We start from the raw sequence: 142589 nt of genomic DNA on the forward strand, positions 1-142589 counted from the left end.
GTTTAGTAGCATGTTACGTAATAAGTAATAATGTTAGTGTTTATATGGCAAGTTTCCACGCTTTTTAACTATACACAAGACAGTTTTAAATTATGTTCAAGGTAGTATGATCTTTATTGGAGCAGTTATCCAATACATATCCAAGTGTGTCACAAACTCTCCTCCAGTTTTGTTAGGCAATACATGCCTTAGTTTAACCCCCCATCCTTTTCCTAAATCAATATACGTCTAGGCACAAATAACCACATATACATGTAGATAGTCGGGGATGTGCCGGATGAAATCAATTTGTAATTTTAATTTCTTACATGTTCCGAGATCAATTTGTAATTTTAATTTCTTACAAGTTCAGATGAGTACATATTTAAACGTGAATTCAGAATAGCTCTTGATTGATTGATGCGGTTTCCAAGAGTTTCTTTTGGATTTTTCACATTAGGTATATGGGTTCCACTGTCATATAATTCCAACGACCTCAGTTGTTGAAGTTTACATTTTTGACAGCCACAAAGGTTTCCTAATTACGGTATATGTGTTCAACATTTTTTTCAAAAGATTTAATCTCTTTATTTTAAGTCAGTTGGAGCAGTTTGAGAGATACTGGACATTCAGACGGTGTTTTTGTGTGCACTCTAGCTTTTCTCTCCACTAAATCCGCAAAGTCCTCCCAGTACGAATATTAACTTTGGAGAATGTTATAAGACCATAACACAAAATGTTTTAATAATATCCTAACTCCAGTATATAGAAACAACATTTTCCACATACTAGGTACATGGTGCAATTTGAACATATATAAGTAGAGAAAATTTCCGCCAAAAAAAAAACAACATGTGTAGAGTAATCGTTACATAACTTGCAGAAAGCTGCAATATCGATATGCGACGACAACCAAAGAAGAGAAGATACGAACCTACATGTTTCAATCGTTGGTTTGCCATCTCAATACAACATTTAGGTTAGTTATCCAAATAGTTACAGACAGACTTCCTTGTACAAGCCCAGTACATAGCAAAGCAACATTTACATGATTCAGCAGGCTATCAGAAACCTATAGTAAATGGTTTGACTTGTTACGAGTATATTCAGAACTGTCGGACAAAGAACTGCAATACATGGAGTGGGAATGTTGTATACCCAATCACCACACCGTGATGGTGCCATCTGGTTGAAATATGATGCAACTTCTTTTCGTGCAAGAATACAAGTAAAAAAGGGTCGACTTCCTTTTGTATTTGATTGACCCATTTTAACTACGCATCTTCATGCTTGTATTATGTTTTCTCATTCCATAAACACAATATAATGTACGTTAACAAATTATAAAATCTTCATGCGCGACAAACGGAATCTTGCGTCTGGTAATGTTACGATATGAGCCCTAAATTAAAGGGACAATTCAGTCTAAGAAAACATTGAAATTTGTACATATATCGAAAAAACCCAGTTCTAATGGAAATTAGATCAGTCGGTTTTACTTTGATATGCCAGAAACACCCATGGTGGAGAAATGCGTGTGAAATGTTCATACTCGCTCGCTGTCCGCCATAACACATTGTGGTCGAACAGCTTGTATGCCGAACTCTGTCCCTTGCTCGTAGAGTAATGCAACTTTTGTCTAGAACTGCTCAAATCGCTCTGACAGTAGTGTGTTTACCTTATTGGGTAAATTGTCTTGTCTAAAAAGTCATTTTTTCACCTCCTCAGTGGTTATGTAGTTCATTTGTTTAACGTACGCGACTTTGGCTCGGGTATGGGTACAGCGTACATACTGTACCTGCTTAATCGTATTGATCAACGATTTGTAATTACAACGGTATCAATTAAAATACTTAGCAATGACGTGGAATTTGTCAATATTTTGTGTTACATGTTTCATAAGAAATGTAGAACAATACATTTATGCCATATTTTGCTTCGTGGTTATGTAAAAGAATTAGCCTGAGTGAAGTGTCCCTTTAACGGGCTGGACACCGTAATGGCACTGTTCACGATATACATTGTACAGTAGAGACTCTCTACCAATCTCACCGATACTGAAATTATCAATAAAAGTAGTCTTTACAACTGTGGTTTCTACAATATATTTAATATGTTTTTCTCTTTGCTCACATAATGGGGAGATTAAAGTGTATTCAAATTAAATCCAAAATTAAAGTAAAATATCTATTGAAATTACATATAGTGTCTTTTGGCTAGTCTATGTACATAACAACAACTCGTAGTACGATTCAACTACTCTTGCCATGGCAGATATATTGATAAGACAAGAAACTATCCCTTCCTCATTTCATAGTTGTGGTGAAATAGTATACAGTGAAACTCTGACATATGATTCGCATTGAACGAGAACATACCTTCACCACAATAAAACCGCTGTGCCAATTAGTCCCCTGGAGATCGTCTGTCTTCGTGGTCATTAAAGTAGCGGTCACTCACTGACCAGTCCGTCCCTGCTGTGGTCAATCTGACATCAAAGTCGTCTTTCATTAGCGAAAATGGGGTGAAATTGGCACATACAACGATATATAGAATAAAACGGAACGGGCGTTTGTTGATGTTTGGCGTCTCTCGTTAATCTTTTAATGTAGATCTAGTGAAAGTTCTTCCCAAACAGAATTGATTCCTATTCATGTGTACAAATAAGGTAAATTAGTAAGAGGGATCAAAGCCATACAGTTAAGCAGAAAACTAAGAAAGTCTTTTAAAAACACATATCGGAAGTGTCATGACTAAATCTGTAGAATGGCATTGCTTACGTTACAATTATGACGTCATCATCATACAACATTGGCAAATGGTTGTTCTTTATGCTCGAATATTCTAGCGTTCTATGTATAGTTCGAATTTTGAATGGATTTGTGCAGGGGATTGAAAAAAATAAACTTACACTCTCTACTCATCTTGTAGAGACTATATGCAGAAATTGCATATTTGGATTTGACGATTGTGTACAGTAAAAAAGCGATCAAGCAAGAGTCATTAAATCGTACTATGAGTTAACGTTGTTGGTATATGGTGTATCTAGACTGGCCACAAGGCATACAAAAAATCAATAATTATTTTCACTTTGATTTTAATACAAGTTTATTAAACATAGCGCAGAAACTAAAAAACAATTTAAAAAAAAAAAGAAGAAAAAAACCTTTATTGGTAATTTGAACATTCTTAAGACTGGTAGATATCATGCACGGTGTCGGGAACAACATTTGGTGTTGGTCCCTGTCTGGTTGTCTCTGATATGTGTTACTGCTTAGAATGCATCGCTATCCTTCACTATGATGGTATGTCTTTGATTGTCTGATGAACTGTCTGACTCGATAACGGCAAACTCGGGCGCCAATGATGTACTAGAGATGTTGACAGAGTACCTATAAGTATAACATTAATCTTTAGTTAAGATTCAGAGGTTGTATACAGACATAAATATCTGTGGAATCCGTGCTAGTGAAACTAAAGTGGACATGTCATTTTCTGGCCGTGAAGAAATGGCGCGTGCATCAGCATGTGTTCTGTATCATTTGTTTTCCGTGTCCAGTTCTGATTTCGGCTGGTGGCCCGTGTGAGCGAGGTCAACCATAGTTGACGGCGATAACTGAGGCGTTGATAGGGAAATGTCGGTGGATGGTCAAAAGCTATTAGGGGACCGTATTGACAGAAATCTCGTGATACATATAAATCAAGAGTCTGCTTAAATGTTTGTTTGATGTAGGATTGATAAATTCGTTGAATTTATGACTCACTTGCTTAATTGAATAATTGCTCGCTTACTCCCTTGTTTACTTGATTGTCAGTCCTTAATTTTGACACAAAAAACTGCTTGCCGGTGTTAGTAGCTTCAAAATCTTCAGAAGAATAAAAACACCATGAACATTAAGGAGTTCCTATTATACACACCATTACAAAGTGGCCCTGCAGGTAGGGCGTTAGAATTGTACCTGCTGCTCCTATTGCATGATCGTAAAAGGCGACTAAATTTAGGATCTTATCTTTTCTGTTCTTCCTATCTGACTTTATCTTTCCTAATGCCTTCCTTGGCAACGCTTCACTTTTGGCATTGAGTTGAGCGTTCGCCCCTGTGATGAAGGCTCTTGGTTCTGTCCCCAAGCCGAGACACACCAAAGTATATAATAGTGGTAGTTTCTGCTCCTGCTTAACGCTCAGGATACAGGGAGTGGGACGACTGGTTTGCCCGTTGTCAGTATAATGTGACCGAGTGGGGTGCGTTGTTTGGTGTCTTCAGCTGCATGTTTCAGTGATATAGCACTATAAAAAGGGCAACAGTTCCACTATACAAGCTGTTAGTAGGACGTTAATTAATCAAACAAACAATTACAAAGCAGTATACACGATCAGTGTATGTTTTTATCCTTGTGTGTGTCCTGACTTTGAAAGTCGATTGTAGCCATAGAGGACGCAATGTCTAGCCATTCATCAACAATTATACGTGGGAGAATAATCATCGAAAATGGGTCTATCCAGTAAATTGCTTAAAACTTGAACACTTATGCTTACCAGTCTTTCTCACTGTGATTGGCATATTACATACGTTCTTGACAGAAATACGTTAACATGATTATGTTATCGTAATGAGATATCATTCAGTTACGCCATTCCTAAGTATTGTGATATTCCTTTGTATTATGAGATACCATTCCCTTACACCATTCTTTAACATTGTGGTATTATTCCATAACACAATTCCCAACTATTGGGTAAAGTAAATATCTCCTGGGACACTGTAAACAAACCTTGTTTCTACATTATTCTCTATGAATCTCCCCGTGCATTGTATTACTACATATCTTGCTTAGGAGATCGCCGGATGGATTCCCTTCGTTTGCTATAATAAAGTTGCCTTGCCTCTTACATTCTACTCCTCAACGCCTCGTCATCAAATGCCTTGCCAATTCATTACTATCGTACCCGCCTTTCGCCTATACCCATCCCAAAACCTCCTTCTCTATTAATTAATCAATGAAACGTAGTGCTACCATCCACTCCTCGAGTTTCGTACGCCAGTGACGTAACAAGAGATGTGATGACGATGTGCAGAGGCAATGACGTGTGCATTGTTTTCCGTCAAGACGTAAGAACTTTGACCAACAACGTGTCACGGTGAATATCCGCACGTGTTACCATATGTCGTGATTTTGACATCCCTCACCTTCTATTCAATCCATTCAAATTAATGCGCACGTGCTGACAGATGATTAACAGCCTTTTGGTCACGTGGCGAGCATAATCATGATTATTTCTTCTGACCAATAATTAGGAATCGGTCAGTTTAATGACCCTGGTTAATGAAATTTAGCTGGTCAATTCCTTTGTTCACATTGCTTTCAAATTACATCACTTTTACACCACCCGCTAGCGGAGGAAAACCTCCATATAACCGGTGCTTAATTTAGAAATTAAACGACTTGCGTGATAGACAAGATTTTTGTATTGTCCTTTTCACAGTGCTTATTATATCAGTAATTCGTTGATTTCGCTATTGATATTGACGGTGATCTCTCCACTTGTATGGATTTTGACAGACGCGTTACTAGTGAGGCTTCCCTTTGTTCTTTGGGGATTGGTAGGAACTGGACAGTCGTCATTGTTCCGTATGTCTGACTGGTTGGTTAATTTCTTTGAGTTAGTCACGTGTGTTCCGAAAATATAAATCGCCATGTATTTTAGGATGAATACCGACTGTTCCGAGTGGGCAGTAGACAGCATGCAGCAGATTGGCGCCAACTGTGTCGGTCAAACAGTCACTCAATGAATACATTAACGAGAGATGAATTGCTATCGTTAGATTTATCGGGCATTAGCACGACGAACTCCCAGTCACGACAGCCATACTTATTTTTGTGGCGGCTACCGTCTCATTATATCACGTGATAAAATCTTGGCTATTGATTGGATAATTCTGTATGTGGCTCCTATGGCATTTGCTGCTAATTAACAACATCACCAAATATCTGACTTGGAACTATCGCGGTAACTGTGTGACTTCGATAAGTTTTGAAATCTATGAATTGTATGTGGTGCAAGACAATTGTTGTTTATACATTACATTAAGAGTTTGGTCGGTGCCATTTCAGTGAGCCCTGTGCCATTCTAAGAGAACGATGGGAACGGTCACCACAGTTGTCTTGTGCTTCGTAGATTGTAAAGATAATTACAATACTCTCGGGTCACTAGGATACAAAAGCACTAAATCCGTTGAGTCCTTCTCTGGCAGTCTGGCTATGGTGTGTTTGGTGCTGTAAGAACACGATGTGTAGATGTTTAACGATTTTTTCTTCCTCTTTTCCACGTTTCCTACAGTAAAACAGCGCATGATTTTTTTTCCGATATAGTAAATTGTTTTTATGATTTCGAAGCAAGAGGCGTTTTAATGCATAAAATATTCGATTCGATTGCTTGAAGGGAAATAGTCGATAAAGTAGGGTGATACTTCCAACTTTTCTGTTTAGGTTTTTATCTCTGGGAAAAAAGCAAGAGACAATGCAAAATATGACATTAAACTTTGATGGCGAAACCGTCAGACATCACTAACATATGCACGCGATATAGACGAGTGCCGACTGTAATAGGCGAGAACCACTCCGGTCCCGGGACAGACCAGAACTCTATCGAATTTACAATTTACGCCCACATCAGATGGAGAGCAAACTGCATTATGGTCCGTTTCAGCTAACTGCCTGGCGACATAATAGGTCTACACGCCGCGCTCGGAGCTGGAAGTTTGGTTCAATGGAATTGACGGCACCAACACAACACCCGTCACGTATTGTATGCTGTAAATTGATCGAAAAGTATATGTTGTCTGTGGATGAGTTCAATTCTTTACTTTCCCCAAATAAAACATTCGCATACTTGATTTATCCCAGTATTATATCGCTCATTATTCCAAAACACCAAAACAGGTTTTCTTGGAACTCGTGAATAAATGTAATCACCAATTTAATGATTTGGTTTTAAAACATAATTTATAATAGATATGCCCATAGCTACTTTGTCATATTCAGATGACTAAAATTGCGATTTTGTCTCATGTCTATTTGTCGGTTGAAAAGTCTTTTTGGAGAATTCGTGGTAAACGATCTTAAATTAAATGGAATACTTCCTTTTCTCTTCATGGTCAAGAACTGATTTTAGATTTAAGTTTTTACTTTGCCAATAAAAATTAACGATTATCTGTGACATTATCGGTGATTGGCTACGAATTAACTTATATTGTAGTAAATAGACGACTCTTTGCTGAATTTCGTCTGCAACGTTCACCCGAGAGGAAAGTCTTGACTTCGGTTCCTTCACTCAGGTTCCAGTATCATGAACATTTCTCAGCTCAAGGAAGTTCCTATTATTAGGAAAAGCATTATTGGAGTTATAAGCAATTTCCGTAACTTCTGTAATGTTTTCATATAGACAATTTAAATTCAGGAGCTCCTGAAATAAGGAAGTTCCGACGGTGAAACTTAAGCCAGAAAATTTTATACCAGAGTCTATAAACGTAAAATTCTCTATTAGGAAAAGCATTATTGGAGGTATAAGCAATTTTCGTAACTTCTGTAATGTTTTCATATGGACAATTTAAATTCAGGAGTTTCTAAAATAAGGAAGTCCGACGGTGAAACTTGGGCCAGAAATTTTCGTACCAGAGTCTATAAACGTAGTAGAGCTGTGGTATTCTTCTCAACACTTTGTATTTCAACAGTTGTCAGTATCCTGTGACCGGGTGAGTATAATGGCCACAGGTTCACGAACATCCCTTAACTTAAACTTCCACATAGGAAAGCATTTCAGAAGTTAAGAATATATCCTTTAAATGGTTTCCAATGGAGAATTTTAAGTTTAGGAATTCATTAAAGTTAAGGAATGTTCGCGAAACTGTGACCTGCCCGTTTTCTCCCGGTAGCATGGGTAGTATGCTGCTGTGAGATAGCACTACACAACAGTTTCCGCTATCACAAGAAGATATATATATATATATATAGAAAAAAATGCACAAACGACGAAGTCTTCGTTAAGCATTAGCGCTGTACGGACAATGTGAAGATTATTTTTTTCTGTACGGACAATGTGAAGATTATTTTTTTCTGTCACGGACAATGTGAAGATTATTTTTTTCGGTATATATTCCTTAGAGGCTTTAAATATTCGTACAACACCTATAACTAATTGACTAACTACATCAACAAGAATGGTATTAATGAATGAATGTATGTGTTGACTAATTGTCGGAAAGGCGTTTACGAAACGACGGACGGACTGACAAAATGGATGAACTGGCGGATAGAGGAACGAACGATCGAACGCAGTAATTGTTTCTGTTTCAAAAAATGAAGTTAGTGGGAATAAATATCAGACAGAGGCTGCTATTTAGTAGAGTCGCGGTGTGGGGAATGGTACGCGGATATAGCCTCATTATAACTAAGGCGTACGTGAGAGTCAAGACCTAACGGTACAATATTGAATATTTCATACTCGTACAGACGACTGGCATCTGTTTCCTTTCCACAACCGTCCACGATATTCCGGGAATATGACAGAATCGTCCCTCATTATAAACTTTTCCTCTGCTGGTAAGAAAACACCAGATCAGCTTTCAATGTCTGCAAAATGTCAAAACAAATTACATGCTGCTATATGTTTTTTTTATGTGTACTTTAGATATTCAATTCCTTATTTTTTATTCCTCGGTTTATATAACGTAACCATCTAGAAATCAGTGTGCAGTGTAACCGTACCAGAATAGCCTTCACTTATTTGGGTGTAACTCAACATTTAATAAATAGCCGTATCATATTTTCCAAAAGAAAAGGGGTGTAGTCTCCGAACTCAGTTGCATGTATAAAGAAATATAAAATATTTGTCGTATATGAGATATTTCTGCAAGCACATCTGAATTGAATAGATAAAAGTCATCTTGTATTAACGGCTGTTATGCATATCCTGTTCACTCCAATGTCTGGAAATGGAAATGCGGATATGATTTATAAACTGTTCAAAATGTTTTTCAATTTTAACCTCTAACCTTTGAGTTACTTAGGATTAAGATTAAGTCAGATTTTATTTCAGTGTACGGTATTTCTTTTTTATCCCTTAAAATTCAAGAATGATGAATTCAACTACATCCTTTTGAACCCTGACCTTGAGGTAAAGGTCACACGGATCCATCACAATAACACTGCAGACTGGTATTAGATGAAGGTGATGCAAGAATTAAAAAAAAACAATTAGAATATATAGCCTATGAATTTCTACTAATAAGCTATCGGTAATGAGGGGGTGGAACACATCCTCCGCCTATTGTCAGTGTAATATAATCAGATAAGTTGTGCTCCTGGATTCCTTTTGCAGTATAGTTCAGTAAGATAGCACTATAAAATGAAACATAACCCAATTACAACAGTTTCCTGATTTTCTAAAACCCAAATCAAATTAAAATCGTATTCTAAATGAAAGTTTAAGTTTTAAAATTTATTTAAAACAATGAATAAGAATAGCGTTTTGTTCAATACTTTTTTTTATATATATAAAGGTCTCGAGGTCTTCCTATTGGTAATGCTACACACACTTCTGGGTCCTGTTCAGGGAATGTGGATCTTATCAGAGCCAGGAGTAATTAGTTAGGAATAAAATATTTATTTTATGTACAATGAAGGACATGTGAGTGAAGATGGCGCTAATCTCTCTCCACTGGTCAATTCGCCTGATACAGATATCTTCATATACAAGCTTCATGCTACTTCAGTACATGTATATATCTCCCCTTCCAATGATAGTTTAAAGAGAAATTATTTGCGAAAAGTTATATCTAAATGGTCTGTGTATTTCATAGTTTAAAATATTAAAATTTAATGAGATAGCGTTTATTAAATGTTATTGGGCAAGTTAACAATACGATGGCGCTGAGATCGTGTTCGGGCCCGGAGCCAATATCTTGATGAGGTACATTTAAAGGTGTGTAGTACGCCGAAAATGGTTCCATTGCTGTCCATGCTTATCTTCAGGAACTCTTACCTTCGTTCATTTTACACCTTCGCGAAAGAGAACAAAAGATGTTTCCGAAAAGCAGAATTTGCCAACAGCGTCACGCAACTTAGACTGTGAGGCACCCATCGATTTTCCTATCCCGAAGGATTTTGTTTTCAAATTAATTCTGTTGTCAGTTCAATTACTGTTCTAACTTTTACGATTGCTCTATTTTTTCATCCTTTCAAATCTCCCGTATATCTCATCCTATTTGCATTTCCTTTCTACGAGTACGACGTATAACTTATGTCAATAAATCAAGCATGTAAAGAAAACAACCGATCTCATACAAAGCACTACCACAAATGATCAAAATGTTCTAGACGGAACCCCGTACGTCTCATGTACAATGTATGTACGAAACTGCGTGTTTTGGTTGGGTGTTGTGTCTCCTTGCGATGTCGGAAACGGTTTACTTGATTACCTTACCTTACTGATTACAGAAGTATACTAAAGAAGACACCGAACAAAACTAGTCTTCATCTTTAAAATTCTCGGGAAATTTTGAAGATTTGTTCTAGTAAAAAACAAACAAACAAAAATCGCCTCCGTATTACAGAGTTTAAAATAGACCTTTCTGATTCCAGATCTGATCTCTGCTCCATGAACAAAATGTTCAAGGCTTAACAAAACAAGAAACCGTGATGTTAAAGTCAAAATGACGTTAACCCAGTTTAATGCATATAGGTTTAATGGTTTGTAAATCTCACTTTATTAATTATAAGGGGAGACAAACACTTTCACTTTCAATCATGTAATTGACAATAATGACGTACACTATCATTTTAATTATATTTTTTACTTATTTAAACTTAATAATATAATCATTTCCGGCTGTGCTTATGTCTTTGCTGGTATTGAGGCGGTTTCTGAGTCATATTTAGTCTAGTTCGTTCGAACTTAAAATAATCTCTCCTAGAATTGCCATTATAGTTGTCTGTAATTAGGTTTGGTCTATTGTGTATTTTTAGCCTCCCTGTTATCTGATTTCGATTCCTGTGGTTTAGTCATCCACAACTTCCATGTTGAATAAAATACATTATGGTACCAAGAAGTGTATTGATCCCCGTGACTCACACTACTTATACACATTCAACGACTATATTGGCAGCTCAATAATGGACGAACCTATGCATCTCCAATAGTACTCCATCCGTACACCAATATGGTTTTAAATTTATACACCCAAATAAAATAAATAAATGTTCAAACACGAATAAAAAAAATTGTATACTGTTTTCCATCTTTGAAATATCATTTGATTAATGATACGTCTGTTTTTCATATTGTGTGTCGTTTAAAACAACCAAATTTAAGGCATCGTAATCCAATATTCCCCCACAAATATCTTTTTTTTCCAAAGTAAGACTGATAATGCTATTTCCATCTCTCTATAAGATTTTCTATAAAATCTAAACAATGAGAGAGGGGAAATTCAAACCCAAATATTTTGGAAGCAAGTGGTTATAAATATAATTTGACCTAATCAACCGGCCGCTCAGTGAATAAACTCACATTTATCTTATCGACATAAATGTTACAATTTATTCCCTTTTTTTCAGCAAACAACACGGCACTAACTAAATAAAACAGAATTTTGTAATTAAAATTTACAGCCATACATGTTTTAGTAAGGGCGTTGACCTAGATAAAACCCGTAAAAGTCGTTGTGTAAGTGTACATTAAGAACTTCGCAGATCATTTACAACGTCGTTTGATCATTTTCGCTGGAAAGACCAAAATTATTCTTGTAAGTCGACTTTGACATAGACATGTGGTCTACATTTCACGTTTATCAAAAGATGGAACGTTACATTAACATACCTATTTACGCGAAAGTTTTCAAGTAAAACCTAGAAGTGAAGGGGTGACAATTACAAGACGACTTGCACGATATACGTGACTAATAGATTAAATCATAAGTTTATTTTCTAATTGTTAATCCAAGAATAATCTATAGGTTTAACTCCTGTTGTTATCAAACAGAACATTGACACAGTTTGTGATTCAACAGTACGAGCAAACTGGCTAAATACATGTATATCGCTTTAAGATGCATACAATTTTATTGGCTTCCTCCTGTGTAGTAAAGAGACAGAATGAAGCCATAATCACATTACACTGCATAAGATTTTACTATTATTATTATTTGGAGGGAATAAAGAAAATAAATGTGTAAGATATCGACCCGACTTATTTCAGCCCAGATATAAATATATTTTAATTGTACTCTTTTAAACAAAGCATTCATGATTCTATACCACGAATTATCTATTATAAACACGGAGTCAGAAAATTGGTATTTATATTCTGCCTTTTCTACGTTCAGATTAGAGAAGTCTCCCGGGTAAAGCATTATTATTGCAGAACAATATATTTTGAAGTTCTTTAAACATTTCCAACATCTAGTTCAAAAACGAAAACAAAAATCCGGAATATATATATCCAAATTACACATATCCCGAGTCGTCGTATTAGTTTGTCCCCATTTTATTCCATATGGTTTCCGAAATTTGTAAACAACACTGCTTCGCTCATTGAGTCAACTGAGGCGCCGGACCGGTCTTAGTGTGATGCTCAGCGACTGTGGCAATATCCAGTACTGCTCCATTCGACACGTACTAGTTCTCTGGAAGAAATCGATCATTTGGCGCACAGCCGTAGACTCGAGCGTCTAAATACATCGCTGCAGTGCGGTCTCTTTCTGAGCGCGGAAGGATCGGGCACTTGCTAGTGGTGAAAAGGCTCAATATTCCCACGGACTCGTAGAAAGCTTGTATCGGACAGTGAGAAAGGAGAAGCGTTCGTTTAGCGGCAGAGTCACTGGATCTAACCCAGCAGCTGGTCAAAATGGACAATTTTAACCACCGTTTCTTGATACAGGGATTTTTACTTCTCTTCGCTTCATGTAAGTACCCGATCATTTGCTGTGATTCGCTACATAAATTATGATTCACGTTAGTCAAAATATGTTAATTGTGGTAACGGTCGCTTTCATCCAGTTTACCACTTTCGTTTTAGTGATGTTAGCATCTGGAACTTTAATTCTGGATTTGATATTGAATGTTTATTATTGTCATCGACAATTTGTTTACTTTTAGGGCCTAGAATCATGTTATAGGGTTGATTCTTAGACCTCACCATCCTTATTCCCATGTGACAAGCGAGTTTGACATTTCATTCTCTGATTCATATATTAAACGGGCGTACGTCCTCGTATCTCCATCGTCAGTGTGTGTGTTAGTTGGCAGAAAACATGTCGGGAGGTATCACCATTTTACGGTTTGTTTACTTTTGTGAGATAAGATTACGTGTAGATGGAATTTTAACTATTTGATGGGTTGGGTATAAGTATAAATCAGTGAAGCGTAACCGGCTCCCGTTTGAACACCGATGTTTGGTGGGGTATTGATAATTCAACGCCCGTGTCCGTGGCGGGGGACCTAATTACGGAAGGGTAATTAATTAAGTGGTCCTAGTGGATTGCAGTGATGCACTTCCAGTTGGGTCAGACGTGTTGTTAGCCACAGGAGCTCCCACCAACTCCGATTGCTTCAAAGAGAGTCAATTATTTATCTATGATCATACAAGATCAATGGAGCCATTTCTCCTCTCCCTTCCAACCTCCTGCTGAACAAGGAGAAGGCACATTTCCTAGAAGGTTTAATTTACTGATGTAAAAACAGACACATTGATATGACATTAGTTTTCCCAGTGCAATATAAATATTGAAAGTTTTACAATATACCAGTAGTTCCTTTTACACTTAACTAGTTACCTATAGTTTCACAGAAACCTTTACTCATATGGAAATATAAATATTGTCTCTTGTTATGACAATAACTAGAGACAATATTGCTTTAGAGCCGTGTTCAATCTAGACATAAACACATAGCAGATCTGCAAGCATGCAAAAAATATCCATATTTCCTTGAACATTACATACGTATACAGTAGTAACAGTACCCACCCTTATGAACAAACATGGCGTACATGGATGAATGCGCTCATAGTAATTAAAGATATACTGTTTTCTTAGGCCAAAAAAAATGTCTGTTTAGGGTTACCCGACCAACCCTAATTTTTTACCCTCGACCCTATTTTTTTTCCACTTTTCTACGAAAAAATATTAAAAAGTAGGGATTTCGATCTCAGACTCCGGTACAGGCCATCATTTTAGAGTGAAAAAATACTAAGAAAAAAAAAATCCTCCTGAGCGACCAACCCTATTTTATTTGCCAATGTAACCCTAAACAAACTTTTTTTTTGCCTTATCCAAGTATCAACTGCAATGTATTGGATTCTTCAACAGAACAGAAGTTCTGAGGATCACTGTATGTATACTTACACACGGGATCAAGTCAATAATGTGTCATTTTCGAGATACCAAAACGATGTGGGTAAAGTATAATTTACTTTCTGGTGATTGCACACTGATTCATATTTTGATGTGGATTTCATGACCTCGCAATCACTGAAACATGGGAGTAATTGATGCAAAATTGTACTGTTTTTTTGAGGAATCTCAAAACTCCCATTTTGGTTTATTGAAAGGACAGTGAATTTTCTACAAGAACCTAATCATTAATGTTGTGGTTGTGGATATTGGTTTTAAATTTGATGATGGAGATAGGAGGGGTTATTTGATGGGCTCATGCATCAAGAAGAGAGCAGTCATGATACATCCAGTGATAGTATTGATTTACAGTTGGCTGAAGAGGACAGTGTTGTATTGTCCAGCGCAGCTGTCTGATGAGGGGGAAAAGCCAAGAATTCCTGTCAGAGTTCTACAGTCCATAGGGACAAAGATATAGCCACATGGATATTTTGTTGGAGACATTTTAGTGAATGCAGACTCCATGCGATTTTGTTTTGTACAACTTAACAACAGATTGCCTTCCTAAACGTTTGCATTGATTATAATTATTCAGTTTTAGAAACAAGACCTCTGGTGTTTGTGGAGACTTTCATGCCCTGTACATTATTGAATTGATGTGAATTTAGACTAATAAACTTGCCCTAGTAGGTCAATAACAGTCGCTGCTTCTGTACAGAGATAGAGTTATTGACTTCTAAGTTCTTTCCTTGAATAAGAAATTGATGAAGATGCTATTTTGGCATAGATAGCTAGGTGTAAAATACTGGTGCCATTCAGGAGAGTTCTGTAGTCAGGAAAAGAACTGCCAATACCAAAGATCTGTATACACTTTCACAGACAGGATTATGAATACCCTATTTAGTGTGATCAAGTTCTAGTTCTGATTCTTAATTTTCAATAAATGTGTTTTGAAAATACTCTTAAAATAATTAATTAAGCTTTCGTTTTATTTTGAGGCTCCTCACACCAGCTTTGTTGTGTTAAACTTTGTGCTATTATGTTGATGGAATAAGGCTTATTAATTATGGTGAATACACCAATTCATCATTGCGCTAACCTCATTAACAGCAAATATAGCTACCATATTCGACCCAATAAATGCTCAGGGCATTTAAAAAAAATTAAGAAAAAAAGATGGAAAGGTGCTTAATTAGAAGAAATTGCAAACCTATACAGTTTTGATAGTTTTGGTCTTTTGTCTGGGAAATTGAAATTGAGGCCTCAAAAGGAGGAGGGGCATAGATGCTTATTGGGTTGAATACTGTATTTGTAAGGGTTACCTCAGTTAAAAAAAATGGAGTTACAGACTTCCCTTCAGAAACAATAAAGCTTTTGACCGATGATGGTATGCACATATACATGACCTGGCTCCATATACACTTGTTGATGTATGGAGCCATGACTTTCAATTGGGAGTTCAAAAGGATCCTGAAGTGTAGTGTAACAGGCAGAGACGACAGTGAACATGTAGATATATGTATGCACACATTGTAAAATGCAACTGTAGTTGACTTCAGACACTTTGGAATAAATTGCTGTGTCTTGCTACATGGTAACTGTGCCAAGAATAAATTGGACTGATGATTCTGATGATTTCTGTCTCCCTGTCCAGGCTAGATATATATCTGTATCTCCTTGATCTCACCACACATCAAACACTTCCACTCTTTAATTGCTGACCAATTCATTATCTAACTGGTCAAGATGTCATTCATTCTACATCTAAGACTGTCTTAGACTGGCCATGGTCATTTTACCTCTTGGTACATACATCGTGGGTGTACATCCTACAATACAGGGAATAGTTGGTCATAAGATGGTATATACTAGAATTCGAAGAACTCCATTATCTATTTCCATTCACAAAATTGTCAAATTCTTACCACGTAAATGGAATTTTATAACTGCATGTTTACTTCAGCAAACTGATAGCTATCACCATGCCTGTCCATTATCACCACTATCTATAATTCAATTTTTTTAAGGCCTCTTTTCATTTGCCTGGTCATAAGACCTAAACTATCAAAACTGTATAGGATTGCAATAATTTTGTCTTTTTAAGCACCTTTTCATTTTCTTCCGACTTTTTAAACACCCTGGTCACCTATTGGGTCAAATACGATATGTAGAATTCCTTTTGTGCAGGGGTGAAGAAGAATATCTGGGTATCAAATCAAAAATATAAAAATATATTCGAACTAATTTGCCCAAACTGCTAATCGGAAAAACAACTTTGAAAATTTACTTTCATTGTACACTAATTTATTATCAAAATTTAAAACAATACTGTAGTGGCCAGATCAGGGTTCAAACCTGAGACCTGAACTCCAGACATACAGGTTTCATCAGTTCGAACACAGATGATCAACCCTGTCAAGTCTCTACATTTGTCTTTTTAAATGAAAAGGATGTTGTGTCTCCAACTGCTGTGTAGCTGATGAATAAATATTAACATGGAGATATTATTGGCCATTTATCTTGGTATCAACTGTAGTAGTTTCATCATGACCATCTAGTTAGTATAATGACCTGTAATATTTTGTACCTCTCTACTCATGGTTATAACTAACCAAGCTCGGAATATCTCCTAATTTCTCATCAGTGCCCAGAATGTTCCTTGAAGGGCCCAGTAATTGGAGAACTGATTTGATTTATTAACACTTGTGCCCTGGTCAGTCTATATACCTACACACATGCTTGTTGTAGCTATAACTCTCATAATTCTCTTGGTGGCATCTACATGTGGAAGAGAACTTTGATTAGATTCTGATTCAAAGGTCAAGGTCAGAGTCCTGTTAATGGCTTGCAAGTCAACATTATATACAATTTAATGTGTTCCTTATTAGTATGTATCTAAAGGATATAACTTAATTTTCAGCTCATTGGCATATAGATAGAATATCTGAGTTATCTAACACCACTCTACTCAGGGTTTGTACAGATTGGCATATAGATAGAATATCTGAGTTATCCAACACCACTCGACTCAGGGTTTGTACAGATTGGCATATAGATAGAATATCTGAGTTATCCAACACCAATCGACTCCGGGTTTGTACAGATTGGCATATAGATAGAATATCTGAGTTATCCAACACCACTCTACTCCGGGTTTGTACAGATTGGCATATAGATAGAATATCTGAGTTATCCAACACCAATCGACTCGGGGTTTGTACAGATTGGCATATAGATAGAATATCTGAGTTATCCAACACCAACCTACTCCGGGTTTGTACAGATTGGCATATAGATAGAATATCTGAGTTATCCAACACCAACCTACTCGGGTTGTACAGATTGGCATATAGATAGAATATCTGAGTTATCCAACACCAACCTACTCAGGGTTTGTACAGATTGGCATATAGATAGAATATCTGAGTTATCCAACACCAACCTACTCAGGGTTTGTACAGATTGGCATATAGATAGAATATCTGAGTTATCCAACACCAACCTATGCTACTCAGGGTTTGTACAGATTGGCATATAGATAGAATATCTGAGTTATCCAACACCAATCTACTCCGGGTTTGTACAGAGTTCTGAGTATATTGTTGGTTTTGTGTGAAGTTGAAATATCGTAGTACACAAACATCAATATCATATATATATATAGATCATGATCATTTTAATTGCAAAGCAAACAACCAATAGACTAGCTAGGAGTAAATTTAACAGTTGATTTCCGTTAAGTCACAAATCTTTAAGGAGTCAGTAAAAGAAAGAGTGATGTACCTCTGTTTGAATGTGATAGTTTGCCCTTTTGTAAGACAGTTTAAGACATATGTCAAGAGAGAATATATTGAATCTTGGAAATGTCTCTTTGATATCAATTTCTATTTTAAGTTTACACAGGACAATCCTGATAGTGTATACATGTATATGGCACCTCTGATTCTCTCTCTCTCTCTCTACCTATATTTACATTATAACTACGCGTATACACCAAATGTGTTTGGAAGCTTAAAAAAGTGATATTTTTTCTTAGAAACCAATTACATGCAAACTGAATCTTCGTTAATTATTGAAGTGAAAGTAACTCTGGTTAGAAATGTCAGGGGTTCAAGGATATATAATTGTGCTTAGGATTGTTGCTGTGAAGTTGGTCTATATATATAAACACACCAAAAATCAGGGTTCCCTGGATCTAGAGAGAATTGGGCTTGAAAATGTCACATTAGATGATTGTACAAAGTGTTTTAAAGATGAGCTTAAGTCCAAGTTATTTTCTGTTGTTTCATTTTGTTAAAATGTCTTGTATGCTCGTGTTAAATTGTACTCTAATAGTTATATAAAATATTGGTTAGTTGTTTGCAGATCTAGTCTCTCTTTTGTAACCGATTGAAGTACTAGTGTGCACAAGTCAAGCTGTCACAGAAGATATTAGATTTTGGATTTGTCTTTTAAACGATTACTTTAATTGATTGACTGATTTTTTTTTCCAAAATGTCAACAAAAACAAAAATGAAAATGAGATACTGTATACCTTGTTTGTTAATCACCAATTCAAAGATTGCCTCGTCAGGTCACAGTCAGGTGATAATTAAAGGAACTAACTAGAAATGTTAGGGTTGAGGAGCAATTGTAGAGCAATTCTAAAGTCAAGTTGTCACCTTGTTGTGTATATACAAGACTGGACTGTGTTTTGTTCATCATTTTACTATGTCTATAAACCAGTCAACTTCCAAAGTACATCCAGAATACATGAATATATTATTTCAACTGCTGAATTTTTCATAGAAGTTAATTGGACTCACAAGTATTTTGTTGGTAAATTCCTACATGAACGTATTTGTAATAACTGTTTGATCGATACAATATGGGCAAGGAGCAATTCCAATTATTCCATCAGAATGGAAAACAAATTTTGCCAATTTTCGAGGAGATATCCAACTATATATCAGGATGGTCACAAAATGTCCACATAAACATAAAGAAAACAAATATAAAACATGGATATACAATTGCGAGATCACATATTTTCTGGATGATCCCCATGGTCGGTCCCTATTGGATAAGTGATTGCTGAAGGCTGGCAGATCAATACGCCTAATGCCTCTTCCCCAAAATTGGTGTAAAAAGCCAAACATTGTTATACTAGCTATAACTGACAAATCTTAAAAAGCATGTCCAGTACTGCATAAAATTTCTAACTAGGATGCATGTCGATGTATGTGTCAATCTCCATTTATTGATTCAGGGTCATGCATATTCATGAAGTCTATCTCCTGTGGTGATGATGATGCATCCCAAAGCCAGGTGCTGATAAGAGACTGGGATTCTGATCGATATGGTAAACGCTTGGAAACCATGACAGACATGGATCCATATTTCTGATTCAGATATAGGCTTTTGACATCACATTTTGACATCTTTTATCCTTAAATGGATGGCATTTTCAGTTGTGATCTTTGATTCTAAAAAAGATAACTTGCAATGTGACATTCAGATCTATACAGTGTAGCCCCGTTAGGTTCAATATCACTATATCAAACTAGGGTAACATTTGGTATGAATATTCATACTCTGAATGCATGTTATCTATTCTATGGTGCAACATAGTGGTTATTTTATTCAGCTATTTGTAATGTTTTGAATAGTGTAACAGATAGTCCGGGTTGTAATTGTGATATGACCCTGTATGTTTCTGTCCTATCCTTTCTGCTGGCATCTCTCTGACACTGTACATGTATACGACCCTGGTTTACTGTTGGAATCATGATGATAAAGAACATTTAACCTTGTCTGTTACAGAAAGGCTCAGCTCTAATTATAAAATCTAATAGCAGAAACACAGTCACAGTTTCTGACTATCAAGGTTTTATATAAATTGATTGTTACACTGGATTTCTGATTCACTCTATCGCCATTGACAACAATGTTTATGATGTCATCCACAATTGTCTCTGTTTGATGTCAGGTTTAGCTTCATGTGTCTGGTGATATATTTTATCTGATGGCCTGAAGTTGCTGTCTCTTGTCTGCTATACATTTCCATGTTGACATAAAACTCTTAATTAATCCGGGGACTGGAGCAGAAAGACAGTCAAAGCCAATGGACGCATGTTGCCAGATGATATTTTGCTAAAGTCGAATTAATCCAGGATAAAATTGTTATTAAAATTACTATCAGCTGACAGCAGGCAATAGCTAGAGAAAATAGTGATAAGTGTTTAGTCCTTTAAAAACCATGAATTGTATGGTAGGTTAATGAATGAGGGTCTTGTATGATAAAGGGGTCGTTTGTCTGAAATCCTTGAAAATATCCCACATTTAGACTGTTTGAGCAAAACTAATATAATCTTCTATCATAGTCTTGAATTGGGTATCCTAAAGCCAGCAGAACTGAGAGAAAAGTTTAAAATAAATTAACATTGAGGTCATTTAAGGATTTGTCATGTTTTGGAGCTGGGTAAGTTGGAGTATTGATTGAGAGACAAAACACTGATCTGTGGTTAAAATGGTTTAAAATTATGTAACTATAGACCTGTTGAAAAACAAGATTAATCGGAACTGAATGATTATAGTAAACCTATATGTCCGGAGCTTTTATTTGTACCTATGGAAACATTGAAAACACCCAACATGTCCGGAGCTTTTATTTGTGCCTTATGGAAACATTGAAAACACCCAACATGTCCGGAGCTTTTATTTGTGCCTTATGGAAACATTGAAAACACCCAACATGTCCGGAGCTTTTATTTGTGCCTTATGGAAACATTGAAAACACCCAACATGTCTGGAGCGTTTATTTGTGCCTATGGAAACATTGAAAAACACCCAACATGTCCGGAGCTTTTATTTGTGCCTATGGAAACGTTGAAAATCACCCAACATGTCCGGAGCTTTTATTTGTGCCTATGGAAACATTGAAAATCACCCAACATGTCCGGAGCTTTTATTTGTGCCTTATGGAAACATTGAAAATCACCCAACATGTCCGGAGCTTTTATTTGTGCCTTATGGAAACATTGAAAACACCCAACATGTCCGGAGCTTTTATTTGTGCCTTATGGAAACATTGAAAACACCCAACATGTCCGGAGCTTTTATTTGTGCCTTATGGAAACATTGAAAATCACCCAACATGTCCGGAGCTTTTATTTGTGCCTTATGGAAACATTGAAAACACCCAACATGTCCGGAGCTTTTATTTGTGCCTTATGGAAACATTGAAAACACCCAACATGTCCGGAGCTTTGTACCTATGGAAACATTGAAAACACCCAACATGTCCAGAGCTTTGTGCCTATGGAAACATTGAAAACCACCCAACATGTCCGGAGCTTTTATTTGTGCCTTATGGAAACATTGAAAACACCCAACATGTCCGGAGCTTTGTACCTATGGAAACATTGAAAACACCCAACATGTCCAGAGCTTTGTACCTATGGAAACATTGAAAACCACCCAACATGTCCGGAGCTTTTATTTGTGCCTTATGGAAACATTGAAAACACCCAACATGTCCGGAGCTTTGTACCTATGGAAACATTGAAAACACCCAACATGTCCGGAGCTTTGTGCCTTATGGAAACATTGAAAACCACCCAATATATCCGAAGCTTTGTACCTATGGAAACATTGAAAACACCCAACATGTCCGGAGCTTTTATTTGTGCCTTATGGAAACATTGAAAACACCCAACATGTCCGGAGCTTTGTACCTATGGAAACATTGAAAACACCCAACATGTCCGGAGCTTTGTGCCTTATGGAAACATTGAAAACCACCCAATATATCCGAAGCTTTGTACCTATGGAAACATTGAAAACACCCAACATGTCCGGAGCTTTGTACCTATGGAAACATTGAAAACACCCAACATGTCCGGAGCTTTGTACCTATGGAAACATTGAAAACACCCAACATGTCTGGAGCTTTGTGCCTTATGGAAACATTGAAAACCACCCAACATGTCCGTAGCTTTGTACCTATGGAAACATTGAAAACACCCAACATGTCCGGAGCTTTGTACCTATGGAAACATTGAAAACCACCCAACATGTCCGGAGCTTTGTACCTATGGAAACATTGAAAACACCCAACATGTCCGGAGCTTTGTGTCTATGGAAACATTGAAAACACCCAACATGTCCGGAGCTTTATTTTGTGCCTATGGAAACATTGCACAACATCATGCATAGGACTGTGTGTGGCACTTGTACATGTGTACAGCCTCTGATCATGGAGCTACAGCCACAGATATGCTGGAGTGAGTCTGAATGCTGCTATATTTGACATAATTACTCCTGGGCCAAGAGAGATGGGAAATGAAAGGTGAAATTAATCAGGGATTGATTTCACTGTTGTTGTTTCCTCTCTGCAGACATTTTTTCGAAATTGCTGCATTGTCGAGTGTGCATTGGCAAATCATTATTACAGTGGTAACGTCTGCAGGGTCTTTGTGGCATTGGCACGTTCCACGCAAAGCGTGGCGACAACGGGCTCCAACGCCGTAGACACACGCTACACTACAATCAATGTGTGCTGCAAGCTTGACCTCCAAACATATTTTGATTTGCATGGCAACATTGTTATTTTGTAATTAGTGTTTTTTTAATTGATAGTTATGACTAATACGTGCAAATCTCATTATCTCGACAGCAGGGACCACACTAGAAAACATTCAAGATGAAAGAGTTATGTTATAATTAATTTCGATATTGGTGATGGATAATATGACAGCAATAATTTTTAATTGGCGGAATTTTAGAAATATCATTAAAACTGTAAATAATGTAGGCTTATTTCTGATGTCTATTAACATTCAGATGATGTTTGATTTGATATGAGATTAATCAGAATATGATTAATTTTGCTCAGTAACATTTCGAAAATATTTGAATTTTAATATGAAATCAACCAGGTTCTTTTCCTCTTGACTCAGATTTATTATGTTTCTTTTAAAAATATTTAAAAACGAAGCAACATTTCTTGTAAGTTTTAATATCTTTGATTTGGAAAATAATTTTTGTATAGCCATTAATTTGGAAAATATTATAATTTCTTTATGATATTCAGAGTGAGTTGTATGCTCAATAGATTTTTTTTTCTCTCTTGAAATATGAAAGGTTTCTTAATAAATGTATTCAAAGATATTTAATTAGTTTTGTGAGGTCAAACAAATACAGAAGCTTTTTGATAGTTTTAACGGGTCTCAGAAATAGGGCCAGGATATTCCTGTTGTGGGAGATGGGTGTTACAACTATTAGCGTTCATATTTCATTATTTAATAATAATGTTGTCTTTTATGTCTACCCATTGACTAGTTTACAGGGAATAGCCATAGCTCTCTTTGAGTTTGTAATTAAAATTACTAGACAATAATGTAGGGTTTGTTTCGTTTAGTGGGTGGAGGGTGTGTGAATCCCAGTATTATGGGATGTTAGCCATGCTGTGTGTTGATGAGAGAATGAAGTGTTTATGTTGGACTAGTGTCTATAATTCTGATGTATAATGATGGTAATGCTGTACCTAAAACACACCAGCTAGTTACCAAAATGAATCCTTGGCAGCCATTCCAAGGTCATTTATACACACACTGCTTTGCTGGAATTTATTGCCTTGAGAACATACAGTGGGTATTTTTTGTGAAAGTTTGCCATTGTCTTGAGTATAATTGCTAGTGACGACAGTCAGTACTGCTTACTGCCTGTTTACTTCTTTGTGGGGTCCTTAGAATAGGTTTGTGTGGAAGAACCACACATCACTCTCATACAGTCTTTGTCTTCTTCACAGGTCCCCACGACATATTGTCTTCTCATGGCTATATGGTTTATGAATCCATCTCCCTTCGGTAGGAATTCCTACATGTAATCATGTTAGGGCTGCCAGAAGGTCTAGGATGTTTGACAAGCAGATTTTGATTCAGGCATTGGGGCCAACATTAACTTGTGTGGTACATCTATTCGTAAAATAGATCATTTATAGATGGGTTTATGCCAAAGGGAGTTAACGTTGTGTAAGCTTGCAATGTGTCATAATACCCATCTGTACATGAGGTCCTGTTGGGAGATTTATACTGTATAATTATACATGCACTCGTAGTATCATTCCAATATATTTACATTTACTTGTCACTTCTACTATATAAACTAACGGAGGCAAAGTGAAAAATATGACGGTATAACTGACACCCAAAACGTAACCATTATGATGTCACAAATGTAGACATGGTGACGTCATCTGATCACCGTCAAAATGACTTCCATCTTGTGGATTAAATCGTCGTTGATAAAGGGTTTTCCTGGTCTAGCTTAAACAGTATTGATGCGAAGACCCAAAATTAGTTGATAATGTAAATATAAGCATTATTGCTGAAAGAGATATGTCATTGGGCGGAGTTTAAAAAAGAATGTCCTGACATTCCGCCACGGTATAATAATAGTCCTCCACTTCAAAGTTGTATGTTTGAAACGGCAGATCACAATGAGTTTGGTAGTTTTCCTCTGATACTCTGGCTTTCAATCTGTCTTTTCTCCACCTCCGACATATAAATCTAAGCCACTTAATCATTCATTGACATGTGCATTGTAAAAAGCAAATCTTTCAAGTAGCAAGCATGCTGAGTTTAAAACCCTTTTATTTTGCATTGTTTGGCTACAGATCAAGTTTTGTGAATGAATAGGAAATTCTGAATGACTTGCATGTGTATCCTTACAAATGAGGTTTTATTTACTAAAACAAAAAATATCCAGTAGCTGTGTTTTGCTGATCAAGTGAAATTTTAGATAAAATAAAGATAAAACTTGACTATAAACTTAATTCATGTCTGGGAGCATTTTGAGAAATGAGGGAGGAGTCAGAGGTAGTTTTTTTTTGTGTTTTTTTTTAATAAAGTTCACGTTGGGATTTGACAGTTTTGTTTAGTCCCCGGCAATCGGTAGTTCACGATGGGATTTAGTAGTTTTACTTATTTACAAACAACAACACAATACTTCTGTTTAATTCCGGAAAGAATTTTTATTCAGATCCTTTTCCAGTTCTTGATATACTTTACCAGTTTTCTTATACCACGACAATCGGTAGTTCTCGCTGGGATTTGGCAGTTTTATTTAGTTAAAAACAACAACAACAAGACAATACTTCTGTTTAAATACGGAATGAATTTTATTCAGATCCTTTCACAAAAACTTCACTTCTCTTACCTGATATACTACCATTAATTATACTCCGGCAATCGGTAGTTCACGCTGGGATTTGACAGTTTTATTTAGTTACAAACAGCAACAAGACAATACTTCTGTTTAATTACGGAATGAATTTATTCAGATCCTTTTATAAAAACTTCACTCCTTTTACTTGATATATTTCAATGATTTATGCCCCGGATATCGGTAGTTCACACTGGGATTTGGCAGTTTTATTTATTTACAAACAACAAGACAATGCTTCAGTTTTCGGAATGAATTTTATTCAGATTAAGTTACAAAAACTTCACTTCTCTTACCTGATTAAATACAGTACCATTACTTATACCCTGCAACCGGTAGGTCACACTGGAATTTTGCAATTGTAATGGAAAAAAAACAATAGCAAGACAACATATCTGTTTCAGAATGATTTAATTTGAGATTAATTTAACAAGCTTCACTCCATTCACCTGACATACTACCATGACAGATTGATGTCTCGGTAACCGGTAGCTCATGCTGGGACCTGGCACTTGGCCAGTTCTGGCTAGCTGAAACACAGGTAAGCCGTGCGCTCAGCCGTGACCGACCCTGGCAGGGGGCCAGTACCTAATCGACGGTGACTGCTGGCAGGGAGCCAATATCTTCAGCGACAACTCTGAATTTTAGATGACATTTATCTGAATTTTAGATTACATTTGTCTGAATTTTAGGCGACTTGTCTGAATTTAAAAAAACGTGTCTGAATGGAAATGAAAATTCTGAATGACTTGCATGTGTATCCTTACAAATGAGGTTTTATTTACTAAAACAAAAAAATATCCAGTAGCTGTGTTTTGCTGATCAAGTGAAATTTTAGATAAAATAAAGATAAAACTTGACTATAAACTTAATTCATGTCTGGGAGCATTTTGAGAAATGAGGGAGGAGTCAGAGGTTTTTTTTGTGTTTTTTTTTAATAAATTCCAGTTCTTTGTGCTAGATAGAAAAATTAGAATTGCTTGGCTACCATAGTTTATTTGGCTTTTAAATTGGCAAATGGGCAATTGTTCTGTATAATTCAAATGTCTTCACATGTACAGGCCACAGGGATATTATTTTTGTTTGGATATAATGGGAAAAAAAGAAAGTTTCAAAAAAGTTATTCTTGCTAAATGTAAAGAGTGTAGTAATTATACAGCAAAACATATTTTATACTTATTGTAATTAAAGCATTGTCAGTGGGCAGAGGTTGACAGCATGAGGACACTGATTATGACAGGAGTTAAAGGTCATTGACCACCAATATTAGCTGTAGGCATACTGACCTTTCATTTCATGAATGCTTGTACCTGAACTATATTTTAGTAAAGACAAACTTTGAAAAAAATGCTTGACCAATATGACCTGATGGTGAAGATTTTTAAAAGCATATTGATGTGATATACAATTTGTTCACCTTTAAAAGTGACCGTTAATATGGCCTTGATATATTTTTAACATTTTTAATTTTGGGAACAATTTATGTAAATAAGTGAAAACATGTGTCTCTATTCCTAGGTATTAGTAAAGTTTGACATTGTAGTGTATATGGTTTCAATTTAGGTCAATGATGGCTGGTATATGTTAGTAATTTACATTAACTCCATCTAGTCTCTAGTACAACCCATCTGGAATGTTCAGATTGAACAAAAAACACAAAGGTCATAGTTTTTCGGTCATTGATCTGAGAATGAACTTTTTGTCACTGCCGCTGAAAATGCCAAATTTAGCATTCAGAAATTTTGGATAATTACATGTATATGATAGTAGAGTAATTGGAACTTAAACATATATGTCACAAAATGTTGCAGACAGCATAGGAGAAGGGTTTACCATACATTTACATGCAATACTAACAGGCAGTTTGTTTTGTAGATTGTGAACAGCTAGGGTCATTTTAAGGATGTGCCAGGTTAAGATGGTGGAGGAAAGCCAGAGTACCTGTAGAAAAACTACTGACTGGCGGTCAGTATCTGGCAACTGCCTCACATGGGATTCAAACTCTTGACCCAGGGGTGGAAACAAAGACTTGTAGGACATCTATACATGTATAACCACCCAGCCCCTAGTTTGTTTTATGACTCCTTTTACATCCAGGATCATTTAAGGATATGTGCTAGTTTTTTAAAAAGGCATTGTAGCTAGATGACAAAGCTACAAGTATCTGGAGAAATTGGGTAGCTGTTGGCACTTAGAGTCATTTTCAATGTAATATATAGTTTATATGATGTTCTGTCTAAAACCTGGCTGGCAGATTTATTGTTACATGATGATGAGAACCAAAACGATAAGATAGAGAATACATGTTGTAGAGATCTGTAAAGTGTTTACAACTCAACTGTAAATCAAAGCCCAATATAACATGCAGCCTATTTATCTTCAATGTTGTAAGGTACAGGATCATAACAAGTGATCTATTGTGTGGGAATCGGCAATCTCTGAAATGAGCTGCAGCAAATCGTGAGAAAGAACTATCGTCAGGAATAACTGCATGTTTTATAGCTGATTTCTAGTTTAATTTCAGATATGACATACAGAGTGAAATGTGTATCTGTGATACATGAATATCACGGTATGACACAGAAAAATCATTTAGATAAGACACAAAATTAGATACAAATGGGACTACGTAATACATAAAAAGGTCTGTAAACAGACGGGTAGTACTGTGTGTGTTATATAGCATGCTGGGAAATTTAGTGATGTTTGCTATCTATGAAATGATAAACTTCACTATAGCTATGTCCTATTGTGATTACCAAAAATAAATTTTATCTGACGCTAATTTTTGTATACGGAACAGAATATTTGACTGCAGATGGATACATGTAAAACAAATATGGGTTAATTCAATTTTAACTTTGACAATCTGGTTTTGTTTTGGTTATTGATAATTTTTAAATGTTTATCAAAATATTCCGGATGTGATGCTAGAGGGGTACTTTGTGTATACATTTATGATATTAGCATAAAAGAATCAGTTCTTGTATTGAAGTCGAAGATCGTGATAATATAATAAACATCAGTCACTACACTAGTTTAAAAACATGCTTGACTATAAAGGTCTTGTTATAACTCTTAATATGTTAAGTTTTACATGAAGATAGCTGTTCAAGGCAATATGCATTGGAGTAAACAGCAGCTTAGATATAACAAGATAAAGAGGATTGGATATAAAAAGATAATGAGGATCCGGATTTTTATATCTCCATCATATCAAAGTTTGAATCAATTATATATATATATATAGAAAAAATAAAACTAAAACAAATCTGTGACCGATCTCTTACGTTATATCCCAGGTGCCACTGTTCACATACATAGATATCTATATGAATTAACACAGAAACTTCTAGAAAAGTTCTTCTTAGATTACCGGTATCAACAATCTGAAGCAGGTTCGGATGAGTTCAGTTGTGTTGATGTGTTAGGGGTTTTGTTTATTCTCTTTTAGTGTTGTTGAAAGTACCAGTAAACATATAGTCTGATTTGTTGAAGCCACTTACAGAAAAGGCTAAACAGACCTGGCTTTGGATAATGTGTCTGGTTTTATGTAGTGTAGACTTGCTCAAGTCAGGAAACAATTTATACAACCCTTCTCTTTATTCTTGTCTTCTTTAAGTTTATGTTGATTAAAAGAAACCACAGCTGAGTAAGTAAATATTTGATGAAAAGGTCATGAAATCTCGAGATGTTTGAATGGAGTAAAAAGTTTATTTAATTTGGGAAGAAGTTTCAAGGGGAGGTAACTTAGCTTGATGATCCTGTGGACATCAAATCTCTTTTATCAGCAGATAATTATCCTCTACATCACCCAGTATACAGCCACTAGTGACGTTTGATTAAAAACAGAATGTTCCGTGTTTTTTCAAATCCCCAACCTTCAATAGTTTGTTTTTGTTGCTATGGTGAGGGGTGTGATGATAATTGGTTGCCATGGTAATGCACTATTAGACCATTATATATTTTGAGATGCTGTATAGTTCCAACAGTTGGTTCCACTTAAAATCAAAGATAAAGAATGTTTATAATCTTCATCTGGCTTTGGGACAGAAATTGGGAAACAAATAAGGTTGTACCGGTAAATGATATTTAGACCTTAATTCTCTCACATCACTCCAATATTTTGTGACTGATGTTCCTTCTTCCTGGAGATGTATTTATATAAGAATTTTTTCATTAATTTGTTTGAATTTCAATCATGTTTATTAATCCATTTATGACATTGAATGCGTTTGAGTTATGTTGTTATAATACCTCCTTTATAGTGGTATGGAATAGATGTGTATAAACCTCTAGATTTAATGTATGGTAACAGTGATATTAAAGATAATATTTTTATTATTGTGTTATTGTTTGCTTTTTAAGTAGGGAAACAATGCAAATAAAGTTTTCACAAAAGCTAAGATATTTATAATATATATTATAAGCTTTAATCAGTATGTTATTTGTTTTCAAGAAAATCCAAAAGCACTTGAAGAAAAACAGATTTATATACTTATAAATTGTTCCTATACAGACTATATGTGTGTGTGGAGGATATGTGAAGGGTTTCCCCACTCTGATGTAAGATCTGCTGTATATTTGTGGCTAATTAGTTTACGTGTCTGGATCAAACCCACAGTTGTAATAAAAACATGAAAACAGATGGAGCTCATTCAGAATCCATTGTAAACACCTGCCTCAATTTATAGAATGTGTTTCGAGATGAAACAACTAATAAGCGATGTAGTACAATATCATCAGTTATCGGAAGATTAAAATTTCTCTGTATTTATCAATTACTATAGGCTAATGAAATGCACACTTCTAGTGGCCCCAGCTGCCTCTATCAGTTAACACATGGGCTTCTTTTATTAATCTCACTGTTAGAATTTCAAGACAAAATTAGAAGTATAATTTTCAAACTATAGTACAGGTAACTTATGACAATTACGCACCACCATGTTGGTATGTACTGAGCTGTACTATTGTGTTGACTGCAGAATCTCGAGGCATAGTGTATAGTACTTAATAACTTAAATCCCTGTACAAATTGGAATTTAAATTATTCTGTTATATTATCCCTTCAACTTTTTGATCAAGATCTTATGGCAGGAGCCATTGACAATGGATATCCTTGACCTAGCTTGCAATTGACATATTGATCACCATTCTTTGTTTTGAATATCCTTTGATTCACTGTGGTCACTTTTCTTTTATGGACATTCTTGACTTTAATTTGATCACTTTTCTGTGGTGTGTGGATTATCATTCTCTCATCATCATTGCCAATATTATTATTACAGTTGTTGATCTTGACCTTTCATTATTAACCCAGCTTATACATATATCAGCCTCTTGAACCAGTACTAACTTTGTGTTTTGGAATAGTTGTTCACTAATTAATTATATAATAAAGAACAAAAGTCGGTTGTATAGAGATGATGTGAGGAGCGCTAGAGAAGTGTTTGGTTGTAGACAAAGGCTGATCCTTGTGTTTTGGGATAACAAAGGGATCTGTTTTGTGTAATCTGATCCATTGTTTGTCTGTAGTATCTCTGGCTTCAGTTCCGACCTCATGACTCCCGCATTAGACAGATGTGGGTTATATAGTAGTGGTTTCAAATGTGAACGAGGAGGTTACCGAAATTGTTAATGTAACATGCTGGAATCGTATAAAAAATAGAATCTAGCTGTCAGGTTCAGGAATCTCGAGTCTTACTGGGTCATGCTCATGATACACATTACAAGCATTTAAGTTAGGGGAATGATTAAAACTGGCAGTGCAGTATGGCTATAATGCATGCTTGCTATATGGTCTTAACAAATGTACAGATGGAACATTAGGTTTTGTGTTTTTACAAAACAGGAAACTTTTTATCTGTTCAGGAAGCTGGTTGATGTAATCACTGAATCAGTGGAACGCCATGTGAATACACAATTGACAAAAATATGTTCATTATATGTTTTATCTGAAAATAGAATTACAGCACAAGTCCAGGTTGCCTTCAAACTGTTTTCTGTAGTGTGTTTTTCTGTGATAGGGTGGGTAGCTGGAATTGTTGGAATGGTATTCCGACTGATAACGACATGAAGAGTTCAGCAAACCCATTTAGTTCCGTATATTGGAATCTTTCATCTGCATGAAAACACGGAAATAATGGAAAGCATTTTTTCTTTTTTTTTCTTTTTTACATTCTGACTCTATAGAAATTGTGGAACAGGTCTAAGATTAGATGGAAAAACAAGTTTGAAGGGGTTGGTAGTACCGCTTATTTATGGTTGTATTGGGGAGTAAAGATATGGCAAGATTGTAACTGCTTTACTCAGGAAATACTGCACTGACTTTGTGTAACACTGTATAGATCATCTATATTCTATATATATAGTTTTAGCTTTGTGGAAATCCAGAATTATGCTAACAATAAACATTGCTGGGGGGGGGGGGGCATCATGATAGATTAGAGAATTCAAGATAAAGCTTTCTTTGGTGTAGAGTACATATTCTTTAAAATTTCTGACAAAATTTCTAAAGTTGATTCTTGACATCATATGGATCCTTTCATATACAGCTATTGATTTGGGCAGGACTACACAGTTTTTACTGCATAGACAGAATAACCTTGGGTTATGTTCTAACAGCTACCAGACGGTGGAGTGCCACAGAATAAAGCAGGTGTTCTGTTTTAATTCTTGGGTTGCAAATTGTTTATTATGTTTGGACTCTCTGTCTTGCCTGTTAAGTAAAACTTTCATCTTTACAGCTACAATATGATACAAGCTGGTAAAGGCAAGTTATGTGTTTGGGTCATGCCAAGCCATGCTCAACTCAACATAGAACACAAACAGTAGTGTGGTACATTAAATTCTTCAGATGAGTTAGAGGGATGCATATAAATAAAGACTAAAGCAACTATAAACTTCATGGAATAAATGCCTATAAAGTCCCTGATAGGTCAAACTTGACCATAACCAGAAAGCATTGCCTATATTGAATCAATATTCGTCAGATTGTTGATTTACAAAGAGCTTTTATATAGGGTCAAATTATATTACCAATACTGCTTTGAGGAAATTAATTAAGCTAGTTATTAAAGTGATCAGTTTCATCAAACAATATTCATTTGTAATTTTTTGAGTCTATATTATACATGTTATATATATCTAAAGCATGTTCTATACCTGCATAAAGTCTCATCAGTCTAGATCTGTGATGGGCTGGCAATTGACCCACAGACCAGGGATGGTGGTCAGTGCTGGTCAGTCAGTTACAGGTGTTAATGACCTGGGTAGCCATCTGTTGTGATTAAAGGAATTCAACACCTGTACAGGTAATAATAATATTTGAGGTCAATTTTCACCTGTAAGGAGTGGTACCAGGTAAACACCTAATATATATACCCACACAACTGTTTCATCAGTCTGTAACTGTCACTGCCTCAGCCAAAGTAGTCACCTGGATCCTACTCTGATGTCATTATGTGGAATTTTAATTGTTAATAAACAATCTGACATTTAGGGGACTGAAGAAGTTGGATGGAGAGGCCAGGTGTTGATAGTTATAGTCAGTGATCTGGTTAGGTCATTATAACAAACATTCTAAATAACAAATAGGTGATGATGAGGGTGAACTAATTATATATACAGGTAAACACTCAGGTATATACAGGTGAGAATCATCAGTATGATACACAGATGATTGACAGGCTGTGCCTTAATATCTCCATTATACACCTGGCTGACAGGTATGGTAATTGACCTCGTTAAACACAGGTACTAACACCCCAGGTAGTTGTCCAGGTAAATGTTTACTGGTGTATCTATTTAGTGTGATGATGAGAGAATTTACCTTTCCTAGTCCTCTAATGTATTATTGATCACTGATCAGGTCTCTCCATCCACTTTTAACAATTAGGTTGACTCCTGACCCTTTGATCTTATCATGGTTAGCAGGTAATTATACATTACTGTATATATAATAATTAGTATACAGGACCATTATAACACAAAAACTGTCAGAAATATAAATATTATTCACAATGAGATATTTAGTTATATTAGAGAAATGCAGCAATTAACAAACAGCAATTTTTTTTTATATTTAACAATATGATAAAACAAAATAAAAACTATAAAAGAATAATTAACTATACAATATGAAAATATGGATAGAAGTACATGTTTGTTTTTTATATCAACTTGATGGTAAAAAGCTCAGTGAGGTTGATCCTTGAACACCTGGATATATCCCCTCCTTGTTATTTACAAGTCAGACTGTGACCTCGCTGGCACCAATATCACCTACTACTATATCACAATGTAAGACAGGTAAGAGGCGTGAGAAATTTAAAGCTATATATAGATCGACACACAGAAAAGTAAGTGTTGCACTGTACCTGCCAGGGAAATTCAATATATGGCATATACAGATGTGATTTGTTCGATCTATATTTATAGCATGTAGAAAAACCCTCACATGTACTTAAAATTTCTTGAATAGTTCTGTAAGATAACACTATAAAGTTGTCAATATACCAATACGAATATCACGTGTATTAAAGGAAATAGAATCAGATTGAATTATCAATCAACATTCCAGTAAATTTTACCAGTGGTATTAACAACTGTTAAACATATTGTATGTGGTTCCATTCTGGTTTTGGTTTCTCGAAACAAACTTGCGTCAAAAACAAACTGTAGTCAAAACACAAACTGTAGTCAAAATTTTTCACATAGGTTACAGTTTTGACTTAAAACTAGGCTTTTGTTTCGATATATCAGAGCCTGGTGAGTCTCTTGAGCTTCTCAACCATGCATGCGCAGCTTTGTTTGAAATTATAGTATCCAGAAAATCTGCTGCTGGTGTTTGGTGGTAAAATCTGTGACAGTAGGGATCACCATGCAGTACTGCCCATCATTAATTGTATGCTTTAGGAGCCCTGCATGCACAGCATAGCTGTATAGCCATCTGTGTGTAAAATTAACTTTCAGTTTTTGTCTGATACAATCTTAATTTTCACAAAATGGACTGATAGAATAAAATGGTATTACTCTAATTTCAGGATAAATAGATCGCCGAGGATTATAATTGGCTACTCATTAGGTTATTAATTAGGGTAATAGATGCTGTTAATTAATTAGATTTAGACAAATGGTATTTTTCTTTTGTTCTTGTGTTAGTCAGCATTTAATTGATTGCTATGACCAATAGCATAAAACATGCCCTCTCTGTGTCTCTATACATCTGTGTATTATATGCTTTTACAATCCTATAATAAAAAAAACACCAATGGAACAATTTACTGCTGGAAAACTTACATTGCTATTAGCAACATCCACTGTATATTAGGACCATGCACCTGTTCAATAAGACCACATTCGTTGGGTCACAAATGCATCATCAGTTTGATGCATTTTAACATGCATATATCAGCTGGGTTTCTTGTACCTTTACCTATAAAGCAATAAATCTTAATTTAAAAAACTTTACGCAATTTTCCTCTTCAAGTTTAAATATTAACATGCATATATCAGGGTTTCTTGTACCTTTACTTATAAAGCAATAAATCTTAACTTAAAATAGAACCAGATGTTTCAGAAGAATGAGATGGTATATCTCTTCATTGTTTACACGAATATAAGCTTTACAAATACTTTACGCAATTTTCCTCTTCAAGTTTAAATATTAACATGCATATATCAGGGTTTCTTGTACCTTTACTTATAAAGCAATAAATCTTAACTTAAAATAGAACCAGATGTTTCAGAAGAATGAGATGGTATATCTCTTCATTGTTTACACGAATATAAGCTTTACAAATACTTTACACAATTTTCCTTTTCAAGTTTAAATATTTTGACTTTATAGCAGTAGTTGTATGTTGGTTGTTGCTGTCCTTAAGAACCATCTGTTTCATGTCCATCAGGACTTTATTATCTATGGAGTGAGAGTCGAATACAATGGGAGGCTTGATAAAATTCTGGCATGTCAGCTGATTCTGGATTTCTTCTGTCTGCTGAATTTGTTCCTGTAAAAGATACAAAAGTTTGTAGTGTTGGAAGCTTGTACCTATATTACAGCTGATATAAAAAATATATTAATGTTATTAGTATACGTAGTCACTGGTGGAGCTGATCCATAATGTGTTAATGAAAATGACTGTGTCATTCCATCAATATGTCATTGATGTTTCACAGGAACTGCATGATTCATATATATACCACTTACCCCATAGAGAATGGCGTATGATGTTACATATGTAAGGTAACAATGTTATATAGTTGTCAATTGCAAGCACTGCATATATACAATATAGTATCTGTGCTGTTTATTGAAGGGTGGAAATGGTATATCAAAGGAAAAAGGTATTGATCCCCGTTTAAATCTGTCAGAAAAAGGACCAGCTGCTCGGATTCGGAGATCAATTTTAATAATTATGTTACTAGAAAGATATTGTAATCAGTTATGGTTTATTTACAATTGAATTGCTGTATTTTGTCCAAGTGGTTTTGCCAACAGAATAAATCCAGTGTTTGTGTAACTATGGATCCTAGTGGTTCGGCAGCTGGCAGGCAATGAAACGGCTGAATGGGAGGTTAATAGGGGTCAAGGGTTAAAAGCACCTTGTAAGTGGCGGTGTGGCCTGTAATGAATTCTGGTGTTGACAATCAGGGATGAGAGGGCGCCCTTATCAGTCAGTGGATCTGCCAACACCAGGGGCAACATCTGGTCCATTTGGAGGTGTTGAGGCGGTGACAATTGTAGCGATACAAACCCTTGTACTGTAACATTCTTACCATTCAAGTAGTTCTTCTATACTCTGCTCTTAAGTTAATCACATGGAAAATATCTAACTGTATTCTGTAAGGACATAGACTTGATCCTGGGCTGATTCCAAAATAGTTCATTAAACTATTCCTCAACTATAGCTACCAGGTACATATGCATTTATCCAAGTATACAATAGAATAATTTACATCAGTCTGGGGAGTCCGATCAAAGTTATATAGAAGATGGAGATGGAGCCATGTATAAGGCATTTAACCTTTAACCTTCTAGCATTGACTGCCTGTCATATAAAACAATTCTTTACTGTTTAAAATGAGGAATTCTGACTCAACAAGGAGATGTGATTTCTTTCATTCAATTTATGATATTATAAAAAAAAAAGAGAATTTCAAATCCATAATTTTTCAGCTGCATAGCTGGCATTTGTCAATCTCCCTTGGGAAATTAAAAAAAAATTTTGATGCCAATTTAATGAATATATTAGGCTACAACTGTCATATGATATTGTTGTGCAGAGATCTGGAATTTTTCCTATTGATTCCACTGCAATAATTTATTGTATAGTTGTATAGGTCGATGGTCATATGCCACTTATACCATACCCTGAGTCTTTGATGATAGATAAAAGTTAAATCTGAACAATTAAGTCACTTATTTGATTAGTCTATAATTGTATTGAAATCAATGGAAATCTATGGATGTTATTTTCAGTTTTCCCTGAATTTCCTTATGGGCTGATAATTAAATATAAGCTCTTTTAAAATTGATGATATATATGATTAGGAATTTAATTGCCAAATTAAATTCACTTATTTTTATACTAGCTAGGTTACTCAGTAATTGATGAATAAAAATCCCTGGAAATATCAGATTAAAATGAAGGTCCATTTGAAGTCTGTATCTGTACCAATATGTATATAGATAATAATTATATGCTACTCCCTAGAAAGGATGCCATGGGGAAGTAAAGGTTTCATCGTCCTGTCCCATCTCTTCCCTTCCTAACACATCCCATCCCTTCCTAACACGTCCTGTTCAGATTTAGACAGATATGCATGATGATGTTTTACACTTTTAACTATAGTCAGTATTGAATCTATACACTGTCAGTTCCACTTCCAGTCTGTATAAAAAGCCATATTCAGAGTAATATTGATTGGCGACCAGTATAACTATGTATATAGCTACAGCACCCAGAACCATATTACATCATCTATACCATGATGCTGGCGGTATAGACATCCATAACAGCCAATATATCCATAGTAACGTATAACTCTAGTAAACCTAATCAGTTTGTTAAAGGCTAAGCTTGACTTCTTTAGTGTTGATAGTGGGAGTGACATTTCTTCTGATTATATTGATGTTATAAAATCCATTCTGTAGTCAATGGGCATGTTGTCTCGACTTCTACTTAGATTTGGCAATATATTGATCTTCACATAAGGGATCTAGAAGATATTAATATAACATATAAAAAAACATGGGTAAATTGTGAAAATATCAGATCAGAATTTTTTTAAATCATGCATTAATTGGTTTGCGGTTTTTGAAATGAAGTCATATTCACTCTAAAACAAATAAAAACTCCAAAAGCTGACGATATAACTTGGATTACCTAACGTTAATCTAAATTTGAATGTCAAAGGTTAATGTCTGACCTTTCAAAGGCTTGCCGGTGTATGAGTTATGATTACACTGATTCAACACCTTTCTTCTAGCTTGCTGTTTTAATTGATTGCATATGCATGGAATTAAAGTTCAAGCAGTGTTTGGGGGGGTGCTGATGAGATTGGGGATCCCTTTACAACAAACACTGACAGCGAAAATGAGGAAAGTGAATATAGACTGAGATTTTGTTCAGTCTTGAAGGAAACAAGCTTGGATCAATATTGGATTTGTAGGGATTCAATTTAGTGGTAATGGAGACAGAAAGGAAGGAAATGTGAACAGGTTTAACGATATCCAGGGATAGCCTATGATTTGGTCTGACGTGATGGTCTGTTGTGTTCATATAATGTAACCAGACTGAATTTATAGATATGAACTGAAGATGGTGTGGAACAGCGCCCAAATTGGATTGATGGAAGAACAAGAAACCATTTGTGGTTTTGTATGAAAATCAATGAATCGTCTCTGTAACAACCTAGTCAGAGGCTATAGCTGTACATGTTGAAGTGCTTCATATTGGTACGATGATTACAGGAAGGGGCAGACTCTGGAAATGTATCAGTAAATTACTGACGCTCTGTATAGGGAGTACACTTATACATAATTGTTGACTATATAAGGACTTGGCAATGGTAAATAATGCAGGATATGTAATTATATAATCCTGATTTTATTATGGAGGCAGGAGTACAGACGTCTAATAAAAAATGACAACAGTAAGATTCAGCTTTGTTTATATAAATCATCCCATTTTATGACTTATACATTATCTGGAATTAGTAGCTAAGCATTAAAGGAAGAAGTTACCATTTTTTAACTTTTTTTTTTTAAAGTTTTGAGCTTATTTTTAAAAAGGTTTTGGGAATGGTTGAAGCCATGGAAATAAAAAAAAAACACCAATATTTCAGTAAGCTCACAATTAAATCACCGGAATTCAATATATAAAAGTGTATTGGTACATTTAAGGGAACTTACATGTCCCATTATCGGTGTACTGTGAAAGCGGAATAGATTTAACTCTGTACAAATATATACAATTATATAATTTGGCTTCCATCCCCATGCAGCAGTGATAATACATGTACATGCTTTAATAACCTTTTATGACTCCGATGACCTTTAACAGTGGAGGGAAATCAAGACTGTAGTATAATGCCTTGATGTTTTTACCATGGAGCTGTATCTGGAAATGTCACTGCAGACATTCTCTTTGTTATTTATACACTAAGGGCTGTAATTATTGGTTCATGTGTAAAAGTTATCATTAGACCACTGCATGATAGAGAGAAAAAGTTACTGCACTTTTGCTTTAATGATTCAGTTTGAAGGAAAACTTCAACAATTGATTTCTAAGGCCTACATACATGTAGATATATTGCTTTAGTTTTGCTCTGGATCCAGAATTAGAACACTGGTTTGGTACTGACTGGTTCATATATGTGTGTTGTGAGCAGGTTTTTCTCCTGGAACTTTGTCATTTAATAATTTGCAATTGAATCTCTGAAACATCTAACTACCACAGTGTAAATGACCATTAAGCACAATACTTTTTTTTTTAAATCCTTGAAAGCATGTGAAGAATGTCTGCATGCATCTCCTTTATTTGATTTGAAATAATAAACACAAACATGCAGGACACATTTTTGGATGTCAAGTATTGACGATATCTGTTGAAGCTAAAAGGGTTCCAACCAATTCAGGCAAAATGGTTATTTTTAAAGACGTATATTAATTAAAAAAGACTGACAATTTTGTCTGGCATTCCTATAAAACTATATCTGAAGTGTGATATAACTCCTGTAATACTGAAAATAAAGTGAGTTTATATATGTAGAGGTACATCTCCATTTGGATTCCTTGTAGATTTCCCTTGGTACCTGCATTGCTTTATGATATATGTTACAAAAAATTGAAAATAACTATAATTTTTATGGAAAAAAAGTGAACAGTCTATAATTCACACCATTAGGGGATACAATGAAATTATAGAAGTATTGGTGATGTTGTGACCTTATGACTAACCTGAAAGTATAACCATCTTTCAAAACTTCATTTTATAAGTTCTGAAAGATAGTTTAATATTTAATAGGTGGATGTCATGCCAACATACAGACTTAAGCTTGTTCAGACTATTTTAGGATAACTGGATTTATGAACTGCCTTGTATATTATATATCCCCAGTAAACAAAAATCTAGTAAAATGAAATATTTTCCCTTCATTGACAATTTTGAGAACAGAAGATTCATAATGCTATATGATGCGGGGATTATGGGTAATCTGGGAAGTTATATGATACTTATATAATTTAGATGTGACATATTTGTATGGAGAAGGGAGGCGGGACAAACATGATTGCTTAATATTTTATATGGTAATGAATTAATAATTAAGTTTTGTATTTTTGCATGCTTATATAATTTAGATGTGACATATTTGTATGGAGAAGGGAGGCGGGAGGACGTATGGGGTTAAATACGCAATAGATAAAGACTGTTTATGAGAGAGCCATGCAGTAGACAATGGTGTTATGGTAATTATGTATATATACTGGCCGGTTCCTGCCCCGTCAGCTCTCATGTGATCTGCTATGGATCAGTCGCCACCATCGGATCAATACTGTTGGTAGCAATCATGGGGAGACTGTGGTGGAAATCGTAGGAGGTGTTGTACCATCAATGATGTTTTTTGTGACACAGATCTTGTGTCTGTAATTTGCAAACCATGGTTGAAACGTCAGATTGTCAACACTCCAGACTGAACTGTTGTTAATCTCAACTATATAAAGCTTGCTGTGTCACAAACTGCATGAAAATTGTCCAGAGTTTTCTACTGCAATGCCATTAAATATCAAATATTTAGCCATGTTCTTGGTGCCATGATGGTATGATTTTGTAGTAGTATGTTATACACCAATCCAGCACTTCCATCACAGCTAGAATCTTGTGCTGCAAAAAAATGGAAAAAAAAATAAAAGAAAGAAAAAAAGCTAAAAATATGGTACAATTATATTAAGCTGCATGAGCAACAATTGTCACCTCTGTATACAAAATCTGCTTAATAAAAGTCAAATTTGACTTGTGTAAAAAAAAAATAAAAAAAACAACCAACATTTGACTGTAAATGGAATATTTAAAACTCTGTATACCATAGTAGAGATACAGCTGTGGAATAAATTCTTCAAATGATTCATGGAGGATTCTCTTTCTGTTTTTGAATGTTTGGTTAAATTAGAAGTACCGATGCCAAACTGTTTCATCCCATGACCATATGTTGGGTGTTTCAGCATCCATCTCCCATCTAATCATCATACAATAGACATCTGTAACCCCTGATAGAGATTTTTTATAAAACATAGGACTAGTATGTATAGCAACTCTGTGGAAAACTGATGACTTAAAGTTAGTTGGGCTGTGATAATTAGCAAAGGATTGTGGTGATTTAAGGGCAGTTTTACTATAATGATATTTTACGAATAACATCTTTGAAACTAATTAAGATAAGTAATTAATATTGATAAATGTTTTTGTTATTAGAAGTACTACTTTTCTCATTGTCATTGTGAGCGGTATTATTTAACCTCAGATCAATTGTCATAGCTTCTAAAACAGATCCCGCCGTATAAACCTGCATGCATGCTTAGTATAATTATAATGGCTCTGTTCATTACTTTACTCATGTGTCTATAATGTAATAAGATTGAGACTACAGGAACCTTGATATAGTAAGGGTGCCAAGGTTTACCGGTTTATCAATATATTGCAATACATCGGAAAATGACAATATCGCAATACGAATGTGATGTACCGGTTTTTTAGCGATACATACAGCACTAATGTATTTAATGCTATTACCGTGCGGTGGTGATGTAGTATATATATCGCAATACGTTTTTACCGTATTGACATGGCACCCCTACTTGATAATGATAGCGACAAGATATATTTCTTTTACGATTATTGTATATATATTCATACAGAGAATTCCTGAGAAAAGAAATTTGACTGTAGCATTTTTACATAGAATCCAGCTGCTTTAAATTGGGCCCTCTCTCTCTTTCTATATATAGATAAAATATCAAAGAAACACAATTTAACAAAGCATGACAATTTATTGACTCGTGCCCATTATCCGGGCCTCAAACTCACGATCTACGGCACCAAATCACCTAGCCAAACATACCTGCGCCATCTACCACTGCGCCACATCCAATCGATCGTCAGTCAGAGGCCTGGATAGGGCATGGCTCAATAAATTATCATGCTTTAATTGTTAAATTGTGTTTCTTTGATATTTTATATGTATACATATATATATATATATAATATACCTGTACGTACCATTCGATGTAAAAGAGAAATTTCAATTTCAAAGTATAAATTGAAACACTGCAATTGCAAAGTATTGATTTTTCTTTTCTCTTGTGTTTGAAGTAAACTGTTGTATAACGATGTGTAGACAATGGTAGGTTTGACGACATGTAGCAGACAATCGATACAAACATAATTGAGTGAGATTTTTTCTAACACAACAGAAGGAAGTTGTCTGTCAATTTTCAAGGTCATTCGATTCTGAAATGTGAGAAAGAGGCTGTGATGGCTATCGTAATTATGTAATAATGAATCTAACTAAAACAAATTACAGTGGATTGATGGTGCTGTGGACTTGCTAAACAATGTGAAACAATTAAATTTCTGTTTTGGTTGGCTGAAACATGATACATTTGCTTTAGATGACCTTGTACAGCTGAAGTGTGTAGAAATATCTGTTTGGAATGCTGGATATAGCAATTGGCCTTGAATTCTTTAATGTTTTGGAAGCTCGATATAACACTATGGAACACAGACCATCAGATCATCATTAAGATGTTCTCTTGCCAAGCCATTGATAACCTTTATAGACTTGATACACTCGCTGCTGTTAAGGAAATCGGGGAGAGAATGAAGAAAGATGATGGGATGATGCATGTAGTTCACTGCATGACAACCATTAGCTGTACTACGTTGATCCTTACATGTTTTATAAGTACAATGTATATGGACGGATTAGACATCTTGACTAGCTATCAGTAAGAAATGACTAAAAATTGATCATGACAAAGGAGTATGACATCCAGACATAATGTTACAGAAATTACAAATGCTGTGTGGTTTAACTGTAGGGCATTAAAAATATGAGAAGTACCATGGGTTTATGGCACTGTACATCCCTTAAGTACCGGCACCAGTGGATGGTATCTACCAGTCTCCCTGGTATTTTGTCTCTAGCTGTCTCTCTAAACCAAATAAAACGGGACCTTGATCCTAGACATCAATTTGCATCTCTAAAAGAAATAAATTTCATGGAGACACTGGCCTACTTATTTTTAATGAACTGTATAGTGCTATGTGGTAACTGTTCTAATAATTACCTGTGAACTCAAAGATCTGAGGAATACTTGCTTATCTTTTAAAAAATTTAATCCCAAAATTTCACTTCATGCCAATTTTCTGTTAAAATATTTTTTTTTTATCCCAGTTTTACCTGGATACGGGGTCGGTGATATAAAGCGGTATCCCTGAAATTCTGTGGCTCCAGTATGTGTGCGGGGTAATCCATTCAATCTGCATAGCTGGCACACAAACTCTGTATGCCATCCAACTATAATATATCAAAATAATCCCTTGTATAGGTTTCTGGACTTTGGTGTCAGTTTAGATGCTATAAAAGTTCATTATTTTTAACCCGCCTCTCAAAGAAAGGGTTCTTAATTGAATCAAAGAGGTTTTTGGCACACTAACCAGGTGTAAAAAAAAAAAAAACAGTATTAAGTAGCATCACTGAGTGTTTGGATGTTGTAGATAAAACATTTATGTAATATGAAATGAAATTAAAACAATGATTGTTATATAATACTGGAATGCTGTATTCAGGATTTAATTGGGCTTTGAATAAATTTTGTAATCAAGTTACTTAAGACTGAGGTATTAAGACTAGAGTAGGCATTGGGGGATGTTACAACGTCCTAGACTGACTAAATGTGCTCTTTGATAGTTGAAGAATCACTATTGCTGCATGGGATGGTTTCAGTGAGAGTTGATGATCATTAAAGCTGACAGATCAAATGATAAATTTGAAAGGAAGTGCTTTTCTTTTAGCTTTAAGATGCACTAAATAACCAGGCTGATATCATTCTTATACAACTTGGAGATGCAGCAGTTTGTTTGAAAGTGTATCTCTGCACTTAAGAATTGGTTTTGTGTGTATGACTGAATGTCTCAGTGACTTAAGACTTGTGTAATGTTAATTATGTAATCATTCATATAGACCAGTATATAGCAGTGTGGGAGACTTGGCTGCCATCATTGAGCTGTTGGCAGAGCCAGCACATCGGCAGGAGACGGCAGAAGACGCAGGTTCATCATGTTTTACCACCAGGAGATTCTGTCTCTTGGCTCCGGTATACATGTACTTGATACTGCGCTCAAAGTGCACTAGCAGGTCAGACTAAAACAACACTTTCTTATTTACACAATGTGTAGAAAGGACAAAAATCATTTACTCTCAGCTGTGACAAAAAGTCTTGGCAGGGCATTTGTAAGAAGAAATTGTTTCACTAATAGGATAATTGTTGATCAGCCATTAACAAACACTCGTAGACACTCGACCGTGTTAAGATACCTATTTGATGCTTTGTGTGTTACAATAACAGACAAAGGCAGTTTGCTTTTATACTAATGGAGAAAATGTCTTTCATTTTCACTGAAAGATTCTTTGTCAATTTTTCCTTTTTTATTTGACCTTGAGCAAGCTTAAGGGTATACCACATACCAATCCTCTAATGCTTTTGTGCATCAATTTAATTACCTTGGTAATTAACAGCTATAGCTATATTATAGGCCACACAATATGAGCAGGAAAACATACTCGTATAACAGGTTTTTTTGTCAGTGCCTAATTTTTCTGAAGATCACCCGTTTTAATATATAGTATCAACTATATCTAGCTTTAATTCAAAAACAAACCATGAGACATCCAATTTCTGATTCTCCCACTTATATATGATATAAGGAAAAACATTTTGATGAAGAATTGTGACCTGATTTGTATAAAAAAAAGTGTTCCCCTCTCAGACTTAGCATTTGCGTTTATTTATCGGCACTATTATTATATATGCAGAACATTGTATTTATATCAGAACTTTGACCTTCTCTAATGGTCATTGGCAACATAAGGATTTTTTGTAAGACATTGCATGATTTAATATCATTTATTAAAAAAAAGTTAAAAAAAAACCAACAGTCTAAGTATAAACAAAAGATTTCATGTGTCACTTAAATTAGTATATTTGTAAAACATATTGATGAGCAGACGTTCTGTTGATTCAGTAGTAAAAACTAAGTGTATATATGAAAATTCCTAGTAAAAAACAGTATTACAACCTAAAGATATATACTGCAGGATGCCAAGGAACCTTAAGAGTGTGTCTGAATTCTGGAATGCCAGTATGGAGCTGTGCAGTCATAACATGGGATTGTCTACGTCACCACTTACTATACTGCTGTAAAAAAAACAAATGTATATGTTCCCCTGACTGTGCTATTTATGTAAACATAATCTTCAACTATCCTTTCTCTTTGCTAAACTCAAGTGTTTTGGGAAATAATCAACTTATCCATGCTTTTCGTTCAAGTTGATTTTCTCATATACAAGTGGTGAGGCAGCATTAATTATAGGTTACAATAGCTATGATTGTCCTTTACCATATCTCAAGCAAAATGATAAATTATTAAGCACGCTGTGATGTATTACACAACTGTGCTGATGTACCACGATAAGGCTGCATGGTGATTCTGTTTCCACAAAGTACAGTGATTTCACCCCAGCTGTCCTATTGTGAAGTATATTACATGCTATCCACTATGCCATGTAGTCTATAGGGAATACCTTTCAACATGCTAGCCACTATTCAGCGTAGGAAATACACTCATTTTGCAGTGAAGGAAATTTAAATATGTGAATTATCCACTATAATATGCCACTATGCAGCGTAGGAATGTAAATATGATATTCACTACGCCATTATGAAATGTAAGAAGTATATATAAAACAACTGCTATCCACTGTTTTTGCCAGGTGTGGAGGTTGGGCTGGGTACTGAGATATTCTGTGTGACTTTAGGTGTGTGATAATGTACATAGTTAATGGTGATTGACACATCACAAGCTACCCCTGTCATGTTCCATAGCTATATACACTCCACTCTTCTCTCAACCTCTGACAAGTAAGAGAGGGTCTACTTGGACCTCCAACAAGGGAGAGGGTCAGAGGTCATTAGGTTTACACAGGTGGGGCCTCATCTCTCCTGGGACTGCAAGAAACACTCAAATTTTGTATCAACAAGTTTAGATTGTTGATTGATGCGCAAGCCTTTTAATAAAAACAGAGTATCATAATTCAATTGTCATCATTGATTTGATTTTTGCTTTATTTGCACCAAAAATAGTTCTAACAATTTAAGAATTTACAGTTATTTCCAAATCGTGAAGGTTAATTGATCTGTTAACAAAATGGTACCTAGCTAGTGACAAAAGATCTTGTACTAGGGGAGCTATGTGTGGATTTATTGTCATGTGTTAATAATAAGGTGAAATGCACTAAAACAGTGTATAAGATTTACTCATTAATTGATTGAATTAAACAGATAAAAAACGTTTTGGTGATTCAGACTTTATTGGGAAAACGAAGAAGATTATTTGTAATTCTGATATGTGATTTGGGGAAATATTTATGTGTCAGAGACGAGGATTAATTTTGGAGAGAGCATTATCACAAAGACAGTGCCATATTCTACTTAATACTCAGAAGAGTTGTGTAGCCTTGCTCAGAAAACAATCTCATGTCAGCTTAATGCTCCCTGGCTGTAGTTGATGGTTCTGACATGGACTTTTACAACCATGAAACTAAATTAGAGAGATTGAAATGAGAGATTACAGCAACCAGACCATGGTCGACCCTATCTAGGATACAGGGGGTTTCTCTCCTAAAAATCAATAGGACTCATTCTCCTCGTTTCTTTGCTAATGACAGCTCATGTTGATGAGGCGTATCCAATCAATTTACAGATTTGCATACTGCTGAACTGCTGAAGAAAAAAAGAACATGATTAGGAAAAACATCTTGCAGAGAGAAAAGAGATGATCATGAAGAAATTACTGAACTGCAATATCAGTTGTTATATTATTTAAAGCAAGTTTATTAGAACAATGCTATTGTTTGAATTGCAAACAAAAGTACATTACTAATGGAATTTAGTGTTTAGTATGTTTAGACTATATAACAGAATTCAAGCTTGCAATGTCAGGGTGTCTTGGCTGTTTTCAGAGTCTGCAGAATTAACTAACATGGCATTGTACACATACATAACAATTTAGTAATTAAATAATAAGTCAATGTTTTTTTATGGGGGTGGGGCCAGGGGAGGGGGGGGGAGAGTAATTGTTACCAATGTATCTGATCACACATTATTTTGAACGTTGATAGTTATATACTATTCCAGCTGACATGCAGGACTGAGAGAGAGAGAGAGACACCACTGATAAAGTTTTTACAAAATATATATTTGGTCTTTGCATATTACAGAGTTAGCTCCCTTGCGGGTAGGTATCGATTGTTACGTCATTGTTTTGTGAGCGCAATTCATGTCGTTTTCTCCGAAAAGTATGACGTTACACTCGCAAACACATGACGTCACAATCAATACCTACCCGCAAGTGCAGATAACTCTGTAATATGCAAATTCGGAATATGTATATTAATTTACAATATTATATGAAAAAAGAGTTAATATTAATATTCACATCATTGCCAGCTGTTTATAGAATTACTGTGTAACTGAAACATTTGCATTGTCACCAAGCTGTTACACCATTTTAATCAACTGTTGATACTTTATAGAACTCTTACAAAAATAGTAAATTCAAAGAAATATCTTTCAAAAAGATGTTAAAAAATTGGTGCTACAAATTAGCATGGAATCTCAAATACTATTTCATACATATGGAAAAAGGTACACTTAATTCAGTACATACTTCAATACATATACAGCAATACTAGTAATGATGAGTGGAGACATTTTTGAGCTCTACATGTATGTATAGTACTTTAGCTGGATGAATATGTGTCTGCACACATCTACGGTCTAGATGACATCATGCTGTACTCTGACACATACATTGATTTTTATTTGAACTGCTCATCATGCAATATGTATTGATGCTGTGGCCGGCCAACTGGAGGCATAGACTATGGGCCACACACAACACTCACGGCCCATATAGCTGTTACTGTTTCCTGGCAAAAATATTACAATCTTATCTTGGAAGAAAAAAGACTTGTTGATTAAGGAAATTTAAGGTAGTGCTAAATGTAATCGAGTTAAAACCTATTATGACTAAAGAAAATGCTTCATGTTGAGTTATTAATTAGTGTTATAGAAAACCAAGGAATTTTAAATTAAAATTACGTATCAATATACGTAAAAATATACAATCAAATTCCCATACTTATCTTTGTTTTCAATTTGTCATTATCTTGGGTGCTTAGTGGATCAAATAATGTATAGATTGAGGCCTGACATTGGATCATCAGTATACAATGACAAGGGAGATTGTGTCTGATCACAGATCAGTACAACTGGTGATCTCTGATCCATGAGTCACCTCAGCTTTCTAATAATGCTGTAGTGCTAATTCGCTGCACCATAAAGACATTAGGATCTGACACTGGGACCTGTACAGCTCTGACACTGGGACCAGTACAGGTCTGACACTGGGACCTGTACAGCTCTATATGTGTTTAGGTGACTGTACCTTGTATGTTTACTGGGGTTCATTATTCATGGCCAGATAACATGGATGAGTCCATCAGTATTCTCTGTGGAGAAAAAAACATTGATTAGTGCTTTCAAAAGTCTGCTGCAGTCCATCAGAGAGTGTTGGTTCATCAGGAATTCTAGGCTCCTATATGCAGTCACGTACATGTTTGCTTTTCAGTTTTTACATGTGAACTAAAGTAATCAAGACATTTACTTTGGAGATGAAAAACTCTTAAGGTTGAGGACAATTCTAAAGATATTGAGTGATTATGTAAGTGTTCTTTATATGACGTCAGGTGATTCGGTAATATAACAAAGCAGCTTTATAGACTGATCTTTCGAGATACATTGATCTCTCACAAATCTTACATCTTTCGAGATACATTGATCTCTCACAAATTTACAGAAGCTACAGGTCTTAAAACCCTCCCAATATCATTAGTCTCTCACAATTAAATCTACAGAATCTACAGGTCTTAAAACCCTCCCCATATCATTGGTCTCTCACAAATCTACAGTAGTTACAGGTCTTAAAACCCTCCCCATATCATTTGTCTCTCACAAATCTACAGTAGTTACAGGTCTTAAAACCCTCCCAATATCATTGGTCTCTCACAAATCTACAGTAGTTACAGGTCTTAACACCCTCTCCCCATATCATTGTTGTCTCACAAATCTACAGTAGTTATAAGTCATAAAACCCTCCCCATATCATTGTTCTCTCACAAATCTACAGTAGTTACAGGTCTTAAAACCCTCCCCATATCATTTGTCTCTCACAAATCTACAGTAGTTACAGGTCTTAAAACCCTCCCCATATCATTGGTCTCTCACAAATCTACAGTAGTTACAGGTCTTAAAACCCTCCCCATATCATTGGTCTCTCACAAATCTACAGTAGCTACAGGTCATCTTCACAAATCTACAGTAGCTACAGGTCATAAAACCCTCCCCATATCATTGGTCTCTCACAAATCTACAGTAGCTACAGGTCATAAAACCCTCCCCATATCATTGGTCTCTCACAAATCTACAGTAGCTACAGGTCATAAAACCCTCCCCATATCATTGGTCTCTCACAAATCTACAGTAGTTACAGGTCTTAACACCCTCCCAATATCATTGGTCTCTCACAAATCTACAGTAGTTAGGGGTCTTAGAGCCCTACCAATATCATTGGTCTCTCACAAATCTACAGTAGTTAGGGGTCTTAGACCCTCCCAATATCAACTGTGGTCATGATGGAGGGACTTGGCTGTGGCCTTTTCTTATAATCCAGTAAAAATATGAAAAATAGAGGCCTTACCTCCAAATAATTGCAACAGAATTTGTTTTCTGCTTATTGATTCGGAGGATTTTAGTATTTTAACATGAAGAAAGTAGTCAAAAATCATATCTTTGGAAAATTGTTTTTTCAACACCTGAAAAAATAGATAAATATTTAGAAAATTCACTTGTGACCACTTTTTAAGTACAATATCTTCTATTTCTGCAATATTTGAAATATGAAATCGGGTGTTTAGTAAAACAAAATTTAGGTTAGTACAAATAAGTTGAAGTGATACAATAAGTTCAGTAAGTTCAAGAAATAATGAAGTATGAAAACAACTCAAAACCTTTTGAATATTGGCTGGATAACCATTTTTGCTCTTTTTAGATGCAAATATTTATCGTATCTGTCACCCTGAACAATATCAGTTTATGTTTTATGTCTTAAAGGATTACTTTTCCTTTGATATAAATGCATTTTACAAACTCAAAAATAAAATTTAGTGGTTGTTAGTGATTTAAGTTCCATACAGTTGGCCTGGTTATTTTGTCAATCTTTGTTTGGTTGCTATGGTATTCATTGACACATTTAATTTAATTACTTGTTTTGTCCTTGCACCATACATAAAAATTTTGATCAATATCAGCAAATAATGAGCTATCAAATTACAAATTACTGTGTAATATTGTATTTTTTGTTGTCATCCCTAAACCTGCTGGAGCACTGGGAATGTTAAATGCTAATGGAGGCATGTTAGGAAAATTACTGCTCCCATGAGTGTAAAACAGCAATAATAGCTGCTCCCTTATGTGTAGTTGATTGTGCAACTGACACGATTTTAGAGTAAGATAAATCTAGGAGAAGTGGGCGTGACAGCATTGGATGCACATTATACCGGGCGTCATTAGTGGTAATGTAATTCTTTAAATTAAGTTGCAGCAACTCTTCGTTAAAGGGAAATTTGTACGGGATTTGGTGTTCTGGTATTAGGGCGTCCTAATACCCATGATTGACTGTAATTGATCTACTTGATGGTGATAAAATCAAAAGTTATCTCTACATTTTGGCAGCAAATCTGTATGTAATATATTCTACACTACAAACAGTTCCCAACATGTTCTGATCCCTATTAGTGAACAATTACCAAATATAGTAATTAGTTTTATTGGACAAAAATGGCCTTTACTTTATTCTGATTGGCATTATAGACACCATGTACCCTGTTATGTCAGACAAATGAAATGAATTATAGCGATAGAGTAATTTTCACTATACATTGGGTTTTGTATTTCCAAGGAAACAAACTTAACATGATTCACTATCAATGTAATCAATAAATGAAACACTATTATATATCCAAATCAAAGGTTGCAGGGTATGCTTCAAAATTGTTGCTGAAAATTATCACAAATTAACAATTCCCAATTTTAAATCATAAATTGTCATCATGTACCATCCGTCATCATGCGATGTCATTCAAACAACTTCTTCTCAATAACTGAAAGGCCTAGGGTACTTATATTGGGCCTGCTGCATATGCTGGCATGAAGCATGAAGGGCTACCAAGTTTTTTGTGTAAATGAATAACCTTTATATATCTTCATGCAATGTCACAGTGGTCAATAAAGCTAAAATCTTTAAAAACTCCTTGTCAATTACTAAGAGCCCTAGAGACCTGATATTGGGTCTGTAGCATGTCATGATAAATGGCTACCAAGTCTTTCGAAACAAATTATCTTTAGCTTCATTCAAAATCACAGGGGTCAAATAGGTTTAAATCTTTAAGTAACTTTTTGTGAATAACCAAGCCCAGGGAACTGATATTAGGTCTGTAGCATGCTTGGATGAAGATCTACCAAGTTTATTCAAATGAAAGTCCTTGACCATTTACCTTCATTAAAGGTAACAGGAATCAAATATGCTACAATCTAAGCAACTTACTGTGTGTATTTCATTTCTATCATATTTTTTGTATTAACAGTCAGATGTAAAGGCCCATTGGGCCTCTTGTTAACACAAAAGATTTTAACAGCCCTCATTATATGGCAAGCTTCCTCATTCAAATGTACATTGGCATAGTAGCATACTTTATAGTCACAGATATCAAAGTGTCTGCAGATGCTTATGATGATAAAAGCACAGAAATTGACCTGTACATCCATGTTATATTATAATTTCTTGTGTTAGTATACTTTTCTTTCTTTTGATAATAATACAATGTAAAACCTTAAATGAGTTTCAAATGTGTGCTCGTGATACAGTTATATATAAAAACAGAAATTTATATGATTTAAGACAATTCAATTCAATTCTTTTATTATCTTGAGACAAACACTTGCATGACATGAAGATTCTGTGTTATAGAATGTTAAGGCTGTCAGAGTTATTTCCCTTTGTTTGTTAACCCTGATCTGACGTTATTGGCAAACAATTTTACATTTGTATTTGAAATGAAAGCTAATTTTGAAAATTCATTTATAACATTTATGCTAATTACTGATCCTTGATCACTTGATGCCCATATAAAAACCCAAGGCATTAATCAACATGTTTCAAAACTGAAAAACAATCATATATGAAGCTTAAGATGCTCCACCGCCGACAGAGCATAAATAATACTCATTAATTGAACACTAATTGGTGTTAAATCGTGTATGAATATGTAGAATTAACACAAAAAGTAATATGAAATAATTTACTTTGCTTTTGGTGCAATCAAAAATTCATTCCATATAGGACATGTATAGTGACACAGAATTTTTCGAGATGCAATAAATTATTTTTGATATTTTTTCTTGGAGTAAAATAAGAAGCTCAAATTTTTCAATGGTGGTAATGGTGTAAAGTAAGTAAGTAACTTTCTAAACTGAAGAAAAATACTTATTCGTCTGTTCCTGTTTTTGATAATGAAAAAATGTCATTTGTCAGCAGTGGAGCATCTTTAATAGTGTTCATTAATGTATTCCAATTAAGTCAATGTAAAGTATTGGAATTACAAACATATGAATGGAAGAAAAAATGTCAACCATTATGATCATAAACTGTCAGAAATATTGATATCTGTCTTGTCAAGTCCCTGCAGGCCTTCCAGTTCCTTGATGTTTTGGTGTTCATAATGGAGCAAATATACCCACATAAAGCATAACAGGATTCAATTTTGGTTCATGTTTAAAGATTGCATGTATAGATAAACTGATGAGCTAGGTAAACTTGATTTATTATATCCATCATTTTGAAAGCACCTGACCCGGTGAAGTGCATTCTGATCATTTGAGTGTTTATATTCGTTAACTTCAGTGGCTATGTACTTGGTGTTACCTATGATCTCTAGGTGCTTGTTTACTTTGTGACCTGCCTTCCACTTAGAACTCATGATCAGCCTATCAGTGACAAGTGCTGTTACTAAGGCCATCTTGGTACATTGTCAGAGTTTAGACGTATATAACTGATGGCATCGTCGACTCATAGTAGTTGAAGTTCAACTTCCCTGTTTTTGTTCATGTAGATATTGAAGTTTCCTTAGTTGGTCATTAGCCCTATATATATATGTATCTTGAATAAGTTTTCGATATACATTTTGTACACTCAAATTATATGATAATTACATAGTTCAAAAGTAAAATACCATGATGGTATTTCTGACTTTATAATTAACAACAGCTTTGAAAAAAACCATGGTGTTTTAAAAAAATAAATATATAATGATATGGAGAAAAGCGTATAAAATAAAGAAAACTTTACACATTCTTTAATGTTTTTGCCGTGCCTAAATGGCTCACACATATATATATATATATATGATAAATTTAAAGAAAAATCCTTACGGACGAAATCTATAAGAAATAAAAACAATAACGACTGACTATATATATATATATATATTATAATTGATTTAATTTACACTGTAATTTAAATTGTCCGTCTTTAAAACAGAAATTTGGAGGGTCAATTATAAATGTTTGATTTTTTCAAGCATTCATAAAAATGAAAAAGAGGGCTGGCTGCAGCCCTATATACTTCAAGTCATTCACCTATTAATTAATGGTTAAAAAAATCTTAAAAAGTATTTTGCTTCAAAATAATGATCATGTGCATGTGTTCATTAATAATAACTTAAGAGAGATTTTGTTTGTAGACATGTATTTATTGTTGTATAAATTTATTGTTTCAGATTGTCATTGTCAGGAGATTTCTATAGAAGGTGGAGCAGTTCGCCAAGTTGTAGGGAGAGAGAATGCCATATTCGAATGTAAAGTTAACGACCCAGATTATAATGAGGATCCAAACCTCAAGTGGTTTGATTACAACGGTGTAGAGATCAACCCGGATCAAATCTATGATCAGTAAGATTTGTTGCATCTGTCTTTATTCAAATGAATAGTCAGGCAAAGAAAACAAGTCTAAATGTGTTCATTGCAGGCCTTTCAAAAGTCCTATATATCAAAACGAAGGTTAAGTTCTGCATGCGTTATCCAGTTTTGAGCTTTGAAATTATGGAAAAGCTCTGTGTAAATTTAGCGAAAAAATCATTCTTTCAAACAGAGCTAGACTGCATGGAAAATGTAAACACGGACATAGCCAGCTGGGAGAACATGTAAGGATTCCTATAATATAAATGAACTTCTTCATATGAGAGAGATTTTTACTGGAAATTTAATTTTTCTGTTTCATGAGAAATTCTACTGGATGTATGAACACCATTTTTACCGACTTTTGCCTTCCTTTGCCTGACTATTCACTTTAAATATACTAAATACATCATACCTTAGATTTGTGATTGTTAGATCGTGATGGACTTATACTCATATCACCCATCGTCCATGATCTGTCAATTTGTGTATAATTATTGTAAGCAAATATGCTAGTAGGGAATGGCAGAGTTCTGTGAATCCGTCGACACATAGAACTAATGTGACAAGCATATATGCTACTTCAATTTTTTTTATCATTTTGACTTTGATAGTTAAAAGTTTGCTTCTGTTTTTTCTCAGAAGGTATTGACAGAATCTATTTCAAATATCATATATAGCTGGAATCCTTGCATTGGATGCTTAATACATCAGTTAAAAGTTTGCTTCTGTTTTTTCTCAGAAGGTATTGACAGAATCTATTTCAAATATCATATATAGCTGGAATCCTTGGTTGCTTAATACATCGTTATATTGATCAGAAAACAAGATCTATACTGTAACCCAACTTTCTTTTGCGGCTTCTAAATTTGGCGACTCCAATTTCAAAACAAGTTCGTGAAAGATTTGAAAATTGACTGGACACGCCTATCAGTATCAATGATATAGATACTTATTCGCGGAGATAAACGTACACGAATATACTTGGATCAGGAAATTTGCGAAATTAAATCACACATGAAAGGAAGTTGGTGTAGAGTATTTATATGTAGCTGTCTGAAAATCTTGAAAATCTTGGATTTTGAAAAGTTAAGTTTGTGATCACTTTCTGAAACATTCTGAAAAGTGATCTCTTTAAAATTTCATATGCTGATATCCTAATTAATTAATTAATTAATTGATATCCCACTGGAATCTCTTTTTATACTCCTACCATAACATAGGGTGGGAGTGGGACAATTCTAGTGTTTTTCATTGTCATGTAATATTGCTTTAATTTGCTGAGCATATCATTTTGTGTCATTTCAATTCATCAAAATTTGTATTTCAATAATACCGTATTTCAATTCATCAAAATTTGTATTTCAATAATACCGTATTCGACCCAATAAGGGCCCATATGCATGTCCCTATAAGGGCCCCTCCCCCTTTTAGTGGCCTCAATTTCAATTGTCCAGGCATGAATAAAGACCAATACTATACAAAACTGTAAAGATTTGCAACAATTTTATCTTATAAGCACCTTAATATTTTTATTAATTTTTTGAACGCCCTGCTTATTGGGTCGAATACAGTATATTGAAATAGGGTTGAACTTTCCAAGTGTCCTAGTATAATTTTGTGTCCTATTCAACTTAACTAGGGTATTTGTGTTGAGTAGACATTTCTTTTTTAATATGCATTATTTTATAGGAGGAATCCATTTGCTATAAGTAAAGATCTATGTTAAGCTGATGAAGGTAAATTCAGTATTTGTATTCATATTGCAGTATGAGGGTGTTAACACAAACTGATCCTAAGCAGCTACGCCTTCTGTTGGAGAACATCACGATGGGGATGGGCGGGGTGTACCGCTGTAAAGGCATGATCAACGGAAAGCCGAGAGAGGCTTCAGTCCTATTGAAAGTTGCAAGTAAAGTATCAATAATACATTATGGATAATATTGGTTTGTGGGATTTCTTTTCACTTTGATATTTTGAGGTCCATGGAGCTATGAAATCTGGGCCGGGTTATTCAACACCTTTCTTGTACTATCATTTCCTGTCTTGTCTCACTTCAATGCGAAGTTGGAAATCTTTATATAAGTTATCTTACAAACTCAATATTTACAATATATTTATATTGCATTATAATAATTTTTGAATTCATTTGCCTGCCGTTTTGTATCAGCTATATCTATACGCATACATTTTATCATATAAAAGTTATTCTTTTACAGAACCAAATATATAAAAGAGACCTCATTTTGTACAACAATTATCATTATGTGTCATAAACTAATCTTGTATCCAAGACTACATATGTGAAATGTTCACATGTTTCAGTTCCGATCATAACTACACATATCAAAACCTACCAGGCATTTACACAAGGAGAAGATGCTATTGTGAACTGTTCAATGAGCTCTGCGGACTTCACTATCTCGTGGTACGACACAAACGGCCAAGCTGTTGGTAAGTTGTTAGTAGCCTAATGTTCAGCTACCCATTTTAACCCAATAAGCACCCAGGATGTTTTAAAATTGTAAAAAATGTGGGGATGCTAATTAGGACCAAAATTAACAAAATTATCATACAATGTAATAAAAAGCCAATAGAAAATCATGGTGTCGGTCTGCATGGAATTTGAGGTAAGTGATATTGTGGCATCAAAAGGAGGCATTAGCACTTAGAGGGTGGGGCATTTATTAGGTCAAATACAGTCATTGGTTAAAAAATATAGAAAATATTGAATTTTAGCTCACCTGGCCCAAAGGGCCGGTGAGCTTATGTCATGGTGTGGCGTCTGTTACCCATCCGTACACATTTCCTTTAAATCGCCACTAGTCATATAGTTCTGCATGGATTCTAACCATATTTGGCCAGAAACTTCCTTGATGGAAGGGGAACAGAGTTTGTATAAGTTTTGGCTCTGACCTCCCAGGAGCAGGAGGGGCGGGGCCCAATAGGGGAAATAGAGGTAAATTCTATAAATCGCTACTAGTCCTAATGTTCTGCATGGATTGAAACCAAATCTGGCCAGAAACATCCTTGGGTGAAGAGGAACAGAGTTTGTATAAATTTTGGCTCTGACCCGTTGTTGTTTGTATACATGGTATATTTACTTTTTAGGTCACCTGAAATGATGTCTCAAGTGACCTATTCTAATCGCATTTTGTCCATCGTCGTCAGTCGTGCCTTGTCCGTTTTGCATCGTATGTCCGTAAACAATTTACATTTTCGACTTCTCCAAAACTGCTGAAGCAATTTCAATGAGATTTTGCACAAAGCTTCTAAGTTATTAGGCCAATCAAAATTGTGAATTATATTGTCCCCAACCCCCAGGTGGCTGTGGGAGGTGCAAAAAGGGGTAAAATTGATCAAAATTTCAAAAATCTTCTGTTCTACTCACAGATGTGTTAGAATCAAATACTCTTCATAGATAGAAAGGTCTTAATTCATGGTCCTTAACAAAAATTGTGAATTATATGACTGGGGTACCGCCTCACTTTTGGCCATGAGTTGAGCTTTCGCCCCTATGTGAAAGGCTCTGGGTTCTGTCCCCTGGCAGGGACACACCAAAGTCTATAAAAGTGGTAGTTTCTGCTCCTGCTTAGTGCTCAGCATACAGGGAGTGGGACGACTGGTTCGCCCTTTGTCAGTATAATGTGACCGGGTGGGGTGTGTTGCTTGGTGTCTTCGGCGGCATGCTTCAGTGATATAGCACTATAAAAAGGACAATAGTTCCACTATACAAGAAGATACAACACGAATACACCACAGTCTCCCAAAACACGCACCTCGCACTACATACATGCAATACACCGCATACATGGGAGGCCGTCCTTACATGATCATAGCTGTTAAAAGGACGTTAATTAATCAAACAAACAAACAAACATCTCTCATTTCCCCCGGGGAGGGGGTTAAGTTTACTATAGTTTATGTAGGTAAAACACATTTTTGAGCATTATTTGGTCATTTGTAAAAGGAAAAGAGTCAAATGTTGTCAGAATTATCAGTATGAGAAAGCGTTTTAACAACATATCCATATTGGTCCTGGCCAAACCCCTTGGGGCAGAGGGGCGGGGCCAAAAAAGGTCAAATAGGCTAAAACTTCAAAAAATCTTCTTCTAAAATTCTGGAAATAGGAGAATCAAATACACTACTAAGGTGTTTTATAAAGATTGTGAATTATATGACCCTGGGGTCTCACGGTTCCCCTTAGGAAGGGGTCAAATTTACTGTAGTTTACGTAGGGAAAACACATTTATGAGCATGAGTCAAACTTGATTAGAATTATTAGCCTGAGGTATAGCATTATAAACATCCATATCGGTCCTCATGACCCCCTGGGGGACCAGAAGGGCGGGACCAAACAGGGTTAAAATGACTAAAATTTAAAAAAAAAAAAAAAAAATTCTTTTAAGTTCACAGGTTTGATGGAAGAATATACTTTTCTTAAACTAAAAAGTCAAATTTATAAATCACTGACCAACTTCAAGGCCCATTATATAGTGTTTATATGTCTTTCATTTGTTTCATTATTTGTTTCATTATATATTCAAACTCAGGTGACCGTTAAGGCAGTTGGGCCTCATGTTTTAGATTGAAATTTTGACTGAAATTAGATTCAAGATAGGGACTATTTTTTCCGTTGAATATCCGTTCTAGGGACAAGGAATTGACTTTGACTCAACCAGAGTTTCGAGTCCTCTGATCTTAAAATACATCTATACAAAGAAGGGGAAAAAACAGGACTTTAAAATTAATTTGACTCAACCGGAATTTCGAGTCAAGCGGTTTGAGAAAACGAGTTTCGACTGTATATGCAAATGTGAATATAGTCATTAGCTCTTTTTTTGTGTGGGTTATTCATAGTTGAAAGTGATATTAAGATTAAGATATTCCTAGACAGAGACTATGTTTGGTTGGTAAAATCTGCATTTGGTGCAAATTTGATTAAACCCCTGAAAATGGAAATCCCTATTAAAGATTGAAATTAAAAAAAAATGTGATTACCTATTGTGTGACTTCTAGCCATTGTTTCCTTACAGGTCCTAATTCAGAATTGGAACAGGTAAGTCAGGGACTGAAGATCGACAATATCACTACAGCAGATGGAGGAGTATATACCTGTGAAATAATGACCACATTAACCTTTGAAAAAGTCCCAATCACAGTGTTTGTCAAGGGTAGGTAACTCTTACTGATATACAGTTCTACCAGAAATACGAAATATTTCTGGACAATTATTCAAGTCATGCTTAAGGTATTCTGTTTTATGGAATTTATTCTGTGCCATTAATTCTGTTTAAAGGAATTCCAATCCAATAAATTCAAAGCAAAGATTTGAGCTATAGAAGTAGGCTTGGGTGCTTTCTTTTTAAGCCTTTTGCCACGGTCAGATAGAGGTCTGATATGTTCTCTTCTCCCTAATCCAGTATTTTCCTATTTCGTAATTATCCCAACCCCCACCCCACCACCCCCATGTGCAGCGGGGCGGGGGTATTAGTCTTATTCTCAAATATTCTAATAGAGTTATCTGCCCTTGTTTACAGTGCCACCTGTCATCACTCAGTCACCTTCCCGACAAGAAACCATTACTGGCCAATCAATGCGAATGGAATGCCGAGCCTCTGGAATCCCAGAACCCAAATATGAATGGTTCAAGGTAATGTAGTGCCACGATGTATTCCTTCAAGTGCTTTATTACGATAATAGTTACGGTATATAAATGATATACAGAAAAAAAATCGGGCTATTTTATTTTAACAGAGCATTTGATATAATTAGATTACCTAATATGCGTATGTTTACCATATCAATGAAGCTCTACTACAGAATAAAACAGTAACTATGTTACGACCAGCTTTCAAATATTCATATATTTAACCTGTACGGTTTTTTCCTAAAAGTTCGGGAGTCTTGAGGATTTATGTTTTATGGACATTTATGGCTTTAGAGATTCAAATAAATTCCAATACAATTAGGTATATCTGATGTGAACTCTTGATTATAAATTTCAAAATTCAGTTTTCATTTTTGAAGTCTGTTTTTAATGTGCTGATGTTGTACTCTATATATATGCTGATGTTTGTTTTAGTCTGGTCAAACTAATGCCCTTGTTGATGGTGACCGATTTTCAATTGACGAAGTGGTTGGAACATTTATCATAAGGGAGGTAATTATTGATGACCAAGGGATCTATCGCTGTGAGGCTTGGAACGACGCAGGGCGTGTAAAAAACGAAGCCGAGTTGGACGTTCTGAGTAAGTCACTTAATCTGATTGGTGTCATGAATGTTGAGGTAAAACCTTATCAAAGCACAAGAAGAATCTATGTAATCATAACCTTAATTGTATTCTGAAACGTAATCTTCAGGTTTGGGGGGAATACATTTAAATGGGACTGTTAAGAACTTGCCCATATGTACATAACTAGGTTTTAAGGCTGAAGTTAATAGTTGTAGTTAAAATGTTTAAAGCAAATACTCTATCGATTATGATGTGCTAACTGGACTTCCATTGTGTGCTTATCCACACAGATACATAATATCATTCTATGTAGAGTTTTCTGTTATTAGGTCATCTGACCCGAAGGGTCAGGATGACCTATTGTCATCATGCACCGTCCGTCGTCGTGCGCCGTGCGTAAACTTTTTATTCAAACGACTTCTTCTCAAGAACCAGAAGGCCCAGGGTACTCATATTTTTTTTTTTTTTAATTTTTTTTTTTTTTTTTTTCTTTTTGCATAATTACATTACAACACAATGTACACAGTCACATAAAACAATATACAGGTACACATATATATGTATTCACAATCACATATCACTCGCGAGCACACACAAAAACACACATACACACACCCACACATCCTCACACCCACACACTCCCACCCACACACTCACCCTTACACACACCTACATTCGTGCAAGAATGTACACACAAATATTTCATTTTAAGGGAAAATTTTAGAATCGAATTTTATAATTGTTATTAATAGCACAATATTAATATCAAGTGTATTGTTATACTAGTTTAAAATACGTATTTGAACAGGCGATGTATTTTCAATCACAACTTACAAAATCAGTTATCCAGTAATAAAAAGATTATAATGATTTATCTTGAAATATCTTATATATTTTACTCAAATGGCTTGGTAAATATCTAATGAAAAAACACATTTCTAATACTCAAATGTACATGTATCATTGTACTCTCACACATATTCTCTGCCTCAAGCGCATACACCCACACCATCACACAGTCTAATCATCTTTCATTTCAGGTCACAGGGGGGTGCTAAAAATTTTAAACAACTTCGTACTCATATTTGCCTTGTAGGATGCTGGGGATGAAGGGCTACCAAGTTTTGTTCGGTGTAAGAGGGCCTAGGACCTGATATTAGGGCTACCAAGTTTGTTTCAAAATAAATGACCTTGACCTTCAGTCAAGGTCACGATGTCAAATAGGCCTAAAATCTTTAAACAACTTCTTCTGGAGGATGAAGGGCTACCAAGTTTGTTCAAATAAATGACCTTTGACCTTCATTAGCCCTAGAGACCCTGATATTTGCCCCAGGGCTACCAAGTTTGTTGAAATAAAATGGACACTTGCTGGGATGAAGGGCTACCAAGTTTGTTGAAATAAATGACCTTGACCTTCATTCAAGGTCACGAGGGGTCAAATAGGCTAAAATCTTTAAACGACTTCTTCTCAAGAACCAGAAGGCCCTTCGGTCACGAGGGTCTCAAGAACCAGAAACCAGAGGCCCAGGGTACTGATATTGGGACTGTGACATGCTTGGATGAAGGGCTACCAAGTTTGTTCGAATAAATGACCTTGACCTTCATTCAAGGTCACAGGGGTCAAATAGGCTAAAATCCTTTAAACAACTGCTTGTGAATAACTAAGAGGCCTAGAGACCTGATATTAGGCCTGTGGCATGCTGGGATGAAGGGCTACCAAGTTTGTTCAAATAAATGACCTTGACCTTCATTAAGGTCACGAGGGTCAAAAAGGCTAAAATCTTTAAACAACTTCTTCTCAAGAACCAGAAGGCCCAGGTACTGATATTTGCCCTGTAGGATGCTGGGATGAAGGGCTACCAAGTTTGTTGAAATAAATGACCTTGACCTTCATTCAAGGTCACGAGGGTCAAATAGGCTAAAATCTTTAAACGACTTCTTCTCAAGAACCAGAAGGCCCAGGGTACTGATATTGGGACTGTAGGACATGCTTGGGATGAAGGGCTACCAAGTTTGTTCAAATGAATGACCTTAACCTTCATTCAAGGTCACGGGGGTCAAAAAGGCTAAAATCTTTAAACGACTTCTTCTCAAGAACCAGAAGGCCCAGGGTACTGATATTTTGGCCTGTAGGATGCTGGGATGAAGGGCTACCAAGTTAGTTCAAATAAATGACTTTGACCTTCATTCAAGGTCACAGGGGTCAAATAGGCTAAAATCATTTAAACAAATTCTTGTGAATAACTATGAGGCCTAGAGACCTGATATTAGGCCTGTGGCATGCTGGGATGAAGGGCTACCAAGTTTGTCCAAATGAAATGACCTTGATCTTCATTCAAGGTCACAGGGTCAAATAGGCTAAAATCTTTTAATGAATTCTTCTTAAGAACCAGAAGGCCCAGGGTACTGATATTGGGCATGTAGCATGCTGGGATGAAGGACTACCAAGTTTGTTCAAATGAATTACCTTGACCTTCAATCAAGGTCACAGTGGTCAAATAGGCTAAAATCTTTAAAACGTTTATGTTCAACAATGCTTCTGCAAATGAAGGAACTTCAGTCAAGCTGAGCTGTCTGGTGAATGGGAATCCCCTGAACTCTATAACGTGGCAGAAGGGTGGCATTGCTTTCAACGCCGGTAATCAAGATGTAAGTAGCTCAATCACAGTTCCCACATTTAAAAATGATGAAAAGGGAGATTTTTTTTTGAATCCTGTAATCAAGATACAGGTAGTGAACTATTTGTTCACTTAATAGTAGAGACTGTAATCATGGATTTTTAGGTTACCTGAGACGAAGTCTCAAGTGGCCTATTCTAATCTCCTTTAGTGCACCGTCGTATGTTGTGCGTCATGCGACGATAAACAATTTACATTAACCAAATTCGAAGAAATTTTGCAGAACAATTCAATGGCCAAAGGTCCATCAACATTGTGAATTGTATGGTCCCAGCCCCCTAGGGGCCTGAGGGGTAGGGCCAAAAGGAGTAAAATAGGTTAAACTTCAAAACTCTTCTTCTGAAATTTCAGAAATGCTAGAATAAAATACTCTTCATTGATGGAAAGTTCTTGAGGTCTTTTTTAAAATTTGTGAATTGTATGAACCAGGGGTCTCACTTTTCCCCCTTGGGAAGGGGTCAAGTTTCTTTTAATTCATAAATGCTTTACAGATTTGAACTGACTTTGCAATTCTCTTTCTTTACCAGCACTCAGGTGACAGTCAAGACATCTTGGGCCTCTTGTTTCATAGAGGGATGCTTTTGCTAACATCTGCTTTCAAACTGTTTCCAATGTAATGATTTTCATGCTGTGTGTAGTGTAATTACATATGGAGATTTAACTAGCTTGGCTGGTGAATTTATTCATCTGAAATATATCAAATGTCTTGATGTTCTACAACCAAACTTCTACTCATGGGTTACATATGTGAGGGCAACATATCTCCACCACACCATTGGTAAAACAGATGACAGACATGGGAAATGAAAGGAATCATTATAATCTCTTGTTTCCTAGGTGGAAGGCAACTCAGGTGACCTGGTCTCTGTAAAAACAAACATACAAGAAACTGACTACCCAGATCAGAATGAACGCCTTTCAGAACTGACCATCAACAACCTGGTACCAGAGGATACAGGAATTTACGAATGTCACGCCGATGGTGGCAAATCAGGGTCTGCAGAGGGAGAGAGTTTCCTCACTGTTAGATGTAAGTATGTCATGTCTATGGTGGCAGGCTAAAGTCTGCACAGGGAGAGAGTTTCCTCACTGTTAGATGTAAGTATGTCATGTCTATGGTGGCAGGTTAAAGTCTGCAGAGGGAGAGAGTTTCCTCAATGTAAAATGTAAATATGTCACTTCTATGGTGGCAAATCAGGGGCTGCAGAATGAGAGTGTTTCCATACTGTAAGATGTAAATATATCACGTCTATGGTGGCAAATCAGGGGCTGCAGAATGAGAGTGTTTCCATACTGTAAGATGTGAGTATGTCACGTCTATGGTGGCAAATCAGGGGCTGCAGAATGAGAGTGTTTCCATACTGTAAGATGTAAGTATGTCACGTCTATGGTGGCAAATCAGGGGCTGCAGAATGAGAGTGTTTCCATACTGTAAGATGTGAGTATGTCACGTCTATGGTGGCAAATCAGGGGCTGCTGATGGAGAGTATTTCCTCACTGTTAGATGTAAATATAATGTCACGTCTATGGTGGCAAATCAGGGGCTGCTGATGGAGAGTATTTCCTCACTGTTAGATGTAAATATAATGTCACGTCTATGGTGGCAAATCAGGGGCTGCAGAGGGAAAGAGTTTTATCACTGTAAGATATAAATACAATGTCACGCCGGTGGTGGCAAATCAGGGTCTGCAGAGGGAGAGAGTTTAATCACTGTTAGATGTAATTCATTATTTTTCAGATAATAATTTCTAGTTAGGTAGATTCTGTTAGCCGTCTCAGCATTAAATATTGGGTTGTTCTGAAGCATTATTTATTACTAAATCTCCACCCCTGTTTCCCTAAGGCATGTAGTGTTACCTTGTGCTATCCCATCCTGTCTGTGTACCATACAAAGACAGAAACAGGTGTCTATCCCTTAAAAGATTATGCATGGTGGGTGCCCTTTTCGGGCCCAAAATCCATCAATTTTCCAAAACTATTATTAAGTATTTAAATTGTTGGATTTGACCCATTAGTTATGCCCCTAATTTGAATGTAACGATAGATTTCTAATTTTGCAGATTTAATTGTCATGGTAACCATTCGAATTATGCAAAATTAGAAAACAGTCATTACAGTTGAATTGGGATGTAATAAATATTTGAAAAACAACAATGGGATCACGGAAAAACAGTTATGAAAATTTGATGGATTTGGGGGCAAAAAAAAAGACCCAAATTGTACAAAGTCCTTTTTAGTTACTTTTCTTGAAATAATGAAGCTTGTGATGTAACTGGCACATGATCTTTTTTTAAACCACTATTTAATGTTGTTGTGTTGACGTTTCAGATCAGCCAGTGTTCGCTAAAGATCAGCCAGACCTTAACTACACCTGGGCTGGTCAGACTGGAGTACTACGCTGCACCACCCACGGGGAGCCCCTCCCAAAGGTGCGCTGGTATAGAGGTGATATGGAGATCCAAGTAGGCCAGAGTTACTTTGACATGACTGCCCACCAGGTGGACGCTGTTACTCGTGAAGCACTGCTGATGATCCGCGTGGATTTTGGTAATGAGAACGAGGTCTACACCACCTACACCTGCGAGGCTTATAATGACATGGGTACTAGCAACAAAAACATCACCCTCGTCAAATCAAGTAAGTCCTGTGATTTGTACTTATATAGACAAGGTTTTTTTTATGAGTTTTAATTGTGTTGCCTGCAATGCAAGGGCGAATCATAGGTATCACTATGTTGATGTCGGCGATGGCGGCAAAGTACATTTTGCGATGACCTTTACCCAGGACATGCATTTACTGTTTAAGTACATTTTGAAATGACCTTTACTCAGGACATACATTTACTGTTAAAGTACATTTTGAGATGACCTTTACAGGTGTCCCTGTGCTGAATGAAGTGGCCACCCTGGAGGTGACTCCCACTACAGCCCGTTTCAGTGCGGAGGTCGCAGCTGTAACCAATGGACCGCCACCAACCCATATCTTAGTGGAGTATGGGACTGGAAATGCTACAGAAGTCCAGCTAGGTACGGAAGAATAATGCTGTAGTCAAGTTAATGAAATCAGTATATCAGAGATGGTAGGGAGTTTGTCTCATCCGAAGGTCGGGCTGGGTCATGACATGAATAATATATAAAAATATTGATCAGGCTAAATCAGAGCTCATGGGACAACTGGGTTGGGTCATAGATAACTTTGCTACTACTTTACTTATAAAAAACAAATTTAACTAGATTTGGGAAGTATGAATGTTGAATTTGAAAAATACCACAATATTATTCTGTCAGGAAAATTGCATAAAAGTGTCCTATGTAATTACATATACTGTTTACAGATCGTAATGGCCCAACCATTGTGGAGATCCAGAACCTTCAAGTGAGCACCCCATATACATTCCAATTTTACGCAAAAAGTGAGGCTGGCAAGAGTCTGGCTAAGCCAGTGGCTGTCACAACATTAGCCACAAGTAAGTATAAATAAAACCTATTTCAATAACAATAATTACAAAACAGGTTATTTTAGACCCGGAATACGCGGAATTTCAAAATCTGTTATTTGTTGACTAAATTGTGGAATTTGAAATATCGAGTACATCCTTGATACAATGTATATGATGATTGGGTATTATTGCAGCGGCTATTGTAACCATTTAAAACGTGAAAATTTTGCCATTTTTTTTCATTTTTTATCTAGAAATCATAGAATGCCTCCTTGAATCAGAACTGCTTACATTTATTCAGTAAATATTAAGTTTGTTCATGATAGTGTTTTACATAGTTTCTAAATTCTATATTGTTTTTACATAGAAAAAAAGAATCACTGCAAAATCAGAAAATTCTGTTTCGATTGTATCAAAGATGTACCAAATATTTGAAATACAGTTTCTTAACACTTGTTCAAAAAATTGATTGACATAGGGGCCAAAATGGTCCAAACCATTCAAAGGCCAGATCCATGATGTATTCTCATCATTGTTTTAATTCATTATATTATTAGGAAAGCCATATCCATCTGAAATCATGTCCAAGACCTTCAGTGAAGAATCAACTCGATATCTTCTCAAATGGACACTACCAAAGACCGGAGGTGCTCCCATCCTTAACTTCAACATTCGCTACCGCCAGGTCAGTACAACACTGCTCTTCTGATCTAGGCTTTATCAAGAGTTCCTATCACCTTGCTCTGTTAGCATATCTTATTTCTACCATACTTCACAGGGATATCCCGTGGTTGCTAGGGAAAAGATATCTCTATCTTACACAGGGGACAGCTCACACGCGCTAGACATATATAACATGACGTCATCAATACATGCGGCGTAACTGCGGCGCACATTGTAGATGACGTCATCAAATTTGGTGAAAATGCCTCGGGTTGACTGGCCAAAATCTTTTACTCGGGTTGAGATATCCCTGTCCACTTCACAGACCCATGTAAGATTCTATTAATCTTACACATGCAATAAAACCTGTTTACAAGGACAAAAGCTTTGTTTATAGAGAGCTGAGTTACCTTTTTGATGACAGGTTATGTCTTATGATGCTTGATTACTAGACAAGTGTAATAGATACAAGAATGAATTACTATGATAACAGAGAATTAATTATAATCTCCTAATTGTGACAGCTAATTAACAGTGGGCACTAAAGACAAATAACATGGCTTCTTTACTTAGCATTACTACCAAATGGTGATGTGTGTCTTACCTAAGGTCCTAAAACAAGACACAGAGATGATTTAAAAACCAAATTTTGAAAACTTTTCCAGTCAAGAAGACAAAATTTGATATCTGCTATATACATCAGAGAGGTAGCAGATTTTAAGTGACCTTGTGAAATAATTAATAATTAAATCTAGAAACATTATGGATGGCAGAAAAGTATAACTTAGTTTCATAGTTACGTGTACTCTTGTTAATCCATTCAAAACACTGATGATGTAATTACTATGACCCGAGGTGATCAGATTGGTACATGGATAGATGATAGAGATGAACAAGAAGAATCCAATACCATGAACTGAGTCAATGAGAGATTTATTAACCTTACTTTTCATTGTAATGTCATCATCATTTGAGTAATTAGTCAGAAAGCATTGGTTTTGAATAGCTGGTTTATATTGAATGAGAAATAATATTTTCTTTGAAAGCGATGATAAAATGTTGAACATCCTTTTAATTAACATATAAACAAATAATCCACAGACATAGACAAATAAAAGTTACAAATATGATATCGATATGTTAATGGTTTCCATGGCTACAGATGCAGGCTTTATGTTGACCAGGAAAGTACAATCTCTTTATGAATTATGTTTTATGTGGTATATAGGTTTCCATCCTTGACCAACAAACTGTGGACAACAAGTACCAACGTAACGAGGCAATATCAGGTTGGTTTACCGTTACTCCAGCCCCCAAGGGTGGAACCTCCACAAAACTAATCGAAGATCTCGTCCCATCCGCATACTACGAAGCTGAAGTAACTGCAACCAACGTCAAGGGAACATCCGATCCCAGGCCCTTCATCTGGCGCATGGCTAACGGTAAGTACAATGCACAATGCTTATGTTATTTTGTTGAAACTATGAATGCATCTTTGACTGAAATCATTAAGGTTTTAGACATCTAATCTGCTCACAACAGAGATAAAATTTCTTTTAAAGGGACCCATATTATACAGACTGTGCGAGTGTTTGCAGTTATGAGCTGCCAGACTTTGGGATCACTTGCTTATGGCAAGTTTATCATTACATGGACTGAAAAGAACCTTAGTATGATAAAGGAATGATCGAAATTCATTAAAGATAGAAAATACAAGAAAAACCTGTTAGTTTTAATGCTAGGAATTACGGGGGGAACTCTTGACTTTATCCTGCCCATCCTACTAATGTAATTTGAATTGAAGCTTTTCCCCAGCTGTTTGAAGAGTGATATTTTGAATTTGTTCTTGTTATTTGAGAAACGGCAGCAGAATGGATTTCAGTAAAAACATTACTAAAGCTTTTTAAGCGACAACATTGTGTGAACTTTGACTTAAAAATCCTGCATTCATGTTTGTTTGACAATAGTTTTTATAGTGTGGGTAGCTATTTGCTGATGGACATTTCTTGCAGCTGTCTGTGACATAGTATTTGTTTGTCTGGAAGGGATTTGGTGCTAAGTCTACTTTAGTCAGTTAATGCAGCCATTGATTTAGTTCTGAGGTGGTAGGTTTACTTACCAGAGGGAGGCAGTGTTAGATAGTGTTTACTCAAGTTAAAGCAACATTTTATAAGAACAATAAACCATCATATAAGATGTTATGTAGATTGACTGGTATTGCATGAAACGTGTGTAAAGTTGATAAGGTGCATGACCTTGGATATGTCCTTCACCTCTATTTGACCTCCATATCTATGTACACATTGTGGTTCCAGATCAGTCGGTAACTGAGTCACATGGTAAGACTTCTGAAAAACTTCCCTGTAATTTGCTTACTCCTTTGACTTGTAATTTATTTTGCCTGCTGTCAGTGGCCCTGACTTGCCTTGTAATGGGCCTAAACTAAAAAAAGTTTTAAGTAAACAAACATAAAATCAACCTATTGTCTCTACTCCTATTACAAAGGGGTTATAAATATCATAAGGATGTCTTTTAAGTCAAAAGTTTCAATAAGAACATAACTTAAATCTATGAAAATATTTTTATTCAAAAGGTTTTAAATTGTGAAAGAAAATATAAAAAATATAACTGTAAAAGAACAATTTAAACCTTAATATGATCCATTGATAAACTAAATTTACTATGATTCAGTAAAGATTGTGGTGGGGTGGGTGGGTTGTCTTGTATTCTGAAATGTTGATAGAGTTATTGCCCTTACAATGTTGTAGCAAGCTGCACCATATGTTGTTCAATAGAATAACCCCTTATATAGATCAATATGTCCCTGGCATTAGCATTCATGATGTGCATGTTCAATAGATTTGACAATATTTTCAATTGAATTCAACACTCTGACACATGAAGTTTGCTGCACACAACACTGTTTTAATTATTTTTGTAGTTTTCATTTTCATTGAACAAAAAAAGTGAGAAACAGTTAAAAATATTGTGTTCCAATGGCAATATATAAAAAAAGCATTGATTGCTCTTGTTCTTCATGCACATGATTTAGGTGGTATATATAATAATGTGTCAAGAGAAAAAAAACCATCAGAAAACAAAAATAATAACCCTTCAACTATTTTTTTTTTATTTTTGTTTTGGACATGGGTTTTCTTGTAAACTTTTGGTGAGATACTGCATGTAAAATCATACAATAACTAAACAAATAATCAAATTTCAATATCTATCTTTTCTGATCTATGTGTTATATCTGTGAGACTGATGCCTCCATGTTTGTCAGGTTTTTATGGAAGTGATTTTTACATCCTGATTTATTTTGCCAGTAGGTTCTTTAACCAAAAACTTGCATTGATAATGAAGAAAATTTAAAAGGAAATTGGTGTCAAAAAGTACTTTCCTCATCTCCAAACTACAAAATGTAATAATAATAACCAAATGTTTGATACAATGAATACTAAGGCAAGGTAATTAACAGTACAGTACTGATTGAAAATGAAAGTAGAAGAGTACCATTACAGTCAAAAAATATTTTGATGATGTTACTTCAACACATGGATCAAATAATTACCATGCATATTTCTCCTTCTCTTTCTACTTCTGATTTAACAAAAATATTTATCTTTCATGTTAAAAATGCCTTTGATGTTTTTTAACATATATTTTATAAGATATAAAAATATTTGAGTACATTTATTCGTTTAAAAAGCGAACTATTTCTGTCTTATATTATTTTCAAAATTTAACAGGTTTTATGCTTTATAAACAATTAAATTAAAAAATGGTGATAAGCGACACTTAGCGCCTCATTTAAACTATTGAAATTGTCACTCCCGCGCTTTTAACCGCATTGCAATTCCTGAAGGTTGGCAGGTATGTAACCAAGCCAAGTTTTAAGGAATATAAATATACAAATATCAGAGTCAATGATCTTTTAAAGTTTAATTCTACTATTCAAAATACAATTAATAGTTGTTCCAATGTCTTGAATTTTAAAGATATAAAATATATTTATGGCAAAAATCATTTGCTTCAATGTTACAGTTTAGGTGCTTAAGCAATATGCTATTTAAAATACATTCCAACCACAGCTACATGTTGTAAGTAGAGTTATTCCCCTTTGTGTAATGAGTTATCTCCCTTTCCCAATAGCAGGCCCATTAGAGACGGGTGCAATAGAAGCTTCAGAAAGCAGCAGTAAGTAAAGAGATCAGCAGAGTTGGTGTTTTTTAGGAATGATTTTGCGGGACTAAGGTTTTGTGTATGGCTTTTGTAGCTAGTGAGAATGATGATCGCATGTCAGCTAAAGTGACTGAACACTCATCAGCATCCCCTCCTTTGAATTGTGAGGGGGGATCAGGTTGTTTTGCCTTCAAATTCAAGTCTAGCCCTTTTCTCAGCCTAAGAAAGCTAATAGCAGTTGGTTGCCAATATTCCCATATTCTATTTTAGATGGTTTACTTTCCAAAGCATTGTGTTAATAATAATTTTACAGAGTTATTGCCCTTGTCATCTTCCAAAAGATTTGTCCCCCATGACCTTATCAAAAAAAGGAGTGATATCCCTTTCAATTGTTCATATTCAGTTATCTCCCTTGTGTTGTCGTAAAAAAACTAAATCCTTTGCCTTTAGCAAACAATGTTCCAGATTACTACCGCTGCCCATGACAGATTGTGATCAGTAGATATATGCCCCAAATATCCCACAGAATGTTTGTAATTAACCTGTATTCGTTCTTACCACACATTACTCAGAGGTCGCCCAATCTGCATTGGAGGGTAAGCCCTGGCTTCTTCACCAGGAACATTGTTTATTGATGTGTTTGTTTATATTGTGCTATTCAAACTGTGTTGTAAATTGTATTCAATGTCCATTTTCAGAAATTTGGGTTTATTTTCTGAATTCAAATGTTGGAAGAATGATTTGAATTGTTCAGTTTGAATTAAAATTTACGACATTGGTGTGATTGATTTGGGCTTTAACTGATGTCTCCTCATAGTGACCTGGCAGACAGACATGACACAGACTATTGACAGATCCAGCATTTACTGACAATTAAAAAAACAGAAGCATAATATGAATCGAGGAAAAGGTTAAAAAATGTTTATAAATAGAAAGATTTCAGGCATAGGCTACAATAAAATAAAATTAATATTCCTATCAATTATATTATTAAAACATAATCCAAAACTTTTGTAAAACATAATAAAACTTTGGAATTTTATTTTGAGCTGAATATGTGACACATATTTGAGCAACACAAACATGAAGAAAATGCACATAATCATGATCGTGTCTTCCATGGTTAAAGATTATCTCCCCTTATTCAGCCTTTACCATTACTTTGAACAATTATTGAGATATGAAAGACATATTTCTCAAGTATCACACTATGTATGCATGGAATTCACTCTATTCAGGATTCTGTTGTCATGATATGAGCAGATCCACCAATCAGAAATTGAGTTTCATGTCAATTTTGACCAATCAGAGAACTGCACTGTATGAGTAGTACATCATGAAACAACACAATCCCTGCCGAACATTTTATTGAAATGGAGAAAAAGGAACAAGGAAATTAAAAAAAAAAAATTCTTGCTCCTATTTTCTGGTATCTTTCATTGTGCATCATATTTCACCTATACATTTATAAATCTTAAACCTTTTGATCTATTCATATGTATTTTCAAGGTCTATAAAGGAGTGAACACAATTAAGTTCATGATTCATCTTTACCATTATGTGTGCATTTCCTGGATTTATTTATTATGCATGTTGATATGTAGCTGTTTGTCTTAAAGATGTACAGACTTGATCATCAATTGTCCTTATTTATTATAAATTCGTACTTAATTGTCCTTATTTATTATAAATTCATACTTAATTGTCCTTATTTATTATAAATTCGTACTTGGATGTCTTCAGTGTTAAATGACATTACCAACATGAAATTTAGATATCATCATTATAATCTCAAAATTTGGATAACTTATATTTTGAAGAAAAGACAATGATAATAAATAAGTCATTGGCTTATTTATCTAAATTTAGAAATAACCAATAAGGATCAGGTTTGTACACTGATTAGATAATGTTGTTTTTATTTAATTATGCATATTTCTTTTTAGTTTTAGCCTGATTGTTCATTAAATAGTGATTGAAGCTTTGGAATTGATAGAAAAAAAACAGCAAACAAATTAAACAAATTTTACAACAAAAAAGCTAACAATTCTTAGATGAACAATCAGTGCTTTGTATGCAATAGTGTTATTTTATGTTACATAATTGTGTGCCTTGTTAGATTGTCTCATATTATTTGCACTTCTATGCTAGCTGTTTGAGCATGCCCAATCCAATGACTTGCCAGTCTTGTACCCTGCACCTTAGGGGGCCAATAGTGACCGTGATTAAAGTCCTATATCTCTAGGATGCCATGTACCTTGGAATTTTGGTTAAAGTTGAAAGATAAAGTTGGCAATAAACTTGTGATGTATTCACATGTTGCTGTCAAAGGGAAGCCTTGTCCAAATGTGTGAGCACTACCTCTAAGTCTATGTCCCCTGGGGTAGAGATAGATATTGAAGATGTATCCTGTGTATGTTTTAAATAATGACTGTTATAAATGACCACCTGTTAATGATCAGGTAGAATACATTTCTATTTCCTCTGATATTACTGTAATTCCTTGGCCTAACTACTAGTTATTCTTCTCCAATACTTCCTTTTATTGCATACCAATATAATTGGCGCCATTGTCCATGATTGGTTCAGATCTGTTATCTTTTAGAGATGTAAAAATGCCTATGAATGCTTATTGGTTGGGAAAAGTTTTTTCCTCACTTTCATCTTACATAGATAATGGATAAGCTAAGTTAAGGACAGATAAGATTGGTTATGATTAGTTTAGATATTGATTCCTGACTATTTAGGGATATTGTACATTGCTAGACTCTTTATATGATTGATTGAAAGGAGTGATTTTAAACCATTCTGATTATGTTTTAAAAAGCATATAGGAATGCAAAAAAACCACCTTTTCTCTGCCATTTCGGATGAGTTAACAACGTTGTAAGAAAGTGTGAGATTGGCTAGAGGAATTTGTTTTAAACCAATCAGGTCAGGTTTTACATAAGGATGTAGTAAAGCTGAAAAAGGATTGAGAAAATATTTCCTCTGCAATTGAGTATATGTTTTGTATCGGAGGCCATGCAGGAATAGTTATGATTTTGTTCCTCATTTCAGTTTTGTTTTACAGTAAGATTTAGGAAAAGTTATAGGATTCAGCAGGAAAACAGTTCTTATCTATTCAGTATATGCTTTACATAGGGATGAAAGAAAACTTAATACTGGTGGGGGTCTAGGTATAAATAATATGCTCAAACAGCTCGCACCTTTTTATCTTTGTGGTGGTGTCTCTCAGTGATGTGTTTTTTCTTTTGCTTTTTCAGTACCCCCCAGCGGACATGTGTCCAACACAGCCACAGTCTTATTGGTGTCTACCACTAACCTAGTAGTTGCCACGGCAACCTCAGTTCTCTCAGCATGCCTAGGAGCCCTTTTGTAACTTTCAATCCCGAAGAGTTCTCATCTCGTGCAACTTGACCTGTGACCTTGCTACAAGTGGGGATTCCCTAACATAGAGAATGATAACAACTCACTTATGTGTATGCATGTTTCACTGAAACAATCATGTGACTAAATCATGTGACTCAATCATGTGACATATTTTTCTCCAACGGAGGAGTTGACCCATGTCCTTATTTGAATGCTTGGGCATGAAAAATGTTTTAGAAGAAATCAGTAGGGTCAAGCTGATTTTTTTCTAAGTAGAGTTTGGTCCTTCGCGAAAATCATTGACTACTAAAATATGGATATCCACTGCAGCCTAAGAGAAAGGAGTCAAAAGGACAGATTTTACCATTCAGCAAATAATGGACTCCAAATGGTTTGTGATATCAACATTTGATTGTGGACAGATGAAGAATCTGCTTCGAATAACTTTTGATAGAGAGAGGCTTCAGCTGGTGATAGACGCTAGCTGGTATACAACAACAGCTTCTCTCTGATTGTGTCAACGTACTGGAGTTCTGTAATGAACAAGTCACAATAGCAACTATTGAATGTAATGTGTATGATTTTACAGAAATTCCATGTGTATGTTGATGGATATCGTCATTTTTACTCCATCATTTGTAGTTGACAATGCTGTTTCTTTAAGCCAGCAAAAGAATTTGATAAACTTATGTATGATTGATAACATAAAAAGATGGCTTTTTGTATTACAAGTTTGACTTTTTCATAAGAAAATTATCATGTTTTGGGAAATGTTATTATTTTGGAATAATCCATAGTGTATAGGTAAGTAGAGGAGCTAGTATTATTACATAGAGATATTGAACCCTCTGTTCCCTCACAGGAGTAGACCAGTCCTCATCATGTCATGGTGTTAACAGCGTAGCTTCGATTCTAAAAATATTACACGATCCTAGAAGTTATGAGGTTAAGTAAAGGAGGCAATGTCTGCCTTATATATGATGTGCAATAGGTCTTATTTAGCAAAATATCATGATAGTCATTTAACGTCCTTTTAAATAATCATTTATCATTCATTCAAAGTCCATGTATTATGGTGTAGTATTTCTTCTAATGATTTGTTGTAGATTTTGTATATTTTTCATAGACACTTTTTTATCAATTATATATTTGTAATTTTATTTGATTTAAATTTGATGATTATTGTTGTTTCATGAAGTTTTTTGTAAGTTTTGTTTGGGACATAGTTTCAAAACCACCATTTTTGTGGTTTTATAAAGGAAACCTTTCAAGTGCCATTAATTTTTTTCATTAGAAGAACAAAGTTTTATATCCGCAACTAGCATTCTTCCACATTTTTTCCCCCGTTTGTTTGTTTATTTTTGTTTGTTTGTTAAAAGATGTGTGATTTAATTAAATGATGTTCATCACTTAATAATTAAATAAAGTCCCTTAACTATCCAACCCAAAGATATACATGTTTTAATATCTGTTATTTTTTGTGATTGATGGTTTGATACCTAAAATCATCTGGTACAGTCTAATTGAAAGACAAGGCATATTTCAGATTGTTTATGATCATAACAGGCACTGTTCATTGTTTAAAAAGTGGATTGGTCACGAATTTGTTTAATTAATCTGATACAGGTATGATTTTTGTGTTCAGAGATCAGTTGTGTAGTTCTTATATAAAAAAAAAATTCTTGCATAAATTTTTCATGGACTTATTTGTTTCTGGTTTATAATTAATTTGGTGATGTTGAACATATTTTTGGCCATACTTATATATACCAGTACACTTTCATCTCTTTTCCTGGTGAAAATTTTCAAAGTTAAAATTACTGTAGATTTGGCTTCCATTACATTTTAGGACTTTTTTGTAAAGCTCAACCTAAAACAAACTGGTGGTGTGTATGTTACCTTAATGCTGCTGGTTGTGTTTTTTTTTTTTTTTTTTTTTTTTTTAGAAACCTAAGGTTTTTTCATGGACAAGTACTATGTATTGCTTATAATAATTCAGGGACATAATAAACAAATATATCATCACATTTGCTTGTTTCAGAACTATTAAGAACAGTAAAAAAAAAAAAACGTTTACAATTTTGATACTTTTGGAATTCCTTTTGTGCAATTTTACTAATTTCCAATGCTTTAAATTAACAGATTTTTCAAAGTTTCTATTGGAATTAAATATAATTAAAAGTGAAAGGGTCCTAGCCATTAAACATTGAATCCACAACTTATAGAACAAACAGATTGAAAAGAATAAATGATATCAAAACCGTTTTAGCTGATAATTCATTTGATGATTTTAGAAAATCCAATCAATGATATAAAGTTGAAATATTTGTACCTACCAGATCTTTTTCCCAGAATCAGGAGTGTTTATAATGACCTTAACATTATGTGTGTGTTGTTCATTAGATGTGTATGGCTGTGTGTAAATGGATAAGTTCCCTTGATTATGTTAAATTGCAAACATTATCAAAAGTCTATAGCAATATACAGTGTTAGGTTGCTGCTACGTAAGGACGTAGTATAGTCCCTTATGTGTCTATGTTGTGTGCTGAAAATGATAAACCTTAGGATCTATGTGAAAGACAAAGAATTATATCTCATATTGATGTCGTTGTATGATCACTATTCCATTTTAATAGATTCTATTTTGTCTTGGCATATTGCAAAGTTATCTGCACCTGGATGCTTGAATGAATTGTAACATCATTAGTTGGTGGGGGGTTATCACAGCATTTTCTCAAAAAGGTGTGGGTCACAGATATTATATATTAACAATCAATACCTACCCACAAGGGAAGATAACTCTGTAATATGAAAAGACAAAATGAATGTGTTTTGAAGAGAGCGTTGTATTCTTTAATGATGTATTTGTGTGTATGATCACTATTCCATTTTACTTTTGTCCTGATACTTATACATTTATGTATATATGCTGTATACATAATCTTTAGTGTATGGCCAGTCTGATATATATATATATATACTTACCATTTATATGTACATATATAGTCATCAGTTCATGTGTGTGTGTGTGAGCTCTGGTATGCATGTTGCTCCGTTGTCATGTTTCTGTATATAGTCGTCATTTATCAGTATTTTGTCAATGCATCTTCATTGATATGTTCCAATTATATTAAGTTATGCCAATACTTCCTTGGCCATTGTTGGCTGAGTATGAGATATGAATATGACTTCAGTTTTGGTTTGTGTAAAGCGTTTTTGTAGCCACAACTAATTAAGTTTCTTGTTCAGCACATCTACTCCACGTCCTAAGTAAGGTATTACCTTTCTTGTAGAATCATGAAAAAGTCTGACACATTCTATATCCACATCAGGTGTTCCAAATAGTGCTGCATGTCACCAACAAGTGTTTTCAACTATCTTTAGGAAACAGATTTGTATAGATCAGGTCCTGGATTTAGTTGAAGTTCCTCACTGTTTTAGGTCATTTCTAGGTGATGGTTGTATCTGCCACTGAAATAATCACTAAATATGTTTCAATTTGTGTCTGTAGTCATGTGATCATAACAATCTAATTGCATGCCGTTGAGACTATATCATCGTTTGTATACGGTAACAACTATTTGGTACTATTTACTCAGTGAAAATAAATTGATCAAACGCTCTTTACCCTATTCATAATAATGGCTTGATCCTTTTTACCCTATTCATAATAATGGATTGATCCAATGTTCTTTCCCCGGTTCATAACAATGGAGTGATTCCATATTATTTTCCTTGTTTATAATAATAGACTGACCCAACAGTGATTCCTATATTGGTACGTGGAGATGACCTAGTTCTGTTGCTGATTATAATACTCATTTATGTGTAATTGTTTGATGTAAATACGTTACAATGAACGCTGGAAGTATGTTTGTATAAATTAATTTTTTTTTTGTTATTTTCTTTGAAATTTATTTACTTATTTGATTATAAGTTAGTGCTTATGTCATGATGTACATATTGGTGCAAATATGTTTTCATGAATTATCTGAAAACAAAAAATTATTAGATCTGATCTTGCAAACTTGAGACCATAATCAATTGGTTTGAAGACAATCCTGCCTGCTAGTACAGGCGGTATCCCTAGCTTGATTTCTAACCATTAATAACACATTCAATAGAACACATTGGATTCTTTTTTCATAATTGAAGAAAAACAAAAAATTCAAATCAAAATGGAAATTCAAGGTCAAAGAAATGCTCATTACCAAATTACCATTTATCAGCGGTGGAGCAGCTTTAGGAAATGAAAAATGGCTAAAATGTTTTACATTGATAGGAATTGCTTATGATTATATCTGAGATGATTGACCACCATGTTTTAGGTAAATATAATGCATCAGAAACATATGTAATAAATAATGCTGTTCTTTATGTTAAATTTGCGTAATGATGATGGTGTATTACAAGTTAAACCTAGCTATGCATCTGTCAATCAGTGTGCGAGATATTTAAGCTCACCAATAAGCTTCCCTACAGAGTTTAATTGTTTACTAGTTCAAGATTAGTGAAGATTGTTTTAATGTATAGCTGAATTAATGGGCCGCTGACTTTGGTTTCTTACATATGCATGTGCTTTCATTTCTGAAATATTGTGTACATTCATGAAGTGATCTTTTGTATATCAGAAACGGAATTCTGGAATCAGGAATTGGACTTCATAGTTTATCAGATATCAACTGATATCACTTTCTTGGTAGATACATATTAAACGTTCCTTATTGATTTTATAATAAAATGTATGTTAAGATTGACAACAAAACGTACCATGGTGATTTTCAGTTGTAAAGGTAGGACACTTAAAGGTTCAGTTACTGATAGGTCTCGATTTGATGCTCTTATGCAACACCATATATTCATCTAGACCCAGATATTGGATTAGTATCTGATTATTGCGTATTGATACAAATCATGAGTTTCTACTGAGATTGCTAGAACCATATAGGTTTTCAGCAGCTGTTATTTTGGCATCATGTTTGGAATGATGACTTTCGATATTGATACTTTAAACTTGGAGTAAAATTACAACTGGAGTAGAATTACAACTACTACGAGTAGAACATAATCATTAGATAAAGGTATTGACAAGAACAATGCAACAATAATTGTGAATATCAGTTAATGCTTGAGATACTCTGTAGGATGGGAGACACCTTTGTAGGATGAAAGACACCTTTATTGGCATATACATGTGCTTAAGTAGACGTGTTTATTTGAAAGGATCATTGTAAAACTTATATCTATAAGCCTAAATCATTGATCATTTGTTTTAAACATGAGTGCAAGGGATATATAGATAACTAGTTAGGATTCAGTTGAATTTAAGTTTAATGATGTTTGATTTTTTAAAAGATCGACAAGAAATCCAAAGAGAGTAAGAGGGAGTGATTTTAGTATTCTAACTGAGAATGAACGTTCTAACAGTTTAATATATCTTATATTATATTCGTTATAATTATCATTCATCTATCATGCATCCTTGGGTAGTAAACAAGGACTAATGTTGAGTCACATAAAACCATAACAGTGCCGTATATGTATTCAGACTGTAAATAGCATATAAACGGAACAACTGTCTAGCTTGCACATGTAAAGTGAAGTGTGTATCTTAATATTGTCTGTTGACCTACCTTACAGCCCCAGTGCATTAGGGAATTTACGGAATTTGTTGTACTAATCAGAAAAGTTCCAAACTGAATAGAATTTTGTAAAATTAAATACTCCCGAAACGCATCACTCATACATCATAAGTTGTACCCTTGCCATCTCTAAGGGGTCTCATGACTGTCATTAAATGTTCTCAGCTACTGATAGGATTCCCCAAAAAGCCAATGAAAACAACCATTGCAAAGACCTTATGTAAAACGTCATAAAACACAGCATATGCATTATTTGATCACCCACAGTGATACATTCTAAGACTGGAGTTTTCCCACCGATTTTTCAGGTTCTTTATTGGAATTCCTAATCAGTCTGAACAGACATGTCCTAAATTGCTCGTGCCAGAGGTCAAATTAACATAACCATACATTGATTTATTCATGACAGCAATGTTTGGCATGTACAAAACATGATTGTCATACAAGATGCTTTTCCCAAGTAATAAGTCTGAAACATTTATTTCATCTTTTTACACCGATATAACCTTTCATTGTATCATGATAGATAATTGCCCTGAATATTAAAACAAATATTTTCCGAATCCATGGTAAACGAACGACCACCTTAACCAGAGTGTACATTAATGGCGCCATACTGAACAAAAAGCGCCATCTTTCTAAGAGTCTGATATTCAAGGGAGATAAATATCCCATCCTCATAAAGCAGGCCTTTCTCATTTTATCATTGACGTCAGTAATATTCCTTAAAGGGGACGTAACTCATTAGATATCTACGATGTCGTGTTGTAGTCAAATGACGTCACGCCAATGTTTGTTCACAGTGACGGCGATTTGCTTAAGATACGTTCGGTATATTTGCTATTTGTTCTTAAATGTTGGTTCTGTTTCAATAAAATGTCTCTTATAACACAATTCCTGTCTTGTTTTCTTTTATCATCTTATATGGTTTGCTGGTAACCATCTTATGTAGTGAAATGTTGAAGAACGAAACGCATAACACTCATTAACACAAGAACGCTATCTGTTATTATGCCATAAGAATACAAAATAAAAATTATGTAAATAGTCTTCTGATAAACACCTTTGTACTGTGGGTAAGTGAAATACAGACCACTTAACACGAACAGTTCGACATTCGTTTGCTAAACTGTCCAAGGATCCTTACCCACCAAGTGTGACTGACTTGACGACAGGATAACATTGATCAAAATACAAATGCAATTAACTAATTTTGGTACGACCTTAGCAGGAAACTTTGATACCACGAATCTAGAGAATGCCTTTACAAGACTTACGATATACAATAGAAAAAAATCGGACACTACACATTACCACGAAAACGTTTGACAATCTGTTTGGTGACAAAATAAATCCCTAGACCGAACGATTTGACCAGGGGACATCAGTTAAATGTTGATGTCACATTTCTTTTTTTTGGTAACATGAAATAATCATTGATATCTGAGAAGGGTAGAATATCTAACCCAACTTGTTTGAATTCAGAAAGATAATTATTTTTGTAGCAATCTTTCGAACATTTTCATGTTTTATTTTTATCTGTTGGGAAGTTTTCAATATTTCCAATGTTGCACTTATGTATGCAGCATTATGATTCTGGAATACTTTACACATTTTATTTTTGTTTTTGGATATCGTGGTTTTACATTTTACTGTGCAATGCTTACTCAATCACAGCAAGTACCGTCAACGTTGAACGACAGTCACTGTTACAGTCGATATCTGATCAAGTATCGTCTGTTTATTGAATATTCAAAAAGTATATGTCATTATGGATAGTTTTACGGACATTTTACGATAACATGCTTTTAGCATCCGCGGTTGCCTTTTTAGATTGAGAAAAAATACATATCAAGTGGTAAATTAAAGTTATATCCATTTATTGTCAAGTAAGGGTAAAATCTTAACATGAATGTTTTTTATGCTCAAAAGAAAATTGTTGGTGATGATAACAAAATATGTATAGTTTTACTTAATTTACTTAATGATCAAATGTGTAATAATTTTGCAAACAGGATTTCACATCGCGATCATATGGTCCAAGAAGGCGTACATTGCTGTGATTGATTTATTTTATTTCTTTTATTTTATCAAATGATTATTTAATTTTATTATTAGAAGTGCACGCGCATGTTGTATTACCAGAATTCACAGCACGCGTATGTGAATACACGTTGGTACAGTGGTAAGTATCGATTTATATAGCTTAGTTTTGAGAAATTGTTTTTGGTTTATCGTTTCAAATTTGATGATTCACATCAGCTTATATTTTCTATGGAAGGTAAATACAACTAAACAGCAGATATACCAACGGAAGTTATTTGGAACAATTTGGTTATTTTGTCGCATGTAGATTTGTGATTTTAGAATTTACAATCCACGATTTCATTTAAAATGAGTCGATATTATATATGTTCATTTATTTTATCTATAAGTTTTTTTTCGGTTAGAAATCAAGTAAATTTCAACTCTTCAAGGCAACTCATACACGTAAAAACGTTAATATGAAACAGTTCCTATTGGATACCATAACCATCGCAGGGCTTTCATTTTAAATTGTGATAATTTCCACGGACATGATATATTCGTTTGGTGGGTGACGTCTAAAACAGAACCCTATATCTTCTTTTACACCCGGTCTACTATTCGGGACGCAATTATCTTTAATATTTTTTTTTTATCTTGAATTAAAATAAAAACCTAAAACTTTACAATGGTGGTAACGGTTTAAAGTAACTTTTGGAGCAAGCTTTATATACACTGTGCGTATGCATTTAAGACATTTGTAATTATTACTTGACGGTAATCAAAAGTAAAAAGAAAAACTGACAAAATGTCAAAGGAGATAAGTTAAAACGTTACAATCTAGTTTAAACTAGCTACATAGCCAAATTATTTAGCAACACAAAAAAGAAACAACATACTTCAGAATTATATTTCAGCCAATAATATAACTTCCTTTGGCTCTGAATTTAAATTTTATAACTTGTTATTTTCAATTTAGAAATGAACATATATATTTCTGCTGTTTAGTGAAGTGGCATTCCCTTGATAAGACTAGCTGCTGTGGACAATCAAAATTCGAATTAATATTGCATAAAAGCATACTTTGATATATTTGCATGATTTTGTTATTTTCATTATAATGCAATATTTTAGTTTTTATATCAATATAATATACAACGGAACTTTGTTATCTGCTTCTGGTGTTTTTACACTTACATTGATATTTTTAATTGACAAATGAATTGTGACGATTTCATAAAAAAAACACCCAATTATTTCTAGAGAGAAATGAAGCAGCACCAAGCCCAAAAAATCGGATACCAGTAAACATATATTTGTTTGGTGTTATCGAATCGTATTACAGCCATGCTCGACTTCAAGTCATCATTGCCATTTTAGAACAAACCTTCACGGAAGAAGATAAATAGTTCTACTGTCTACATTAATTGTTAAAATAACGATTTTCCTGCATGTTTTGATGTTCAGTGTATGGTGTGTATTAAAAGAAGCATGGTTTTATTCAAATAATCATATATATATCACAAATTTTATTGAAGTTCATGTATATATATTTAAGATGATTACGTTACAAATTTATTCATCTCGTCAAAATCAACATGGCAAAATAACCATTACTTGTTTTGGATTATTCACTTATATAACGAATTTGGAGTTATCAAACTAAAATATATACATGTATAGAATTTGTCAATTTCATGCTTTTCGCAATGTAATTTTGATTTTAAGCTATAACTGACGGAATGAATGGATTTGAATCTATATATTGTTCATAGAAAACATGCTATAGTGAATCGATTGACTACGGTGTTATATATACATAATGTTATAAGATGTGTAAATATGATACGTATGGAAATGACAACATGATGTCTTAGATGTGTTGTATTGTGAAGGTGTGGTGACTGACAAAATCATATTCATGTTGTTAATTTCACCAGTGCGTTTAACACCGAAGTGTTCACTTGATTGTAATCAAAAGTGCAAACTGATTTGTTTGTGTACATCATTATTTATTTATTTAATTTGTTATTCTTAACAAATATTTAACAGTTAACCATTATCGGTTCTTATGATCATTGAACGCTAGAGAATACATATCAAATACAGTCTAACTTTCTTATCTTGGAGGTATTGCTGGTGTGGTTTTTTGACAAAATGATATTCTGTATTTGCATATTACATAGTTATCTGCCCTTGCGGGTAGGTATTGATTGTGACGTCATGTGTTTGCGAGTGTAACGTCATACATCTCGGGGGGAAAGCGACGTGAATTGCGCTCACAAAATAATGACGTAACAATCGATACATACCCGCAAGGGAGCTATCTCTGCAATATGCAAAGACGGAATACAAAGCACAAACTCGATCATTACAATTGCTTGTAACTGAAATAACGTCATTTATTTTCCACATGTTATGTCCTTCCGAAAGGTTATATAATGCTACCATATAATAGTTAGACTGTGTCTGGTCAATACACAACCTTCACAGTACGAACACAAATACACCTGAATGTCAGTGGAATCAGACATATTAAAAAGAAAATAGTCAAATGTGAGATGTCTCTAAGTAAAATATTTTTGTATAAACAAAAACTATATCAAATATCTATCGAACGTTAATCAAGCATTCAGGATATTTGTTTTCAAGTGATATTTCAATAATACAATTCACCGTTGCATATCTGTGCCATGTGATTTAAACTTGTGATGATGATATAAAGTATAATATGAGCATTAAATATGTAATCTTATGTGTAACATATTGTGAAATAATTTTGAGATATTATTTTCATATCGAATTTGCTAAAAATAGTAATAGCTTATTTCCCAAACCTTTTATCTAGAGGACATCGGACTTCCAATTGGAATTATTATCCTCATCGTCGTCGTCTGCTTCATCATACTCTTCGTTATTGTCGACGTCACCTGCTACTTCCGGAATAAATGTGGAGTCATCATGTGCCTGAAGGAACGTGTAGGTCACGCCGGGTCAGCAGACACGCGCAGTAAAGAACCTATCATGGAGTCAGGAGAAAGGTAAGAATGCAACACGAAGCGTCAGGACAATGAACAGAAAATATCCAGTAGATTATACATTTAACTATATTGTCGTCTGCTGACATGTGCACTCATATGTACTAAGTATTGTCGCTTGAGTTACAAGAGTCAAACTCCTTTCAAAGCTCCAACTGCTGATTGTGCGTAAGTGTACCACTGTCACTTTCAATTGTCCATCCCATCTGGTTCTTCTGTCGATATAAAGTAGGAAAGAAATTCATTTCAATAGATAAACAAAGGTCTCTAATGTATTTTCAACTATTTTTTCAATAGTATTTCCTTTGGCCAAATTTGGTCGAATTCTTATGTTACCCAATAGAAGTAGGCGTTGTTTCTGACCAATCAGCTATCTTGTTGTTTCTCTTGACGTAGTGAAAAAGGTACGCTACCTATTGGCGGTGTCCAGAACAAAGACAGCCATCTTGTGGAGGAGTAAGATTGACCTTTGACCTCGCATGATAAATACACTGGCATGTGCATTGCCCGCCTGTCATGAACACTAACATTTACTTTACTTTAACAGCATTTCTTTTTTATCAGATATACATGCGCAAAAATAACCTTTATAGTTTTGCTTTAATAAATCTAAAGCCCCATGGAATAGTCTTAAAACGTAAAGCTGACCAAGCAGAATAATATGGTGGATGTTGACTGCTTGTAAAACAGATGATTCAGTTGTGGTCAACATTCATTGCCATAGAAACGACTTTTCTTCTAATTATTTTGCATCTCTTCAGTTGGCGCTTTCTCTCTCCTTTCTTTGAATTGTCAATAATGATCTTATGTAGCTCTGTAATCCATAGACATTGTCGTGAGACCAAGACCAATATACTTATGTTCTGTGATTTGCATGTAAAGTTCATGTATACGTTTACATGTACGTATTCGACACATGAACATTCATTGTTACATCGAAAAATCCTAGATAGTTTGTTGGTGTTCTACCAAGTCAATGCCACTAAACGTTTAGCGAGAATCTACGTTTTCTTTCTTTTTTATTAGTGTGTTAACCATATAACTCTTCTTCTTTTGCATTGGTTGTTAATGTTTCCAGAATGATGTGTATCAAGCTAGGCCATGCAAATAGTGATGGAATTACAATCCAACATATTGTCTTTATTTAACTAGTCATTACATGAATGGTGTACCAGTTACTAGAATATATATATGGAATAACTTATCTAACAAAAACCCTGAAATAAGTTTCATATGGTTGCTGACTATCGTCGATTCACTTTAATGCATGTCATTTGCTTGCTTTAAGTAATTATCAGTTTGATACTAGAATATAAGATAGCCGTTCGTACGAATAATAAATTCATAACAACAAACCGCTGTTGAAAAATTATGGACGAAGATAAAAAAATACGGAGGTCACATTTGGCCTTTTGGTATCAATGTTCGACATAGGATATTCCTTTGTGGCATCAGAAATTCAGTGATATTCTGATTATAATGTAAAAGAATTTACTATCTTACCCCCGATGTGTGTTTGCCTTGTTCACGATCCCGGCCACGGGTTGGGGGCCATGGCCTTGGTCTTGATGATTTATGATGTATAACCATTTAATTTCTCATTGAAAAACTCTAATGACTGTATTAACCAATCTTACCAAATTCACAATATCCTTTAATTATTCTTTTCCAAACAATCAACATTTTATGCCTGCTAAATGGTCTCCATATCTTCGATATCTATACTAGTCTTTAGAAACAGATTTGTTTTGCAATATTCATATTTTCGAAGTCTAGATGTCTTTGCTGTCAATTGTTATGCTCATCAAGTTATAATTAGCTTTAAGTAATATTACCTAAACTCTCCGTAAGCCATTGATATTTGACATTTGTTTTCACTTCAGCGAGAAGAAGGTACCATTATTGGATTCAGATGGAGGGGCGAAAGATGAAGTTGAGGAGGAAAACGAAGTGTAAGTAGATACACCACAGCCCTAGAGCTTTAGAACATTTGTGATGTCGTTTTTCGCGCTCCAGATATGGTGAATGGGCATATAGTATTATTCACGTCCGTCCGGTATCTCCGTGTCTTGCTTGTATACAGGGACGTGAAACACATTTAGGATTTATTTTGATTTCTAATATGTTGTTTATTATGAAGTAAAATGTTGTCTACGTTAACAGCTATGAGAAAGAGTGTATTACGTTGTAAAACATAATAGTTTGTAGACTGAGGGATTAAGTCATTTAGAAGATTTTTGGTTTTGTTTCTCAGAGCTGCTAAGGAAGCGGAAGAGATTGAACCAGAGGACAAGGAACCAGACATGTCGGACACCAAGCCGGTAAGAGAATTGTTTCTGTGTTGTATGAATTTGATGTGGGTACTTTTTATTGTGTATCTAAGATTTTTGCTAAGGTAAAATGAATGGTGATGTATTGGTTCATTTACGATAAGAGGTCCATAGTTGTAATAGTATCGTATGTATGAAGGGTGACGAAGCTGTGTATAGCATAATGAAGTAATGGTAAGTGCCTGGTACTGTTACAGGTTCTAGAGGGCGAGGAAGCCAAGGAACCAGCACCGGAAGTGACGCTGGATCCCGTTCCACCTCCACAGGTGGCGACCACACCCCCTGCATCTGACGGCCCGGCGGAACTAACCGTGGCAACCGAACCCAGTGCCTAGTGACGTCACTGTCGATAAATAAAGAGTGGGCAAGGTATATACGTTTTGGGCGGATATGATTGACAGTACAACTGCTTTGAGGGCGGACCGTACACGTGATATTTCCCTTAGATTGGTCAGGATACTATTGATCGACTGCTTGATTCATTCCATTCATATTATTTTGTAACAACAGCAGAGTTGTACGGGAAGGATTTCTTGTAAGTGTTTAAATTTTGAGAACCTTTTTGAAACATCGCCTTTGGTAGTTGAGACGTATTACTGTTGCTCTGTAAGAGCGTATTTATGTCCCTATTTTGCTTTTTGAACGAGTGAGAGCTGGAAGCTGTGACTTAAAGTCAGCTTTGGCATATGGCATCCGTTTCCCTGCATGCAGAACTAGAAACACATCAACTTCGGAACTACAACTGTAACACAGAAATTAGATTGGAAAGTTGAGAAAATAAAATCAACCGATGTTATCGTTTTAAATAACTCAGGGAACACTCGGTTCGGATATGCCTGCCAGACCTGATCTTTTGTTTTGGCTCAACATGATTGTTTATTTATTTGTACGTCAGCCTGTTTGTTCCTCGCCTTATCTTTCTATTTGCGCCTTGGTTCCACTAGGACCAAGGATATTGGGGGCACCAGTAGATTAAAGGGCGTGCTTGATACGTCGGCGCTCATTATCTGATGATATGTGTGCGGAAGCCACAGAAGCATCTATTGGATGTTCGGCATTAATGCATCAAGTGTGCCCTGAACAATTGTATATATATATATATTACTTGGGACCATAAATACCAGCAAAGGAATTTGTAATCTTTGAATATGCAGATGATACATAGCTATTGTTGTGTGTTGTAAAACACAGGATATATAATAAGCTCTTGTTTCTGTGGTTACGTTGTTTATTGATAATAACAGTTCTGCTCGGTCGTCATGTATGGAAATATGTTTATGTGCATTGTAATTTTTATATGTTTCTATAATGTGGAGATTTGGTCTTACCTTTGCATATTCATAGGAATTAATGAACTAAATTGGTTGGGAATTACTTGAAAACAAACAAATGAATATGATATACATTAATTGTTTGAAAAGGACTATGATATTATAAAATGACGCATCTTTGATCTTTAACCTTTTTCCTCCATTGTCTATGACCATTTACCCGTGTCATCGTAGACGATGCTTAACCAATTTTAGGGCAATGTTGATTTTGTTTTGTTACTGTGTACAGTAAAATTGGGTAGATACTGTTAAGTTTATTTATCTGTGAGTTATTTGTTACGACAGTCAGATATCCAACACTCTAGTTCACATTTTTAGACTTTGTTTATTTTTTCTACATTTATGATTGTTAACTGAAGTCTAATACCAAAAACCTGTTTAAAACTCTACAGAAATTATAGATCGTTGTTCACTGTGTTATCCGCCTTCCCATCATACCTCAAATTCCTTCTTTACCTTTGTAGAAGTATTTATACCGTCAATTTGATCTATGTGTGCGTTTTTTTCTTCGTGCTTATGTGTCGTCTCTGCTTTTTGTGCTCTTCAGATTGTTATAGACCATCACGACGTATGAATAGGTATGATTAGGATTATTATCAATGACAAAACCGCAAAATTAGACGTAGACATAAATGTAGATTTCCTGTGTATGCTTGTGTGATCTCCTTTTACACCTTATATGTCCATCCTTGGCGCCCCACTACCATTCCTATCCATAACACTCGGGGATGCGTCCATGTCCAATAGTAGACATACACCGCTGCTGTATCTACGCCAAGGTAGACAGAGTGGTGATAGGCTAGTACACACTGATATCATATACCTTATGGAGATTTCTACTTTCACTTTCTATGGATAGTACTACTTGATGAAACCGGGTCACAGGCGGGAATGGTGTAATACTAACATAGTGTGAAATAATGTTCTTTTTAGTTATATGGTTGCCTTGTGGCTGTAGTTAAGAAGTGGCGAGGACTATCTTGGGATGGTTTAGCCAGAAAGTATTACTTTTAAGACGACACAAATCATAAAACAATAACTCTCTCTCACGTTCGTCGATCAAAAGGTCATTTAAACGTAGCGGTACATCATTTGTTCAAACAGATATGGAGTGTATCATCGCTGATTATGAACTAGAAATATGTGAAAGTGATAAAAGATATGTGCATTCCATTTGTAATTGACATATAGAGGTGGAGTGTCTATTGGCTGACGTTACTTTAACAGTGCACATATTTACTGACGACTCAATTGTGCGCATAGTTCAGTGACATCACAATTTTTTATCAATGATTTTGTGACGTCACTTACTTACGTATGATTCTATAACATCACAGTTTTGCGCTGGTTTAACGTTGAGTACGATTGTGCATATCATAAATAACAACGTCATCCTCATTTGTCAATATTGAATTTTATATTTTGTTATGTATTCATCACCATACTACTATAACTTATCGGCGGTGGATAAGCTATCGATCACTTAGCCATTTAATATTCTTTTGAGTGCCATATACTTGTGTATTGATCATGCTTTGGTGTATAATATATATAATCAGTATACGAAACACTAACCTGGAGTGTAGAGGTCTGGACTAATCCTTTCTGAAGTGATATCTCCTTTTTTTATCTAGACAAGATTTAGGTTTACTTTTATATTAACATAATCCCTTGTAAATTATAATGAGTTCGACAGACCATTATGCAATGTCATTTACCATCGGAAAAGCTGATTTATTCTATTTATATCTCAAAGATTCCGTAAGTCATACATTTTATTAGATAAAATATCTTAGTAGAGTTGACATATTCGTAAACATTTTGGTCTGTGCCAACAATTCCTAAAACGGAAAATATTATTGATTATGAAATCCAAGTCCTTTCGCTCGATATCCATATTTGTGTTGAATTTGTACAGTTTGACTTGTAATCGCTTTCAGTGCCAACATGAGATTGTAACTGATGTCATCGTTTATGTATTCTTTATATATCGACAATTCTTACTCCTAATATCAGTTAGTTGTTGAGTTATATCCTTCTATAGCAACCAACCAATCGACATTGATTATTGTCAATATTGTATATTACAATGTACTATGAAAAATTTAGCCAAGAACCTAACACTTATATACTTATGATTACTTATTCTGTGTTTTCTGAAAATATTCAAAACCGTTGTGTATCTTACAACTTCAGGATTTAGAACCCTAGAATTCCGAATATGGCTGTAGACGTCGTAACCTAATGCGTCTGGGTTTGAAAGATCTCACGATAAAAGTCAACGCGTTTATATAGTATTATATAGATAGTAATATTTACTGTCGAGAGGTAATACAGATAGTAATATTTACTGTCGAGAGGTAATACAGATAATTATTTACTGTCGAGATGTATACTAACATTAATTGATATAGATATTTGATGGGGTTAATTAATCAATGACATTAAAGTGTGATTTGCTTTGCAATCAATACTCGTAGGTGATGCCAATAGCAGTGTAAAGGTGTTCAGTTGTTGGTTGTATGTGCTTGTTAATTGCAAAAATGTCTCTTGTTTGAACTTAATAGTAATGTACATGTAGAATTTACATCATTCTTTAATATATATTGATGATTTTTCGCACTATATCATGATTTTGTTTACACATTGTACATAAATGTATATGTAACTTGCTTGATGTTTATGTTTGTATGGGATTTTTGAATGATATCGTTAGTTTCATAACGATTAATGTTTAAAACAGATTGGTCAAAGTTCATGAAGTCGGTTTGACTGGAAAGGTTTCGTTATTGAAAAGTTGAACGTTTCTCTCACACCTTTTGCTAAAATAGTATTCCTCTATTTGGATAATGGTAAAAGCTTAGAGATAAGCGGTGTTGGTGTTTCAATGCTTTTTCTACGGCGTTTGTCTAAGTATTGTTAGTTTGCAATTATATCTACTCATCAGTCAATTTTGGTAGGGACATATTCATACTTTCATGGTCAGTTTTCTGCCATCAGGTCTTTGAATAGCTGACACGTAGACCCATCTATGGTACATTATTAAGATTAAATTAAGTTTTTTTTGATACCTTTATACTTATTTGATATACAATTTGAAGCTAAACATTTACCGCAAAGCCGGTTAATTTTGCAGGAAAAAATCGCGATTTTCACTTCAAATGAATTCTAACAACGCAATGTAGGTAAAAAAGAAATAATACATGTGATTCATTTCCAACTACTATTTTTTTGGATTTACCTTTCATGGCCAAAACAATAGCCCGTGAATATCCACGGTTCTACAGAATGTATGCAGTATGCAGAGTAGTTTTTCTCTTATGAACAGTCATTGATTGTTACGTCATTTAAGTTCATGGTATTTTCACAATGCATTAATATATAAATGTCGTATCTAAATCATGTACCAATAATTCCTGTTCACAGGACTGAATAACTCTGCATAAACATAAAGTCCATATATTAATGAGGTCGGTTGTCATAACTACAGCAATTTATCCTCATTAGCAAATTATTGTTATTTTCTCAAAATAATTTGATGATCATGTTAACCATTGGTATTAGACTCAATCTAAATTGTAGGAATTGTCTTGAATTCAATGCCATGTTCGTCAGTTTTCTGTCCTTATTTTCTTTTCTGATTTGAAACAATGCAATATAATTATGTACAACATATGACGACGTACGTTTTTATGCGAAAGCAAAGTCTGATATATTACATTCTCTTGCATATACCCATAACATGTATATGTACTAATATCGAAAGAAAGTACAGTCAAAAATCGATACTCGAAGATTTTACACCATGAAGTATAAAGTAAAATTTCCACTCAGAAAAATTACTACAAGTATATTAGGTCTAACGGTATGGAAATTGAAAGCTACCAAAATACTGTACGTTGTAATATCGAGCTAACGAGTTTTGACTGTAATTTCGGCTTGTATCATAAATCAATGCCATAATAATAATTGCAGAAAAAACCGTTCCCAGAGTTTAAAGCATATTGTAGTTATATAGACGGACACTTGACATTAATTATTTAGACTAAAACAAGACCTACTAGCGAGATACTATTTTTGATTGTATGTTGTTCTGTAATTGTTTCGTATGGCCATGTGAAAGTCAAGCTTATTTTTGGATGTTTATTGTAATAAAATTAATAAAAATAATGCCTATCACTTTTGTTTTATTTCATAAGTCAAATTCCTAAATTTGGCTCTGGCATGCAGTAACAGAAATGCAAGCAATGTCTGAATTATAAGCGACAATACACGGTGCAGATGTAGATGTCGGATAAGAAGGAGCAAACTCATTAAACCAATAAGGGGGTCGATTTTGAAAGTATTGAATAATTAAATCACAATTTTACTTGTAAATATGGTGTTTAAATGTAAATATGGTGTTTAAATGGTATGGTATGTAAATATCAGGCTTTTCTTTAGCGCAGATTCCGAAAAAAACTTGGACCAAAAACCTTTGTAGAATACAAACGCTGTTAAACCTAATATATTCTGGTAGTGACAGATTATCATTTAAGGAAGCCACAACGCTAAACTAATTTATATATGGCTTAAAAATTTAAAATAAAAAAGATGATTTACAACAACAGGGAATGGGAAAAATAAAATAAAACAAATTATATCAGAGTAATTCCTTAACTTTCCAAATTGTTATATAAATTTTGTATTGAGAACATATTCAAATCGTGTGTCGTCTGTCGTATTTCCGAAATCACTTCATCTTTTCGAATTCACGAATACTAATTAAGGAAAATTATTAAAGTTTCACAAAAATCATCTATTGTTTGAGGCAAATTACATTGAATAATTTGTTCCCGCCGTTACCCCCAAGGGCTTGTGGGAGGGGCAAACTAGTAAAAATGACTAAAACTTAAAAAATCTTCATCTCAAATTAAGAAAGTGTGGCTGGAACAAATATTCCTCATGGTAATGCCTTTTACAAACAAATGTGAATTTCGTTATCCTATATTCTTCACTGGGAAGGTCAAATTATTAAAGTTTGTACACATAAAACATAAGTATAATTTGTTCAATTTCCATAGAAACCCATGTGACCTTTAAGGCCCTATGGTAAGTTTGAAGAAAATGAACCCCATACACTAATGAGGTTATGTTTAAGAATTTAATTTGGGGTCAAAATGTCAACTAGAAAGGTGATTGTTACTAAAAAGAGAGTGTTTCATAAAATGTAGTTTCCGGACGATAACCTGAGACCACACCAACATAATTTGTTTCAACTTCATACAATGTTAGCACAGGAGATGGCACAGTTTTGGATTGAATGTGGGGTCAACGGTCAATAACAAAGGTTGTTGTTACTAAAAATAATTTGTTTCACAAAATATTAGTTTCAAGACGACAACTAGAAAACACATGAACATAAATGGTTCAAACTTCATACAATGATAGCATAACTAAGCAATAATAACTTGCCATAAATTAGAAAATGTAATTGACGGCAGGGGATGTGTGTTGTCTACAACACTTACTTTAAGCATATTTTAATCACATTTAGTTGTTTACCTCTGAATAACTAGTTAAAAAGCATATTGATCACAATAGATATATTCCAAACGCGTCAACGTATTTTCTGTTATTTTTCTTTGTGCAGTTAATGAAGGAAGGAAGTTTGAAACAACCGCAATCTAATTTGCGTACTCCCCGAGAATTGCAAGCGCATTTCATTTATATTATTTAACTACATTCGTTTGAGGACATTTGACAACACGTTTAACGGTAAAATAGGAACTATATGCAGCTCAATCTTTCTGTTGATCAATATGCAATTGGCTCGTGGTCCCGTAATTGATACATAATGTCAGCAGAACGTTTTAATTACAATTTCTTTGTTTGTATCACAAGCTTCTCGTTCGTTATAAGATATCTGATAATTTTATTGAAAACAGTTGCTACGAGATATCTTATATAATCTAAAAATTACCTTATATAATATAAAAATGTTTTTAGAAAAGTTCATGAGATATAAATGATATGTTTAGGAGATATTTTATATAATATTTATATACGATAATTTATAAACTTCAAATAACATGTCTCATCAACATCATTACACAATAATTTATATTTTGTATAATATATAGTATTTAACTTGATTGTTTCCTAAATCGAACTGGCTCCATGAATAAATACCAAATTAACTCTGTAAGGGGATGCAAAATGCTGTATGGCCTACTTCGTATTATGGTTTATTTAAAGTGGTCATGACGCCAAACATGTATTAAGTGTTTTATTCGATCTTTAATATTATCATTAAAATAGCTTTACTGTTTTTGACCTAAGAGTGCGTTGGTGGTATCGATCTTAAAGATAATTCTGTCTTACGCCCTAAATTTATTCTTATTATTCATTTCGGTATTTTCTTAACGGTCAACATCCAATATGGTGATCTGTTGACCTGGTAGGTGCGAAAATAAAATGGAAACAAGCATGACCCATCGGAGATAGCGATAACAGGAGAGAACAACGACATGCCACGAACCAGGGACCATGGACCAGAACAGAAAACTTCATGCTGATTAGTATATCATCTGTTGATTGGTTTGGTTTATTTACCTCCCATTGACAGCCATGGCCATGTAAGGACAGCATCCCGTGTATGTGGTATCTTGTGATTATGACGTGCGAGGTGTTGTTTTAGAAGACTGGGGTAAATTCGTGTTGTTTCTTCTTGTATAGTGGAACTCTTGTCCTTTTTATAAAGCTATATCACAGAAGCATGCCGCCGAAGACACCAAGCAACACACTCCACCAGGTAACATTATACTGACAACGGGCGAACTGTCGTCCCACTCCCTCTATGCTGAGCGCTTAGCAGGAGCAGAAACTACTACCTTTATAGACCATGGTGTGTCTCGGCCAGGTAAGATAACTCAGAACCTTCCTCACAGTGGCGAGCTCTCAACCGAAGGGCAAACATGAGGCGGTGTCAAGGGAGATGTTAGGAAGAAGAGAAAAACCTTTTATACAATATAGGCAGAAGGTATAATTCTTCCTCCCAACCGGCAGGGCATGCACCAAACTTATCCAGCCACAGGTCCCCGTCATTGTCTTACGTGTCACACTCAATGGACTTCTACTCCTGGGGCCATATTTTGCGTCACAATAACCAGTATAAGGGGAGATGACTCCCTACACTGAAAAAATACTATTAAATATTCTGGTATTCGGCAACATTTTACATGTGAATTGCAGTGATAATGAAGCAGTTAAAATGCTGCTATTGAAATCATTCTGAAACTCGAACTATAATTATGATTTATATCATTATAACTTTACCTATAAAGTAAACGAAATTATGTAAAAACATATGTGATCACTTGTATCTGTGATTGTGTTAACAACCATTTTGATATATTCTAAAACACATACCTTCGGAGGTGGGATTTAAGGTATGAGTCGTTTCAAAGTTCCAATTGTGTCACTCCTGACCACAAGCTAGTATATATTTAGTAATTGGTATTCAGCTTTCTCTTCATTCTCTCGTTTGGAGTTTGGAATCGCGATTGATGGTTGGTAATTAAAAAATGACTACATTTGCATATTTACTTTGGCTGACGTTTGCTTTTGATGAATCTTCAACAAGAAAAGACAGGAAAATTATTTTTATCATAATTAGCCACGGACTCCATACGTTTGTTTGGTTTCCCATTATCGTGACCAGAGACAACGGTGGGTAACAATAGCGATGCTTTTCATATTTGGAACAATAGTAATATACATGTAATTTGAGACCCATATAGAATGAGAGTCTGTTTAACAAAAGATGTATCATTGTACGGTATATATTTTTATCATTTAGTGCCCATGATTTCGCCACGTAATATTTTTTGCATGTGTCACGATTTTCATTGGCTGGATATTGATTGTAACGTCAAGACGGAAACAACAAAAGGAATTCATGAGAAGTGACGTGACGTCAGTATTTCGAGGACGGCGTGACACAATGGCAGTCTCCGATGGATTTTCGCAATACATTTTGACGTGCGATTCTTTGAAATGGAGGTTTTTGTAGTTATGTTATAAAACGTATCTTAAATTTGTGTTCATTTCATAAAAGGCTCGCAAAAAAAAACCTTAGACACGTTTCATAAAATTTCTTATGAAATGGACACTTATTTAAGATTCTATATATATGAACCAGAACGCCATGTATCTTTGTGTTGTCAATGTAGTTCCTGTGAGTATATTATGCAGCGTTCTGGTTAAGAGAATACATCAAATTCTAGCACAACAAATACATTATCAGGTCATTATCTTTTAAGGCTTTAGATAAAATCGTTTGAATCGTCAAATAAAAGATCATTTAAATACTAATCCAATTTGTGATATTTGGGGATTAAATTGAGAAAAAATGAATCAACTGCAATCATATCAAAAGGAAAAAAAAGAAAGAAAAAATAATTTTATAAAATGGTTATAACAGATATATATTAAAAAACCAATGATTAGTCAATTTGAATCAAATACAATTTCCCAAGTTTGATCATAAAGGTTACGAATGATAATAAATAAATTTATCATACACAAAAAAACATATAGTCTACATGTATTATAAATGTGTCAATCATGGTAATCTACAATTATTGAATAATAAAAAAACACCAATCGTGACCAGTTAAAGTTCCATACGTCTTCCTTTTTAATTTCTAACCACAGTCTAATCAGTACATTTTTATAGATTTTATTCCGTTCATACTTATTATTGATCGGCAATACATCTTATATATTTTTGATGAAGTCATTTGACTACACAGCAATTTAAATTCTATATTCAGATTTTGCAATTGATAGGCGATTTTAAAATAGTTTCGAATGGTATTTTCTATTCAAATGTGTGTGTGTGTGTGTGGGGGTCTTTATCTGACTGTTATATCTATTAGGAATGTAAGTCGCTTTTATAAATTGGGCAGATTTGATAAAAGATAAAATGCACGTTTTAGTTTTTTGTTTCATTTTGGTTTATCATAAATGTCCATTTTTAAAATTGAAAAAATTTGAATGCATTGCAGTCGACATCGACATCATGAAAACATCGAGGAAAGTTTCTCTTTATGATGTTCAGATGTTCTAGATTGCATGCCGTTGACAACGTTCGAATCGTACTTCAGAACCTACAATGATACCTATTTAATTAAACAGACGGTCATTTCATATCGGTATCAAATAACATGTACATTACAATTGTTCCATACCTCAAAGACATCGCTATTGTTACCGTTGTCCTTAGTCATAATAATGGAAAACAAACGTAATGAGTCCCTACCCAATCATTTAACCTTAAAGTAGTCGATAAGAAATAACGTCCTTCTTGTTTTCTTGTTTCGGCCAATCAGCGGTAAGGACATAAGTACATATCCACACGTAGTCTCGTTCTAATATAACTAGCCACCGATACCCAGCTCTGTAGTTTTCCAAAGACGCGAATAAAGAGGAAGCTACGTAATCTGTACCTGTTAGTGCTCTTATGTAACATTTGGAATTCTGAAACGTTTCGTACCTCAAATCACACCTTCGCAGGTAAGTTTTATTGATAAGATCTTGATTGTTAACGAAATCACACATTTAAGTGATGAAATATTTCAAAAACGTAGTTTGAGTTTCAGAATATTTTCAAATGCAGCATTTGTACTGCTAAATTATCATTACAAACCATATATGAAAAATGTCGATGAATACAAAAATATTAAATAGTCTTGGCTAATCAACAGCTTAGGTCACTGTAGGGAGTCATCTCCTCTTATAAAGGTTAGTGTGACGCAGAACAGTGCCCCAGGAGTGGAAGTCTATTGAGTGTGACACATAAGACAATGACGGGGACCTTTGGTTAGATTAGTTTGGTTTCATCAGATCATTGACTGATAAGAAAGTAGCTTTTTATCCTGGTCCGTGGTCCCTGATCTGCCGTTTTTCATTAGCAATTAACATTTATAATCGCTATCAATTTGTTTAAATTTTGTTCAAACAATGCAGCAAAAAATACATTCACCACGTAATCTTTTTGTGCGAAAAATAGTAAATAAACCAATGAATAAAGGGGGTAAATGGGGAAAAAAAAAAAAAAAAATGGAAACAAGAAGATAGACAGACATTTCTATTTCATAGCTATTTCATAATGAAATTGAATTCAAAATTACTTCTCGACATCACAAAGTAAGCACGACACATGTAAAACAACAAATAAATGTCTGTCTTAAAAAAGGGTGTGGGCAACTGTCAGATGAGTTAGACCCCCAAAGGATCATTCTTGTTTACATTTCATGTTCGCACCTAAATTGCCAACATGCGATCAACGAAGATTTTGACCGTAATAGAAAACAGAAAATACCGAAAGTGACATATAATGGATTCTTGGCGTAGTTGAATCAACAAAGCACAAAATCGTCCAAAACAAAACGGAAAAAATTACTAAAAGTTACGATGGAGAATAGCGTAAAAACAAAGTAAACAATTGTCTGGTGTTATTACCACGTTTAACAAATCAAAATACATTGGCCATAGAGCGATAATGTATACATGGAGCAAGGTCGCTCCCGTAAATAACCAAATTATAAACATTTTCGTGTAAAGAATATAAGATATTGCGTAATTATGTTCATCATATATATTAATTACAGTTTGTAAGATATCTGCTGTAATATATCAAATTATGGAACCAGGAGGCAATTAAGTTTTGAGATAGAGAATGCTTATAATTCTTATCTTACAGTTAGATATTTAGTCAAAGGTTCGCAAAATTAGCTTTCAAATTGGATTGCACTTGTTCCTAGTAATCTTTCTTATTGCACAATAGATATATATTTTTTGCTATTGTGATCCATTTGCTTTCAACAATTATTCATTCAGAACAAAACATCTACATGTAATAGTAATATACATTATAAAATATTTTCATTAAAGTAGGTGGCTTCAATTTTGTTCATATTACATATTACACGGGCGAAATCACAGGATATCCGGCGATTATGTGATAGAAGATAATAATATATCTTGGATCAAAATTGTCCCGTGATAAATATGAACTTTTAAATAAATTGATTTTATAGATTCGACGTTGCTATTGTATGAAAAGCATTGTATTCCATCACTTTTGTGATTTAACCATTTTGAAAATGATATCTAGTAGTTCTTACCAGGTTTATAAACGATAGTAAATTGACTCCCTCCTCATTCGAAAATACGAGAACCAAGGCCCATAACATTCGGATTTTCGTCTTTAGACACCTTTTTGCCTCTCCCACAGCCCCCGTGGCAGGGATAGGTTCAATTACATAGCAATGTTATCAATCAAATTACATATAACATTTTAAAATAGCATTATCATTACCAATACATGTAGTTTGCAATGTAATTAATTAAATTACACATCGCTTTTAAACTTTAGTAAAAAAAAATCAAAATATTTCACATAAAACAGTCATATTATTATGTATTTACATTTCATCTTTCATCTGTCAATACAATCGTGTTGAAGTACATTAGTTTTAGGTTACATCTGAAAATCATCAGAGTCTCAAAGTTGTACTTATACCTGATCAGAAATTTTAAATAGCACGGATGCTAAGCCAGACCACTTTGGTAGAGGTAATTGTATGTGATGAATATAAAAGACAAATAATAGTAGTTGTGTTTACATGATATAACTTCCTTCCGAATTCCATAGATGTGAGTGAAATTACTTTACCCCATATTTTCATCAATATTTTTTTTTATAATTTGTTTTGAAAAATAAAGATAAAAGAAGCCATACCTATAGTGCCACCTGTGAATTTCATATAGTAGGTGTGATTCTTATACTAAGCTAAAACTATCTGGTAAGGATTAGTGAATGTAGTCATCAATTGTTCTCATTTATTCTGTTTGCCCCAAGGTACCTGGTATCATTGTCTGTTTACCAGTCATACTTTGTACCCTTATCGGTAGCTATATTACCATTTAGGCATGATAAGGTTTAGACATCTGTATACAAAATAAAACATAATGCTTTACCTTAGGCTTGTAGTTGAAAATAAATGACAAATATTAGATAGGAAAGAAATTGTTCTCACCATTGATCATGGACACTAAGCAACTTTTACCAGAATATATGGTAGGCATGCATAGTAAGGATATTAAAGCTAAAATGAATTGATAAAACTTTAGCGAAAATGTAGATGACAAAAATGGCAAATCAGATATACTGTCTATATTTATGTCTATGGAAAAACACCGATCACATGTAATTGCAATGTTATTGAAAGGTAATTGGGCATCAAATGCATTTTTGTAATCTTATTAATTAAATTACTATTACATGTAATGGAAAGTTGTCTCAATTACACATTACATTCAATTACTTGAAAAAGTGAAATGCATTACAATTAATTACCATTATATTTTTAATTACACCATGCCTGCCCCGAGGTGGGGATGGAGCACATGATTCATATTTCTGATTGACCAAAGGCCAAAATTTGTGCAAACTTTTTTAAAGATATTTTAGTTGTTTTGAAAAAGTAGAAAATGTAAATTGTTTACGCACACACGACACACAACGCACACTGCACGACAGACAATGACGATAAAAGGCGATTAGAATAGGTCGCAAATTGCCAGAGGTGACCTAAAACACGTAATAAAACCATAAATAACTTTACGGAACAACACTGATTGTAAACACAACACTCACTTTTGCAATAAATGTTCATCATCAGACTCTTATATTTTGTATATTTTACCATTAAAAAAAGTAAAGGAATTAGCTGTTTTTTTTTTAATTTTACACTTTAGGTTATTAAAAAATTCCGAAAAAACCCATAAAAAATGTAGATCAAACAAGAATTACAGTTATCTTTTTATTTTTATCATCACAAAACGACTTCGAATGTGTTTTTTCAAGGTTTTGTCGTCAGGAGATTTTCCTACATGGTTTTAAATCACTCAAAATATCATGTCTATATTTACAGGAGTAGCCATTTAAAACATTTCGTCACCATCAAGCTACATTGTACCAAACAATGGCCAAATGCAATGCTACTCTGTGGAACTCTTCATTGACTTCCGGTGAGACTGTAACCATTGACAACGTCTCCTGTAACTCGTCCTCAGCGACCTATTGGCCTATGATAACAGATGATCCAGTCTGGATTCATATTTATCTAGTACCAATTATATCCTCGTTTGGCCTTGTCGGGAACACCTTGTCCTTTATTGTGATGTACAAGCTGTCGAGCGTGTCCTCCTTCTACTTCTACACGGCCGTACTGGCTCTAGCTGACAATGCAGTGTTAATACTGGAAGGATTTATAATGTGGATGGACAGATCTAAACTCGTGAAAATATTTGTTAACGACCTTCACATGTTTTGTTCACCAATATTTGTATTGTTCTTAATCTTTGGTCAGTTTTCTTCCTGGATAACTGTAGCTGTGTCTGTTGATCGCTATGTTGCAGTTTGCCATCCGTACAAAGTTACCGGATACTGTACGAGAAAAAGGGCGATAATCGTGATGATCTGCATGCTCGTGGCTATATTTGCTCTGAACACTCCTATGTTTTGTTTTAAATGGCATAAGACAACTAATTTATGTGTTGAATATAGTGTCAAAATATCTTTTCCTTTACTAATCTTGATTCCATTTATTATAATTCTGGTATTAAGTTTATTAGTGGGCCGAGGGCTTCTTATTGCTATAAGACGCAAACGACAATTATCGGACCAATCGTCATCGAACAGAAGGAGTGTGGATGCTGCAACCCTTAAATCAATGTTCATATTAGCGGCAATTGTTCTTGTTTTCTTCGTTACGACAATTCCTATTATCATATCCATACAGATATACATCACGTCTGCTGCTGATGTCGATGCAAAAACTATAGAAACTATAGGAAACAGTTTTGCAATCTTTGATGTACTGAATCACGCATCCAATTTTGTATTGTATGGGTTGTCGGGAAAACTGTTTCGTCAGGAACTGTTCCGCCTGATTTCTCAGAGTCGTGTCTGAGTTGCATAGGCTAGTATATATGTGACATGATGAATTGATATAACAGTTATACTAGCTGTGGAAATATCTGTCTGCTAGGCAAGGAAAACAATGGTATATTTCTGCATAAACTAGTCAACAATATCTTATTTTTATATTGTGAAAAAATACAAGTAAGTATAACCACAGGATGATTTGGCGTGGCAAAGAATGTCACGATGTAGCTACCACGTCTGTTAGTTATTGTGTTAGTCTTTGCAGAAATAACAAGGTGAGAGGAATGAAATTAACATTTCTCTCCAAACAAGTCTAAGCACGATCATTATAACAACAACCATAACTTCTTGTTCCAGCATTTCTATTTTATTGTAAGTTTGTTCTAAATCATTATTCTCGGGGACCTAAATGGCCATATCTCAAAAAATTTGGAATGAAAAACCACGATCGTGCCAATGAAAGAGGTGTTCTAATTGCAAAAATTCATTGAAGAAAAACAATTAGTCTCTGTTAACTCCCAAGACTGGACAATAAGAAGTGACTTCACATTTGCGTCAAGCGACGGAGAGACCCGTACTATGATTGACCATATTTTAGTAGAGACCAGTAAGTGTGATTTGGTGACCTCTTGTGTGATACATGACGATCATTTCCTCAATGTGTCCGATCCGATCATTTACCTGTAACTGTGGATTATAAAGCGACTCTTGGTGTTAGTAAATCGAATATCACAGATCCACGTAGGGTGAATTGGGAAAAGGCATCACTCGAGGAGAAAGCGCTGTATGCGGCACACTTGAACGAGAAACTAGAACCACTACTTAGCCCCGACACCTCTGGCATTAGTATCGATAGGCTTGAAACGCTAGTCCAGTTTACAGTCAATGCTACACGAGAGTCGGCTAACGTAACGCTACCAAGGAAGCGTTACCGACTTTTTCTTAAGCTTTATTGGAAATGCGGCCGTGTCAAGGAACTTCATTCCATTATGCGAAAGCGTCGTGCACAATGGATACAGGAAGGACGCCCTAGAGGGCATACCTATTCCTCATACAAGCTATATAAACAGTCGAAACGCGAATTTAGAGTGGCACTGGATGAAGAACGAGAATCATACGAGGAACGGCTATTAGACGAACTGCAAAATCTGGTTGAAATAGACGGTGCGTCTTTCTACAAAATTATCAGAAAAAAGAAGATTAAGGCATATACATCTAACGAACTATGTGTTGGAGGAAACGTCAGTCGCAATTCAGACGCAAACTGGAAAGCGTGGGCAGAACATTTTAAAAACTTGTCAAAACGAGGTACAAGTCCACATTTTGATGCTGAATTCAGACAAAAAGTAGAACGCAACACCAAGGAAATTTACGCTAACAGCTACAATAACCAAAACACTATATGCAAACGATATATTAGGCTGGACGAGGTTACGCAAGCTATCAACGGAATGAAAAATGGAAAAGCAAGTGGGCATGACAGCATTGTTGTGGAACAGATTCGTTACGGTGGCATCGTGTTGAAGAAAGTGCTGGTCTTACTCTTTAACATCATGTTTGACCAGGAAGACTATCCAAAACACTTCAAAAAAAGGAATCGTCATCACACTGTTCAAAGGTGGGAAGAAAATCGACTTGATATGAACAATTATCGCGATATAACACTGACACCAGTATTACAAAAGCTATTCGAAAAAATAATATACCAATGAATATCGAAACAATGCACACGTATTGGGTTTCCTCATAAGTTACAACAGGGATTTCGACCGCAATGTGGTAGCATCACGGCTGCTTTTACCGTCAAAGAATCAATTTGTCATTATCTTGAGCGTTATTCAAAGGTCTTAGCAGCGTTTCTTAACAATGCAACGGCCTTTAATAGTGTTTGTATACCGGGACTGTTATTGAAGGTATATCAACTGGGTTTCAATGCTAGACAAAGCAGGCCTAGGTTTAGTCATCCGAGACATCCACATACCTTGCGTTTTCCTCGCAGATGATACTTTACTCCTTACAGCATCGATCAGTAATCTACAGTTACAATTGGACATTGTCCACAACTATGCAAAGCTATGGAAACTTAACTATAACTCTGCAAAATCATCGTTAATGCAATTTACAAACCAGAAACGATCGCAGAACGAAGTGAATACCTGTTCTCTTGGAAATACACCGATTGCTTGGACAGCATCAAAAGTGTACGTTGGGATAACGTTATGCCACAATCTGAAACCGGATATGCACATCGTGAGTTCTTGCGGGAAAGGGCGTAAAGCTATAAACAGTCTTATTAGTGTTGGTATACATCAAAATGGAATTTACTCATTAAAAAGTGTGCGCATAATTAAATCAGCTGTCCTTCCTGTTATACTATATGGATGCGAGCTATGGGCGAATCCAACAAAGTCATCTCAAACCTAGCTAGAGCGAACGCAAAGATATGCGGCTAGACGATGTCGGGGTTTTGAAAAAACATCATCTTCAAGAGCCCTTGGATTTACGGATATTTGCTGCGAAGTTGAAAAGCGCAAGTTATTCGAAATCCATACAAAATCCACTTAGTTGGAAGCGATTTAGACAGGCCAGAAATAAGTGTATTGATGCCATAAGGAAAGCAAAAAGTGATTATATTCTAAAGATAACCAGTAACAAAAATGTATATCTACGTCCACGCGTGACTGGTGGAAAATTATAAACACACAATTTTCAACAAATACCGCACATATTCCAACGCTGATACACAATAACATAAATTATGGGGATGATAAACAAAAAGCAAACATTTTCAACAATTATTTTATAAACCAGTCTACTCTAGACGACTCTAATTCCATTTTACAACATTGTAACAGCTCCTGAAAGTAAACTTGAAAATATTATTATTACAGAACCTTAAGGAGCCAATAAGTTTGTTAGATGTTTCTAAAGCTTCAGGCCCTGATAACATAAGTCTACGTATTATCAAAGAAGCAAAATTAGAGTCAATGATTTTAGCTATTACACTATTTAAAAAAATAATCTATTGATTGCGGTATTTATCCTGCAATTTGGAAATAAGCCAGTGTTACACCAGCTTTTAAAAAAGGTAATAAAAGTACAGTTTCAAACTATAGTCCCATATCTTTGATAAGTATTGTCGGGAAATTAATGGAAAGGTGCATTGACACGGATTTTTTCTCTAAAAGTCAGTCAGGTTTTACAGCTGGTGATTCTACAACTATTCAGTTATTAGACATCACAAACGTAATTGGGAGGTCTTTAGACTCGAGAAAGGACATTTGGCATACATGTAGGAGTTTAATACATAAATAGAAACTATCTAGTATCTCTAGGAAATTATTGTCTTGGTGTGAAAACTACTTATCTGAAAGACATCAATGAGGTGAAATTAACGGTACTTCTTCTGAGACACATACTATTAAGGCTGGTGTACCTCAAGGTTCTATCTTAAGTCCTCTCTTCTTTCTTGTATATATTAATGATATAATGAAAGATATCAATTGTAAAATTACGATTCAAGTAAAACATGTTCTATAAATATAAATACAACCCTTTTGTGTATGATATTGGTTTTTTTCTTCAGATATAAATTAAGTTTATTAATATTTTCAGTACTAATTTGTGATGTATTTTCAAAATATCAAATATGACTGGTTATTACTATTAATCAAAACAGAGTGTAACATTTGTTATTTGGAGATAAAAAATACCAATGTAATACTGTCTGCATAGATACTTTTAATAAGAAGAAATAGGTCTTTTCGCATGTCGTATTTATAAACGTATGTCATCCAGTGTTGATCTGTTATTATTATTTGAATAAAGACAAAGACCAAAAGAAAAAAATTCATCAGCAATAAACATTAAATTATTTCATCAGTTGCCGGTAATGATCTACTCCAACAATGTTAGAGGTAAAGCACGACGAGACACATTTGATCATTACGTCGTGTCTAACTCGATATTGCCCATCAGAAAATTTCTCAATATCGAGATCTAATATTATGGATTAGTAATGATCTAGCAATCCTTTGCTTCGTAAAAGTCTTCGCGGCGTATCTGAAAATATTCATGGAATTTGGAAAATATCGACGTGGCTTTGGAAAATATAGAGGAAAATGCTAGAAATTCAAAGCTTGCATTTTAAAACAATCAAAGCCAGACACGTTCAAACAAGAAATAGCTTTTTAACTATAACAATAAGTTAAAACATTAGTGTAGGTCACCAAAGACACACAGAAATATGATAATGTACTTATATTTACTTATGACAACATGGTGTTTTATAACCTCGACATAGCTATTCCGTCCCCGGCGTCAGTCCGGACATCTGCTCGTGGTACTCGGATTACGAAATGTTCAAATAAAATCCGTTTCTATTGGCTGATTTGAAAGCTTTTCAGATTTTCGATAATTTTTTCAATAGATAATTTTATTTTTGTAGCCATCCTGCTATCTGCGGCTACCAAAGTTTTTTTTAGAGGGTTGGGGACTAATTGGGTTGGGGGGACTACCTGCTTTGTGTAGTTCGCGTTCATCTATAATGTGTATCCATATGCATTTTATGTGTCATAGCACCTTTCCAGTCTACAGCGCTAAAACCAATCAACTCAACTAAACAAACAAACATTATATATAGTGATCGTTGGTATAGGATGCAAATTTAGTCGCTTATCTTCTCGGTTTGGGCAAAGAAGCAAAAGTTAGTTATGTATGTATAGTCGGTTTTTTATTGACAATCTGTTCTTTTTGTTAGTCGGTTTTTTATTGACAATCTGTTCTTTTTGTTACCTCCGGTTTTAGCTCCAAACTCGGGATATATCTGCATCATTTTTTTGTAGTAAAAACGTAGTAAAAAAATCACGTGTTCATTCCTCATTCATGCCATTGGCCGGAATATACAAATGTATTATGGGTAACTAGTGATCACGTGATTGTGTGTTTACTTCCAAATATGGTGATAGTTTGCTTCCCATTTCTTCGGAAAAAATGATTTATTTGAAAATACTTAGACCTCAAAATGTTATTAATATTGCATGCATATCATTTTGACTTGCACATATGTACTGTTTTACTATAAATAATGAACTGAAATGGGTTATAAAACTGCCATTTTCACGTTTTGTAAATAAATGATATAATGCGTATTGGCTGATTCAATAGGTCTAACCGTGTAATCTAGGATCAGCGAAGATCGGCTACTCCCGGCTAAATTCGTAGAATTCTAAATTTATATTTATATATATAATTACCTGCTTTAGGTTTCAGAACAGATACATATAACACAGAGAAAATAAGATCTTCGTCAAAAGGCAAAATTATATATACTAAATACCAGATCAGAGAAATCACTATATTTGGAAGTAAACACACACTCATGTGATCACTAGTTACCCGTAATACAATTCCATATTTATTTCGGCCAATGGCATGAATGAGGTATAATCACGTGACTTGTTTTACTACGTTTGAATACAAAGTACGTGTGTTTTCCACCATTATGGGGAAAATCCCCCGCGGATCGTGGTTTCATTTCCACCATTTGAAATTGCTAAGCAATTCTATCAAATCACTGTTTAATTTCCAGATTCTTTCCAAACAAATGGTTAAGCTTCCGCGTAGCCCACTTAGCTTTTTGGGAATATAATACATGTACTTGTACACATACATTATATATATTGTACATTGTATTGTATGTAGGATCTAGCTCATTATTAGTATATATTTTGCTCGTCAGAATTACTCTTCATAGATGGAAAGGTCTCAAGGCCCTCTACCAAAAATGTGAATTTCATGGACCTGGGGTCTCGGAATTTTCTCCAGGGGAGAGGGTCAAATTTACCATAGTTTATACAGGGAGACACTTTTATGAGCATTATTTGCTCAATTTTCATAGGAAATGTAGCAGATGTAATAGAATCAGTTCAAGTGTATGGAATTTTCATTATTAAAGGTTTGAACATTACGTGCTTGAACGTTTTAGGAAATGCGCCGCAAAGCGGCAAAATTTTCTAAAATGAAGTACGAAAAATGTGCAGGTGGACCATTTTCTTCCTACGCCCCTGCAGTTGCACATTAAAGTTTAATGAACTTGGTACCCACTACTGACTGATGTAAATCATGCCAATAAAAGATGGATCTTTTCTCTATTTCTGTAATTCTTTACCCTTTTCTTTCCTCTTGGAAATGTTTTATAACATGGGAAAACTAAAAATGAAGTCTATATATAGCAGTAATAAATAAAACCATAGCCATCTGTCAGCCATGTTTTTTTCTGATTGGTCACCTGAGTTCGGATACAGAATGAAACAAAGACATATACTGTATATAAGCACCATATATTGGCCCATCAGGCCCATGAAATCAGTCAGTGATTATATCAATTTAACCTTTTAATCTATGAAGAGTATTTGATGCCATTACATCTGTTACATTTCCTATGAAAATTGAGCAAATAATGCTCATAAATGTGCTTCCCTACCAAAAAAAAAATAAGTGGGCTACGCGGAAGCTTAATCATTTGTTTGGAAAGAATATGAAAAATAAACAATGATATGATAGAATAGCTTAGCAATATCAAATGGTGGTAATGAAACCACGATCCGCGGGGGATTTTCCCCATAATGGTACAAAACATGCGTTCTTTGTAGTCAAACGTAGTAAATCAAGTCACGTGCGTATACCTCATTCATGCCAATGGCCGAAATAAATATGGAATTGTATTACGGGTAACAAGTGATCACATGAGTGTGTGTTTACTTCCAAACATAGTGATTTCTCTGACGAGGTATTTAGTATATATAATTTTGCCTTTTGACGAAGATCTTATTTTCTTTGTGATATATGTATCTGTTTTGAAATCTAAAGCAGGTAATTATATATATAAATATAAATTAAGAATTCTACGAATTTAGCCGGGAGTAGCCGATCTTCGCTGATCCTAGATTACACGGCTAGACCTATTGAATCAGCCAATACGCATTATATCATTTATTTACAAAACGTGAAAATGGCAGTTTTATAACTCATTTCAGTTCATTATTATATAGTAAAACAGTACATATGTGCAAGTCAAAATGATATGCATGCAATATTGATAACATATTTGGAGTCTAAATATTTTCAAATAAATCATTTTTTCCGAAGAAATGGCAAGCAAACCGTCACCATATTTGGAAGTAAACACAAAATCACGTGATCACTAGTTACCCATAATACAATTGTATATTCCGGCCAATGGCATGAATGAGGTATAAACACGTGACTTGTTTTACTACGTTTGACTACAAAGAACACGTGTTTTTACTACAAAAAATAGATGCAGATGTATCCCGGGAGAATTTTTAGCCCAAAGGTTGAATCTGACCTTTAAGACCATAACAAAAATTCGTTGTGCCTTTATATAAGTGTATCGAGGGATGTAAATATTTATGTACATGCATATATGGACAGGGCAAGATAACAAGTAAAGCAGGTTTCCCAATGTGTATTGTGTACCTGTACTGTGACCTTTATGGCTTCTAAATTACATGTACGTAACTGGTACTTTTCGTGATTCGCAAGGAAATGAAACATGAACAAATCCTCATTTTGTATTGTTCATTTTTCATTCATTCTTTTAATATATAGTACAGTACGGTATGTACCACATGTACTTGGTACGAATGCTTATCCATAAAACGCACACACAGCTTTTAAACGAATTTTCAACCCACGATTATATAATATTTATATTAATTAATGATTATGGCCTAGGAGGATGGAAATTCGTTGTACAAAGCAGAGTCCTTTTGCACTCTAACTTCCCCAGCTCGGACTAACAGCTACGTACACGCAGGCTACAGCTGCATGGCCGGGATGTGCAGGATCATAATTTTTAATTTTGAAATCAAATAAATAAAAATCCGAATTAACAAAAACAACGTCGATGTCTGCTGTATGGTTCCTTGTTTCATATATATATATACAGTGCTTCATGAAAGAGTGGCCTTTGATTTCCACTTTCAAGACCAGATGTCGACATCTTTTAGTTTAGATGTCGACATTCGACATCAATAACTGATAAGTCGGTGTCACACCCGAGCACAAACCGAGTTACCAACTTTCTACATAATTATCTTGGAATCATTATGTGAGCATATACATGTGGTAAGTCGACATATTCTTCTTTTTATGTCGACATCTTCCGATATGATGTCGACATAATGCCTTAATTATGTCGACATCGATATCATTAAGTCGTAAGTCGGCAACTCGATGGCAGAAATATACCACAATACCTTCATACTGCCAAGGGTTGGATATTACGTCAGTGATATGTAACTAGTAACACCTGAAACATCGAGGATGCAAGTTTTGATGCAGAATTATAAAAAAAATAGGACTTTTCACTCATATGTTAAAAGTCGTAATGAGCTTTAAGATTCCACAATCACCTCTAGATATTCGTAGAGGTGAAATTCCGGAAATGTGACCCGTATTCCATTTGCTATTTAGTCGCGTCTTACAATGAAGCGTTCAAATGACTATGAGCAATACAGTTAAGCGCTTGAAAGTCCGCAATGGTGAGCTTGTCGAATGAAAACCGTCGTTCTGGCGTAAGTTATGTTCTATTGTTTGTATTTTAGCTATGAATCAACATAAAATGTATACATGTAGTATATATGAAACCGTAAATTGACACTGGAACATGGAAACAACACATAAGGTATGCAAAATACAGTGCAGACCCCTCTGTCGATACTCAACAATCAATGATAAATCATCGTCGTAGCACAGGGGCACGTAACTACTGTTTATATCATAATCTATATTTTCAGTCACGGGGTACGTTTTATCCCAATACCGTACCCAGTGACTGAAAATATAGATTAATATGAATTTAAGGCAAAGCCTCAGAAGAGCGCAGCTACATGTAAAATATTATAACATCATAACTTTAAATTGTCTATATTTTTCTACGAAAATAACAATAAAATCTTTCACTGACATGCACATACTATCGATAGTTAGAAAGAATTCAAAATAATTCAAATGGAATAGTTCAATATAGAATCTACTTCAATCTTGTTTTTATCAGATGCTATCAAAAACACGCGCGAATCTGTGCCGTCATCTTTGGCGTCAGGTTTTGTGACGTCACTGCTGACGGTGCCGTGCGCTTGAGAACATACACAGTTTATATTGGAACAGTACATTTATTGCGTTGTTCTTGTATATGTGTAAATTAAAGCTACTTAAAGTAATTTTAAAACATATGCTGATAACACATTTAGTCTAGTACAGAAATTTCAAATCTCGTGCTGATAACGAGAATTAAAACATGGCTGCCTGCATGGAGGCGCGAGACTTTTCCCGCGGGACACAATATCAAAGTCCAAAGGGGTACTGGAATGTATTGGATCTTTATGCTTACACACATGTTATGGTTAGTAGAGCTTCGCTCTACGCGGCCTTTGGCCGCGCAGAGAGCTGCGCTCTTATAATATAAACAGTAGTTACGGGCCCCTGTGGTCGGAGACCCACGAGTGATCGCACTACATCCCTGATGACATTCTCAAGGAAAACCTTAGGACACTACGAGTCTCTTCGTAGATAAGTCCAGATATTAACGTTAGTGTATATATCGCCTGGGTTACCGAGGATGTGATAAATGGACCGATTGAAAAACTTTGTTGCTATTTAAAGTTCTTATAATGTGACTGAAGGAAAGACCTTAAAGGGCGCAGCCAGATGTTTCAGTAACCATTAATTATACAATGATAAAAAGTTCAATTTATGGAAATAACGGAGCCGAATTTTTATTATAAATATTCGCAATCTGTCCTTGTCCCAAAACCCTGTATTTGAGAAGGAAATCCACATAAGAGAAAGAAGGAATTTTTATTTCCGTAACAGATATTCCGTTTTGGGTCAGATGATTATATTGGAAGGTGGTTTATCACTTGGACGCTAGCAAATAAAGAGCAATAATACTAAGCATCTGCCGGATGAAGATTACGTTCATGGGATCATAAAAGCGTTTGAACCGCTTGATTATATATTAAACTGACTTCAAAGCATCGCATTCACGCTGATGGGATTTTTTACAGTGGGTAAAAAAATTGTGGCCGCAAACTGAAGTTGTGTTTTTTCTTATATTTTCATGTATGCGTTACCTTAAAAGTGCTTCGCACTTTGTGCCAGGGCTGCGCCCTTATAAGCCTTTCTACCACAGAATACAGGGACACAATGGTATATGTATAAATGAAATTCGTGTATTTTAATCTATATACTATAAAGATAAATTCCTTTGGTTTATGCTTGAATGTTGTGTTTAAATATTTGAATTCTGTTTTCCAGGGCTATTTTTTTAATGATGACAACAATATCCAAGGACGTGATGGTGACGAACCCCTCTTGGATAGCCCGACCTACACCACAGAACTTGATCGCCCTTTCAGAGTAATCAACACTACAGCAGCTATCGCTCTACAGATCTTAATTCTGGTAGTTATATTTGCTGCCTGTTTATGTACATTTGTACCATGTATGCTAAATCTGCCTATATTAGGCTTTTTTTTTTTGCCTAATATATATTCAGATCGCGATACTTCTTAAAAACATGAAATCGTAGGACAAATTTGGCCTACAATACTTCAGTGGCATATTTTTTTTACATCGTCCATGCAATGCCATTAGGCCATACAAAAAATATTTGTGTTTCCGGTAACCCGACCGACCCTATAAAATCAGTGCCTACTCAAAAACTTTTTATCAGTTTTGTCCTCAAGCAAACAAATAACGACCCTAAATTCTGTAAATCTAAAACACCATTAGTCTCCTGGGAATCAAATTTATGGTTTATATAAGGTTTAATAAAGTCTACTTCAGTGTTTCACTGCAAAAAACTAGGATGAAGAGAAAACAATATTGCAAAAAAAAAAAAAAAAAAAAAAGAAATCTATACCTACCAACCCTTTATTTTTAAAGGGTGTTACCGGAAACAAGAACATTTTTCGATTTGGCCTTAAAACATACACATATACCTATTCATTAGGATCTCCACTTCCCCATTGTGCCATTCCATTTATGTAATGTAACAACTCTGCACTTCTGAGACCTTCTATTTCACACATTTGTAATGACCGCTGATCGACTACACATTTAGTTGAGTAAATCAGCAGCTAATCTCCATCGCTTCCTGTTTTATTTAAAAAATAAAATGTGTATTTGAGAGGTAATCAAAATGCCAGCCATATGTAGGCATGAAGCTACATCAAATCAAATCTGGGAATTTTTTTAAAAGCCCAATAATTTTGACAGGTTTACCAGGAGAGGAAACTGTGTTTGCCTAACAAAGGTTCCTAACCGAAACTTCCAAACACTTTATAACCAGTTGATATGACCAAAGTCAGGTCAATCCTGCTACAAAAGAATCTACAGATTTCATGTCAGGAGGAACATTTGAAGAAAGTAAAGTCCATGTTGTATAGTGTATAATGACAAAGCTTATATAATATGTACATATAATTGAGACACCATATGCCTCTAAATTAACATAAAATGTTAATGAAGTGATTTCATGGACATGCAGAGCTTGGTTACCAAATGTAAAATTTATATGCATATTATATTAAACGAATATTATGTATCTGATGTTTACTTGTAGGTTATTTCAGGTGCAGTGGTGCTGGCTTTAGACTCCATATATCACAACAGAGCTGAGGCAATTATATATTACATCCAGGGGGCACTATGGTTCCTTCATCTGACCTTTGACATGTTTTACCGACATTGTCACAAAAAAAGCCGTCTCCATGGATACTTGGAGTTTTACAGACAAACCAGGCTTGTCCGCCAGTTGCCATTGGCCATCAATTCAGCAGGTGTAGTATTTCTACTAACAGACACCATCAATTCATAATTATGTAAAAGGCCATGATTGGGATGACATTTATAAGTCACTACCATCATCACGTCCTCAATACTCCAGGGGTTGCTATCACTGATGCTATATCCACCCCTGGGCTATCTCATAGTAAAACTAAAGCCAACAGAAGACACAGGCAATAATCTGATTCTTTGATGTACATCAAAGAAATTGTATAACAGTACACTGTGGATGACTATGAAGTCAGGTGTCACTCTCTCTGTAATCATCAAAGCAAGTCTCTTCAGGCCTCCTGTGATTGGTCAGTTTTTTTCCTGAACTGCATGCCTCCAGTTTTACTATGAGAGAGACCAGGGGTGGATTCAACATCAATGACTGTAACTCCTGGAATATTGAGGATGCCATACAACCGTAATAATGAAGATTACAAATATTACCACCAGTTGGCACCAATACATCTGCTGGTTTACAGACCATGAAATCATAATCATTATCATCAAGAGTATCGCTATTACAACAACAACATGACCTTTGTTACATTTTGTATTTCACATGGTTTTGTAAAATTATTTTGTTTCTGTGTCCCAGTCAATGCAGGGCTGATTATACTGAATAGTGTGGCCAGGAGAGAAGGCTGGACACCGGATACGGGGGAACATAACAAAGTCTGGCATCTGAGTCTTCGTCTCATCGTTGTCATCCACATCGTCATTAAAGTCATTGTTCTCATCTTATATCTAGGTTAGTGTTATATTTCTACACAATTGTGCAATAATTCACCTTTACTTTATGCAATAATTCACCTTTACCTTATAATAAATCTAAAGACCCACTATTACCATCCCCAACAAAAATTCTATGTTTCTTAGTTTCTATTTTGATGGCCTGAGAATAGCATAACTATATATATATTATATTGATGGTCTAAGATGAGATTATATCACCAAACAAATACAAGATATCTTGCATAATTTATATCAACAGTGAAGATTTATTTTGTTGTTTTGTCGTCTGGTGATGGTCAATTAACAAGCAGTAATTAGGATGACAGCATTAAGTAGAAGACAACCCGTGTTATGAAAATTGATATTTGATTATGTTAATTACATTGTTCAGAAGGTGAGGATGAGTGTAGTGTTGACAGTAAGCGAGTAACTTTTGTGACCCTACAAAAGGATCAGTGTTGTTTTACATTCTCATATAAAAAATTCAAAGCGATTTTGGAAAGGTAGTGGGCCTTTTAATACAAATTGAACATGATATATTTAGTAATCAAATTTTCATGAAATCGTATTGGGATCAATAATATCAAGCTGTTTTTGTATTATTGGCCCTATTGAGAAAGAGTTGATAAAGAAGAAAATAGAAATCCATAAATAACCAATCCCACCGTATCTGACAACCTTAATATTGTACCCTCTTATTGTTTCAACTGTCATTTTTCAATGTCATTGCGATTGTTTATTTTACAGTGAAGACTGTGAAATTCAATAAAAGTCATGTTTCACCCGACGTTGCTCAGGACGATATGATGGCTAGCTTTGTACAGTCTACACACTCTTCTGAGATTGGATTCAGGTAATCAACTTTTGTTACAGCAATCAATGTTTAGGGTTTTACTAGAGGCTTTCTCAAGAACCAGCTTATCATAAATATTTGTCACAAGAATTTCTGTTTTAATAGATTACAATCAGACTAAAATGACAAGAATATATGTAACAAACTGCTTCATGTATGGCACAAGAATTAATGTTTGTTCACAAATACCTGCAGCTAAAGACTTATATTTTATTTAAAATTTTGAATTCATTCATAAATTTGCAGTTTAGACAGTAAAATTTAATAATATCTAGATCTATTTAGGAGTATACCTTAAAGGCCCACTACCTTTCCGGAGCAAAATTTATAGGTTTCTTAAAAACATTATTTAACAAAAAGAAAATATATATCGATGGCTTAAGATGAGGTTACAACACCAAACATATGCAAGATTTCCTGTCTAATGTACGATAACAGTGGAGATTCATTTCGATGTTTTGCCGTCTGGCGCAGTGATAGTCAACTACCGCGCTGCATTTAGGACGACGGCGGGGGGGGAAACATAAAAACGACCCCGTTATGAAAATATTACATTTTATTTATTCTAATTAAACAGTTCTGAAGTGATGATAAGTGTGCTAGTAAACGTATAGCTTAATAACTTCTAGCGACTCTACAAAATTATTGATCTCGTTTTACATCCTATTTTAAAAATTTTAAAAGCCCGTTTCGGAAAGGTAGTGGCACCTTTAACAAGACCTTCCTTATAATGTACATAAATATCCTGGCACTTACACTTATATAATGAGATCCTATCCAAGGTCAATAATTCTCCATTATGAATGTGGTGTTGAAGGCAACATAATAAAAGTCCATATCTTATATTACCCTGTCAGAGTTACATAATGACCAAGATCTTTATTAAAAATCCAACTAGGGAGGTGTAAGTATAAGGCCATATAAGATAATGAAAGTACCTTGATTTTCATATTAATATGTGGTGATACAAAGCTAAATATACATGTATGTACGTTTCCCTTCATCACTTCACTTGATTACTGGGTAAATGGTATTATATTGCTTTTGGTATTTATATTTATTTGTCTTTAAAAATGATGTGAACTAAAATATATAAGGGTTAAAATATTGGTATATTAAAATGATTGTGTTTTTGTTATCTACTCAAGGATTACTTGTTTTTCTCCTGATGTATTTCATTGTGACTTGTTGCCTTTAGGGACTCATCAGAATAGATTATTCAATGTTTGTTCCCTATTGATTTGGTACAGAGATGAGCAATATACTGAGCAAGTGTTGGAGAAGCAGGCTGACATGATTCGGTATCTGAAGCAGCATAATGCCCAGCTAGGGAAACGCATCCTTGCTCTGACAGCAGAAAACCAGAACTTGAAGAGTGGAAACAGTTGAGAAAGTCTTAATCCATGACTGACAAATGATTCATCTAAAACTTAGGCTGTTTAAAAATCCATGTGTTCCTCAAGATCTCCCTATATATAGGTCTGATAGATGTATGAACAATGTATAGTGCTTACTTCTTATAAATGGAGATTAAGAACAACTTGAGTTTCTATAAAGTCATTCCAAAGCCAATTCTAATAAAGAAATCCAATTTTCTGATGATGAGGTACAATGTAGCTCATGATATGGTATAAAAAAAAACCAAGCCAGTTTTATACATATACAGTGTGGATCAAAATCATTGGGCTGTCAATGTTGCTTATTAATCCTGAAAACTTAACAATTTACTCCTCAAGTTAGGGTTTTCATATGAAAGGGTTAGAGAATAAAATATATCCACAAATAGAGCTGTTTAATACACATCTGATATATATTGGTGCACTTGACAAATTTTGTTAAAACTTAATTTATATGTAGGCAGGTATTCATGTCACTCGAGATTCCCAATTTTGTGTTAAGGATTGATGTCACTATCTTTTAACTTCATCGGGTTATGAAAGAAATCTTGTTTGCAAACTGTGTGAATCCACGTATCTCACAAAAGTTTGCAAACAAAAATTTATTTCATAACCGGATGAAGTTAAAAAATAGTTACATAAATGTTTATAATTAATTTTTCAGACTATTTGTTAATATAAAATACGTTTAAACGTACGATGCCAATGATTTTTGAATTGATTACTATTTATAAATCAATACGCAACGTCGACCTCACTATTGTGACGTCATGATAACGTCAGGTTTTCGCGCCATTCTCTGATTTTTTCATCATTATATATTTATGAAGAAAAAGAATCTGCCAATCAGAAATTCGGATATAGTATGAAAACAAATCAAAATTAATTATTTTCAAGTGAACAGAATTGTCCTTATTTATAGCTTCTTTTCTGTGTTTCATGACAAGTATTATAAATGTTTTGTGTCAAAACTGACTGCTTGCTTTTGTAGCTCTGTTTTACTAGTAGGTATATAAACCTATTGGAATGCTGTTTAATGATATTATACGGTCTTATATGTGTTTGTAAGTGTGCCATTGCTACAGTAGAAGTGTTACTGTTAATTGTGTACACTTTTACATTTAATATGCCATTGTAAATCATGTTGCATTATTGTAGAGAGATAGAGAGAGAGGGAGAGAAAGAAAGGATGAAGATTCAAAAAGTGTTTTGATTTTGCAAGCAGACTAGCTGTCAAAGAACAATGTATGATTTTTTTTGTGAACATATTTGTGTTGGAGTTAAGAAAACATGGAAGTCTTTCAACTATGATTATCTTTAACTGAATAATATATTTTTGTTTTCACCATTTGAAAGTACAAACTGGATACCATTAGGACGATATGGATATTTGCCTTATTTGTTGTTTTAATAACTGTGAGCAAGAATATCCAGTTCATTGCTATTCAATGGGGTTTTAAATTAAAATGTTATATTTACATTTTCACTACAGTCCCACTATATAATTAAATTTAATTAAAATGTTTTGCAGATCACATTGGGACTTTTTATCAACCAAAAAAGGGAGTGCAATGTATGTTTTATGTTGATACACTTGCTGATCCAGATTTTGTGCTGGAACTTTGTTTCGTCTTGATCAAAACTCGTGTATATTTGGGTTATTTCCCAGGTACTGACTGTACTGTAGGTAGGTTGTTTTTTCTCAAGGTCTACCTGGCTTCCTTTATCACAATTTCAACATTGTCTGACTTTTAATTAGCTGTTTGTTGATACAATGTAAATGAGAAATATAGTTCAACATCTACATTGGCCATACACTGGTGGTAGGTCACAGATTTTTCACTAAATACTGTTGACTTTCAAACACAATTGATTTTATCCAACCTAGCCAACTTTGGTTGTGTGTTTTGTGATTTTTTGGATGACAATGCTAATATTATCAAACTACAGGTAAATTTGCTATATATTATCGCAACAAGATTAAATAACTGTAAGTGATAACAAGAGTTTGGTGTAGACCAAATTTCTATTTCTAATTTGTCAAAATATTCCTTAAAATCTTTGACTCTAGTAATACTGGCTTCTTTCTTGCTTGGGATTTTATGTACTAAAGTCTATGAATATCTCTGGTAACATTGCATGTGCTATTTTATTACACCAATTAGCTATGATTTATTTTTGTCCTTGAATGTAGGTGTGACAAAAGTGCCTGTGTATGTTGACATGTAAAAAGTTTCCAATGAGAAGTTTATAATACTGCAATATTTTATTATAGATGTATATTATGATAAATTGTGTACAACCTTCCAACATAAAACTAGTCATTCTTTAGGTTGTCTATAAAACACCAAAGCCAAAAGTGGTGTACAGAAGATACTAGGAATCCTATATGTTTTCACTAGACATCTACTTCAGATATTCTTAATGGCGAATCACATGGTTTTTTTTTAAATAACATTGAGAAAAAAGATTGACAACAAGTCATAGATCCAATTGTCAAATACTGTAAACTGCAGTTAATTTAAATTTGAGTACATGGCTCTGGAATATTCAGTGTAAGTGGTTTTTTTATGAACTTGAACTTTAAGAAAGGGATACAACACTATCTTTGTTTTGGATACAACACTATCTTTGTTTTGCCAAATACATATATGATAACCTTGATACAATTGCAAACAATAGTCCTCTTAATATCAGACATTTTAGAGTATAGTATATGTAAGATTATGGTATCAGCTTCCCCTATAATGTAAGGGAAGTAACTCTTACAGAAACAAAATCTGACGGTAATGACTTGTGCATCAGAACTGCTTCCCTTTGATTATGGTGTAAAAGAAAATAAATAAATCAGTTTACTTATTCCATATGGGATGCAATTTTCAATTAGTGTTTATTAGCAATTAAAGACTTTTAGAAATATAATTCTAATCTTGAATACATGATCAAAATTGTGGTATACTTTACCAGGCTCTAGTTATATTCCGGGGGTTAGTCCATTCACAGTCAAAAGGGGTCTGAAAGTTAGCTTATATATACCATATATAAAACTTATCCTTCTCCTATGTCCATAGAACTTATATAAACTGTAACTAATTCTCATATGCCCGTGGTTAAAACTTGGAGATATTTACTAAATTTTTATTATTAACGTAAATGTCTACCTTTGAACAAAGTTTATCTAAATTCGATTTTACTAGGTCCAACCTTTGTTACTGATGTATTTGTCCCGTTTTTCTTTTGTCAAATGTTTTTGAACATAAAAAAGCATTGAAAGGTGAGACTGTTATATGAGTCTAAGTAGATACTCATTAACCTTTGTTAATACAAAGTGCAAATGGCAAGCTTTTCAATAATCACTGAACATTCATGTATTTGATGTATCTGTGGTGAAGTATTGTTGGATAGTAATTATAGATGTATTTTATCTTCACATAATACAATGCTATCATTGCATAATGTATTGACTGTAATTATTAGACGTTTACATTATATTGTGTCGTCAGCACCTTTTGTATTATATGTTAATCATAAACTGTTATTTATTTGCAAATAAACATGTCATTATTTGTATGTATATTCTGTTATATTGAATGACAAAAGGTATAAACCATGTCCATTGTAATGAATAATATTTAGGTTTAAATAAAGTTTGACCTTTTGGACGATAGAGGAAGTTACAAGGTTGATTATACTATATATAATAATTTCGTGGTATACATGAAATATACAGCCGCCATTTTCATTACAAGGTAAATACATACTCGATATTTGTACATGTGTATGCTTTTTAAAGTCAAATCTGGTCAAAAAGCGCGTCTTATACCTGCTATAAACACTAGTTAACATAATGGCAAAGCTATTTAGTGACAGAAATATGTAGGGAATTTCGTGGACATGTTTCCTGAAATGCACATTTTTTCACATATATAGTCACAATTTACAAGCTACACAACGATTTACGAAATACAAAATGTTAGCCCCAATGCATACCTAAGAAGTGGTATATAGGTTTACAAATCTCACTTGTTTAAAACAGTGTTTAATATCGAAATCAAAATGCTATGTTATTGCTTTTTTGGCGGTTAGCCATTTTCTTTTAAAACTTGTTTGAAAATGATATCTAGCGATCAATATAGTCAGCTTATTCACCAAACAAGGTAATTGTTTTTTTAATATTTAATCATATATGTGCATTTAAAGTGATTAAAAAAATCCAACACATATGCATATGCAATAATGTAACTAATTCGGATATTGTGTATTATGACATTACATGTATATTATTGATATCAATCATCCTTTGAATGCATATTTGGAGAATGATCCTTTAAAGGGCCAAAAGGTAGAGATACAGAGAAGAGGAAAGACGTTTTTAAAAAATATTTCAAAATTTAGTCGCCTTTTGGTCGGGACCATGTACAATTAGAAGTCCTATATTTCCAGGTGGCACTTAAAATTGTTGTTGATTGTTTGTTTGTTTGATTATTTTAACATCCTATCAACAGCTAGGGTCTGTAAGGACGGCATTCCATGTTTGCACTGTGTAGCGTGTGTGAAGTGCGTGGTGCGTGTTTTGGGAGACTGCGGTATGTTCGTGTTTTGTCTTCCTGTATAGTGGAACTGTTGCCCTTTTTATATCACTGAAGCGTGCCGCCGAAGACACCAAGCAACATACCCCACCCGGTCACATTATGCTGCAACAGTCGAACCAGTCGTCCCACTCCCTGTTTGCTGAGCGATAAGCAGGAGCAGAAACTACCACTTTTAAAGACTTTGGTGTGTCTCGGCCAGGGGACAGAACCCAGAGCCTTCATCACAGGGGCGAACGCTCAACTAAAGGCCAAAAGTGAGGCGGTGTCAAGGGAGGCATTAGGAAACATACAGTCAGTTAGAAAAGAAGAGAAAAGATAAGGTCGCCTTTTACGATCATGAAATAGGGGCAGCAGGTACAATTCTAATGCTCTACCTGCAGGGCTAAAACTATGTTGTTGTATCATGAAAATTGTATATATAGTGCATGACATAAATACTTTGAGAAATCCGATCGTGTCCGAAGTGTTATGAAGGGGTAGTTAAAGCTGATTTTATAAATTTAATGATTGTATCAAAGTTGGTATAAAAGAGGCTTTTAAATCTTTACTGAGTAAATGAATTATAACATGCATACGTCTTTCATAACGTTCTTAATTTATATTCTGTAATATAGTAATCATTTTAATATCTATATACATAATTATGTAACGATTTAAAATACACCAATAAAATCAAACCAAATGTGAACACGAACTCTTCATTCTGAAAAGAATAGAGCATAAGAAGTATAGATAAATAATTATAAAAGTAAAAACAAAAAGGGACGGTCTCGAAATAGCACCTTGACGTATATCTTTTGAAATACGTAAAAAACAATTAAAAAATGTGATCATAAAATAGTGCTCTGCTCTTTGCAAATATATAACTAAAAATGCAATATTGTAATTAATTTAGATGGACCACAAAGTTTTTTTTTTCGTTCGACAGAAGGCCAAAAGTGAGGTGGTGTCAAGGGAGACACTAGGAAGAAGAAAATCAGGTAGGAGAAGAAAGAAGAGAAAATATCCTAAATTAACCTTGCAAATAGGGCATTAAAATTGTGCCTGCTGCCCCATTGCATGATCGTAAAAGGCGACTAAATCCTAACTTACAATTTCTACTTTCTTCTTCACAACGTCTCCCGTGACACCGCCTCACCTTTGGCGTTCGGGTGAGCCTTCGCCCTTGTGAGGTAGGCTTTGGGGTCTGTCCCCTGGCCGATACACGCCAAAGTCTATAAAAGTGGTAATTTCTGCTCTTGCTTAGCGCTCATCATACCGGGGTTGAGACGACTGGTTCGCCCGTTGCCAGTATAATGTTACCAGGTTGGATGTGTTGCTTGGTGTCATCGGCAGCATCCCTCATAGATATATAGTACTATAAAAAGGGTAAGAGTTCCGCTGTACAAGAAGGCATAACATGAATATACAGCAGTCTCCGCATACATGGAAGGCCGTCCTTACGTGACTCTGGCAGTTAATAGGACGTTCGTTAATCAAACAAAAATGTTTCTCGACCAGGGGACAGAAACTACCTCGCAGGGTCAAGTGCTCAACTGAAGGCCAAAAGTGAGGCGATGTCAAGGGAGACGTTAGGAAGAATAAAGTCAGTTAGGAAGAAGAGAAAAAGATCGACATGAGCTACATGCCCAATATCAGGGCGCTTAGTCTTAAGGTTTAGCCAATTTGACCCCCGTGGCCTTTAATGAAAGTCAATGTTATTTATTTGAGCACACTTGGTATGCGTTAATCCCACCATGCTACAATCCCAATATCAGGACCAAAATTTCTATCGTTTCATTAGTTTCTATTTTGAATGGCCCTGAGTAATAGCATAATATATAGTTATTTATATCTGATGGTCTAAGATGAACAAATACAATTTATCTTGCATAGAATTTGTGGACAGTGTTGCTGTGCCGTCTGGTGATGGTCAATTAACAAGCAGTAATTAGGATGACAGCATTAAGTAGAAGACAACCCGTGTTATGAAAATTGATATTTGATTATGTTTAATTACATTGTTCAGAAGGTGAGGATGAGTGTAGTGTTGACAGTAAGCGAGTAACTTTTGTGAACCCTTACAAAAAGGATCAGATGTTGTTTTACATTCTCATATATAAAATATTCAAAGCGATTTGGAAAGGTAGTGGGGCCCTTTTTAATACAAATTGAACATGAATATATTTAGTAATCAAATTTTCATGAAATCGTATTGGGATCAATAATATCAAGCTGTTTTTGTATTATTGGCCCTATTGAGAAAGAGTTGATAAAGAAGAAAATAGAAATCCATAAATAACCAATCCCACCGTATCTGACAACCTTAATATTGTACCCTCTTATTGTTTCAACTGTCATTTTTCAATGTCATTGCGATTGTTTATTTTACAGTGAAGACTGTGAAATTCAATAAAAGTCATGTTTCACCCGACGTTGCTCAGGACGATATGATGGCTAGCTTTGTACAGTCTACACACACTCTTCTGAGATTGGATTCAGGTAATCAACTTTTGTTACAGCAATCAATGTTTAGGGTTTTACTAGAGGCTTTCTCAAGAACCAGCTTATCATAAATATTTGTCACAAGAATTTCTGTTTTAATAGATTACAATCAGACTAAAATGACAAGAATATATGTAACAAACTGCTTCATGTATGGCACAAGAATTAATGTTTGTTTCACAAATACCTGCAGCTAAAGACTTATATTTTATTTAAAATTTTGAATTCATTCATAAATTTGCAGTTTAGACAGTAAAATTTAATAATATCTAGATCTATTTAGGAGTATACCTTAAAGGCCCACTACCTTTCCGGAGCAAAATTTATAGGTTTCTTAAAAACATTAATAACAAAAGAAAATATATATCGATGGCTTAAGATGAGGTTACAACACCAAACATATGCAAGATTTCCTGTCTAATGTACGATAACAGTGGAGATTCATTTCGCTGTTTTGCCGTCTGGCGCAGTGATAGTCAACTACCGCGCGGCATTTAGGACGACGGCGGGAAACATAAAACGACCCGCGTTATGAAAATTAACATTTTATTTATTCTAATTAAACAGTTCTGAAGTGATGATAAGTGTGCTAGTAAACGTATAGTTAATAACTTCTGCGACTCTACAAAATTATTGATCTCGTTTTACATTCCTATTTTAAAAATTAAAAGCCGTTTCGGAAAGGTAGTGGCCCTTTAAACAAGACCTTTCCTTATATGTACATAATAATATCCTGGCACTTACACTTATATAATGAGATCCTATCCAAGGTCAATAATTCTCCATTATGAATGTGGTGTTGAAGGCAACATAATAAAAGTCCATATCTTATATTACCCTGTCAGAGTTACATAATGACCAAGATCTTTATTAAAAATCCAACTAGGGAGGTGTAAGTATAAGGCCATATAAGATAATGAAAGTACCTTGATTTTCATATTAATATGTGGTGATACAAAGCTAAATATACATGTATGTACGTTTCCCTTCATCACTTCACTTGATTACTGGGTAAATGGTATTATATTGCTTTTGGTATTTATATTTATTTGTCTTTAAAAATGATGTGAACTAAAATATATAAGGGTTAAAATATTGGTATATTAAAATGATTGTGTTTTTGTTATCTACTCAAGGATTACTTGTTTTTCTCCTGATGTATTTCATTGTGACTTGTTGCCTTTAGGGACTCATCAGAATAGATTATTCAATGTTTGTTCCCTATTGATTTGGTACAGAGATGAGCAATATACTGAGCAAGTGTTGGAGAAGCAGGCTGACATGATTCGGTATCTGAAGCAGCATAATGCCCAGCTAGGGAAACGCATCCTTGCTCTGACAGCAGAAAACCAGAACTTGAAGAGTGGAAACAGTTGAGAAAGTCTTAATCCATGACTGACAGATGATTCATCTAAAACTTAGGCTGTTTAAAAATCCATGTGTTCCTCAAGATCTCCCTATATATAGGTCTGATAGATGTATGAACAATGTATAGTGCTTACTTCTTATAAATGGAGATTAAGAACAACTTGAGTTTCTATAAAGTCATTCCAAAGCCAATTCTAATAAAGAAATCCAATTTTCTGATGATGAGGTACAATGTAGCTCATGATATGGTATAAAAAAAAACCCAAGCCAGTTTTATACATATACAGTGTGGATCAAAATCATTGGGCTGTCAATGTTGCTTATTAATCCTGAAAACTGAACAATTTACTCCTCAAGTTAGGGTTTTCATATGAAAGGGTTAGAGAATAAAATATATCCACAAATAGAGCTGTTTAATACACATCTGATATATATTGGTGCACTTGACAAATTTTGTTAAAACTTAATTTATATGTAGGCAGGTATTCATGTCACTCGAGATTCCCAATTTTGTGTTAAGGATTGATGTCACTATCTTTTAACTTCATCGGGTTATGAAAGAAATCTTGTTTGCAAACTGTGTGAATCCACGTATCTCACAAAAGTTTGCAAACAAAAATTTATTTCATAACCGGATGAAGTTAAAAAATAGTTACATAAATGTTTATAATTAATTTTTCAGACTATTTGTTAATATAAAATACGTTTAAACGTACGATGCCAATGATTTTTGAATTGATTACTATTTATAAATCAATACGCAACGTCGACCTCACTATTGTGACGTCATGATAACGTCAGGTTTTCGCGCCATTCTCTGATTTTTTCATCATTATATATTTATGAAGAAAAAGAATCTGCCAATCAGAAATTCGGATATAGTATGAAAACAAATCAAAATTAATTATTTTCAAGTGAACAGAATTGTCCTTATTTATAGCTTCTTTTCTGTGTTTCATGACAAGTATTATAAATGTTTTGTGTCAAAACTGACTGCTTGCTTTTGTAGCTCTGTTTTACTAGTAGGTATATAAACCTATTGGAATGCTGTTTAATGATATTATACGGTCTTATATGTGTTTGTAAGTGTGCCATTGCTACAGTAGAAGTGTTACTGTTAATTGTGTACACTTTTACATTTAATATGCCATTGTAAATCATGTTGCATTATTGTAGAGAGATAGAGAGAGAGGGAGAGAAAGAAAGGATGAAGATTCAAAAAGTGTTTTGATTTTGCAAGCAGACTAGCTGTCAAAGAACAATGTATGATTTTTTTTGTGAACATATTTGTGTTGGAGTTAAGAAAACATGGAAGTCTTTCAACTATGATTATCTTTAACTGAATAATATATTTTTGTTTTCACCATTTGAAAGTACAAACTGGATACCATTAGGACGATATGGATATTTGCCTTATTTGTTGTTTTAATAACTGTGAGCAAGAATATCCAGTTCATTGCTATTCAATGGGGTTTTAAATTAAAATGTTATATTTACATTTTCACTACAGTCCCACTATATAATTAAATTTAATTAAAATGTTTTGCAGATCACATTGGGACTTTTTATCAACCAAAAAAGGGAGTGCAATGTATGTTTTATGTTGATACACTTGCTGATCCAGATTTTGTGCTGGAACTTTGTTTCGTCTTGATCAAAACTCGTGTATATTTGGGTTATTTCCCAGGTACTGACTGTACTGTAGGTAGGTTGTTTTTTCTCAAGGTCTACCTGGCTTCCTTTATCACAATTTCAACATTGTCTGACTTTTAATTAGCTGTTTGTTGATACAATGTAAATGAGAAATATAGTTCAACATCTACATTGGCCATACACTGGTGGTAGGTCACAGATTTTTCACTAAATACTGTTGACTTTCAAACACAATTGATTTTATCCAACCTAGCCAACTTTGGTTGTGTGTTTTGTGATTTTTTGGATGACAATGCTAATATTATCAAACTACAGGTAAATTTGCTATATATTATCGCAACAAGATTAAATAACTGTAAGTGATAACAAGAGTTTGGTGTAGACCAAATTTCTATTTCTAATTTGTCAAAATATTCCTTAAAATCTTTGACTCTAGTAATACTGGCTTCTTTCTTGCTTGGGATTTTATGTACTAAAGTCTATGAATATCTCTGGTAACATTGCATGTGCTATTTTATTACACCAATTAGCTATGATTTATTTTTGTCCTTGAATGTAGGTGTGACAAAAGTGCCTGTGTATGTTGACATGTAAAAAGTTTCCAATGAGAAGTTTATAATACTGCAATATTTTATTATAGATGTATATTATGATAAATTGTGTACAACCTTCCAACATAAAACTAGTCATTCTTTAGGTTGTCTATAAAACACCAAAGCCAAAAGTGGTGTACAGAAGATACTAGGAATCCTATATGTTTTCACTAGACATCTACTTCAGATATTCTTAATGGCGAATCACATGGTTTTTTTTTAAATAACATTGAGAAAAAAGATTGACAACAAGTCATAGATCCAATTGTCAAATACTGTAAACTGCAGTTAATTTAAATTTGAGTACATGGCTCTGGAATATTCAGTGTAAGTGGTTTTTTTATGAACTTGAACTTTAAGAAAGGGATACAACACTATCTTTGTTTTGCCAAATACATATATGATAACCTTGATACAATTGCAAACAATAGTCCTCTTAATATCAGACATTTTAGAGTATAGTATATGTAAGATTATGGTATCAGCTTCCCCTATAATGTAAGGGAAGTAACTCTTACAGAAACAAAATCTGACGGTAATGACTTGTGCATCAGAACTGCTTCCCTTTGATTATGGTGTAAAAGAAAATAAATAAATCAGTTTACTTATTCCATATGGGATGCAATTTTCAATTAGTGTTTATTAGCAATTAAAGACTTTTAGAAATATAATTCTAATCTTGAATACATGATCAAAATTGTGGTATACTTTACCAGGCTCTAGTTATATTCCGGGGGTTAGTCCATTCACAGTCAAAAGGGGTCTGAAAGTTAGCTTATATATACCATATATAAAACTTATCCTTCTCCTATGTCCATAGAACTTATATAAACTGTAACTAATTCTCATATGCCCGTGGTTAAAACTTGGAGATATTTACTAAATTTTTTTATTATTAACGTAAATGTCTACCTTTGAACAAAGTTTATCTAAATTCGATTTTACTAGGTCCAACCTTTGTTACTGATGTATTTGTCCCGTTTTTCTTTTGTCAAATGTTTTTGAACATAAAAAAGCATTGAAAGGTGAGACTGTTATATGAGTCTAAGTAGATACTCATTAACCTTTGTTAATACAAAGTGCAAATGGCAAGCTTTTCAATAATCACTGAACATTCATGTATTTGATGTATCTGTGGTGAAGTATTGTTGGATAGTAATTATAGATGTATTTTATCTTCACATAATACAATGCTATCATTGCATAATGTATTGACTGTAATTATTAGACGTTTACATTATATTGTGTCGTCAGCACCTTTTGTATTATATGTTAATCATAAACTGTTATTTATTTGCAAATAAACATGTCATTATTTGTATGTATATTCTGTTATATTGAATGACAAAAGGTATAAACCATGTCCATTGTAATGAATAATATTTAGGTTTAAATAAAGTTTGACCTTTTGGACGATAGAGGAAGTTACAAGGTTGATTATACTATATATAATAATTTCGTGGTATACATGAAATATACAGCCGCCATTTTCATTACAAGGTAAATACATACTCGATATTTGTACATGTGTATGCTTTTTAAAGTCAAATCTGGTCAAAAAGCGCGTCTTACCTGCTATACCTGCTATAAACACTAGTTAACATAATGGCAAAGCTATTTAGTGACAGAAATATGTAGGGAATTTCGTGGACATGTTTCCTGAAATGCACATTTTTTCACATATATAGTCACAATTTACAAGCTACACAACGATTTACGAAATACAAAATGTTAGCCCCAATGCATACCTAAGAAGTGGTATATAGGTTTACAAATCTCACTTGTTAAAACAGTGTTTAATATCGAAATCAAAATGCTATGTTATTGCTTTTTTGGCGGTTAGCCATTTTCTTTTAAAACTTGTTTGAAAATGATATCTAGCGATCAATATAGTCAGCTTATTCACCAAACAAGGTAATTGTTTTTTTAATATTTAATCATATATGTGCATTTAAAGTGATTAAAAAAATCCAACCATATGCATATGCAATAATGTAACTAATTCGGATATTGTGTATTATGACATTACATGTATATTATTGATATCAATCATCCTTTGAATGCATATTTGGAGAATGATCCTTTAAAGGGCCAAAAGGTAGAGATACAGAGAAGAGGAAAGGCGTTTTAAAAATATTTCAAAATTTAGTCGCCTTTTGGTCGGGACCATGTACAATTAGAAGTCCTATATTTCCAGGTGGCACTTAAAATTGTTGTTGATTGTTTGTTTGTTTGATTATTTTAACATCCTATCAACAGCTAGGGTCTGTAAGGACGGCATTCCATGTTTGCACTGTGTAGCGTGTGTGAAGTGCGTGGTGCGTGTTTTGGGAGACTGCGGTATGTTCGTGTTTTGTCTTCCTGTATAGTGGAACTGTTGCCCTTTTTATATCACTGAAGCGTGCCGCCGAAGAACACCAAGCAACATACCCCACCCGGTCACATTATGCTGCAACAGGCGAACCAGTCGTCCCACTCCCTGTTTGCTGAGCGATAAGCAGGAGCAGAAACTACCACTTTTAAAGACTTTGGTGTGTCTCGGCCAGGGGACAGAACCCAGAGCCTTCCTCACAGGGGCGAACGCTCAACTAAAGGCCAAAAGTGAGGCGGTGTCAAGGGAGGCATTAGGAAACATACAGTCAGTTAGAAAAGAAGAAAAAAGATAAGGTCGCCTTTTACGATCATGAAATAGGGGCAGCAGGTACAATTCTAATGCTCTACCTGCAGGGCTAAAACTATGTTGTTGTATCATGAAAATTGTATATATAGTGCATGACATAAATACTTTGAGAAATCCGATCGTGTCCGAAGTGTTATGAAGGGGTAGTTAAAGCTGATTTTATAAATTTAATGATTGTATCAAAGTTGGTATAAAAAAGAGGCTTTTAAATCTTTACTGAGTAAATGAATTATAACATGCATACGTCTTTCATAACGTTCTTAATTTATATTCTGTAATATAGTAATCATTTTAATATCTATATACATAATTATGTAACGATTTAAAATACACCAATAAAATCAAACCAAATGTGAACACGAACTCTTCATTCTGAAAAGAATAGAGCATAAGAAGTATAGATAAATAATTATAAAAGTAAAAACAAAAAGGGACGGTCTCGAAATAGCACCTTGACGTATATCTTTTGAAATACGTAAAAAACAATTAAAAAATGTGATCATAAAATAGTGCTCTGCTCTTTGCAAATATATAACTAAAAATGCAATATTGTAATTAATTTAGATGGACCACAAAGTTTTTTTTTTCGTTCGACAGAAGGCCAAAAGTGAGGTGGTGTCAAGGGAGACACTAGGAAGAAGAAAATCAGGTAGGAGAAGAAAGAAGAGAAAATATCCTAAATTAACCTTGCAAATAGGGCATTAAAATTGTGCCTGCTGCCCCATTGCATGATCGTAAAAGGCGACTAAATCCTAACTTACAATTTCTACTTTCTTCTTCACAACGTCTCCCGTGACACCGCCTCACCTTTGGCGTTCGGGTGAGCCTTCGCCCTTGTGAGGTAGGCTTTGGGGTCTGTCCCCTGGCCGATACACGCCAAAGTCTATAAAAGTGGTAATTTCTGCTCTTGCTTAGCGCTCATCATACCGGGGTTGAGACGACTGGTTCGCCCGTTGCCAGTATAATGTTACCAGGTTGGATGTGTTGCTTGGTGTCATCGGCAGCATCCCTCATAGATATATAGTACTATAAAAAGGGTAAGAGTTCCGCTGTACAAGAAGGCATAACATGAATATACAGCAGTCTCCGCATACATGGAAGGCCGTCCTTACGTGACTCTGGCAGTTAATAGGACGTTCGTTAATCAAACAAAAATGTTTCTCGACCAGGGGACAGAAACTACCTCGCAGGGTCAAGTGCTCAACTGAAGGCCAAAAGTGAGGCGATGTCAAGGGAGACGTTAGGAAGAATAAAGTCAGTTAGGAAGAAGAGAAAAAGATCGACATGCTACATGCCCAATATCAGGGCGCTTAGTCTTAAGGTTTAGCCAATTTGACCCCCGTGGCCTTTAATGAAAGTCAATGTTATTTATTTGAGCACACTTGGTATGCGTTAATCCCACCATGCTACAATCCCAATATCAGGAATCTAGGCTTCATAGCTATCGCCAAGAAGTTCTTTTAAGATTTTAGAGTTTTTGATCCGTGACCTTGAATGAAGGTCAAGGTCAATTATTTGAACATAATTGGTAGTCCATTCCAGCATGCTACATGTCAACTATCAGTACCATGGGCCTTTCGGTTATTGAGCTGAGACTAGATTAGGATGGATTGGAAAAATGGAGACTGGGATACGTCCTCGGACCATGGTATTAAAGCCTAGTCAAATATACCGAATTTTCAAAAGGAAACCTAATTGTTTTTGATGAAAAGATATGTACAATGTATATATGCACAAATAACATAAAATCGCAACCAATCACAAAATTGAATTTGATTCCAGTTACTATAGTGAATCGCTAATCAAAATATCTATCCAAACAAAGAAACAAGAAAAAAGGTCAAAAGTTCACCAAATGACAAAGACGTTTGAGAGGAGAGCATTAGTTTTTACATTGTTTATAACTGATAAGTCACAAAAGATCAGACCTTATGACGTTCCTATCTCGGCGGAAGCGAAAAGGGGTCATGCACTTGACAGCTATGGCGGCCAGTACTTTATTGGTCTTAGTTTTTTACATTGCACTGACGGGCACCTTTCATGTTGCTACAGGTACCCGACTAAATGTACGGCAACAAAAAGTAGTGTCGTTGAGTAACACTGTTGATGATGTTATTAGGGAATTCGTCACCCTAAAGCAGAAACATGAATATTTAGAAAGAAAATTTCAGGACGTGTCAACAGAACTGAATCAACTAAGGTAATTTTAACGAAATCATTTGGTACTCTCAACGACCTTCTAGATATTTAAGTAATTAACGTATGATCGGATAACTCGAATCAAGTGTTGTCAAATCATTATTGATATATTTACTTTATATTATTTATAAATAAATCATGCTTTTTGCTTATTCTGTATCAAAATAATTATTTAAAGCCAAAAAACTTCAGAATCTACTTATGTTGAAAAACATTGTTTTACTTTTATTGTAACGAACCATGACAACTCAAATGCTAAATATGTTGTTTTCTGCTTACAGATGTATCAATATTACTTTAATTAATATACATACATTGCATACAGAAATATTGCTCACAAACATTAATTTCTGAATAATTGCATGGTACATGTACGTAACAACGGTTACCGAAGTATATAGCAAAATAAATATTATCAATATAGAGCAAAATGGATTGATTAAAGATTAAAGCTTGTACGATAAAAATAACACATTTGCGTGGTTTGTTGTGATAAAGAGACACAAAGGACTTGATTGGCAATCCAAATGACAAGAATATCCAGAAACAATCGGAAAGAATGTCCTTCTTGTCAAAGCGAAGCGGGAACACTGGTAAGAATGAAGGTTAATGCACGAAAGTGAAAATTAAAAAAAAAATGCGTTCAAAACATAATTTTTCGTGTAAACTATGGAAATCCAAAATTAGACAACATTTTAGTAAACAAATTGTAACATAAATTGTTATTCATTAAAATGCGTTACTAGATAAAAAAAACCCACTTATTTTTCATATCCCATTTAATACTACTGTCCTTACATGATATCTGATAAATATCTATTCTAATGTGTTTGACAATACTGGTGTCAATACTACTGTTGTAATCATTACTGTACATTGTGTAACATTAACACAGACATACAATTATGTAGACCAGCTTGACGTTACAAAGCACAAACAAAATAATGTTTATTCTAAAAATAACAAGATACATGTATATGTTATTCTTGTATATACTGAGATGATAAAATAATTACATTTTATTCATCACGTTAAATTTTTTTACAGCATACACGCCAACATTTGCTCTCCATAACAATCTGAAAGGTCAAAGTTCATCTTCAGGTGAGTAAGAGGCCTGCTGTGTTTAAAAGTTGAGATTTTGATTAAATAAAAAGTTTTGAAACCAATCACAGATAAGCATATTATTTAACTGGAGACTGAAGAAAAATTTGTTCATAATGTTAAAACATTTATCAATTCCATCTGCGGTAATTTTTATAAAAAAACACCATGCACATTGATATTTTTATCTTCCAATGTCAACGATGGTTCTTCATTATACCATATAGCTCCAAAATTGTAAATGACCTTATTAAATAATTCTGTAAGAGTTATATATAATACTCACCGCATAAAGGAGCTATGCCTTCGGCATTGGATTGGCTATATTTAGATATTATCTGGTTGTCAATTACAGAAAACTTTACCATTGATGATTTCCCCTTGTATTCCATATTTCTCTTTTATTATTACCTATACCATAACTTGCATAACATTGCATTACAATTCCTGACCTCGATACTTCCACAATGAATTATTTGTATATATTCTAATTATTATTAGGCAAATGAAAAACTTCTAATTGGTAATAAAAACAACTTAAGAAAGTAACCACCGTATTAAAAATAGTATATCAAAGAATAAAAACATAGAATAAAAACATCCATTAACTTCAAACAAAAAAATCTTGAAATGTATGTTGAAAGAATTAATTATCACAAAACTCAATAATGAATCGATATGTAGGGATCGGACATTCAAAATGTGCACGGTCCCAGTCAAAGGTCACTCTGTCAACGAGATAAATTTTCTATGTTTACATATTTATTCGAATGAAGTGTTGAATAACGCCCATCTATTGTGATAGAGAAATTACTGATAAATATACAGAAAGAGCAAAAATAGCATTTTCATAACGGGAATAAATTGATTAATTACAGGACGTCTTGGACTTAAAGGAGAAAAGGGTGATCCTGGACCAGTAGGCACGACAGGCGCTGTCGGACCAACAGGTCCTAAAGGGGATTTAGGTGCAACTGGACTCAAAGGAGAGAAAGGAAACCCGGGTCTCGTTGGGCCTAACGGACGCATAGGTGTCACTGGGCCTAAAGGGGAAAAAGGCAAGGCTGGATCTACGGGAATTAAGGGGAACGTCGGACATAAAGGAGAACAAGGCGCCGTTGGTTCTAAAGGTGATCCAGGTCCAACTGCCCAGAAAGGGGCCATTGGTCCAAAGGGAGATAAAGGTACCTTTCTTTTATTTCAATCAATTAATGTTGATTAAAAGTCCAATATATTTTCCGAAACCCGTAAGATATGGCTTTCATGAGTCTGACATCTGTCTATGGAAATATTACTATGGGGGTATTTGAAACGATAAAACATAACTATGTAAAACACTGGAAAAAGCGCAAGGTAGGAGAAATGTCTCCACCGTTTAACCATTTTACAATGTATAATAGTAAGTGTCAAAATCGTTTTTAATGTCGCTATTCGGTTTTTTATTCAGACTTGGCTGAGAGTAACAATAGAATGACATCGATGGTGTCGTTTGTTATGCAGATTCTTTTCTTATTGTTGCTCAATGAACATCTGAAATGAAATCATGTTTCTTTATGAAGAATTGACAAATTATTAAATACATTTAAAATAAAACATTGAAATAATAGTGTTGGAACAAAATAATTATCTGGCGTTTAAAAACGAATAGTGTTTATAATAGTTATGCTGAAATTGAAAGATTTTGTATGGCACACATGTATATGGCAAGACATTATTCTTGACATCTTTTCACGCAGAACTTGATTCGTTATTGTATCTGTATTGATTACCTCTTTAAATTCATAGGGACTATTATTTTGTAAGGCAATATAAATGATGAATACAGGGTGATTGAAACTTCAAAACTACACACAATAAAAAGAAAGGTTTTTGTAATCTTAAATACTATTTTCTCTATTATTCTGAGCAGGTGATTCGGGTCTACCAGACATTCACAGATGTCACGGACATCAGGGAAGTGTTGGCATAACGGAGGGATATCCGGGTAGTTGTAAGTAACCAAAATTGCCTTGTAGTCAGTAATTGTAACTGATATCGATATTGGACACATTTAAATATTTATTCCTGATATCTGTGGACAGAGATTGAAGATATGGAATTTAATAGGTATAAATGGAAGAGAATGTGACATTTGTATCAACGGCATCTGGTGAATCATTTTCGTATATCATTATTTCTAAAACTTTAATATTTGAGGTTGGTTCTTTTGATGCAGTTATTCCTTGTGGAAACTTGGTATTGGTGTATCTTAAGGCTAGATAAATTTGGATCCGACCTCATCTATTGTGGGTGTCTGGGGTCGAGACACGTTTGGTTAGGTCGTTGCCTAAGTATAAGTTGATAATTCAGAAACGCTTTTTTTATTCATACGACCTGTTATCGTTGTTGCTTAAATCTAACCAGGGCGACATGTCGACAACTGTGTGTCTAAGGTATGGCATATGTCATATAAGAGAGCACTGATAAAAATTCCAGATAAAAAGTGACCTGTTTTAGAGATAACAAAAAAGAAGGTCCGGTCCCACTGAAGAGCGGATTAATTACGAATGAATTGAGTTTACAAATTTTAGCTATTCGTTGTCATCCGCAACGAAATCGACCAAAAATATAAAATTTTCAGTATGAATAACGGATATATCAATAATGTAGAGCATATAAATGACGAACAAACGCGGATAAGCGAATACGATAACGGATGCTCTTCCGTGCGGGAAAAAATCGGTAAAATTCTCCAATATTGCGGATATGTAACAAACAATTACGAATATTTAATGCATATATTTAGGCAACAGGTCGGAAGTATTGCGATTTTTACGGAAACTTTACGGATCGATTGATAATGCATTGCGCAGGTGTAGCGGAAAGATCAGTTGTGTTGCGCATGTTGGGCATCTGAATTGCGGTAGTACAAGATGCGCGCTCGATCCTTTCGATATCACTTTTCACAAAAGCACGACTGCCACAAAGATGAGCAGACTGCATCTCCTATCCTACCTCCTCCAGATACAAACAAGGTTAAGTCTGTTTCAAACTCATATTAAAGCAGACAACGTTTTCTTTTCTGTCTATTAAACAACTGGATGGCTTGAACATATATGTTGCCGAGGACCCATTACTACATCTGTACGTCTTGAAAGACTGAAAATAATAGACAGATATGTCGATTTCTGCCATATTAACAGTAATTTTGGTTTACGCCATATACGTTTGTTATGCATTCGCAAATTGTTCTTAAATCAAATATGCAAAACAGACGTAATATAAACGCTTAACTCAATATGCATTCGCTACAAATTACTTTAATTTGTGGTGTCGACGTGATAGGTACGCTATATATTTGTTTTACACAATGTCCCAGTTCGCTATCAAGTCGCAAAACCTTGTCAGTAGCGGATATCAACGAACTACAGCGAATATACAGCGCATACAATTATGTATTGAGTTTATATTGCGTACGAATAGCGTATATAATGCGAATGATTTCCGCAAACAAAATTTTGTACAGTTCAAACATCCTGGGAACGGATAACATGCCTTTGCGGATAATTGCGGAGATGTGCGGATATTGAACGGCTGATACAAGTACGATTTACGAATATTGCGTAAATCCAGCGAATATCAACCAATTTTGTGTGCAATGCATTCGCAAATCTTCCTAAACGCCAGTGGGAACGGGCGTTTCACTCAATCAGTACTGACGGATTGAAACGGAGGGAAGTAACTCTGATATATCTCAGAATGGAAGACACCCATGGGTAACATGATCTTTTTACCCAGGTGATGTTGTGTTGCAAGCGGTCATTTACCAAATAAAGAAGTATTTTGAAGCACGTGATCTTAATGCAGAGGTGGTCGCTAAGGCAGATTTTACATTAATAACTTTAAATCCTTTTGTCATGAACTGTTTGTATTTTTGCCAGTTTAATTTCCACACTTAGCACCTTAGAAAACCTGGACCAAAGCCTCAGTGATATGAATTATCAACTTATACTATAACATATGATTATACTTCGTGTTCGTTTTCAGGTGTCAAGCATAGAATTGCTTTCTATGCTGAATTAGGCAACGACCTAACCCAACTATTCGCTAATCAGCAACTTGCAGTATCAGATGTACTCAATGTTGGAGGTGGATACGACAAACACACCGGGAAATTTACCGCTCCTGTTGACGGGATATACGTCTTCTCCGTCACAGTAGTGGTCGGAAAAGGAGGCTCAGTTGTGGTCTTCCTTCATAAGGGACGACACGTTATAATGGACGTATATGCTGGGTCAGTGACTGACAGGGATTCCGGATCTAACACGATAGCAGTCCATCTACGAACCGGCGACAGAGTCTGGATCCAAATACACCGCCATTCTTATAATTCTGGCACAGTGATTGATAACCGTTTCACAACCTTTACTGGATTTTTACTATACGAATTATAATTGATTTATAATTTATCAAATATTTGATAGTTTTCATTGAAGTATTAGAGTATCTCGTTTAAATAATTTGTCTGTATACCAGCATTGCTACTGTTTAAAAAAGAAATCACAGAAGAAGATGAAACCTGTAAACCAACGACTGATTTCTGTCCCCTTCACCCTGCTAGTAATAGATGCTGTATGTAATATATGCAATGTTATAATACCCTTTAATATGTGGATATGAAGGATAGGGATTTTTTACTCTTGGAATTACAAAATCACGGCAAGCCTCGGGTTTTGCAAGATTCTGTGACCCTTGGTCCTCCTACCTCGACGTTTTATAGAAATTTTAGCAGTATGATTTTTCGCCAATTTGAAAACAAATTTCTTATTAAGTAATTCCAGTGTAGTTTAAAAAAAATGGTAAAATTGTACCGATAAATAGTAATTTTGTTGACAATGTGACATCACGAGGTTTATTGCATGGGTAACCACGTGTAGGTATGTATAAAATGATATTACATACTACATTTTCCCTTATACACGACATGTACCTACTGTACACGTGTAATACTGACTAGTCAAGGGCATTATTCTCATGTCGCCTGAAGCTGTATTGCATTGCTATACATGCAATAAATCTTTTTTTTTTAATTTATTTTATAATAGCGGCAAATCATATTACTAAAACTGCAAAAATACAACATTTTATGATCCTCGGTGAAATATCCCTTTCATAACATAAAGGAGGAAATATTGATAAATTTCACGACATTGTTCAGTATTTTGATTGATACCGTTGAAATTTGAAATTGTTGACCAATACGGTTAAGCATGTACAACATGTACGCTGTACCCATACCCGAGCCAAAGTAACACAGGTTAGATAAATGTAATACACAACTAGTGAGGAGTTGATGGAATTTGTTTTAGACAAGAACATGCATCTAATAAGCTATACACACTACTGTGAGAGCAATTTTAGTACTTCGAGCCACACATTTCTTTACTACACATGCAAGAGCCAAAGTTCGGCATAAAAGACATTCGACCACTATGTGTAATGGCGGACAGTCAGCGAGTTTGAACATTTCACATACATTTCAGTACAATGGGATTTTCTGGTATATCACAGTAAAACCAACTAATCTAATTTCCATTAGAACTGGCTTGCTTCCGAAACATGTACAAATGTTAATGTACTCTTAAACTGAATTGCCCCTTTAAACAGTACTGTCAAGTTTAAATGAACATGGTAATATGTACGTAGTTTAGAAGGAGTTGTCCGGATCATTTATGCAACAAAAACTGTGTATAGTAAGCTGGTTACCATGACAACCACAATTTTGACAAACGAAAACCTTTATGCACATCTTCACATGATACCAAATATTACTGTCAAATGTCATTAAAATCGGTCCAGTAGTTAAGGATGAGTTGTCCACACTACATTTCTACAGACAGACAGACAGACTGATAACATAACGAATTAGGGACATAACTGCAACATTTCAAATGATCAAGTGTATACATAAACCCTGTAACAAATGCCACTTGAGTGCACATTAAACTGGGTACTTTGTTGAGTATTTTAGAAATCATAACACACACACATACTGGGTTAAAATAAGTTCAATGCCAGTGCATGTCAGACGAGGCCTTGTGATTAAATACACTCTAAATTATATTGATTCTATCACAAACTTAATAATATTTCAGAAAGGTGCCACATTCATTCCATAAAATCACGTACTGATCATTCCGGTTAGAAAATGTCAGTAAATAAATGTTATACTTAAAAGTATAACTTATGTCCGGAACATCGTTAGCAGTAACGCATACACTGAAAGGATCTTCCTTTTTATAAACAAAACAAAAATTCGTTACCATACGTTTTAAAGATAATTGAAAACCAAATTGAGACAGAAGAAAATATATAGATTAATTATATAGCGAGTGTCACAGAGCGTTTTGATGGTTAATTAAGTTGTTTAAGACTACTATTCTCAAATAGGGGAGTTAAACCTAAAACACTTTTTGGTGATATGGGAATGCGGTATATTCGTGTTGTGTCTTCTTGTATAGTGAAATTATTCCCCTTTTATAGTAGTATATCATTGAAGCATACCATCGAAAATACCAAGCACTACCATCCATCGTTCACATTATACTGACAATGGGCGCACCAGTCGTCCCACTTCTTCAATGCTGAGCACTAAAGTTTCATGTATTGAAATTTATCTCCCATTTCGTTAATCTACTTAAGTAACATGAATAACAAATTAATCATGAATTGATTTACTAATACTACATTTTATTTATATTTTGTATTCTTGTATTTTGTATTTTGTTTATATTTTGTATTCTCGTAACTTTTACGATCTCTTGTAAATACAAAAATCGAAAGTATAATACTTTTCCAATCTTGTGTGATACGTATCCCTATTTAAACTGCATGCGTGTAGAGAAGCGCGAGTATGTTTATCTCAAATAGTCTGTATTATATATGTTTTTACCACGAGCCCATTTAACAATTTGAATTTGAATTGAATTACTTAAAAATTAATTTCTGATACAGATTTTGCTGAAGGCGGATGATGTATATTCTGAAATAAAGTAACATATAATTCTAAGTCTCAAGTGACCTATTCTAATCGCCTTTTTACCGTCGTCGTCCGTCGTGCGTCGTCCGTTGTGCGTCATATGTCCGTAAACCATTTACATTTTCGACTTCTTCACCAAAACTGCTGAAGCAATTTCAATGAAATTTTGCACAAACCTTCTAAGGCATAAGGCCAATGAAAATTGTGAGCTACGTGGTCCTACCCTTCCCAGGAGGCTGTGGGAGGGGCTAAAAGGGGTAAAATTGACTAGAATTTCAAAAAAATCTTCTTCTCCACTCACAGATGTGGTGGAATTAAATAATCTTCAGAGATAAAAAGGTCTTAAGGTCCTTTACAAAAATTGTGAATTATATGACTTGGGTCTCTCGTTTCCCCCTGGGGAGGGGGTTAAGTTCACTATAGTTTTTATAGGGAAACACGTTTTGAGCATTATTTGGTCATTTGTAATAGAAAATGAGTCAAAAACTGCCTGATTTATCAGTATGAGATTGCCATTGAATCCTATTAACAATATCCCTGACTGACCCCCAGGGGCCTTAGAGCCGGGGTCAAAAGGGGTCAAATAGGCTAAATTCTGGAAATGGTAGAATCATATACTCTTCAT

The 142589-nt window shown here is 34.7% G+C and overlaps 3 protein-coding genes and 1 long non-coding RNA gene across 4 annotated transcripts; all 4 read left to right on the top strand.

Moving 5' to 3' along the window:
* The first annotated feature begins 12548 nt into the window (after positions 1 to 12548).
* On the top strand, positions 12549 to 93292 carry LOC138319467 (neural cell adhesion molecule 2-like). Its single transcript, XM_069262623.1, has 22 exons — positions 12549 to 12940; positions 54311 to 54482; positions 56258 to 56400; positions 56814 to 56942; positions 59525 to 59662; positions 60029 to 60141; positions 60574 to 60777; positions 63227 to 63373; positions 64240 to 64432; positions 65731 to 66039; positions 66279 to 66428; positions 66737 to 66868; positions 67399 to 67526; positions 68733 to 68946; positions 69820 to 69843; positions 71657 to 71701; positions 85574 to 85766; positions 86160 to 86219; positions 87647 to 87715; positions 88018 to 88084; positions 88291 to 91752; positions 91785 to 93292. Exons 1-21 carry the CDS (start codon positions 12883 to 12885, stop codon positions 88426 to 88428), a joined length of 2826 nt encoding a protein of 941 aa, XP_069118724.1. The 5' UTR covers positions 12549 to 12882; the 3' UTR covers positions 88429 to 91752; positions 91785 to 93292.
* Positions 93293 to 111935: 18643 nt separating this feature from the next.
* On the top strand, positions 111936 to 120883 carry LOC138317542 (transmembrane protein 192-like). Its single transcript, XM_069259292.1, has 6 exons — positions 111936 to 112023; positions 113768 to 113914; positions 115077 to 115293; positions 115887 to 116039; positions 116771 to 116876; positions 118127 to 120883. The coding sequence occupies exons 1-6, from the start codon at positions 111988 to 111990 to the stop codon at positions 118263 to 118265; spliced, it is 798 nt and encodes a 265-aa protein (XP_069115393.1). The 5' UTR covers positions 111936 to 111987; the 3' UTR covers positions 118266 to 120883.
* Positions 120884 to 125236: 4353 nt separating this feature from the next.
* On the top strand, positions 125237 to 130280 carry LOC138317543 (uncharacterized). Its single transcript, XR_011207774.1, has 2 exons — positions 125237 to 125346; positions 126588 to 130280. It is a non-coding gene; the product is annotated as an uncharacterized lncRNA (long non-coding RNA).
* A 2968-nt stretch (positions 130281 to 133248) lies between these two features.
* On the top strand, positions 133249 to 139379 carry LOC138319468 (complement C1q tumor necrosis factor-related protein 7-like). The gene is made up of 7 exons (XM_069262624.1): positions 133249 to 133291; positions 133696 to 133843; positions 134341 to 134435; positions 134890 to 134946; positions 135825 to 136130; positions 136856 to 136936; positions 138973 to 139379. The coding sequence occupies exons 1-7, from the start codon at positions 133249 to 133251 to the stop codon at positions 139377 to 139379; spliced, it is 1137 nt and encodes a 378-aa protein (XP_069118725.1).
* Positions 139380 to 142589: the final 3210 nt, after the last annotated feature.

Source organism: Argopecten irradians, chromosome 3, assembly GCF_041381155.1.
Source record: "Argopecten irradians isolate NY chromosome 3, Ai_NY, whole genome shotgun sequence".
In the NCBI taxonomy this organism is placed as follows: domain Eukaryota; kingdom Metazoa; phylum Mollusca; class Bivalvia; order Pectinida; family Pectinidae; genus Argopecten; species Argopecten irradians.

Bases quoted from the DNA above. Each gene is read 5' to 3' on its own strand.
- LOC138319467 (XM_069262623.1), top strand. From the start codon at position 12,883: ATGGACAATTTTAACCACCGTTTCTTGATACAGGGATTTTTACTTCTC. The intron at 66,429-66,736 runs GTACGGAAGAAT...TACTGTTTACAG, and splicing joins TGCTACAGAAGTCCAGCTAG to ATCGTAATGGCCCAACCATT. The intron at 69,844-71,656 runs GTAAGACTTCTG...CTTTCCCAATAG, and splicing joins GTCGGTAACTGAGTCACATG to CAGGCCCATTAGAGACGGGT.
- LOC138317542 (XM_069259292.1), top strand. From the start codon at position 111,988: ATGGTGAGCTTGTCGAATGAAAACCGTCGTTCTGGC. The intron at 112,024-113,767 runs GTAAGTTATGTT...TCTGTTTTCCAG, and splicing joins ATGAAAACCGTCGTTCTGGC to GGCTATTTTTTTAATGATGA. The intron at 115,294-115,886 runs GTGTAGTATTTC...TCTGTGTCCCAG, and splicing joins ATTGGCCATCAATTCAGCAG to TCAATGCAGGGCTGATTATA.
- LOC138319468 (XM_069262624.1), top strand. From the start codon at position 133,249: ATGGATTGGAAAAATGGAGACTGGGATACGTCCTCGGACCATG. The intron at 133,292-133,695 runs GTATTAAAGCCT...ATGTTGCTACAG, and splicing joins GGATACGTCCTCGGACCATG to GTACCCGACTAAATGTACGG. The intron at 134,436-134,889 runs GTAAGAATGAAG...ATTTTTTTACAG, and splicing joins AAAGCGAAGCGGGAACACTG to CATACACGCCAACATTTGCT.